Genomic DNA, 120,369 nt, shown 5'->3' with positions numbered 1-120,369 from the left:
ATCACGGAATGAGGAAGTGGGTACCAATTCACACCTTTAGATGAAGATCTGTTGGCCACTGGGAGAGGAGAATCAATTTTATTTAAGCATGTGGTTCCTCATAGGTCAACCACACTCCTATGGATGCACACATACCCAAAGTATATGGACAACAGAAAGTGAACTCAACTTCATGTTTGTTTTCTTTTTATAAATAAATGAGGACACCAAGTTGGGTGGTTAAAAGACAGTAATTGAATATGAACAAAATACATTGTATGAAATTCTTAAAGAAGTAATAGCAATAATAAGACAGTTTTTTATACTCAGACATCATGGAAGAGGGAACAGAAAGAATATACGAGCTACAGAATGAGGAGTGAGGATGTGAAATGTTGTCTTCTGGGCATGACATGGCTGTGGCATGCAGAAACTTACAGCAGTAAGCTGTGGTCACTTGTATAAGATCTGCAAAAGATCAAGATGATTAAAATTCCAGCATGGATAGGGAAGGCGTCAAGGATGCTTTGTCCCTAGCTGAGGAGCTAATGGCACTTGATAGCTGTTTGGAGACGTAGGTAACATTTTTTTTCAGGGAATATGTACCCCAGTGGATGGCCCCACATGCATAGGAATACAGGCAATATTAATTAGATTCAACAAAATCTGTTTAAAATAAAAGAATATGATGACATTTGGAGGGACCCATGTTGGGGGAGGATGGAAGTGGCGAAGGGAGGTGGATCTGATCAATATCCATTGTATGTACATACATAAGAACTTTTCAAAGGGTAAATAAATTAAAGACGCATTTTGTTTTGTACCAAGTTTTCTGTCTTGCCACCAGAAGGCAGCATTGACTTTGTGAGTGATGATTTCAACGGAAGAGGCAGAGCTACCCTACCAATTCTTAACGGGAGATTCTCTTACATATGGGTGGGGTTAAATCTCATCATTTCCTCTTCAGAGGGATGTGGAGAAGTGTGGACATTCCGACACCTGTGGCAGTGTGTCTCTTGGTACAGTTTAGAAAGAAGAGAGTCTCTGAGGCCAACACATCCTAAGCTCTAGAACTCTCCTTTCCCACTCTCCTCCTAGGCCCATCCATTTCTCTTAAAGAAATTATTCAAATTGTAAGCAATGAGTTAACAATGAGTCAGCACAATGTTACTATAACAATTAAGTAGACACACAGTTAAGTCTCAACAAGAGAATGTCTGTATCATATAATATAATAACCTAAGGATGTTGAAAATAAAGCTGTTGGGGAAAAAATCCCCAAATGTAGAGCAGCTATCACCAGATGTGACACAGGTGACAATTTTATGAGGTATACGGCAGGGCAGCATTTGTTTCCATCTTATTATATCTCTTCACTGCAACGCACTGTCCTGACTCAGAGTGCCCTCCCTCTTGGACAACTTGACCCAAATACTCAGGTGCTTCTCTCCACTGAGCTCTATGAGCTCCTGTCCTAGCTGCTCTCTATGGCCCAGCTTTATCTTTCCATCACAGCTCTGCCCTGTTCACACAACTCTTCCACCCTTTCCCCTGCCCCTAAGCTCCAGTCTGTCTTTCTGCTCTATCATTTTCTGCCATAAATTCTCAAATAATTTATGAATTATTTATGAATTATTTCTAATCCCCATGGTCTTCAAAGCATGGCCTTTTGCCTTTCTGTTTGTTCCCAGAGTCCCACAGTGTCCATGGATTGGCGTCTGTGTTTACTTCTTGAGACCTGAAAATATTCTGATTTTCTATACTGACCCTTTTATGTTCCTCTCTTATTTCTGATTTTCTTCTCTTGTGGCCCTTCTCAATCTTAACTGAAGTTTCTCTATCATTTGGTTAGTTTTACAAGCAAAGTTTTCTCAACCATCCTGTCTGACAGTTAAGAAACAACCTCAAATGTAACTTAGATATATTTCTACCTCATCAGTGGGACAAAAGTGCTTGTCTTTCCATAATAGTAGTCATATATAGATGGCAGGCCATCCTCTGTCTGAAAATACTTAGGATGTAAGGTGATATAATTTATGCATCCTGGTGAACTGGTCAAATGGAAATTAGAGAGTAGTTAATATTTCCTAGAATATTATTTAGAGTTGTGAAGAAATAGAAGGAAATAAGAAAAAATACAAGTAAACATTTTTAAAAATTAATTTAAATTAATTTCACTTGAAGGACACCATGATCTTTGTAGAGAAGAATTCTTTTAGATGTTTGAAATTGAACTGTAATAAATAATATATAATGTTGGCCCATTTGCTCTAGAGCTTTAGTCTCCTTCAAGGGATTACAGGAGTATAAAAGTAGCCATTAATATGTGGCCTGTATAGTGATGGAATACAAAAGCTTATGATGAAGTCCTTGAAGTAGCCAGGCGAAGGTAACACATTTACAAAGGCAGGAAGCATTCATATACACTTCAGACCCATTCCTGATTACAAAGCAGAACAGCTACTTTCATGATATTCTCCATGTCCTCTAAAAATGTCAAGGTAAATTGGATCAAATGTTAAACTGGAAGTGCAGTGAGTAGCCAAAAGCATACACATAAGCATCTGGCAAGGAAAGGGGAAACCTTAGTATTATTGATACAAATAAACTTTGGCAAGTGATTTTTATACATTTTATACAAGTGATTTTATACATTTTGTCCACACGTGTCAAGGATTAAGTGGTCCCACTTTATTTAACTTACTTGCTTTCTTCTTCTTTTTTTTTTTTCAGTACCTAGGATTGATGTCATGGCCACAATGCATATTTCAAGAAAATGTTCTACCACTGAGTTACAATCACACCTCTCTCCTTCATTGTATTTAATTAGTTCTCTGGTTCTTCAGATTCATATTCCCTCTCTCCCTCCCTCCCTCCCTCCCCCCCCCTCTCTCTCTCTCTCTCTCTCTCTCGTGTGTGTGTGTGTGTGTGTGTGTGTGTGTGATGCTAGGATGCTGGCAATGGGAACACAGAGCCTTTCCTTAGCTGGGTAAGTGCCCTAGTACTGAGATATCCCTCAAACCAGATCCTTATTTTTCTATAGACCAAATCCTTACTTTAGGCATTTTTTAGCTAGAATTTCTTTAAAATTCATTGCATGTTATACATTTCCTCTGTTCTTAAAATTTTAACTTGATTGAGCAGGTTAAGGCCTTCATTGTGAGTTCCTACCACAGTACAGTGGAGGCCAAGGAAGGACTGTTAGCCTCTATGCCAAATGCCCTGAGTAAGTAAATACATTAAATATTCTGCTTTGCTTTGTCAATGGTTTTTCATAGCAGTAAAAATATGGTACCTGTGTTAGCAACTAATAAGAAACAGTACTGCACAAGCCTCCCAAACTCTTAATTTCTTTACAAGTAATATCAAAAAGGCCCCAACAAAACATCCCCAGTGGTGCAATAGTGGCATTTTTATCTTAAGGGTAGCTAACAGCTGTCTAACTGTACTTAAGGTGCATTCAGAAGAGGGAAGTCATGCCTGGTACTGTAAATCTAGTGGTCTGCCCATAGCTGGAGATGCCATGGACCCTAGAGGAGAACCTGCTACTGCCAATTGCTAAATCAATATGGTTTCAAACTATATTCTAAATACGTATCTGTATACCCACAGATAAGTGTCTCTCTCATACGCCTCAGAGAAAAGTCTTTTGCAAAAGATAGAGACTACTACCGAGATCATAGCAAGTGACCATGGGGTACCTCAACCCCAGTCAATGCACCTACAATACAGTCTCTATTCCTAAGGTTCAGAAAATATCATGGAAGAGGGAGCACAGAGATTGTAAGATAAAGAAAAACAGGAGACTTGCCATGACATAGTCTCTTCTACACAAGGAGGTGCCATGTTTTATCTGTGGGTATATGTTGGATAACACCTTCCTTCAAATTGAAATATTTCCTCTAAGAGAGACAAGAGTGCTCATAGAATTGAGGGAGGACACCTCACATGTTTTGGAAGGCTGAAACTTGCATGGGTAGTTAGAGGACAGTAGTTGAATATTAACAAAATACAATTAAGATAAGTTTTTTTAGGAGTTAAAATGTTTTTAGGTCTAGATTGATGTTTTAAGTTGATAGAGATGAGATGTGATAGATATTGATTTACATTCAAGATTTTAGACTCCCTAACATAGGAAAGATGTTTTCTCCAAAGTCACCAAATATAAATAGCCAAAACTCTATGAGTATAACATTAATATAATTCCTAATTGTTTTGTGGTGCTGTATGTGTTCATTTTATATGTGTGTAATAATATAAATACACACACACACATATATATTTTTTTTAATATTTTTTAAAGTCCTGGAGAGGAGACTGGTGAGCTGAAATGCAAAGCAGAGATTCTGAGACCTACTAAACTTCTTGCATCTTGTGCAGAAAACTCTTGGAATGCCACTTTTTTAGGTTGTCACTCTTGTCAGATGGACTTTTTGGTGATGCAGTTGCTTTTGAGTCTTCCCTGACCCTGTAAATCACTCCTCATCATAGTCTTATTAGTAACCCCAACAAAAACACATTGGTTCACCAATTCGCACCTTCATACAAATGTTAGGTTGGTTTTCCTTGGGTTCCCTCTAAGAATAGACCTGTATGGTTTGCATCCCACCTCCCAGAAAAAGTCTGTCATGTAGCAGTATCTATTTTATAAGTGTGTGTTTTAAATAAGTTATCATTTAAAATAATTTGAGATGCTTAGCAAAGGAAACAATCACCAGAGTGAAGATGCTGCCTAGTGAAAGGGAGAAAATCTTTGTTAGATATGCATCTTACTAAGGATTAATATCTAGATAACATATAGAAGTTTAAAAAAAACTAAATATCTGGGAATTCAAAAAACCAGATCAATACGTAGACTAATAAAGTAAACAGAGTACTTAAAACTTTAGGCACAAGTGGCCAATAAACACAAGGGAAAATGTCCACCCTCCTTATCATCAAGGAATGTAAATTAAAACTGCATTGCAGTTCCATATCACCTTACATAGAATGACTATCATTAATAACACACATAACAACAGATGGTGGTAAAGATGAAGCGTATGAGAGAGAACCCTTACCCACACATCCCTGATCATGTAAATTAGTCCATCTACTATGGAAATCAATATGGAGGTTCCACAGGGGGAAAGGGGCAAAAAATAGAATTTCTATATGAAGTGCTACGCCACTCTGAATGGTACCCTCCAAAAACAAAACAATCTAAATCAATAAAGCTGCACATACATGCCCACTGCCCACACTAGCCAAGTCATGGTGTCAGCCTAGCTGTCCTTCAACAGGTGACTAGATAATGAAAACATAAGCACACGATGGAGCTTCATTCAACCACAAAGACTAGAAGTACGCTGTTTGTATGAACATAGATGCAACTGGAGGTCATCAGGTAAAGCAACATAAACCAAATGCAGAAAGGCAAGTGCTATATGGTTTCTCTCATCTATGGATCCTAGTTCATTTGTAGATACAAAAAAAGTCTTGTATATAAGCACACATGTATATATGATATGGAAGGAGAAGTGAGACTATGGGGAGGACGGGAAATAGCAGGAGGAGGATGGAGAAGAAAGGAGATGTAATGGGTAAGTACAGTTAAAGTATGTGGTGGTTTGAATAAAAATGGCCGCCATAGGCTCACAGGGAGTGGTACTCTTAGGATGTGTGGCCTTGTTGAATGAAGTGTGTCACTCAGTGAGGTTTCAGGTGCTCACGCAAGGCCCAGGGTCATGTCCTCTTCCTGCTCCCTGTGGATGCAGATGCAGAACTCTCAGCTACCTTTCTGCCTGCATGCCACCATGCTCCGCACCATGACGGTGACACACTAAACCTCTGTAATTAAACAGTTTCCTTTATAAGAGTTGCTGTGGCCATGGTATCTCTTCACAGCAATAGAACTCCTAACTAAGACAAAGTACAGAATGCATGCCGGGCATGGTGGCGCATGCCTTTAATCCCAGCACTCGGGAGGCAGAGGCAGGTGGATTGCTGTGAGTTTGAGGCCAGCCTAGTCTACAAAGTGAGTCCAGGACAGCCAAGGATACACAGAGAAACCCTGTCTCAAAAAAACAAACAAACAAAACAAAACAAAAAACCAGAATGCATTTGAATAAAAACATCTATATAAAACCTGTATCTATGCATAATCAGCATGTGCCAATAATAAATAAAATACTAAAATTAAAACAGGCATAGACAATTTTCTTTAAGGAATAAATGAGCCAGTCTCACAAACAAAAGTGTCACGTGTTTTCTCTAAATTGTAGAATCTAGGGGAGAGAGGACAAGGCACCTAAAAAGAAGACAGTCAAGGATTCAGAGGGACAAGGAAGAAAAGAGAGCAACAGAGATGCTGAGTGTGACCAAGAAACATTGTGCGAAATAGAACTATCATCTGTACAACACACACAAGTCAAAGTAAAGGCTTACCTGCTACACCATGTCACATAAGACATTCTAGAAACCAGAAACAATAAACACACCAGCCACTGCAGGAGGCTGAGTTGAGGAGGGTTTCATGACTTATAGCAACATGAGGGAACTTTGGGGATGAGGGAACTCTTCTTTATTTGTGGTAGCTGCACAACCCTCCATTTGTCAAAATGTCTACAATCGAATGCAGAAAAGGAATGGGCTTACTACATGTAATTAAAGATAATCTGTAAACTCTAATAAGATAGTTTGGAAGTTGATTAAAGGCAGCTATTACTAAAAATTTAACACAACAAAATATGCATTATATTCCTGGAAAAAAAATCCCACAAGTGGCAGTCTCTTCAGTTACAGAGAAGGCAAGACATGCTGGCTCTATTAGAAGACATTTTAATTTTTTGTTATTATTATGTGTATATGGGGGCATGGGTACCAGAGTGGGGCAGTAAGAAGAAAATTCTCTCCTTCTAGCCTTATGTGGATTCCAGGGATTGAACTAAGGTCATCAAGCTTATGTAGTGGCAAGTAGTTCTTCACCAAATCAGCCATCTCACTAGCCCACCCAGAAAACCTTAAGAGGCATTAATAGATTGAGAGTTGTGACTGTAGATTGTTGAGCCCAACTGTTTAGTGATCTCTAAAGGCCAAAATGGAGGCTGCTTCCCACTAGACAGTTGCAGCCTGTCTCTAAATGCCTCCTGTTACATGCCATGGCCTGATTAATCATTGCTTCAGGTGAGCAAATGCCCTATGACCCTCACCATGCAAATGAAATGTCTGCACATTACAAAGGTGATGTGAAAACCGAAAAGGAAATTAGCTGTGCTATGACTTTCCCCTCTCTTAACACTTATCACTCTGAAGCCTGTCTGTCTGTCTTGCAGGCCTGTCTGTAGTCTCAGCACGTAGTAGCCACAGAGTAAATGACCATGCACTGACAGAACGAACTCCAGGATGGTTGATTGTATAAGCAGAGGGACTGCAGCTCCTACTGGCATGGTGGACCTGCCACAAAGTAGGCCCAGGCAAGCCGTTAGAGGTCTGAATGAAAAAGAAAAAGTTAAAATGCAGCTACATTTCCCAGGTATCTGTCTGGAAGGAGCATTCCCCAACCTAACCTACCTCCTCTGAGAGTGTTTAGCCCTTTCCTCTAGTTGCTTTGGTTTGTGTCTCACTTCTATTTCGGGACAATGGGACCTTTGAAGCATCATGAGAGAATGGCATGCTCCCTCTTCATAACTCATTACAATGTGATATCACAAGTAGAAGGAAATCATATTCGTTACAAAAAAAGGAATCCATTTAAACACTTGAAAGCTCCATAGAGTTATATTGACTTTTCAATATGCAACTTAAATCCATTCAAAGTACATTCCACTTACCTGGCCTGAGATATCTGGCAGCAAATGAAGGGACTACAGCATGTGTATCCATGCCACCTGCAGGGCAAGGGTTCCTGCCTGCTCGACTATTTTTCGTTAAACTTCAATGAACAAAGACAGCTGCCAAACATTTCCTAGGTCATTTGTTCTGTTTATAAACAGAAAGTGTACACTATTTAACAAGATGTAATCGTTTGCAAACTAGATTTATGCAGAATGAAAGAAGTGAAAGAGAGAGGAGGGAAATTAATGCAAGTCTTAAGTGCTTAATGACCCCATTAATTGAGAGAGAAGTAATTGCAGAAATTAAACAGAAGATATAATGGCCTTGGAATCATTAACTTATTCTGGGAGTGCTGCTAATGTTTACCAGGTGATTTTATTCTGAACTGAGAACTGGCAATCAGTCCAATGCAATAGTTCTTTAATCTGGTTGAGCCTAAGAGACACTAGGGAAACTACACAGATCCCTAAAATCTGCTCATATTTCCTAGACCCTTCAAGGTGGGACCCAGAGACATAGATTTTTTTTTAAATAAGGCCAACTTTTTTTTTCAATATTTGTGTTTTAGATCTGTGAGAGTGGGAGAGGAGCTTGGAAATCCAGAGAGCACACTTGGAAGCCAGAGGACAACCTTGGGTGTCATCTTCGAGATTACCATCTACCTCCATTGTGACAGGTTCTCGTTAGCCTGATGGCAGGGAGCCACAGAACTCTACCTCCCCGTCACTGGGCTTACAAGCACACACCAACATATCGATCATTTTTACGTGGGTTCTGGTACTTGAACTCGGGTCCTTATGCTTGCAAAGTAAGCATTTTATCAGCTGTGTTATCTCCCTAGGCCCCTTTCCATCCTTTGATTAATCTGATCCTGTGTAGACAGTATCATTTACTCTGGGCACTACTAATTGTTACGGGTGGCCAATTGCTGTGACAGTATCCCGTCTGTTATATGATGTTTAGCACCATCCCTGGCCTCCACTCAGTAGCATTTACTTCTTTTGGGTTTCTAGCATAAAATGCCCTTTTCCTCTTGGGGATAAAAATCTCCAGCAGTTGGAAGTACAGTTTCCATTTTCAGCAGTGCCGTCAGAGGGTGCTCACCGCAGAAGAGAGATGGCTCTGTCTTCTTTGTCCTGTGCTGGTTTCACAAATATCACATGCTACTGAGCACCTGGAATGTGGCCAGCACTACTGGGAACCAAGTTTTGCTTCGTTTTATTTTTAAAGACTTTAATTTTAAAATCATGTATGACTAGTGGCCATTATACTAGATAGCACAAATTTACCCCCGATCTGCCTGTAAGCAGTGCAGCCTACACAACTCCTTCTAAATGCTTCTGAGATCCATTATGTCAAACTAACATGTAAGAATATGAAATTTTTCCTACCATCCCCTGCCTTGGAGAATAAGAATAAGATGTTGGGACCAAAGAGGGATTTGCTTGCAGTTTTGTTTTCTAAGGGTTGCCTTGGAAACAGTTTTATTGACCATTTTTGCCATCTAGGTTGTCAGAGCTGAAGCAAGCCGTCAGGAGATTCTTGTGTCAGTCCCAGGAATGACCTCCTTTGAATGTCAGTCCTTAACAACTTCTTGAGAAAAGTTTTCACTGTGGTCTTGTTCGTTGTTTGTTTGTTTGTTTGTTTTTTAAGATCAATCCTTAGCAGATTAAACACATAGCTTACATATTATCCAGAAGGTCACTTATTTTCCCCCAAAAGAGACAAAAGCATATCCGCATAAACACTCATATTCAAATGCTTATAGCAATGTTATTAATAGCCCAAAGGTAGAAATAACCTACATGTTCTTCCGATGGTGAATGTATAAACAAAATATGCTGTGGACATGTGAAATGAGCATAGTAGAAAACTACTTTGTAATTAAAAGGATAAAACTACTGATATGCACCACAGCCCAGAAGAACCTTAAACAGATGCTAAGAGAAAGACACTAGTCACAAAAGGCCATCTGATTCCATTTACCTGAATGTCCCAAGAATAGAAAACTCTATGGAGCAGAAACTACATTAATGGTTGCCCAAAGCTGAGGTGGATGGAGAAAGGAAACGTTTGTGATGATAGCTATTAGATACAGGGGTTCTTCTAGAGCTAATGGAAAGATTCTAAAGTTAAATAGTGGTGATAGTTGTATAATTCTGAGCCTGTGCTAAAGGAAAATTTAAACTATGTGCATTATTTGCATAAATTACGTGCTAAATGAATTAGAGCCAGATTAAGGTATTCATTACTAAATTCTATCACATTAGTAGACCCAATGAAAAAATGTGTTTAATTGGTGCACAATATATATTAGAACTAGAAGTAGCATGTAGACATTTGCTCTCTCTCTCTCTCTCTCTCTCTCTCTCTCTCTCTCTCTCTCGCTCGCTCGCTCTGTGTGTGTGTACGTGTGTGTGTGTGTGTGTAGGTGTGTGTGTGTCAGTGTGTGTATCTATGTGTGTCTGTATGTCTGTGTATGTGTCTGTGTGTGTCGGTGTGTGTATCTGTGTGTGTGTGTCTGTGTGTGTGTGGGGGTGTGGGTGTGTGTGTCTGTGTGTATATGTCTGTGTGTCTGTGTGTGTTTGTATATGTGTCTGTGTAGGCCAAATGTCAATGTCAAGCATCTTCTTCAACTATTTTCCACCTTTAAAAAAAAAAGTCCATCACTGAGCTCGCTGATTGGCTAGAGCTAGTCAACAAGCCTCCCAGTGCTGGGATTATAGGCACATATTGCCATGCCTGGCTTGGACATGAATGCTGGGGATCTGAACTCAGGTCTCATATTGTGTGGCAAATCTCTTACCTACTGACCTAACTCCCTAGGCCTGGAAGTGTAGTTTGAAAACATTATTCTAAAATAATCTTTCCACTATCCATTCCCTCCTTATTTACAGAATATCAGATGTGGCCCCGACCTCTGTCCAAACACATCCTAATTCAACAAACTTATTCCACTCTAACTCGTGGTAGCGTAAACATATGAAAGATGCCTTTAGAGTGACCCCGCCTTCTCTGACTGGACCCATTCTTACAACACCTGATTCTTCTCTGGTTCTTAAATCCTCCTCCAGAATAATAATCACATAATCAGTGCCTAAAAGAAAAGAATAATAGGAGAAAACATTTCGAACATCCAGCCTCATTCTGTCACAAGGCAAGCTGGTCAGAAGTTGCCCTGAGTTATAAGAGCCCCTTTGAGTCTAGAAGCACAAGCATCCTGGGCAGGGTTAGAAGATGCATGAGCTTTTAGGACTGTGCGCTCTCCCTGCATATTCAGAGCCCATTCTCCAGTTCTAAGGGCGCTCTCAGGTCAGGTCAGCTTTACAAGAAATGAACACCCTTCTGGGATTCTTAGGTATAAAATCAGCACTGATGTGGAAATTAATAGTCAGGTTCACAGTGCTTGCTCATGGGTGTTCAGGACACCATCAAGTGTACAGAAAGGAGAAAGCAGGGACAAATATTTAGTGAAGACAAACCTTGACTCATGCAGACCAAAGAACACATCAAAAGTCATTATGGGCCAGGTATAATGATGCACACCTTTAAGCCTAGCATGGGGTTATGGGGAGGTAGAGACAACAGATTTCTGAGTTTGAGACCAGCCTGGTCTACATAGGGAGTTTTAGTAAGGCAGACAACTACACAGTGAGTCCCTGAGTAATTTGGAGGCTTTTTTTTTGGGGGGGGGGGGTTGGTTAGGTTTTTTTTTTCCTAGCAATTATGTTTTTATGAAAAAGAAAAGATATCTCATGAAGTTAAGGAGTTTACATGGCCAGAAAGAAATGATGCTGAGTTGCTTGAGAAGAGCAAACATTCCACTTATAAGGCAAGAAAGATTTGACTAGTAAAAGAAAAACACCACAGTGGAATAATGTCAATTCAGGAAGCTGTTCAGAGTTACGTGTGTTTAAAACAGCGACACCCTAGAGTTGAAAATAACTTAAGGCTTCTCTAAAGCACTAGAAGAGAGGAATGGGAAGGTTCCCAGCGGTGTCAGAGCAGGTGGAAATGTAAGTTTCCTTGATGAGATCATTGCAGACTATACTAAGCACGCATTGACTGGTCATACCACACTTCCATGAGTTTGCATAATTAAAAATGATGAGACTGAAGTACCAAGCTGTGTCTATGGAGCCTTGTTTCCAGTCCTTCTTCCATTTACCCAGGATGTGATGGATACAGAGAGGCTAGGAAGAGAGCTGAGTCACTTGGAACATCTCCGGAAAGACTGATTTATTTGGAAAGCTTTTGCCATCTTCAGACAAGCTGTGTTGGCTGCGCTGGCTTTGTTTGGTGTCTAATAGCGGTCCTGACTCTCCCTGGATGCCTGCATTGGGGGAGCTGAGAGCAATGGGCATGTGTTCTTTCATAGCCCTTTAACTCTTATTTTTAATGTTCTGCTTTTCAAATGTTCTCACTAGACATGAACTTCCCAAGAAATGAAACTTGCTGTCTTTCATGTGACTTTTGCCTGTCAACAGTGTCTTATCGAACCTTATGGACTGTTTTCTGATCTTGGGTGGATGCTGTTTCATTTTCAAGTGCTCCCTAGGGCAATTGGCTCCTTCTCAGACAAAGCAACACAAAGGTTAACCCCATACCTGGACTCAGGCCTCAAGACCTTGTGGTAAAATTGAATGCCCTATATTACTGAGTCCCAGTACTTTGGAGACCAGCCCTACATAGAATTACTTACAAAAGTAGAAATGGTATCATTATATTGGCTTCCAGTAAGATATTTTTCAAATGATATTGTCATATGGACTTCAAACTGTCAAACCATATCCCCGCAAATGGGAGCAATGGTGCAGGTAAACTATTCCTCCAGTCATGTTTGTGCTAGATGTAAAAGAAACAAATGTCTCAGGTATATGGAGGGAGACTGGGGGCACGGAAGAGGTCATGTACCTTCCCTGTTCCTTATCTTTGTGGGAGGAGTTGGGCTGGAGGGAGAGGGAAATACAGTCATTGAAGATTATGATTAATATTATCAAATATGTACCTAGATAGCAATATTATATCCACAGATTCCCCAGGACCTGTCCTCATTTTGTGTTTGTTTTAACTCATTCCTTCTCTGAAAAGAGTTTACCAACTGTGGACAAGAGGCGCATTTTCATCAATTCCTTGTGTTATAATCTTTCCATTTACAATCAGTAAACATTATAATGAGTGCTATTCCTTTGTCCTGGTCTGTCTGTGTCAGTGTTGACATTACCACAATTTGAAAAGAGATCGATAGATGAAAGGCCTGGGTATCCCCAGAGTAACACCAGCTGTTATCATCAAAGCCGTAAGAAGGCCTTTGGCAGGTCTTGCAGGTTCTGAGGTGAGAGAGATTTGGACAAAACGCTGTTTTTGTTTCAGAGACCATATGCACAGGTGGACTTCAGACAGAAGAAATCTGTATTTGCTGAAACCTTTGGCCGAAGTTATAAATCTGTGTGTTGCGTGGCAGGGATGTCTCTGACTCTGATCATGGGACAAAGAGCATTTTGCTTAGTCACACTGAGCAAGAAGTGGAAGCAGCAGAAACTGGTGTCCAAGCTGCTTGCCTCTGTCCAAGGGGTGTCCCTGTCCTCTGTTTTGACCTGTCAAGTAGAGATTACTGGAGTGTTCAAACGCCAAACTTTTGATTTTTAAATAGTCCAATTAGAATCCCAAATCAGTCCAAAGCCCGTTATTTAAAAAGTAAATGGTTCATGGACTCACGTGACTTTAAAGGAGCCAAAAGATTCAGTGTCAGGGTGTGACTTCAGTCAGACTGGTGGCCAAGATACAATGCCCCAAAGCCTCACAATTCCCAGCAAACTTGGTGTGTTACCTTAAAACAACTTATTTTCTATTCACAAGTATACTTTATTGTTGTTTTGTAGTTGTCAAGGGTTATAGGCTTTGTGTTTCATAATCCTACTGTACCCTACTTTATTCACTGAGCTTTTTGTGATTAAAGATAAACTTATGCAATGACAGGTCATAGAATGAAAATGAAAACTCCAGGTTCTAATTTTGCTTGGGTTTTTTTTTTTACACCATATTTTGCAACTGATTGAATAGGACATTAAAACATACTTAAGCAGGGACTTTGTTCACAATAAGGTGTGAAAGTTGTGAAATCAGACCAGATCCTTGCTAACCTCATTTGGCAATGAGTGAGTTCTGCAGACATGTTAGATTACCTCTGGGTTCTTAGCACAGTTGCTAAAATGCAGGTAATTAAAATGGAGAGAAAGCAGTTGCATGGATGAAAATAAAGATGAAAGTTTATGAGCTACCATTGGGCCTGCAGTGACTTGTGGAGCCAACAGCTTGTAGAGCTGCCCTTAGAGGGAGAGACTGGTCTTCATAGGGTGGTCTCTAAAAACAAGGGAAATGCAATTAGGTAGATGGGAGTTTGGGTAAGAAAAAGTAGCAGGTAAGCTCGGGCCTAGGCACTGTTGGCCTGGTCTCTGTCTGTTGATTTTAATGATCTGTAGTTTGGGTTGGTCTTGAGTTGTCCTGTGCATTCTATAGAACCCGATGGGTCATTTGAAGTCACATCTACATAAAAATGTCAATTCCTTGCATCTGGGAGTAATGCAAACTCCTCGCTTTTTAACACCACTTTCCACTGCACTTGTCAATTTCCAAATCAACAACAACAATAGCAACAAAGCAGTCATCCCCACTGGCTGTGCTTGAGCAGAGTCATCAGCAAATTCAATATCTGGTGCCCTCCATGCTGTGTGGTACTTAGGAGGAAATGTCTCACATCAGTGTGACATCAGCTTTTTGTCTGCGAAAACACCAGCGAAAACCAAGCTCTAAAATGTTAATTTTAGCTCAAGGTTGTAGACTCTAGTCCATAGAAGCCCACTGAGTTAAACACAGGGTGAGCCTCCTCCACAGCAAGGGCTTATGACACAGGGGAACTACGTAACTTATGACTAACCAGTGAGTGGAAAGGGGATGGGGGAGGGGGAACTCTGACAGTCTCCTTTTGGTGGAGGTAAGCCCCTGTGACTTGAACTTGGACCTTACATCAGGATTTTTGAGGATGAACTCGGGAGGCTCTCTGGATAGCTTTGTCCCTCTTCCTAATGTAGCCACATTGAATAAAACCTTTTTCTGCTGCCATCACTGATCTATTTCTTAATTTGGCTTGTTGAAGATGGCCAGACCTGTCTTTGAAGACTGGTTGTGACCCCCTAATTCTGAAAATAGAATCACTGAGCATCCTAAGTACTGGAGGCAATGACAGTGCGGTCACTACTCCATGTCAAAAGTTGGAAGAGTCGGGGCATTTGCCATTACAACATTACAAGTTTCCTTGTTAAGTGGTTCTTCTCTCACTAATTACTGTTTAGGAAGTTGCAGCTTCCAATGAAAGATTTCAAAGACTAAACAGGGAGTGAAAGAAGACAAGGGTAAGCAGTGGTACCCTTGCTATTTTTTTCAATAATTTGCTTTATTATATTTCTTCTGATGTTTCAGGTGCATATGGCTTACTAGTGTCTATAGCATGTCATTTTCTCATCAAATGTATTATTACATGATTTCCAGAATAGTTTTCATTTGTTTTGGTACCTGCTTGAAATGGCCATTAATGTAGTTAGAATGCACACTAATGTTCAAAGGAGTTTATTTTTTTTCCAAAGGAGTTTATTGTTTAATCTCTTTACTATAAAGTGGACAATTCTGATTCCTTCTTTACCATAGCAAAGAAACGAGGTGTGGATTTTAAACACTGAAAGAATCAGAATTGGTTCTTCCTAGCATAAATCAAGTCACACACATTCCATAAAGGGCATGCTGAATAGACAACTGATACACAAATATGAATAAGTATGTAGATTTGTACTAACTACCACTAGATAGATCTCTTTCTTCTAGGCTGGATACCTTAAGCCTCCTACCTGGTTCCCACCCTTCATCATTCAAGATGCATAAATGTCAGATATCTTCTTTAATATCAAACCAAAATCACAACTCCATCACATCTTTTCAGGAAGAACATGGAAAACAATTCAACAAGGCTACAAAAAGTTGTCCATCCAAACTGGGCTGTGGTGGCATCACCTTTAACCCCAGCACTCAGGAGAGAGACAGAGGCAGAGCTGTGTGAGTTTGAGGCTACCTACTCTGGTCTAAACAGTTAGCACCAGACCAACCAGGACTACAGAGTGAGACCATGCTGGTTTTTTTTAAAAATCTGCCAAAGAAAGGCTCAAGAACCCTAGACAACTAGATCATTTTGAACATCTTTTCTGAGATGTTAGTAGACACTGAAAGTAAGAAATTTAATTGAGTGTGGGGTCTGTATTCTCTACAGATCAATGATGACGAGATTAAGGAAATAAAGTTTATCCAATGCCACAAAGAATAAATTTCCTCACTGATTCAAGCCCACTTGAAAGATTCTGTGTAGAATGAAAGAATTTGAAGATGATGTATGAAATCATTCTGTTTTTCCCCTGCTTTTAAGTGACCAACAAAGATTTTCTGAATGGCTTCCCATGCCTTCAAACTAGGCTAGAGTAAAATTCAATGCACAGCCTCTTTCAGATCCTGAACTATTTCAAAGCATCCTTTGATAACACTCCCCAATACCTTACTAATGCCAGCTACTCAGCGTCTAGCCTAAACCCTTCCTGGTATTTATGTAGCCATTTATTTCCTTTGGCGCCTTGAAAGAAGAGCATGCCTCCTTTTATAAAATATTTTCTCAATGTGTGAGCTGCCCTCTTCTGCACTCAGAATCAATAACACATATAGAAGAAACTCTCAAAGAATACGGGTTCTTTAATTTTCCCAATTAAAAAAAAACCTGAAACAACAACTCTGCTTACTGCTTACACCCATTCACTTTGTTACTTTGAGCAAGTGATATAACATATTTGAACTTTAATTTCTTTTGTAATATAGATAATATTCTTAATTATAATAAAGCATTGGAACAGTACAGAAAAACTTGAATGTTTATCTGTGGCTCATGGGAATGCAAAATGGTACAACAGTTGAAGAAAACAGTGCAGCAGCTCCTTAAGTCATTAAACACCAAATCATCATAGCACCCACCAATTACACGTCTATGTATGTATCCAAAAAATTGATAACAGAAACTCAGAAAGATGCTTGCATGCTGCTGGAGAATAGTTTCCACCAAGATTAAAACCTTCCATCTAAGAAGGTAGCTTAAGACACAGGATGCTCACAGAGAGGTTAATCATCAGGATGCTTTAAGGATAACTGAAACATTCTATCCTACATGGAAGCTCCATAAGCTCCTTAAACAAGTCAAAACAGCTTCAGGAAGTTCCTGAAACTAACCAAATTCACTAGGCTCCTCCCTCCTCAAGCGTATATGACCAGTAAGGACTGTTGTCTGGAAAAAGCAGATACTAGTGGAGGTGCCTAGGAGAGGTTCAGACTGAACTTTCTGGAAGGAATATTCTTCAGTCTGTTAAGCTGCCTAGGGATTGTGAGGTACACTCAAGATTTCCAACATTTGTGACTTGTCACCCATACTTGGTGGGCTTTTGGTGGTACAGTTATCTCTGAGTCACTTATCCTTCTATAAGTAACCCCTCACCCATATTGCTATAAATAATCCCAATAAAACTCATTAGTTCATCAATTGAACTTTGGTAGCATCCTTACTTTGGGCTTTTGGTTTCCTATCTGTCAAGTTAAAATTTATTCACATATCCCCAAGAATAATATCATACAACATACACCATAGCAGCATCATTCATAATAATCAATGGGTATAAACAACCCAGAAGTTCATTGACAGAAGAACTAATAAGCAAATGTGTGTGTGTGTGTGTGTGTGTGTGTGTGTGTGTGTGTGTTACAGCTTTAGTCAAAAAAATGAAAGTAATATATACTCCATTATAGATAAATCTTGAGAATACAATGCTAAGAAAAATGTCAGACATGAAAGATCAAAAGTCATATAACTCCATCTATATGAGGTACCTGGACTAGTTAGACTAAAACACATGGTGGCTGTACTAGTGGTGTTTATTAAGTACAGACTTTTATGTTTGGGGTGATGAAACAGTTCTGGAGAAAGATCATGGTGATGGTTAGTCAACAAGGCGAAAGTACTTAACAGCCACTGGACTCTACACATAGAGTGGACTAACATGGTCAATTTTATGTTATTATTTTATCATATATTTTACCTTATTATTCTTTTTTTTAATGATTTTTTTCCTCCTTTATTAATTTATTCTTGTTACATCTCAATGGTTATCCCATCCCTTGTATCCTCCCATTCTTCCCTCCCTCCCAATTTCCCCTTATTCCCCTCCCCTATGACTGTTTCTGAGGGGGATTACTTCCCCCTCTATATGATCATAGGGTATCAAGTCTCTTCTTGGTAACCTGCTGTCCTTCCTCTGAGTGCCACCAGGTCTCCCCCTCCAGGGGACATGGTCAAAGGTGAGGCACCAGAGTATGTGAGAAAGTCATATCCCACTCTCCACTCTACTGTGGGGAGTGTTCTGTCCATTGGCTAGATCTGGGTAGGGGCTTAAGGTTTACCACCTGTATTGTCCTTGTTACCTTATTATTCTGCCCACAGGTCATTTTCACTAAGAATTCAATGCACTTTGAGTACGCTCCCTCCCACACCCCATTGCTCCCCTTCTCTAACCTTCCTATTGTCCTCTTTGTCCTCCCAACTGCTTTCTCTTCTAGTTCATATCCTCTACATAATTATGATTTTATAAAACTATAAAGTCTAAGAACCACAGATGAGAGAAACATGATCTTTCCTTTCCTGACACCGACAGTTTACTGACCATGACCTGCTGCAGCCTCCACTTCCTTACAAAAAATATCGTTCCGTTCTTCTTTATGGCTGAAAAATATTTGACTGTATACAGAAACCACATTATCTTTATCCATTCCTCTCTGGGTAGACACATAGCTTAGTTCTATAATTTAGCCATGGTTCCATAACTTAGCTACTGTAGAGAGTACAATAACCCTATCCCTAAGCCTAACCCTAACCTAACACTAACCTAACCCTAACCCTAACCCTAACCCTAACCCTAACCCTAACCCTAACCCTAACCCAAACCATGAAGGAGATCTGGATGCACTTCCCACAGCTTAGGGGAGTCACCGATGCAGGAACCAGCTCCATTTCTGTCCTTGAGGCTTTTGGAGTGCAATAATGCTCTAATAAACACTGAAGCTCAAGGATCTGTAATACACTGACTTGCAGTCATCTGGGTAAATACTCAGAAATATAAAAATCAAGACAGGGAGCAGTAAGAAGAGCACATGGAGGGGACAGATACATAGGAGAGTAAGGACCATTTCCATTTGCTTAGTGAGGCTGGACAAATGCTAAAACAATCCAGAAGAAGAGACATCAGCATTGGAATTCTGTTCTAGAAAGTGAGAAAAGAGTAAATTAAAGTGAGCCTTCTACATGGAAGCTATCTAATAACAAGCCCCCAAAACTGTCTTTAGACAATGGATGCCATTTTAAAAGAGCTGAGAATTCTCTGAAGTCTTCTTACAGTGAATCTCCATTACAAACTCTCAATTCACTTCTTAGAAAAATCACATTCATTCAAAATAGTGAAAATTGAAAACAACTAAACTCCTCTTTTACCAATCTGTACCCAGAGGAAACATAGATCTTTTAATTGTGCCCGTGTCAGGTGGCTCACAACTGCAGTGATTCCACCTCCAGGGGGATCTTCCACAGGCACCTGCACTCATTTATGTATAGTCATACATATACACATACATACACATGATTAAAAAAATAAAAATAAAATTCTAAGAAGCAATATCTGCGCCAAGTTCAGAAGGTGCCATCCTTTTTAGCCACTATTTGAAGAAGAAATTAAATATGATATAGACAGTACAATGAGCCAGGCTTACAGTAACCTTGCAAAGGTCTGAGGGTCAGTAAACAAAGATGGGTGGTTGTGGGTTGCTGGTGAAAAAATAAACTCCTGAAGCTTCTCTGCAGAGGAAAGTGATGGGGTTGTATCTGCCAATTACTTACTAGCTGTGTGATGCTGAGTCTATTTCCTCATAAGAACTAATTGATACCTCCTACCACTGTGCCAATAACTAAGCTAGGAAGGGTACCTAATACATAGTACCCAGCAAATATTATGTTCTGTTTCAGCCCAGGATGCCTTTTCAGAACTCTGTAAACTAGACTGTTTCAAAAATAGAAAGCTAGTTTCTCAATTACAGAAACTAGAAGTCCAAAACCGAGGTGTGGGCAGGTGAGTGTTCACTCTGCTGTCTCTCTTCCAGGCTTATAGGCAACTGGTGTGTGCATGGGGAGAGAGTGACCCTCACCTTCAGAACCATATCTAATCCTAAACTACCTCCAAAAGGCCCATCCACAAGCAAGCACCACCTGCATAAGGGTCAGAGTTTCAATATACAAACGTGAGTGAAAGATCATGATGCTCAGCCTATAACCCCTCTGTTTTCAAAATCACAAATCTTACCTGCCCAGAGTTAACACCCACCAGCCAGCTGTTAAGGAATCAATTCCAGGGTCCCATGTATAAGCTGGAATTTCAGTTTTTAGTCAAAAAACACATTCCAGAGTTTGCTCTTCAAGCCCTGAGGCAGGAGCAGGATCAGCCTATCAAGTGCAGAGTCAGGTTGACTGTCCCCATCGGGGGTCTGGAGAAAAGTCATTTTCTCCCTGATCTATTTCAGAGATGATAAAGAGTTCAGGAGCCAAGTGGGGCTGCTGAGGCATAAAGTGGAATGGGCTTTGGATATAGAATAGTACACTCAAAGCTTAATTAAAATTTTCCTTAGGCTTTCTTGGCCAACTCACCAGAAGGTGGGAACACACCAAGGACCTTTCACACATCTGCCTTCATTCAGGTCTGATTGCGGTTGCCTCAGTAATAATGGAAATTTGCTGCAAGGAGACTCCAGAGAATTCTCTATTCTTTTTAAATAGAATCCTTTGTATAAAGATGACTTCAGAGAATTTTTATTACAGAGTTTCCATGTTAAAGACTTACTTTAATTCCCAGGTCCCAAATAGTTTTCCAAATAATTATTTCAAACTTCACCACGCTCTTCAAACCCTTTCCCTCAATCATCCACTCCCAACATCACAGAGAAATCAAAATTGTCAAGGATTCCCTCAAGCAGATGTTGGTTTTCCGTCAACGGCTTTAACGTGTATTCTACCTCCTGCGCTCTTTCATATCCACTCACCCCATGTACCCCTGCTCCCGGGTGAAGGGCAACTAGAAAGTTTTTCAAAACTAGTGTGTCAGCTTTACCCTACTTCATTCTGACTCCTTTGACAATTTCTTCATCAGCCATCTTCTTTTTTAAAATCTAAGATGAAAACCATTCTTTCCAGGGCCTTCTCTTCTGCCTAAAATCACCCACATATCATGCCCATGAGAAAAAAACACACTGGTTTTTTCCTGGTTATACGACTCCTCCCAGATATTTATAATCTTATTAACACTGGCAGAGTATGCTTTCTTTATTATCACGGACCTAACTGATGAATCGTGTGCACATCTTAATCCCAATGTCTCTGAAGCATAGAGAAGCTTTAACTGATCACCTTAAGTGAAGCATCATAAAATTACATACATACACACACATATATGTGTGTGTGTGTGTGTGTGTGTTTATCAATAAGTGAAACTAATAAAGGTGTTTATAAGATTGCTGTATACAATATCGGTGAAGATGAATATTCCTCCTATAAAGTGTAATGAACAGTGAAAAATGGATCTAATAAGACAATTTCATTCACTACAGCATTTAAACAATAAAATATTTAGAAGTGCATTTAACAAAAGAACTGAAACACGTGGGAAGGAATGAAGGAAGAAAAGAGTTCAAGTGCTTATACTGTTGAAATAGGCAGATTTTCTGTTTCAACAGCAGATTTGCTCGAAACAACTTTAAAATCATCTGGTTTCATTGCTGATATTGACCATATGCAAATGCAAAGAAATGAGAGGAGCCTATCTCCGAAAGCAATGATGGAATTGGAGGAGTCACGCCACTTCAAAACTGATGGCATTCCAGTGTAGTCAAGACAATGCTCCTGACATAGAGTAGGCACAGATCAATAGACTAGATTGAAAACCAACTTTTGTAATTTTACAAGGATACAAAAGCTGACCATTAGTGAAATCAATGATTATTTAAGGGCACTTCCAGGAACTGAAATTGGAGGCTAAGCAGCCAATTTCAGACCTTAACAAACTTGAATCCAAACAGTCACTGAGATTGAGTTGTCGGCAGCAGAAACCACTGGAGTCATAAATTAATAGGAATGTTTAATGAGAATGTTTGGCACATTATGAAGGTTGTGTGTGATCTAGCTGGAGAGTGGGGAACCCCTGGGGCCACAGGTACATGGGGGAACCTTACATATTCATGAGCTTTACTTCCAGAAGCATAATATGTTTTCATATTATGACACAAGAAAAATGTCACAACTGTAGGTGGCAAGGAAAAGCTTCCATTTCAAAATGCCTTGAGCAAGCTCTATAACCAAGTTCTACTTCTGTAGGTAGGTCTCGGCTCTAGCCCCACTATTTTTCCAGTCTTCCCAATTTATCTCCCGCAAAATTTCCTTAAACTAATAAATGATTTAGCAACATACAAATGTTAGTTTTCTATATACCTACAATGAACAATTGGAGTTTGCATTTTTTTAAAATTACCTTTGTTTGCTTCCCATTACTGTGATGAACACCTTGACCCACAGCACCTCAGGGAGGGAAGGGTTTGTTTGCCTTACAATTCCACATCACAGTCCATCACTGTGGGAAGTCAGGGAAGGAACTCAGGCAGCAACTTGGAGGCAGAAGCTGAAGCAGAGACCATGAATGCTGGTTACCGGCTCCTTTTCCCTGGCTGGCTGGACTTACCTTTCTAATCCAGCCTAGGACCACTTGCCCAGAGACTGCACTACCCACTGCTTGGTGGGCCCTTAAACATCAATGGTCACTTAAGAAAATGCCCTGCAGACTGACCCTTAGGTCAGTGCTATAGAGTAGCTTCTTTAGTTGACAGTCCCTCTTCCCAGAAATGTCTAGTTTTGTGTCAAGTTCATCAACTCTATGACACCTCACCTTTTGTCAACTTTGACACACAAACACATGTCTTATATGCTTTTCATTTACTGCCCCCCCCCAAGAGCTCATGTTAATATCACAATAAAAACCACAATCACTAAAAGTCTCAGAGTTTTTTTTTTAAACTCTAGCAATTTAGAAGTCCAAGTTCTCTTTAAAATTCAAATTCTGGGGCTGGAAAGACTGCTGATGATTTGGAGTATTGGCTGCTCTTCCAGACCTGGGTTTGATTCTTGGCATTCACGTGGTGACTTAAAACTCTCTGTAACTCCAGTCTCATGGGAGCCACTACCTTATTCTGGTTTCCATGGGTACCAGGCATGCAGATAACGCATGCAGGCAAGATACTCATACACATAAAATAAAATAATCTTTTGAACGCTAAAGTCTCTTAACTGTGGGGTCCTATAACTTTTTTAAACTTAACATAATTTCTTGTTTCAAAAGTGAATATCCAAGGCATAGTTACAATAAGACCATAGTGAAACCAAACTCCAACAGTGTAATAGTTCAGTTTCCAATATCTTGAACTCACTCATTATCTTCTGGGTTCTAAAAAGCTTAGGTATCCCCACCTCTCCAGCTCTGCCATTTACAGTATACATTGCTTGGAGCAGAGGCCAACTTCACCTCATACCTGATGCTGTCCTCGGTAGTCATACTAGAGTCCCAGCATCTCTAATATGTGGGAGTCTTAACTGCAACAGAGGCTGGACCTTCACTCATGCCCTCCTGGCCTCACTGTAGGAACTCCAAGCCTACCATGTAGTGCCTTACACAATGTGCTTTTGAATGCTAACTCTTAGGAATTATTTCTCAGAAGATTTTTTGCCTCAGTGATACTGATCTCTTATCAATCACAGATGATTCTTCAACCCCTACTGACCAGCATCTCTTGCTCAGTAAAGGTTTTACTTCCATAGATCCTTAAGCCAAAGTATCACATGACTATCCCTGATAGGGTCTTCATTCCCTCTGAAACATCACAAGCCAGGCCTCCATCATCTGCATTTGCCTCAGCATTATCTTCTGAGCTCCCAGAGAACAGCCCACTAAGCTCTTAGCACTCAATATTATTTCCATCTCAAAGTTCCAAGCATTTCCACAAGCCTCCAACAAAACATCCTCAGGTCCACATCTCTGTGACACCCACTCCAGTATCAATTTCTCCCCTAGCTTGTTTCCTTTGCTATGATAAATACCACAACCCAGCACAACCCAGAGGAGGGAAAGGTTATTTGGCTTACGCTTCCGAATTACTCTCCATCACTGAGTCAAGACAGTAACTCAAGCATGAACCGGGGGTCAAATGCTGATGCAGAGACAATAGAGGAATGCTGCTTACTGACTTGCTTGCCTCACCTTGCTCATATATCTTTCTTACAGAGCCCAGGCCCACCCTCGCAGGGAAGGCACTGCCCACAGAGGGCTGGGCTTTCCTATATCAATAATCAAGAAAATGCCCCCACAGTCATGTGCCCAGTCTAGCCTGATAGAAGTACTTCTTTGGTTGAGATTCTTCTTTTCCAGGTATGCCTAAGTTTATGTTGAGTTGACCAAACCTACGACAGCCATACTACTTAAAGTGAAATGTATCTAATAAAATGTTCACAAGATCTATATGAAGAAACCCACAAAACTGTCATAAAAATATAAGTGAAAAGACATGACATGGCTGCAGACGAGGGGGCAGTATCACTAAGAAATCACTTCTTCACAGCCACATGAATAAAATATAGCATGTCAACTACTAATTCTATGGAAAGACAAAGAGCTAGAATGTTCCACAAACACTGAGGAAGAAAGTGATGTCAAAGAATCAAAATTACTTTTTTTTTCAAGGTGTTTCACAATGTTACAAATAGCTAAGACTGCATGGTATTGCAAAATAGACATATTCATCTTTAGTATGGTCAACAGAGGCTAGAGATAAACCCACGCAAATAGACAACTGGTGGTCTGTGGGAACAATGAGGGCACTTCAGTAGAGAAAGGGTGGTTAGTTCAGCAAAAAGTACTGGGACAATTGGACATTTGTGCATAACAGTGTAAAAATAGACTAAAGCAATGCAAAATTAACCATGTACATAAATACAAAATGCAAACTTTTCAAAGGGAAGGTAAGTTGTTCCTTATTAGAATTAAAGTTTTTCTTCCTTTAAAAATACATCATTAAAGGCCAGACGTGTTGGTGCACGCCTTTAATCCCAGCACTCGGGAGGCAGAGGCAGGCGGATCGCTGTGAGTTCGAGGCCAGCCTGGTCTACAAAAGTGAGTCCAGGACAGCCTAGGATACATAGAGAAACCCTGTCTCTAAAAACCAAAAAAAAAAAAAGATAATGGGGGGCGGGGAACAAGACATAACGGGCTAAGAGAAAATATTTGTAAAATATCCTGCAAGTGAAACACAAGTCAAATAAAAAGAAGGTGTCCAAACTTATGAAGAACTCTTAAGATTTAACACCAAGGAAACAACACAGGTTTGAAATGAGCTAAAGATCTAAACATAAATTCCACCACCAAAGGAGAAAAAAAGAAGCAAAATTATCCCGTGAAGAGACACTTATCATCATGCATAATTAAAGCATTGCAAATAAAAACAACATTAATGTACTGTTGCACCGATCCTCACATCCAGCAGACTGGCAAAGCCAATTATTAATGATGATGCAAAGCAACAAGTCCTATTCAGTGCAGGGAGAGTCCACGATGAATGGTCATGAAGCTTGTGCATGAGCTCCTATATTTTTAAGATAACCAACTGCCCTGAAAATGGATTTCCAGTCAGAAGCCCACATGTAAATATTTATAGCAGGGATCTTCATAATTGCCAGTAACTAAAAACAACTAAGGTATCTGGCAAATTGTGATAGATCTAAGGTAAACTGTGACATAACTGTACAATGGAATATTACTCAGCAATAAAAAGGAAAAACCACCATAGATGAAATCCAAATACATATCAATAAATGAAAGAAACCAATTTGTGGGACTGGGGGCTGTCTCTGAATCTTTTGCCTATTTGTGAAACACTTTTCTTTCTACCGGGTTGAAGCATCCAGCCTTGGTGTGGTGATATATGCCTGGTCTTATTAGAGCTTGTCATGCCATGTCTGGTTGATGTCCCTGGGAGGCCTGCTTTTTCCTGAGAGGAGATGGAGGAGGATGGATCATGGGGAAGATGGGATCTGGGAAGTAGAGACTGGGGGTGCGGAGGGGGAGGAACTACAATTGGAAAGTAACATATGAAAGAAGAATAAAAACAAAAAATAAAAAAGATTCCATGAATGTGAAATTATATAATTTTCATTATATGGCATTCTAGAATGGGGATAGCTATATGGAAGCATTTAAAACATTATCAGCTGTTAGAAATTTGGAGAGAAAGGGGGATAGGTAAAGTAAGGGCAGGGGATATTTTTAGTAAAAAATCAAACTACTGTGTAAGATGCTATGTGTTAGTCAAAGCCTAGTGAGCTTTGCAGCATCAAGAGAAAAGTCTGTATCAATGCAGATATTTTAAAATGATCTAGGACATAAAAGAAACCCTCAAACTGAATGAATAAAAACTTTTAAAAATATATGGAACAATATCACTGAAGAGAGTCAACGGAATGCTGTTCATCTAAGTAACCTTGTAAGTGAGTGGAATCTGGAAATTAAAAGCAAAAGCAAACAAATAAACAAGAAAGCACTATTCATGAGCACCGCACTCGGGTTGATAGAGTTTTTCAGTGTGAATGCAGTTCTAGTCATGCTGTATCCTGAGACTGAGCAGCTACATTAGTGAAGGGAGGACAGACGGAGCCAGGCTTTCCATGGTTGGAGAGGGAATTTGCTAAAAGTAAGATGAAGAGAGCAGAATGATTTATGTTGTATGAGGTGGAAGATACAGTGCAGTTCATACTTAGCTTAATATAAATATGGATGTTGCATGTATGTATGTATGTATGTATGTATGTATGTATGTATGTATGTTAACATAGGCTCCTATACACACATACTGTCTTGCTATATCTGGTCAAAAGGATTTGGAGCAATGATACTCAGGTATCAGTGTGTGTGTGTGTCTTGCATCCAGATGTTGATTTTAAATACCATCCTCCAGTACTATGAACCCTGTGCTTCTGGACAAAAGGTTGATTCTGGGAATGAAGCAGGAGGTGAACACACACAGTGATGGAGGTAGTGCCAAAGAGCACACTGGACAGAATTGGGGGAAAAAACTCCCTAATGGCCAAAGGTAGAACAAATTGAGAAAAAAAAAAAGTACTGTGAGATTTCCCGTAATTTCATTTCCGTTGCTGTGACTAATACCCTAACAAACTCCATTTACAGGAGAAAGGACTTATTTTAGTTCACAATCCCAGGTTGCAGTCTATCACTGCAATGAATTCCCAGCAGCAGGAATCTGACAGATGCTCACATCTCATCCATAGTCAAGAGAAGAATGCATTTTCTTGTTTGTACTATATACATTACATATATATAACTGTATATGTTATATGCGGTTATATATTTTTATATGACACCTTTATTATTTATATGTTTATTTATATAAACCTACATGTATTTATATATTTTTGCATATATAAACATATAGTTCTCCATTCTCATAGTTTGGGATGCCCTGCTAGAGAATAGAGAGCAAGGTCTTCCTATGAGTTCACATGACTAGGAAAATTCTCCACTGACATACACAAAGGCAACCTGATGTAGATAATTCCTCATTTTCAATTTCTTCCCAAGTAATTCTAGGATGTGTCAAGTTGGCAATTAGAATTGAGCATCACAGGACTAAACTACAAAGAATTAGATAAGCACCTATGAATAGAATGGTGCAAATAAATGAGTGGTTGATCGAGTGAACAAATCAGTAAGAGAGAAGTGACAAATATCCCAAACAGAAATTTCCAAGTGTCTATAAAGATCCTTCATCCTCAAGGAGACCTACTACCATGTCCCCCTCCACACTCTGGGGAGGTGAACAAAGATTTCCCTCTAAAGTGCACGTGGAATGTGAGGAAATAAACAATGACTTTCCAGTAGAGAAATCAAGAAACGGCGATTTCAGCTGGGTGATCAAGGTCAGCATCCACGGTTGGATAGTGTGTGATTGTGGTGTGTAGCGTAGAGTGTAATGTGATGAAAACATCACTTCTCATCTGTTCACCCTTTTTAAAAAACCACACCTCAAGTCTAAAGACCTATCATAACTGAATCACTAGAAAATTATCAGTTAAATCCCATCAGACAGATACATTTTGATTCAGTGGTCATGACCATTATTCCTTGAATCTGTCAAGGTCATCAAAATGAAAAAAATAAAAAGTAGATAAATAAAAATTCTTTGTAAAGGCCTCCTTGACAGGATCTTGGAACAGAAAAAAAGGAAAGTGTGTCATATAAACTGTAGGGAAATGCAACTAAGTGATGGACCTTCTCGACATACCCCATTCATTCACCATAGCAAATATTTTTACAGTAACGGAAGAAACTGGGTGCAGAGGAGCACTGAATTCTGGACCACCTTCCTAATTTTTTGTAACTGTTTTCTAACTGTTTTAAAGAGTAAATGTTAAGAAATACAGTTGGGGCCCACTCCTCAACAACCCAATCATTGTATCAGATGCTACAATGGATCATAAACTGGTCAGACAAGGCCAAAGCACTTAGAAAAACATAGGATTATATCTTTTGACCTTGGGCTCTTTATTTGTTTACTTTTTAAAGTTTTTATCCAAAGTAATGTGGTTCATCATGACACCAGCACGCGTGTTTCCCTGTACTCAGTGCTAATGTGTCGCTGCTAGTGCTCCCCCATATGCTAATGTGTCCCTCCCAGTGCTCCCCCATACACACGGCCCCTCCTGGCCATTCCCTTCTCTACCTTACACAGTCGCTTCTTGGTTCTTTTCATATTGTGACTATTGATTTCTAGTTGTTTCTTAAAAATGATGACAGACTCGCAAATGAGAAAAGCAAGCATAGCTTGGACGGCATAGAAACTTGAGACCCTCTATGCTTCAAATGACACCAACAAGAAATTAAGACAATAAATCAAAGAGTGGGAAGAAATACATACTTTCAAATAAAAGATAAAGGACTGTGTCCACAATAATATGTTCTAAATGATAATTTAAAAATAAATACCCTAAGTATCTTCCACCATACAAGAAGGGCATTTGCTCAACTATGTTCATAGCAGCTTTATTTGTATTAGTCAGAATCTGGAAACAACATAGATGTCCCTCAACAAAAGAATGGATAACGAAATTGTGGTACACTTACACATTGGAATGCTGCTCAGCTATTAAAAACAGGGAAATCATGAAATTTGCAGGCAAATGGATGGAACTAGAAAAGATCATTCTGAGTGAGGTAACCTAGACCCAGAAAGACACACACGGTATGGACTTACTTATAAGAGGATATTAGCCATATAATACAGGACAACCATACTACAATCCACGGACCTAAAGAAACAAAGTAACAAGGCGGACCCTAGGAGGATGCTTAATTCTCATTCAGAAGGGCAGATAGAAAAGACACTGGAAGCAGTTTAAGAGACAGGAGCCTGCCATATAAGTCCTCTGAAAGACTCCATCTAGTGGGGAATTGAAGCAGAATCTCAGAGCCAAAATTTAGGCAGAGTTCGGGGAGTCCTGTGGAAGACTGGGGAGTAGAAGGACCAGGAGGGGACAGCAGCTCCACAGGAAGACCAACAGAGCCATCAAATCTGGGCCCAAGGGGGTCCTGCAGAGACTGATGCACCAAAGAAGGACCACACATGGAGAGGATTTAGGCCCCCTACCCAGATGTAGCTGATAGGCAGCTCAGTCTCCATGTGGGCCCCCTATTAAGCAAAGCTGGAGCTGTCCCTGCTGTGGACTCTGTTGCTTTTACTTTGATCACCTTCCCCTGGAGGGATGCCCTTCTGTGCCACAGAGAAAGAGAATGCAGCCAGTCCTGATGAGACTTGATAGACTGGGGCTGGTTGGTTAAGGAGAATAGTTCCCCCTCTCTGAGCACTAGGGGAGGGAGTAAGGGGGCAGGAGGAGGGAAGGTGGGACTTGGAGGAGACAAGGAAGCAGGCAACAATTAGGATGTAAAGTAAATATATTTTTTTAATTTAAATTTAAAAATAAATATTCTAGTCAGCCAGTGATGGTGCATGCCTTTAATCTCAGCATTCAGGAGACAGAGGCAGATGGATCTCTGTGAGTTCAAGGCCAGTCTGGTCTACAGAGCTAGTTCCGGGACAGCCAAGTCTTTGAAAAAGAAATTCTGTCTCAATAAATAAAGAAATGTCTAAACAATGACAAAACAACCACATTTAAAATGACTAGTGGTCTGAACAGACCCTGAGAATCAGGTATCAGGAGCTTAGTAACACAGCCAAGATGCTCAATGTCATTCCATCACTAGAGAATCTTAAACTGAGACCAGAATAATGTAGTATCCACACCTATTAGGATATCTCTAACCAAAAGGACATGTAATGTGGGTGTGGGAAAGCCCGATGTCCTCTTTCATTGCTGGTAGGAATGAAAAATGGTATAGCAGGGACAGGTAGAGAATCAGCCCCCTGGGCATTCCCAGTCCTGCTTTTCTAGCTATTCGAGCTCGGCAATGGCCTACTGCAGTGTGAGGCGTGTGCTTAGGAGCATCCCTGACATACAAGGTGTCGGGGGCAGCTGGCCCTACACTTCTCACCTCGCCTCTTCAAATCAACCGAGTACAGTTCTGCCCTGTGAGAACTGGCTTGTCCTGTGTCTGCCAGAAATGAGATAAGAACTCACATGACATGGTATTCTTGAACCAAATCCTTGTTCTAAGCTGCTACCTGCTGATTCAGACTCAAAGTACCTGTATGTCTTGCTTTAGGGGGGATTCGTTTACTTTTAATTAAATTCTCATCTGCATTCTAGAGGAATTTTATGGAAAACTGCATTTTATTTTATGGATATGTGTACATATATATGCAAGAGTTTATATTTAAAAGTCAATTATTCGTGGAGTAGAAAGGCAAGAGTTGTAAAGCTTCTTTTACTTATTCATGTTTCCAGGACCAATTTTAATGTCATTTTTTTTTTTTTTTTACTCCTTGAAGACTTAACTGATCCTTCCCGATTTTTTTTCTCTGTGTCCCACGTATCTTTTCCCTTACTTGGCTTCATTCATTTGGCCATTCACAAATGTTCTAGCTTTATTCTAGCTTTTTTCTAGGGATTAATGGGTTACATAGCAGATGCTTAAGCTCTCTAGCACTTTTCACTGTGTGTAGTGGTTGTACTGTTTTATAATTTTAATCTCTGCATATGTTTCCTCTAATCGCAACTGATAATCTTTTAGAAACATCACTTTCTGAATGTGGCTTACATCTGTCCTAAGTTACTGGAAGGACAAATAGATGAATGAATGAATGAATGAATGAATGAATCAGCATGAGACTGTCTTTGTAGTGACAAGGGGTCCTTTGTAAGGGACAATCAGTTCTAGCTGCCAGCCTTTTCTAATCATGTCTTCTGTGACTTTGATGTGATCCTTCTGAGAGAAGTGTGGTATAACCAATAATGATATAGGCCCAGGAATCTTGGCCTTTGACCTTGAATATTCCTCTATGTACCTTCACAGCCTTGGAAAATGTCACTCTCTGTGTCCCAGTCTGTATGTTCAAACTTCTTTTCAGAACAAACATTATAAGGAATAATTACACCAAAGGAACAAGACACTAGGATAAACTTGGCATCTAAAAACTGTAATAATATTTAGCACTGCACACCTGGTCTGTTTTGGGGACCTACCTGGGTTAGCTTATTCATTCCTATTAGACCACTTTATTTTATATCCACATAAGAAGCATAAAAATGCCATGTAACTTACATACGTGGTGGCAGAGACGACTCAGATGCACAAAGTCCGGCTCCAGAAGCTGTGTCCGTAATTCTGCTGTGTGCCCAAGACGCCTGAGTAGACACAGCCCCAAACCCCAGACTTCAAGTCTACCACTCAAAGATTACACTGTTTTTCCAGCAGGAAATGCTAATGATTCTTAGTACAGAACACAATCTTCCGGAAAGCAGGGAGATGTTTGTTGATAGCTTCATTTGAGCCAAGAGCTTCTGTTTATTTGACTTTACAAAGTAGGATTGGGAAACCGGAGTGCAGAGAGACTGCTGACCTAACTTTTTAAAAGAATGCTGCTATTTTCCCAAAACCTTATCAAGCCAGGGGGTAGAAAGGTGAATGTTCTGGTTGCGACACTCCTGTTTTCCTCCTGCACACAAGTTTTCCATTTGGCTCTGCATTCACGGAAGGCTTCCCCTATCTCTGCAGTCTTCCCCAGCAACTGGGTTTAGAAATCCACAGCACTGCTGAACCCTAGCCTTTACCTCAGCTCGGAAGTTTCGGTTACAAGAAACCTGCTGAGATAGTTAAACAAGCCTGGGGACAGCAGGTCTGGAAGAACAAATCAACAAGGGGACTGCCATCCCAGGCACCTGTACTTTGAGTTCAGCAAATCCAACAGAGTAACAGCTAAGATAAAGCCGAGTCTAGAGCTAACAAAGACGGGCACCAACCTGCAGACCTGACGCTGCTCTTCCCGCAGCTCCAGCTACACATTTCCCATGCTTGTTTTTATGCTGCCTTTACCTTCTCCTTTCTTCCCACAGCTCTTCTTCCCACCTTTCTTTTCTTTCCCAAGTTCCCACAAGTCTGTATCTTTCCCCTCTATAGATCATGTAGAAAAACAGACTCACAAAAATGCATATAAAAAAATCTTGAGAGCAACATAGAAGTTGTGTGTGTGTGTGTGTGCATGTGTGTGTGTGTGTGTAAATTTCACAATGAAACCCGTTGCTTTGTAGTGTGACTTTTAAATATTTGTAAATAGCGAATGCCTAGATATGTATAGAATCCATATGTGCTTTAGTTTCCATCCATATATCCCTTAATTACTCATAACCTTATTATTCTGTGACTTTTCAGTGCCACAACTCAGCTACGTAGCTCCTTGTACGTGACTGTGTAGACTTCGGGGCAGGTGGAATGTGCTGTTTCTCCAGGACTGTTGGGTTTATCTAGGAAAACTTCCCAAGAAACTGAGACTGTGTCTCATCCTTATTCTGTATCCACTGATGGTAGAGTTTTGTAGAGGCCTCATCTACAAATGTAAAGCCTTAATAAATTAAGTATTTGGAAAACATAGAAGAAACAGAAGTTTCCTGTTTAGTGCTTTTATTGATCTTTCTGAAATGATCTGGGCCCAAAGAGTATCTAACTATAAGTACCCCCAACATTCACTGAAGAATTTGATGAGTACTTGGAAAAATTTTCTGCTGGTTCATCTATTGACTGACAGACCCTAGAATGAGAGGGAAACAGGATTATAATATATTGTGCAAGGATTAAACAGAAACCTGTCTCTAAACACTATGTCAAAACTTGGACATAGCTTGGAACCAGAGACATTATTCTGTTCAGTTTCTTACCTATTTGTTGATTACTCTATGACATTGTGTAAATTCTTGGCCTTTCTGTTATTACCACTCAGTTGAAGAGGCTACATTAGATGCTAGATGCAGCATTGTAACGTGGAAATAGCTTCGGGGTTGGAATCTAGAGACTAATTATAGCTGTGTCATCACTTGTTCACCTTAAAACCTAGTAAAGCTCACTGCAGAACTGTGATAAAGATTCACTTTAGATATGTAAATTAATAAATAGGGAGATGTCTTAGGGGCTTTAGAGAAGAATGCAAACAGTGAGATATAGTACGACCACACTGGAGTCAGCCAATATTTACCAAGCAAGTAGCCACCTATTTAATATGTAAGGAAATAAATCTAATGGATAATGTTGAACATTGTTTTAATTTTTAAAAAAGACAGGAAACAGACCATATAACTGAGTAAATAAATTAATAAGCTTCTAGAAGATTGAAGAATCTCTCATACTCATGGGTTGGAATAATTACTACTATGAGAAATGGCTATACAATCAAAAGCAATTTGCAGATTCAATAAAATGCTCACCAATGTTACAATATGTCTTTCTTCATATAATTAAAAAAAATTATCTTAAAACCCATTTGGAAAGCAAAGACTCAGAATAGCCAAAGCTGTCATGAGTAGAAAGAAGAAGGCTGGAAGTATAAGGAAACTTGATTTCAAGTATACTACAGAACTACAGAAACAAAAACAACATGGTACCAGGACAAAATAGGCATGTGGATGAACAGAGTTGGACAGAGGATTCAGATATAAACCCACAGAAATACAATCATCTGATTTTTGTCAAAGAAATATAAAAGACACACTGGAAAAAAGATAGCCTCTGCAGTGAAAGGAGCTTGGGAAAATTGGATATCCACGTGTTGAAAAAAAGAAACTTCCTCCCTGCCTCCCACTCTGTATAAAATTCAACTGAAAATGAATCCAAGACCTCAGCAGAAGCCATGACTCTGAGACTATTAAGGACATGTAGGGAAAGCATGTCACAATCTAGATGTGTACTTCTTGACTGCAACTCCAGTAGGTTTGCAACAATTGCAATAATTAGCATTTTATGAATAAAAAAAACAACATAATGAAAAAGACAGCTAACAATGTGGCAGAACATCTTTTCTAGCAATACATCTTACAGAGGGTTAATATCTAATACTTACAAGAACTCAAAAAAAACCCTGAATACCAAGAAAACAAACAACTCAGGTTTTTTTTTAATGGACTAATGAAATGGATAGAAATTTCTCAAAAGATGAAGTACAGCTGGTCAATGAAGATATATAAACATGCTCAACTTCACTAGCCATCTGAGAGATGCGTTAAGTGATTAATTTTATCAAAATTTAAATAGATCAAAAAAATGTGCTTCATAGACTCAGTGGAATTTTTCTCTGAGATAAGAACAGTGGGCTTGTTTGCAGGACAATGCATGGATTTGGAGATCACCACCTTAAGCAAACTGTCAATCTCAGAAAAGCAACTATCACGTATTTCCTCTTATATATGGTTCCTAGATTTGATATGTAGGCATGAAATCATACAAAAATAACATATGCATGCCATGAAATTATAAACAAAAATGTCTGTGGGGACAGAGGACTAACAGCAGTGGTGGTTGAAAAAGAAGAGGCAAAAAAATATGATTGTGAAATATACTCAAAGTACATTATATGATTGTATTATTAATATTGACTTATACAACTGAGTACAATGAATATATGATATATATATATGTGCTTCAAACATACCAAAATACAGTGTATTGCGCATTATATGGGTAAGTTTGCTTCGGGTAAAATTTGTCTCTATTTTATGCTTTGATATGCATGTATTTTGTTGTGATGAAAAAGTGATTTTTTGATATTAGTTAATTTCAAAAGATGTTTAAACTACTGAGGTGGGTCTTAAGATTATTCAGATTCAGCTTCACTTCCTTTTTATGACTTAATAGGTGAATTATTAACTTAGTCCAGCATTTCTTGATTTACATACTTGCTCTATCCACAGCATCTTGCTCTCAAGAACTTACCTCTGGCAGACATATGACTAGAAATAACTAGATAATATTTAGAATATTTAACTGCCACACTTAGTGAAGACCATGCTTCAGGAAGAGCATGCTGTAAACAAGAGGAGATTAGATTGAATTTCCAAGATATCCAATTGGTGTAGCCCCTGGGGAAAGGCGCGAATTCATTCAGAGAGAAACAGAACCAGAAGGCCTAGAGTGGAGGACAGAGCCTGAGCTAATGGGGGGTAAGGAAGCATGGTCTGTCTATGCAGTCCCCCCCCCCCCCGAGACACAGAGGGAGTTTGCTAGGCAGGAACTTGGAAAGAAGCAGTGTACAAGGACAGACTCTTGCCGGTTCCCTGTGTTCTGTGGTGTTTTCCTTGCCTGGCTCACCCCAACTTTGAGCACCCATACAGAATCTGGACCATCCCTTCGTTATCTTCTCTCAGCTCTGCCCCTGGCTGGTTACTATACATTCTTGCAACCAGGAGAGGGCAAGAGGCAGGGAAGTTGCACAAAGTAAAAAGCCAGACGCTCTTATCTACCATACTGGTGATCTTAATGTACTGTACTTGAAAGAAACCTTTGCCCATGGCACATTTTCACAGCAGGTTGCTATCTGCACTGATGAGTCATCAGTAACACATGCTACCTGTGTGACTCGCTGTGGCTGCACTGTTAATGCACTTTTCAAGCTAGCCTCTGAGATGCTGCTAGAGCAAAGGTCACAGATCAATGTACAAAAGTGTACTTGAAGACTTCTCTCTGAACGTGGAAAGACCCACAACTTCGGGGGCTCCTTCCCTGAAACTTGTCTCCTAACACAAACACACCTATACCTACACATGCACACATGCACGCATCGAACGGAAGCTCGCATCTCCGTCTCTCCCTGAAGGTTCTACAGCTGGAACCTAGACACACACGAAGTTATTTCCTGCATTCATTCCTTATCCAGATAGATGATTTGAACCTGTGACCCTGCTACTTCTTGATCTCATTCCAGAGACTTACTGCCAACTCCAAAAAAAAGTCGTGTTTTCACATATACCTTCTCATGTACAGAAGTGGTCAAAGCAGAGTCACCCCAACAGCAGTGACCTCATTTAGGACTTTTATCATTGCAGTTTAGCTGGGGTTGTCCCTTGCACGGGATAAAATAGACGGCCTTGTCCAGCCCTATCAGTCACCCTGGAAGTCTCCTGTCCTGAACACAGACAACACACAGCTGTTGGAGGGCATCAAGCTTCTCAGATGGAAAATTCTAGAACAGTGAATGTCCGGATGATTTTCAACTTGTGCAACAGAGATCTGTGTGGGTAGGAACAGGACAGACTCAGGTGATGACTCATTCCCAAAGTAACTGAAAACCTACAATAGTCCAGTCACTGTGGTAGGAAGCTAGAGATGAGTGACGTAAGCTTGACCCTGGGGTCACCTCAGTCAGCATCTCCGCGGAGGATCTGTAAGGGTCTACAGGCAGAGGTTTCATGGATTTCACAATTTTTTAAAGTTCTATGCAAAGTTCCTGAGCATTTGTGTATTTTTATAAGAAAATTCTAGTCCACATCAGACTATCAAAGGGATAAGTAATTTAAATAAGATTGATTAGTTCCCCACCTGCTGTAATTTTTGAATATTTTCAGGGTAAGAAAAGTGATTTTATACCTTAGATAAAAGAGAAAGGTGGAAGTCTTTGTGCTGGCAGAAAAAAAAAATGTCATTTGTGTGGTTGTCTGTCATAAACATCTAACATTTTAAACAAGAATTCAGATAGCAGCTTCTACTAATCACATTATCTTGGCTTTGATGCAGACATGTGTTCTGTAGAAACAGCAAGCAGGCTGCTTTGTCCAAAACTAAGGGGCAGCCTGATTTTCCAAGAAGTGACACACCACGGCTCCTTGCAACATCCAGTAGCCTCTCCAAATCTACTTCTACCATAGCAACATGTTCAAAAGAAGAAAAAAAAACACAAATTATAATGCAAAGCATATAGTCCTGTCATTGGAGGAATGTAAGATTGCCCCTCAAGGTAGATTTTTATTACTGCTATTAAAAATGCAGAAAGCAAAGACCTTGTAGACCCCATCCTCAAGTCCACCATAGTGTGACTATTTGAGTTGACTCACTGCAGTCCAAAATTCCATCCTGACTAATTGTTCACATGATCATGCCGTATATGTATATGTAATCTGAATTTTCAAAATCTGGATCTAGGCAACTCTAAACTTCATCCTTATTCTTTTGTGGTGATGAAGGCAAGTTCTTTTCTAATTTTAGAATGTCCGTAATGTTAAGAAACTGAAGGAAGAAAGTGTACATGCGAGAATTGTCCCCTAAATTGCTAATGACATGTAAGTGAAGTCTAGCTGTTTTGTCAAAAGAGGAACTACAGTCTAACTCCACAGGTAATAGCTTTCCAAGCAAAACAAGACATATATGTAAAGGAGGATTTTGTCTTTTTCCTTGTGTGATAATGCTTTATCTGAGAAGCAACGAAATATGAATAATTGGGTTTGTTCTTGTCTTACTTACCGTGGTATGTATCTTATGGATAATAAATTATCATAACTAATTTTTTCACCTGTCTAGGTGAAAATGTTAGATAACCTGTCCTTGATTTATTCTCAATTATTTTAAGTTAATAAATATCTTTATCAGAATTAGGTCATTACTCACAGAGTAATAAAGAGCCAAGTTAACAGTTAACCATACCATGAGCCTTAAATTATGTAATGTTGATTTGGGACAATTGTGTAAGGTTTGCACAAAATCAATTCTGGCTGGCTGCTAAGGTTAAGATGACGTCATCTTTGTGACACTTGAGACTATAACATGACAATTTAAAAATAATCCGTTTAGTGCATGGAGGTGTATTTCAAATGATAATGGAAAAGATGATTAATGTTATCTCAATGGCATCATCCAGATAGGTGTCTCATTGTTATTAACTGGTGCATCCTTTTGCTAAGGAACTGAGCAGGTGGTCCCTGTAACAAAGAGTTTGTATTTCTAAGTCTAGCCTACTTCTTTTCCTATTTGAAATATCAAAGAATTTCATTAAAGAAAGCTTGTGCTTATTACTGAATCACATAGGGAATACAAAAGTACACTGTGTGTCTTTTCTTACAGTGCCTTTTTTAAAGAGCAGAGCTAGAGGGAATTTCTCATGATGCAAAGGAAGAACACTCTGTTGTGTCTAACGAGTCAGCAGAAACTGGACAAGACACTATACGTTATCCTAAAGTGTGTGCAAACTTCCCATTTAATACTCATTAAATGTTGAAGTGCACTGGGGTACAGTGGATTGTGCAGATTGTAATAATAATGTACAACATGAGATCGGCCCACACACTGAACTTCTAGGTGTGTGACACATTGTTGTAAACTGTACAAACAGCAGGTTTCTCACTCATTCACCATACTTGACTGAAACTTTATCCCATTGCTTAGTAACTCCCCATTCCCTTGAACCTTGGCAACCACCATCCATTCTGTCTCTGGACTCAACTATTCTGAACTAACTAACTCATTCTAAAAGTAATTATGCAGTATTTGTCTTTCTGTGACTGGCTTATTTCATTCAGAACAATTCCCTTAAGATTCATCCACATGAATGGTGCATAGTGAAAATTTTCCTTCTTCTTAATGCCCAACAGAATTCTTTTGTTCATAAATGTCACATTTTTTTCTCTTTTCATGGGTCTGAGCATGAGCTTTGTCTCCACGTTTTCACTGTTGTGCACAATACAGCAATGAACAAGGATGTGAGCATCTCCCTGAGACCCTGATATCAAATCTTTTGGATAAATGCTCAAAAGTAAGGTGTTTATATTATATCAGAGGTCACTGTTTTTAGATTTATCAAGCACATCTGGGCATAAATATTTTTAAAGTGAATTGGCACAGTCCCATTTTTATCTTTGCTAAACTTTTAGTATGCATGTCATATAGAAGGAAACTACATTTTAAGAAATTGCATGGTGTATCCAGGAAGTATTCCTATCAACCAGCCCTTGACAGTTTTTTCATGGAACAATGAAAACTGCCTCAGAGGGGGAAAATAGTGTAGTTGTCATATGAACAGACAACTAAGGCTTGGGAGGAGAATAACTTATAAATGACAGGTGCAAACTGATTATCAAGATATGATTAAGCATCAAATGTTTGTCACTAAAGATGGTGTAAGTGGTTTCTTCTCACAGTCACAAAACAAAAGAGAGAGAAGATTTCGCCAACTAATTAATTCATTCACACGTCCAGCATGTCACATCTGAAATATCTGCAGGACATTGTGCCAGTCACAAACATTCTGCTATGCCTGGCAGGCAGATGACAAGAACAAAAGGCATAGCCACCATTCCAAATGTTCAGAGTAACGAAGGAATGAGTGGCCAAATGCACAATTACAGTAAAGTCAAAAATTATGGTAAAATTGGGTATTTCTATCAAAATATATACAAACCCCATGGATAGCATTGGAAGGAACAGTTAACTTTGCTGGGGATTTCTGTGGAGACTATGGAGAAAAAGTTAAGGTTGTTTGTCAAGTGAATGGAAAGGGAGCATTCCAGGCAGATAGACTTGAAGTCACTAGACACCTTGAACTAGCAAGGAAACCAACGGCTGGTTTTGTGTCTGCTGTAACCAGAGAGCAGAGGATCTGTTGCAATAGTAGGAGAGACCTGGTCAGTTGGCCATCAAGGGGTTAGAGGACTGTGAGGAGGACATACTTAGAAAGTCAGCTTTCTAGGTTGCATGATGGACAGGGCTGGGAGTAGTAGTGAGAGAGGGGACTGTAGCAGCTGCTGGGCCTCTGGCTGGGGAAAATAAGTACTACTTAGTAAAATAGGGAAGATACAGGAGGAAGAGACTCATCTGGCATTGAAGATGCTCGAAATAATGTATTCCCTCAACATATCTGGTCAGTAATTGTATTCAGATCTCTGGAAAGCTGAGAGTGGGGTGGGGAACTAAGCTGAAAATATAAATATGGAGCTGCTGGTATAAAGATACGAGTTAAGGAGTTACAAAGATAGAGCCAAGAGAGAGGTGACATGGAAACAAGAGATGGGACAGAAGGTATAAGACACTGAGCGAACACCCTATGCACAAGCTAAGAGAACCAGTGGACATGACAGAGAGCAGGCAGAAGCACAGGACCCTAAGACATGGACAGTGCATACAGTGCCAAGAGCCATAGTGTTTGTTTGCTTGCCTCCGTGCTTCTGAGAAACGGCCATAGTGCTTTCTTAGTAGCTGCACTAACTTACAGCCTTATCTACCGCGCATAAAAGTTCTCTGCATTGATTTCCTCCCTAGCATTCGTCAACTTTTGTCTTTTTGATAATAGCCATTCTATTACCTACAGGGTGATGTAATGTCTTTGTGACTATGTGTGTGCATGTGTGCATGTGTGCATGTGTGCATGTGTGCATGTGTGCATGTGCAGGGAGGCTTGCTATGATGCATATGTGGAAATCAGAAGACAACCTTGAGGATTGGGCATCACCTTCCAGCATGTGGGGTGTGGTCTCTTTTTCTTGTTTCTGCTGCTGTGCACTGCACTCAAGAATCATCCATCCTGGCCTCCCATCTCACAGCAGGAGACTGAGACTGTAGACGCCCACCATCATGCCATCCTTTTACATCGGCCCCTGGAATAGAATTCAGATCACCAGGTTTGTGTAGCCTCTCTCGAGTCTTCAGTGTGGTTTTGATTTTCAGTCCTCTAGTGACTGGTGATGTTGAGATTTTTTTTTCTCATACATTAGGCACCTTTCGGTCTACAAAAATAGCTGGAGTGAGATTCATCAGGGGATTAATTGAGATACTGCCACTGGGTTCGTGAAATAAGCTTCAGCAATGTTAACAAGGCAGTGTTGTGATTTTTGAGCAGGAAGACAGGCTGCGGCAGACAACGCTGAATTGAGAGATAAAGATAAGTGAGGAGATGAGTGTGTGACGTACACTGTGAAGATATCTAGACGGAAACCAAGGAGAGCATGGGGCGATGGGTGGAGACCAGGGTCCAGGTTCATTTTTAAGATGGCAGACAAATTGGAGAGATTTTATGTTCAAAGAGTGCAAGACTTTTCCTATTTGCTATTTTACTACATCTACCCATACCTTCCCAGTTAACTTTGTAATCACTCTGAAAAATAATATTTAAATTTTTATTAGGTACTTCCCAGGGCCAGGCAGTGTTCTGACATCTATTTCTCCATTTGACCTCCACAATCTTATGAGGAAAAAAAAACATTATCACACCCATTTTGCAGGTAAGATAAGAGGCACAGAGAAGTGAAGTGTTTCTAAAGCTGGAAGCAGCACACACATCTGGCCTAACACTCCAGGTGGTACCAAGCTACTTCTTGTTGACCTTTTGAAGATGGAGAAGCTAGCTGTGAGAAGTTAAACAACGTACCTACTCTAAGGCCAGGGCTCCTGAATCAGACTGAACACCCAAACCTAATTCCGAGGCTTGGAGCAATCATGTCTCAAGGGAGTAGCCTTGAAATAGAAGAGACAGCCATGACAGGTGGAACAAGAAGCTAGGAAAGCAGTAGAGGGTAAGAACACAGGCCGAACAATTAGCCTGTTGTCTGCAACATGTCAACAGGTTTGGGAATGTACACAGGACAGGATTAGAGAGTAAAAAGCAATCCCAGAGACAACCCTGGTGCCTTCTTAGCAACTAGCAAATGTAGACAGGAAAAGTGTGTCTGCCTAGTTGGACAAGTTTAGAGGTCAGGAGATGCTGAGAAGAGTGGTGGAAATAAGGCATCTGACCATCATGAGAGAGGGAGAGAGAGACAGAGACAGCGACAGAGATAGACAGAGAGAGAAAGACAGAGAGAGACAGAGAGAGAGAGACAGAGACAGAGAGACACAGAGAGAGACAGAGAGAGACAGAGTGAGAGACAGAGCCAGAGAGCCAGAGAGAAAGACAGACAGACAGACAGACAGACAGACAGACAGACAGACAGAGACAGAGACAGAGACAGAGACAGAGAGACAGAGAGAAAGACAGACAGACAGACAGACAGACAGACAGACAGAGACAGAGACAGAGAGCAGTACTTGTCATTGACCAGGGTTCCCCATCCTGACAGAGCTTCCTGTCTCCTCTTGCACACACCCCTCTTCCTGATCTCAGAACACTAGACAAACACTTACCCCAGCATCCTCCCACCCCCAAAGAACGGGAAGTGGTGGTAATGAGGACTGATGGGACCAACGCAGCTACCTTTAGCACACACCATCTCAATTGTGCCTTTATTCCAAGGAAACTCAGAGAGTCATAGCAAAGCAACGCCGCCGCCGCCATCACCATTCTCTAGGACTATCAGACTCAACTTGTTAGTAGCTTGCCCAAGTAGTGGGGAATAAAACAAATTCTGAATTAGTGGGAGAAAAAAAAAAGCAGGAGCTCAGCATATTCTTCTGCTTACTCTAGACATTTCTACTTAACTTTCTGCTGCTTCTGTTTTTTATGAGAGTGACAATAGTGCTGGATATGTCTTTCCCGTGTGGATAGTGCATGCAGAGTACGGGGTAAGGCTCACGACAGAAGTGCTGACAAGATGAATGAAAGCTATAAGAAACAAATATAAAGTACATAAATGTAAGATGACCTTGCATTTTGTGAGGAGCTTCTCCAAGAAGCTTTGCCTTCAAAACAGAAATGGTGCCTGGGAAAACAAAGTGCAGAAGGATCCAGAGAAATGAGTAAATAGGAGTGTGCTCTTCCCTTCCCCCACCCTACTTCCTTCAGGGGTACCATTCTCAACCCCTAGGAGGACTGTCATGTGATGACTCAGTATCTATGATGGTTTTTTTCTTAAAATAAAGATTATTCAACTTCTTATATTTTGTTGTAAATTGCCTGTCTGTATGTTTTACCATGTCTCTGATATGGTCACAGAACAGCCCTTTGTACCCATCAATACTGCATGTCTCAGAAGTAGTCTCAGTCTATTTACATAATTCCATCATAAATTACAAGTTGAAAGCTTCTGTCACTTGCAAATCATTGTCAGTTTTTCAAAGTTAGGACCACTCATGAAACAGGTAAGTAACAGCAAAATTATGCTGTGACTATGTATGTTATATGTTTATACCTATGCCTTAATGTGAGGCTAAAGAATCGCTTAAATTAGTTTAAGTTGGGATACATTCTGCTTTCTCTTATATATATGTAAAGATTCCTTCATTGCTACTGTTCATTTTTCTTAATTCCACAGGACAATGAAGGAAGGAGGTGACAAATGAAGAAAGGCCAGTAGTAGGCCTGGAAGTGTGGTCAGGGTTAGCTGGCTGATTCCTCAAAAGATGCATCCAGCTTATGATCCAGAGCACTAAGTGGAAATTGTCTGGTGCACAGGTTTTATTTCAAGATCGGTTTTCTGTTTTTTGTTTTTTCACATTGAACCACAGGAGATGTTGAATATTCAATAATTTGTGCACTGTAAAATTGGTAATGTCAGGAGTAGCTCAGACTAATAGATAAATAGGTAATGGTATTTCCAGAGGAAACTCATCCTGTTTAGAGCAGAGAGCAGTAGAAGAGTAGCTACTAATGGTTAGGTTGGGAAAATTCTAATAAGCATATATAGAGGATAAAGCACGTCTCAGACACACATGGCAATAACATTTGTATTGTATCTTACCTACTATTACCATAATACTGTGAACCTATATTAACTCATTTAGTCTGAATAACAGGTAGGAGTGTATTTATCTCCAGTTTTACAGTGAGGACACTAGGGTATAAGGAGATCATGGAGTTCCAGCAAAAGGTTCAGTCTCATGCATACTAACTTTAAGTGCCAGGATCTTAACCACTGACCTATACTGCTGATTGGATGTAAAGATGATGTCATAGGGTGAGGCTCTAGGGTCTCTAGAGGACTTGGGTTCACGGGCTCAGAGACCTGCAAATCCATCTTTAGTGTTCATCCTTCTCTTTGGAGATGGGACAGACAGAATGGGCATCCCACCACCATCCTGGGCCGTTTCTTGTTATGCTGGGCTGCCTGTTCTCTGGACCCTTCCTCCATCTTTTAACCACATGCTTCAGTTTCTTCGGTGTTCATCTCTTTATATAGAATTTCTTACTAAGTTGTTTTTGTTCATAGGAAATCTAGACTCCTTGCCATGATGTATGCGAGTGTCTTAACACTCAATCCATATATATTGAAAATACATGCATGGATTGAATACGAACCTTATAACAGGCATTTTAGTGAGGTGTAGTGATCGCTGAATCATGAGGGTAGCTCTGAGAAGTCTTGGGCTATGGCAGCAAGTCATTCCCTGGGCCTTCCAATATTTAGAAGCTTCTAGTTGCTTTGTCTTGCCACCTAGAACCACACGTGGTTAATAAGGTAAATTAACCAAACACAAACAAAAATTTTAAAAATCCTTAAAAAAAGAAGTTACACATACCTGAGCCAATCAACATGAGCATACACACATCTATTTCATATATGATGGAAGAACCCAGGTTTTTGCATAAGGATTTTATTTATTTATAATAAAATATATACAGTAATAACAGTTCTGAAACAATCAGAAAAGCCACATATAAAAGTTACATTCCAAATGCTTAGCTCATTTGTACTTGGCAACCTTGAAGAAAATACTGTCTATGCTATCTAGGTGAGTCTAAAATTTTGTACTTAAATCATTCTTTATCATTTATCAACTTAAAAAATAATTTTCTAGACATTAAAACATTTTCTTAATCCTAAACAACTTAAGCCCAATTCTAAAACTCTAACAATCTCGTCTTCAACTCCATCAGAGTCTTGAGAAGGAATAAATTTTTGTCAGAAGGGCAGACAAGCAGCATTCAAAACTAAGAGATGACAGAGACAGCTGATCAGTCACCCATTTTCTCTATATAATGTTGGAGCACCATCTTCAGCCTTCTGGCCCACTATATCTGGCAGATATAATTGTAAAGCAGGACATATGAAGGACTTGCTTACCCTGTCATGGCAGAGCTTGGCAGTCAACTCAGCCTGTGTCCAAGTCATGTCCATTTTGGACAGCATATTGTCTGTAGAGAGAGCTGGGGCATTTTTGCCCCATGGCTAGTTTGCCATTAATGAAGCTATCTCCAAAAGGAGATTTTATTATGTTTATCATCTTATTTGAGGTAGGCGGTGGATGATGCCAGAAGCTGACATGTCTCAAGACAAAAAAAGGTTTTAAATTAGTAAAAATATCTTTACATGCCACATTCTATAGGTCTCCGAAGTATTTGAGGACCATCTATTTATCTATTTACATTTATATTTACATAGTGTATAATCATATCTATCTACACACACACACACACACACACACACACACACACGCACATGCACATGCACGCACACACATGCACCCCAGTCTAAATAGGCAAACATTGCTTGCTTCTAGATATTTATCATCTGTTCAACCTAGGATGTATATTTCTATGACAGCCTAGACTAGTATCAGACATGACCATGAGTCTGGTGGATTAACCATTAATTTGTATAAGTTAATTATCCTAAAGAGTTTGTAATAGCACTATTTAATAGAACTGTAAATAAACCTTACATTTGTAAATGGGTTGTAGAGGTCCAATATCTCATACCAGAGTAGAAACACATGTGTGTGTGTATGTATCAAAAATAATCTTAAATTTGAATCAATATATAAAATTCTATACCCATGTATCAAAAATAACCTTATTTCTGTATCAATATACAGAACTCTATACCAATGAATTAATAAATATTTGAGAATGAAAAAAGGTTTATAGTTGAAGAGCATATTCAATAATTTATCCTTTTCTCCTTTTATTTCTCTATTATATTCCTATATTCCCCCTTTTCTTTTTTTATCATATTGATGTTTTCATTTTTTCCCTTCACACCCCAATCTCAGCCCTCCTTGCCTCACTGTCCAGCTCTCCCACCCTCTTCCCTACTTCCCCCCTCCCCTTCTCCTAAAAAAAAGAGGCTGCTTTCCCCACCCCCTCCCCACAAAGTACCAACCTACCACAGCACATCAAGTCACACCAGAACCAAGCAAATCCTACTCTACTGATGCCAGACAAGGCAGCCCAGCTAGGGGAAAGTGATCCAAAAGCAATCAATAGAATCCATGTTTGAGACAGCCCCATTCCACTTGCTAGGGGCCTACATGAAGACCAAGCTGCCCATCAGCTATCTGAGCGTCAGGGGCCTAGAGCAATGCACGCTCTTTGATTGTGCTTCATTCTCTGTGAGCCCTCTTGGGCCTAGAACCCAGTTTTCTTAATCACACTCTATCTCCTCTCTGTGTCAGCACCCAGGAAAGGCTGAGGGATAATGATATTGATAAATACTTTTATCCCGCTCTCCTGATTGACTGATACTAAGAAGCATCATTGTATTTGTTTTTGAAACCCAGCTTCATTTGTATTTAGGAGCTTCAACACCCTTGTCCCGGGGGGGGGGGGGGGGGGGGAAGGGGGGAAGGAAAAAACAGCAAGGATATAAATAAAAACAGCAACAGCATCAACAAGTAGTATTAAACTGGTATTTATAAGAACTGGAAAAAAAATCTCAGCGTAATACATTTTTTTCAATTGCCCATGAAACATTCACCAACAGAAACCACATTCTCGGCTGTAAACAAACCTCAACAAACTTTAAAAGATTGGAATCATACAGAGTAAATGCTCTGACCCATAATGGAATCAATTCGTTATTGTGCTGAGGGAAGTGCTATAACATTTTCACTTCATTTTGATACCATATTCTATTAATATGCCTTTTGTTCATAGGCTGGCTGGTGTCTTCAGAGTCACTTTAAAGATATCACATATAAAGAGCCAAAAATGCTTCCTCTAGCACTTATTTGAAGAAGCCTGGCATTGCATATAAATGAACCCTTTCTAATTTCATAGTTTTGGGTCTGTTCTTTTCTTACACTGGTACTTTTATGTCTCTCTCTCTCTCTCTCTTTTTTTTTTTTTTTTTTTTTTTTTTTTTTTGGCAGCCAAACTGTTCGCTGTCCTGAATGGCCACCACCACCACTGCAAGTCCGCATCCCCCCCCCACCCCGAATCCTGATTAGAGCAAAGTTTATGGTCTTCTTATCTCTTCTATTATTTCTTTTAGTCAACATACAAAATAATGGGCCTTGTGACTGCATTTTCATATGCGCATCATTGTACTTGTGTTTCCTTTTGAGCTAAGGGACGGCTAAGTTGAAGATGCCGGAGAGTCCGTAGCTCTCTGGGAAGTAAGTGGCTTTTGATCCCTCCACAGGGCAAAGTCAACAAGCCTTATCATGTTTCTTCCTGGGTTATTTTGCAGTGGTGAACAAGCTATCTTTGTTCCGAGCAGTTGTTTTCTGGGTTCGTCGTCCCTGGAGAATGAGTGTCACATGGGGTGGAGGAGTCACGCTGACTAGCAAGATGCCATAGCAGCATTCTCCAACAGCGTCCCCCCCCCCCGCATAGCACTCGCCATGGCTGAAGCTCACCTGGGGAAGCACTTGTATATGGAGGAGGCTGTGTTTCAGAAGCAGCCACACAATCAATCAGAACATAGTCCTTGTCACCTAGTGAGCTGGCAAGGTTTGAGAGAAGCTTTCCAAAGACATTCTTGGGAGACATAGGAAGTGTAGGCCAATGTCACTGCCCGCTCTAAGGAGCTTGTAAGTCTGTTTTCAACTTCCTGTGGATCTAGCTGTGACCTCTTTACACAACAAAGTCTCCCTAACAAAGCAATGTAGAGATGTTCCTCTGGGAAGTAATTAGATTTAAATTAGGTCATGAGTACAGGACCCTCATGATGGAATAAGCCCCCTTTTATGACATGATACTGGAGCTCTCTCTCTGCCCCACCAGTCTCCTGCCATCTGAAAAGACACCAAGAAGGCCGTATCTACAAGCAAGGGAGACACTTTGCATCCTGCTCTCACTTTGCCAAATCCTCAGAATCTAGAAAATAAATTGTTTAAGCCAAACCCCAAGTGGACTAAAGCATGTATGGCAGCTCTGAACCCTAGTACCTCTAAAAAATTACAATAGGGCACTAGCACAGGCCCTAGCCCAAGAGGACTAGTAAAGCACCCTTGAAAGGAGACGATGGGGCCCAGGCACACACAATGGGAAGAAAAAACCAACTTCAAGTCAGGAAGAAAGGACTCAGAAGTGTGCCAACACCTTCATCTCAGACTTCCAGAATCCAGACTTGTGGCGGAGGGGGGGGGGAGGTGGGGGGGGGGAATGCTCTATTGCTTAAAACTCCCAGTCTGCAGCTCATTCACACAGCAGCTCAAGCTGGCTAATGCCCAGACTCTGTGAAGAGTCCTCTGGGGGGCGTTCCACATGTGCTAGCATCACAGGCCATAAAACCACTCAAAATAAATCACTCGGAGATGGCGGGGCATTGAATGCTAGAGAAGAGAAGACACTGTCGGGGAGAGCAGGATAGATCGCTTTCATAAAGAGTCTGGATATTGGAGTGGCACTGGGGGGCAGGAGGGTGATAGTGATGCCCGGAGAAGACAGGCATGCGAGCAAAGGATGGGAGCAGGAGGGACGTATACATGAGATGCTTTCACTCCCTCCATAGAAGATAGGCAGGAGGGTGAGTCAGGACCCAGAGAGCAGCTGCTACTGGTCTGTCCAAATGATGGGGACAGGTCACCACTGAGACGAGCTTGGAGTCTGCCAAAGCCCCCCTCTCCCCATCTCGCTCTTCCCAGCCTCTGTGATGACTAAAGCTGCAAACATCTCACCAGCCTTTCAGCAACAAGGAAGCACAGTGATGTTATTCATGAAGTGATACCAGAGTCCCTGTCTGGATTTCAGTGTTCATCACGACTCGCAACTAAGATGTCCAAAGCAGAAAGAATATAGAGTCCAGCAGATAGATGGACTTAAATTAATTGGCCTGATTTACTGTCTCATTTCATCAGACTTGTCCAAATGAAGTGACACAGTCGTCCTCAAGCTCTGCCTGAAGGGCCAGCAAGTGACGGTGATGCCAGCCACTCCCCATGGACTCCAGTTTAGAGCACTGACCTGGTCCAGATAAGATGACACGTCTCATTTTTATACTGACTCAGTCTTGGGGTTTTTTCTGGGTGTGATGCAGTGTCTCACATATCAGATTGTTAATCCAACAGGAGTAACTATGCTCCGAGCAATATTGGGCGGATGCTGGATAGCTATGGAGAAAGACCTAACCTGGCCGCGTGAGCTTTTGTGTTTAGCTGCTTGGGAAAACCTATGAAGGCATTCGGAAGAGAAACATGATCAACAGCATTTACATTATGAACACATCAAAGCAAATGCTCCCACTCACTCAAGCTTCTCCCTTGAGCAATCTCAACAGAAAGCTGGATGTTGTCAAATACATACCTTAGGAAATACCTTTAAGCCCTGTACCCTTTATCAGCCTTCAGAACACCATGGGGCTTTCTTATTGTCTCCCTGGGTTCCCTCCCTAGAAGTCAGCTAAGACTCAGAACTTCCCTATTTCCCCAAGGAATGTCATAAAGAATCATGGCTCTCCTCACCCTCTTACTGAGATTCAAGATGGCGGAGTATGAATTTCATGCCATAAAGGCAGAACACCTGAGTTTGAGTTATAGTGTGTCTATTTACATGTCAGGTGGTCCTGAAAACAATTTCAAAAACAGGCAGCTTCAGGTACCTCCCCTACAATATGTAGCTTAAAACCCACACTTACTAGGATTAAAAGGATTAATGAACACCAAAGCAATCAAGTACTGTACAATGTTTTGTCTTATTACAATACAAATTGTACAAATAAGGCAACAGTCCGTTTCCCTAGAAAGAAGGAAGCCACAGCACTGAGACACTACTGTTGCTCATTTTATATACATATATATTTATAATTACCTTTTCTAGGTGTCTATAGCTGCAAGTGAAGACAGTGGAATTTGATTTCATATAGGGCATTTCGCCCCGGCTTTCCCACTTGTAAAAATGATGGTTAACAATATTTATCTTATAGTTTTTAACCATTTGATTATTAAATGAGAGCATTTATGTCCATCAACAAATAAACAGAACAAGAAAGTGTGGTATATTCATACAATGGAATTTTATTCATCCATAAAGAAAAATGAAATGATTAATGAAATAATTAAAAATGCCATTTCCAGGAAAACTTGATAGAACCAGTGCTTAGTGTGCTGGGTGAAATAAGCCAGACTCAGATAAACAAATACCGCATTTTTCTCTCAAGTACAAAACCTAGACTTAAATGTACATTTGTTTACACATCTACATAGGATGTGAAAGTAAAATAGGGGGTTATGAGGGAAGAAGATGAGACTTGAAGAGAGGAGAACAAGAAACGATAATGAGGCAAAGAACAACAAAATAGTGGACATTTTCTCTCATATGCATAATCTAGATGCACATACACACAGAGCAGAGGGGGATTGTTGGGGGGAATAACAGGAGAGAAGGCGTGGCAGGAAGCAGTGGGGGTAGATATTGCATAAGAAAAACCCACCACCTTATACAATAACTAGAAATTCATAGCAGCATAAGTGAACAGAATGACTTACAAAAAGAAACCATGAGCAATGTTGGCCCTCAGCAAATGTTAGGGTTTCTAAAGTATTTATAATGCTGGAGTATTTTTCCTACTGCTCCCCAGGAGTGGAGAAACAAACACCTCACTGTTGAGCCCCCAGCACCCCTTCATGACAGACCACCTCATTTTCCTGGTTTGTCTTCCACCCTCAGTCCCCACCTCCAAGACTTAGCTTCCCTTTCACCAAAAGGTAATCATTTCGGGGTGCTTGCTACTGCTTTACCTCATTCATTTGTTAGTAATGCTTCCCATAGAGGTAGCTGGTCCCGTTTGTGTGCCTTGTATAACCACACATACTTTCTAAAGAAAAAAGGAAGAAGTCATTCTCTAGGCTTTGCGGACTCCAAAGGAGTTTGTGGTTTTGGTTTCAGACACCTAGAACGTCTCTTCACTTTCTCTCTGAAAAGATGAGTTCTCAGGTCTGTCTACACAATGACTACACTTCAGAGTCAGCGGGCTCCCACCGCTTTGGGAAGCACCAGGGTGGAGCAGAGCTTAATAATCAGCATTAAGCAACAGGGCTGATGTCATCCTCTTAGCGGCCGAGTCACACCCTATGAGCAAGGAGGCAAGAAAAGCAGTTCAGAGCCTCTTAACAGCTCACAGAAGCTAAAGATTTCAAAGGCAAGGCTGAGAAAGAACCCTCTCTGTAAAATTATCGCAACATGGATGACAGACCCTCATGACAAGCTTACCAGAAGGAAACACAGCAGCACACTTGCTTCTCCTGGTTTTAGACAATGGCTCTTCAGAGACAGCATCAAAAGGAAAAGTGGCAGGAGGAGAGTAAATTGGGCTTAATCAAAATTTAAAATGTCTGGGCTACAAATCAAGTTAAAAGATGATTCAGATTGAGAGAAAATATTTATAAATCCTGCATCTGATAATAGACTTTTATAGAGGACATAAAATCTCTTAGAATTTACAATTAAAATGCCTAAGTAACTCAATGGAAAATGTCGAACACAAGAGGCTGAGGCAGGAGGATTTCAAGCTGGGGGACCACAGTAAGACCATGCCTCAGAAAATGATAATGATAATGGTGGTGGTGGTGATGATGGTGGTGGTGGTGATGATGATGATGATGATGATGACTTGAATAGATATTTCTCCAGAGAAGATATAAAATTGCCAAGAGTGGCTTAAAATATTTACCCATTTAATACTTGAAAATGCTTATCTTGGGAGTGAAAGGATGGCTCCACAGTTAAGTCTACTTGTTGCTTTTCCAGAGGACCCTATTTTAGTTCCTAGTGCCCACATCTGGTATCTCAAAAGTGTCTGTAATTCCAGCTCCAGGAGATCTAATTCCTCCTTCTGGCTTCAGCCCACACACACATGTAGTATGTACACACACACACATACACACACACACTCACACACACACACACATTTATGTATATGTATGTGTATATGTGTATGTGTATGTATGGGTATGTGTATATGTGTATGTGTATATGTATGTGTATATGTGTATGTGTATGTATGGGTATGTGTATATGGGTATGTGTATATGTATGTGTATATGTGTATATGTGTATGTGTATATGGGTATGTGTATATGTGTATGTGTATGTATGGGTATGTGTATATGTGTATGTGTATATGGATGTGTATATGTGTATGTGTATGTATCGTATGTGTATATGTGTATATGTACATGTAGATGTATGTGTAAGGATGGGGATAGAGGTGGATCCACACAGCCATATGTAGAGAAGCTAGGGTGCTTTGTCTTTTAAGAGTTCTTAAATGCTAGCTGACTAGAGTGTAACATAACCTCCTCAAAGTTCATCAGTTAGACAGCCTATTAATGCTGCCCAGGTATTTAAAGACTGATGAGCATGCATATTGTAAGAATTATTCAAGGACCTCTGGCCCTTTAAGACCCTGAACATTTAGGTTTCTATGTGATGAATTACATTTTTTCACTTTCATTAAGCAATAAATTATAAGTAACTATACCAATACTAATTAAAGAGTCATCTTTTTAGAGAAATCTCCAAGCAATTTTATGAAGTCAATATAGTGCAATTACCATAGGATGAATATTCTAGGTTGTAAACTAGATGAACTCAGTCCAGTTATTGTCATGAAAAAATTTTAAAGCATGTAAAACAATGACAAGAAAAACTTAATTGTCTTGATCTCAGTTTCTCTATTCTAAAATAATACAATTAGTTCCCAGTTGGTGCCTAGCATCATCTCTGCCTCTGGGACTCTTAAACCTCTTCCTGCATCTCCTTTCAGAGCTCATGACAAGAAGCCTCCAGCCCAGTGCTTGTGGCCTTCTGTGTAATCTACAGTTTTAAAGGCATATGTACCATGTTCAATGTCAAGTAAATTGCATGCTATTATAGTTACCTGCAACACAAGTGGCTTTAATAAACCTGGTAGCCCTGGCCCAGGCCTGGTACACTGTGCTCCCTGCATATCCCAGATCTCACTTTCCCCAATTTTTCCAAGGACTCCAGTGGGCTCCCAGACTGTCAGTCCCTTCTAATGTAGTCCTAACTTGCTGCTCTCTTCAGTAGCAGCACTCATTCAATGACCCAAATCCTGCCCAGCATCCAGGACTCAGCTCAGTTTTATCCCTTTCTGGACCTGTGGACCACACTGGTCCTCTTCAGTTCAGCCTCGTTGATGACACACTGTACAGATTTGGCCTATACTCAGGATCTTGCCCTTCTCTTCACCAGTAAGCTCCCAGGGGATAGTGTTCAGGGGGATCCCTGAATCCTGAAAGATGCTCAGAGGTCTTGTGGATCAGGATTACTGTGTCTCCACCTGTCTCTCCCTAGCACAGGTCTCACTCATCCTTCTGAGCACCGTGTCTTTCTGGATTTAGTCTTATGAGAATATAAAGTCAACCTTTTTAATAAAAATGGAGCCAGTTAGATGATTCAGTGGATAAATATTTGCTGCACAGGTTTCCAGGATCCATGGAAGAATCCAGACCTGGTGGTGCATGTGTGTAGGCCTAGCACTCTTGTGACAGTATGGGAGACAGAGACTAGAGAATCCCGCAAAGGCTCATGGGCCAGCTAACCCAGAGTACACCACACAGCATAAAACAAGAAAGATTCTGTGTCAAACCAGGTAAAAGGCAAGGACCAACTCTCAAGATTGTTCTCGGTCCTCCACACACTCATTCACACACACACACACACACACACACACACACACACACACACACACACACACTTTTAAATGAATAATAAAAAGAAATTGATAACACCAAGGCAAATGATGTCAAACAAGGACAAGACCTAAACCCAAACTTGAATAAGAAATTGCAGAGACAAGTGTGGTGGTGCACTCCTATAATCCCAGCACGGGGGAAACAGAGGCAAGGGGATCTCTGTGAGGTGAAGGCTAGCTTGATCTACAAAGTGAGTCTAGGACAGCCAAGGATACACAGAGAAACCCTGTCTTCTAAAAACAAAACAAAACAAAACAGAAGAAGGAGAAGGAGGAGAAAGTGGAGGAGGAAGGAGGGAGGAATGGAGGGAAGGAAGGAAAGAAGAAAGGAAGATCAAGGAAGGAAGGAAAGAAAGAAGGAAGGAAGAAATTAATTGCAGAGGTTATGATTGGTGTACTCGGTTGCCTTGCTCCTGGAAGAGCCTGTCTTCTCCTCCCTCAGAAATCTGCTAACATCTAATTTGTCAGCAACATAAGTGTGATCTTTGCAGAATTAGAGAGACTCTCAGAAACCCACCTTATCCAGGAATCCTGACTCCTTACCCTGAGCTTCTGACCATCACAAAGTCTGGAAACAATGTGATCTCTATATGTATTTCTTATTCCCAAAGTGTCCATGGAATTGCAACAGTCAGAGATAGACTAGGCCTTGGAGCTCATCGGTTTGTCCTTCCATCACAGGAAGAGACTGACACCGTCTCAAAGGCTGCCCCACATTCCATGTTTGCAGTTCCTTCTGCTCTCACAGCTTTAAGCTCACCACACATCCTAAATCCTGATGTAAAACATATGGAGCCATGCTGTGGAGCGAGCATGTGGCATGCAGGACAGACACCTCTCCCCAGGACTGTGGCACATGCAGCCACAGGGCTTATTCCTTAGCCACGCTCTGCTCATCTTGGGAGGCAGAGAGAAGGACATACAATGTACTCGCCATGGTCCTTGCCTACCAGGCTTATGTCTCTGAATAGTAAGATAATGCATGAACAAGTGAAAAATTACAGGATGTCACGAGCTAAAATATAATTAATTTTTGTCAGCACAAGACCCTATTCATCACACGTGTGTGAAGACCCTTCATGCCTCATGTTCCACGCTGAAATTAAGGCTGGAAGCCATGAAATCCACCTGGAATAGTCTCAAGGAAAGATTCCGTTCCAGAGCCAGGAGACGGGAAGTGGACGGATGGCTTTGAAGTCAAGGGGGAGATAACACTACCCAGGGGAGCTCTCTAACAGTGAAGAATCGCGATGTCCTCTGACCCTTCTCCCTAGGAAAAACTGCCACTCGACATTCTGACCTTATCTCCTGGGTAGCAGAATAGCAGAAAAGACGTGTTTGCTTTTGCTTCCTCGCGGGAGCTTAGTAATCACTCACGTGCAGTGTCTCCACCTGACTGATGCTGATCCACTTGGGAGCCTTCCACCTGAGTCGCTCGTCAAATACACTGCTTTCATCTCGGGGTGTGTGTGTGTGTGTGTGTGTGTGTGTGTGTGTGTGTGTGTGTGTGTGTGTGTGCGTGTTTCTATGTATATATGTACACATGTGCTTCTGAGCGTGTTGTGCACGCTTTGTTATTTGCATTTTCTGAATTGCTGGGCATGGTTCCATCTACAACCTCTATAATTCTTGAAATTTACTTCCTAGCTGCTAGGCATCATTTGCAATTATAATGCTGTCATGGGCAGAAAAGAGATGGCCCAATTAATAATTGTCAATACCACTCCCTATTTACCACATGAGTTTTGCTGTTGTTTTTGTAACAGCCTGGCTGGGAATAATTTATATCAAAATGTATTTCTTTGTTTTATATCACTGAAAATGTTTGCTTAGCATCATGGTCACTGTACATAAATTCCCTGGAAGCAATGGGGTATAACTAAATGGCATAAATTCATTTATTATATTCAGCAAATTATGTCTGAGCAGCTACTCCAGCACTCCAGCCCCACTGCGCTCAGCATTATAGGCTTCTGGGAACCTTAAAAGCCTCTATGGTTCCTTGAACTTGGTCACAAAAAGGCAGAATGAAGAATCTGCTTCCAGGGATTATAACTGAGAAATTTAACATGGTCTGGTTCCTTGAAGTTCCACTGGTCACATGACTTTCTAATAGAAACTCCAGAGCCCTATGAGTACTCGATTTATTGTCCAAACAACAGGACTTAGCATTTGTAAGCCGATAAGTCATAGTGACTAAGTGAGATTAGTCCGTGTGTCATGACAATGACAGTTACTCGCCACCTCGCTTTAGCACGGCCTTCATTTTCTTTGGAAAGAGCACTATGAGATGCCAAATGGATGATTAGCCTGGGTTACCATCCCTCACAGATGCCCTCCCCACACACTCCTTTCCCTTGGCCTGGACTTGCCACCTGCGGCCTCTTAACGTCTGTTGCTATATTGTGGTTACCGAGTTCAGGCAGGTACCTAACAAACACACGCCCACTGTAATGTACACATAAGGAGGAGTAGTCGTTATCCCTTATCAAATGCCTTTTATCTCCCAGACATCTTGCTAGATAGATGGTTTGTGTCTCACATCATTTTCCTTAATTTTCAGGAAAATTCCTAGAACATAAACAGTATTAATCCTGGGACCTCACAGAGACCTAGGAGGTTGGTGTCACTTACAAACTTCACGTGAAACGCACTACAGTTTAGCCCAACCTACCTCCTCCTGAGCCACATACCCACACAGCGACTGGGCTCTCCAGAGACTAGGAATTTTCTCTGCTTCCACTCCCGGATCTCCTGACTCTTCATTCTATTTGACGTCTCTCCGCAAATCGGCCTTTGAAACCTCCAAGTCACTCAGTGCAATGAGCTGAGAGAAGTTCCGCTTAAGGGAGACGGATGAAGGTCACAGTGGTGGTCACAAATACTTCCAGATGGCTTTTAGCCAACCATCTAGGCAGATTTTGTAATTTAAGGAAAATGGACATGTGGCCCTTTCAGCGTTTCTGAGCATCCATCCTCTGTCAGCTCAGCACTGTGACGTTTGCTGTGTGGTGCCTGTGCACTGGACCCTGTCTGCAGATCCCAGCGGACACTTTCCAAAGGCCATCAAGAAAAGAGAAGAAAGCTGACCTCAGTATTTTGGAGGCCAGGGCTTTCTCCTACAGAGACGGTTCTGGGCATCCAAGCATTGCGGCATCTTCTCTGCATCTGTGTGACTGCATCCAGCCTCAAGTTCCTATTCTTAGAAATTATGTCTGCATCGATATTGACATTAGGGCGTGGGCTTCATGTGTTGCCGTCAGTCTGGACTCCGTTCCTTTACTGTTATCCATCTCCTTCTCGTTCCTCAATGTGTTCTTTCCTATTCTCCTTGGAGCAAACATGTATGGGATAAACAGAACCATCTCCTCAAACGCTGTCGGTGCTAGTCTCATGCTCAGAGAAATGAGGCTCAAGAGTAATGATTTTACCAGTGCCTCCGAGCTTTGGGTCTTGGCTAGCCTTGGGGTGAGACCTCTGAAATGACCACCGTTAGCCATAAGGACGTGCATGGCCCAAGACAGCAAATCACTAAAGTGAGTTTAGCTACCCATGGGGAGTTTGTGGCTAGGAGCAACACCTCAGCGAGGACAGGGGTGCAGGGCCAGGTGCAGAGAATGAGGAAATGCGGTGGTGAGTCTTTTCTGAGAAAATGGGAGGTTACGTGTGCTTCCTTATGCGTCCATAGCTAATGCTCCAGAACCATCTGTCAGACTTTCATCAGAATGTTTGGGCAGTTTTTTTTTATTTTTTATTTATTTTTGGTTTTTCAAGACAGGGTCTCTCTGTGTAGCCTTGGCTGTCCTGGACTCACTTTGTAGACCAGGCTAGCCTTGAACTCACAATGATCCACCTGCCTCTGCTTCCCAAGTGCTGGGATTAAAGGTCACACACACACACACTCACACCTGACGTACTATAGCGACAGATATTGGCATTGACGACTGTACTTCTAGGACTCCATTCCCTCTCCGTTGTTCCTAGGCTACCACCTACTTCCACTCCTTCCCAAATGCCCCTCCAGTTACACACACACACACACACACACACACACACACATACACACGGGTTAACATTCTCTGCATCTGACTTCCATGGCTCACCAGCAGCTTCCCCGCTATGAGCCTCCTTACCCCGCCAGCTAGATTGGAGGTGCTTTGACAACACAGCCCAGCACAGACAGACGGCCGCCCTTGCGGGCCACCACAGCTCCATCTCACCCGTTTCCTTCTGTGACTGACGCTGCCCACAGCGGACTCTGGAGAACTGGTGTGCTCTGGGATCCCCCTCTTCACTAGATTTCTGGGAGACCTGGACAACAAAGCCAGTCACTCACCAGACGTCCCAGGTTGCCTCCCTCTTTCTCTTTCCTCCACACAGGCACCTGTACTGGCTAAATTAGTCAGGACTGGACTGTTTATTCAAAAGCAAAGTCCTCCAAAACGGGAACATAGGAAGAAGCCGTTACCAGGACATTAAGAAAAGCTTTCTAGAGGGCTTCATTGTCAGAGCAGGAGCAGGGCACATTGTCCCTGTGGTTGCTTATCTGCTGAAGATAGAGCAGCCTTACAAGAGAGTAAGCCCACCATCCACTGCCTGAGACCCCCTGAGAAAAGGCAGGCTCTGAGAAAAGCCCCTGGTGGCGATGACTGAACCAGCAGTGCGACCCCAGTCGGATCCAGTCTTAGCCACCCAGATAAAAGCTTGTGTGGAAAAGCAAACAGCCCCGGGCCGTGCCCTTTGGACCTTTGGCAATTCTTCCTAAGCCAGAGCCTCCTATAAAAGGAGCTCTTTTCAGGTGGCCGGGCATTCCCATCAGTGGCTGCTGTGGATCAAATACTTGCCTGGTGCTGCCTCAGAAGACCGAGTAGAGCCAGGAGCGGAGCCAGGAGCAGGGCTAGGCCGTGGCCAGGCCACAGGCAGGAAGCCACCCCACAAAACCATCGGCCATGGCCCCACAGAGGCCTGCCTTGCGGCCGCTGCCACTGCTACTGCTGCTGCTGCTGCTGTTCTTGGATGCCAGCGTCTGGGCTCGTGAGTGATGGGGGAATGCCTGAGTGGGCCAGAGCGCTAGGTTGTGGCTTCAAACCACCAGTTACATAGGGGAGTGGAAGTGATGGCTGGCTGGCTGCTAGGTAGCTTGGGCCAGGTGAGAGGGAGGGCAGCTGCTGGCGGCCTAGGGAAGAAGGTGATGAGAAGCAGAGCTAGCAGGTGACTCCTAGAGGGTGGGCTGCGGGTGAGGGCAGAATTAGTGGGAGAATTAGGAAGAAAGCTCCAGATAGCACTAAAATAAATAAGGCCTGTGAGGGGGTCTGTCCTGTCAGGCCCTGGAACTCACTGGGAAACACGGGAAAGCCAAGGTTGCCTTTTTCTCTTACAGAAGATGAAGTCTTGGAAAACTTCAGCTTGAACTGTCCAAGTAAGGCATTTCTTCACTAGACTGGGCACCTCCCACCCTGGCTTTCCTCTCCTCGCACCTCGTCTGCACCTGTTCCTACGGGCTCTCCTTTCACATAGTACCTACACGCTCAGATCAGGGGGCACTGTTCTGACCCATGGAAGCTAAGGTTTTGAGTCTCTGTGCACCCAGTCTCCACTCGCAAAGGCTCCCCAGCCCTTTATACGGCACCCTTCTGTTCCATTCCAAGGTTTGGTCCGGAGGTGGGGTAGAGACGAGACAAGAGAGACATTACTGTGTTTATCACTGACTAATCATTGATCCCGAGAATGTGAGGATGAAGAAATGTCGACTTTAACCTTTGTGCGGAGCTCCAGACCCATCCACCCCTTCCTATTTACCGGACCTAAGGGGTCAGAGGATCAGGCCTTGTGGCAATACTTAGTGTCCTCCCTAGAGCCTGAGCTCCAGGGTTGGCCTCTCCTCTGATGGGGCAATACCGCCATCTGGTGGTCATATGTCGGTACTACATACGGATTCCTATCCAGTTATTTTTCTCAATTCAATCACAAAAGATCTGTCAAGCATAGTGGAATCTTCCTGAAGTTTCTTCTTGCTGGGTGGAGGGATGAGGGAAGGGTCTAAAAGTCAGCCAGGCACTCCTAACCGTTAACTTTGTCTCCGGTATTTCGTAGACTCAAAATAGTCACATGATGATAGCACCTTCAAACCGAGAAAAGATTTAGTGTCCCTTTGATAACTTAATTTTTCAAAGGGCCTTCCAATGGACTTTTGTAACTCCACTAATTGATGTTGGCCCTCTTTTGCATGTACTTTAGATGATCTAGTCAAGGAATCCCTAATAATTTAAACATCAGGCTTAGCCCAAATAGTGCCAATGAGAAATCTATAAAGACAAATTAAGTATAATGCAAGGTTAAGCACAGATAACCCAGTCACCACTTTTATCCGCTATACCGCTGCCCCTCTCTGCTCAGCAATATCTGTCCCACTTCATCTTCAGGCCTGACTTATTTTCTCCTCACTTTAGAAGATGCAACTCGTTTCAAGCACCTGCGAAAGTACGTGTACAACTATGAGGCCGAAAGTTCTAGCGGTGTCCGGGGCACTGCAGATTCCACAAGTGCCACCAAAATCAACTGCAAGGTATGGAGGACAAGGGCTGGAGGAACCCGCAGCTGGGATCCAGCCCTATTCCACCCGCAGTCCCTCATAGAAACCTTCTAGCAGTTTCCAGCATCTGCTGGAACCTCAAGTGACAATAAGGCACCCAAAGGGGGGATGAGGGGAGGGGGGAAGTCCAGCCAAATTATTCTCCCATTAGCTTCTAAAATGTAATTGGAGGGCATGGTCTATGAGGCCAGGCACATCTGACCATGAGAGACCATGAGCGTACAAAAGAAGCTGGCCATTGCTGGAGAGTGCTGGGCATGCACATGGATGCTGTCAAACATAACATTTAAACATCTAAAATGAAATGTTACTTACTGAGAGACCTGTTACACTCCTGTCTATGCTCATAAAGTCTACCCAAGCCATGCTGCTGGGGTCTGTGCTGGCAAGAGAAGCCCATTTTGTAAAGCTGCCCTCTTCCCTCTTCGGCCATAGCGATGATCTATATGGTCAACCACAATGGGCACTAGGCACAGGTGGCCAATTAAGTTGAATAAAATGCAAAATGCAATTATTATCCTCACCCCTTGAAATATAGCCAGCATCCACTTGTGACTCACACTGTCACATTAAGCAGCACAAACACAGAGCTTCTCCGTCAAGCTGGAAAGTTCTTTGAATAGTTCCAGAAAGCCTCAAAGGATCGGTTTTAATTCTGCCCACATATGAAGCTCTCATCCAGCACTTGTAGATACAGTTTGGGAAAATTTGTAGATACAGTTTGGGAAAATGATATCAGGAAAACATTCACTTTTCCTGCTTGCTATTTTTGTTGTTGTTGTTGTTGTTGTTGTTGTTTGTTTCATTTTGTTTTCTTAACTCTCATTCCACGATGCATTTCTTCTAGGCAATCACCCCAAACTCTTTATAAGTAAAGTGAGTAAATTTAAAATCAATGCAAGGACATTCTCCTTCCCATGTGTAGGGACAAACATAAGAAACTTCTTAACATAGGAAGAAGAGATATAAGCCTAGGCATGGAAGCGCATGAGGTGCATTTAGCACTTGCAGTTCTGGGGACTCCATGACATCGTTCTCAAAAACCTTTTCCCTCAGTGTCCTGACTGGAGGCTGGGCTGCAGTGACGTCTCCTAATTCTGGATGGAGAGGCTGAATGTGTCACTACTTTCCATTCTCAGGTGGAGCTGGACGTCCCCCAACTCTGCGGTTTCATCATGAGGACCAGCCAGTGTACCCTTAAAGAGGTGTATGGCTTCAACCCTGAGGGCAAGGCCTTGATGAAGAAAACCAAGAACTCGGAAGAGTTCGCAACTGCCATGTCCAGGTAAGGCCTGTCTTTAAGTATCTGAGCTTCATGAACGGTACATGAGTTGATCATGCTACATATGCATGCGTGTGTGGAGGATGTGAGTGTGTACACTCGTGTCAGGCACGCCTTTGTGTGCTAGCATTTGTATTCAGTGCCTACCACAGCTCAGGGTACCGTGGAGTTTTCACATCTATCTAAAGGGGGGGGGGAGGTGTTATTGACTCTTCTCTACTTAAGTTCCCTTGATTATCATTTAAATTGTTCTTCTAACAGATCTCATGGTTGAAGCACTTTTCAGACGATAAAGCTGAGATGGTTTGTTTAAACAAGCAAGATCTTGTTTAGAGAACTGAGCAAGGATGCTGCCTGGGGGTCTTCAGGGTGGATCAGGCAGCCATTGCTGCAGTGCGATCACAAGTGCTGCACGGACCCCTGTGTTTGTGAGGGTGTGGCATGTGTTCAGCCCAGGACAAAGGGCAAGCAGGACCTTAGCAGGCTATGCAGGACTGCTGTGCAGCCACTGGGCACTGGAGACCAGTACTGTCATTTATAACTGGCATCGCTCCTAAGACATCAGTGACAGTGCTGTACCAATCAAGTGGTTTCACACCACCCTTGCCTTGCACCAGTCTAGTTTAGGAAGCCTTAAGTTTGGGGAACACAGGCAAATACAGGGTTGTTAACTTGGTAGCAGGGGAAACTCTTCTCTTGCCTCTTTTTAGATTTTCTACATGTTATGACCTAGTCTTTTGTCTGATAAATAGGCAAAAATGTCCCTGTCTTCCATCAAGACTTCTCACTTACTAGAGACTTAGAGGGGAAAGCTGCAGTAAGAGGAGAAAGTGGCAGTTATTCTTTGATCCCTTCCCCTTCTCTTGACCACAAGGACTCTGCAGGCTTGCACTACAGTGTCTAGAATGTTCTGAGAGGTCAAGAGCTATGGGAGAGAGGTGATCCTGGTCCTCTTCTCCTGTGGACTTAACTGGAGCTGGTACAGCCAGGCCCTTGGTGGTTCAAACAGTCTCCAAGAGAAAGACAGCCCCTAAGATCCAAGTAACCTGGACTTCCATCTTGGCCTGAGACTGAATAAGAAAGTGGGTGTCTGACAGCTGTATGAAAAGAAGCTCAAATTCACTAGTAGTAAAGAAATGCAAATGATGTACTAAAAAAGGATTTCTCACCTCACACCTAGTGAGCTACAAAACTTGAGATGGCACCATTGCTCCAGGGAAGAATAGTACATTCTCATACACTGGTGGCAGAAATGAAAGCCATGGAGCAATTGATAATATTTAAATGTCCAGTTGATAATATTTTTATGTTGACATAGCAGTTATCTCTGGGACTCTGGCCCATCTAAATAAAAGCAGTCATGTGTGAAAATAGATGTATATGGATGTTTATTTCAGTATTATCTGTGTGACCACTGTGTGTGTGTGTGTGTGTGTGTGTGTGTGCGGGTGTGTGTGTGTGTGTGTGTGTGTGTGTGTGTGTGTGTGTGTGTGTGTGTGAATGCTCTCAAATGGTGCAATGTTTAAGGAATTGTATATAACCTAAAAAAAATGAAACATTGTGTAGCTTTTGGTAGAGACTCTAGTGGAGCTACACCAAATGATTCATGTGTCCCCAGAGTATAATTAAATGAGTTTGAATTAATTAAAAATGAAGAAAGCACACACTTAATGTAATGTCATTTGTATAAAACATGCCAAAAATCTCTGTGTTTACATCCACAAAAGTCTGTACAGAATCATATGAGCAGAACATGTGACATTGACGGGTACAAGGAGATGTCCATAGAAAGGATAAAAACGGGAGAAAAGGCAAAGGGAGAAAAGAAGGGAGGGCCGAATCAAGCCAAAAAAGAAAAAGAAGGCAAGAAAAAAAAGGAGAAGACCAACACATATTTGTAGACTTGGGGGGAAACGTATGGGGAAGGCGACCATATGTATAAAGAAGACATGTCCCAAAAGGAGCCCCTGGCAACCCTCCCCTGCCCCTGGCTCCCTCTGCAGGCTCGCACTGAAGAAAGGCTTTCCTGTGAGCATGTCCCTCCTTTCTCCTGGACAGGTACGAGCTCAAGCTGGCCATTCTTGAAGGGAAACAGCTCGTTCTTTACCCGGACAAGGATGAGCCTAACTACATCCTGAACATCAAGCGGGGCATCATTTCTGCCCTCCTGGTTCCCCCGGAGACAGAAGAAGACAAACAAGTGTTGTTCCTGGTGAGAATCTTAAAAGCTGATGACAGTGGCCTTTCAAAGTCCTCTTCACGTGTCAGAGGCCAGCCGCTGGTTACATAAAATACACTGTCTCTTGATAGGCTGTACAGTGGTTACATGGGGGACCCTGGACTTGTGCGATACCAGGGACCACAGTTCCCCATGTCCCCAGAACTCACTGATACACCACCTTGAACAGATTGGGTCTGCTTTAAAAGCCACTCTACTTGCTATGGTTAAGGCTTCTCCCCCTGTGCCTATATCGTAGCACAGGAAAGACTTGAGTATTTTAGACACCAGAAAGATTAGAATATACTGTATTTCAAATCAACCTCAGAGAGAATCACAAGAACGTTTCTGAGTTCTGATTTTATTCTAAGCTCTTGACTCCACTATGTTTGGACAACAGAGAGACTCATCCTGTCTGCCTTGCCCTGGGACCACTCCCATCATGGGCCTGCCTCGCGCCCCCCTTGCCCTCCCACATCCAAAAAAGAAAAAAAAACCTACCAGCTGGTCAGTCACAGCAATGCTACCCTCTGTCTGGGGGCTAAGAAAATTCCCCAATCCATATCCCTCCTGCCTCTGGGCCCAGGTATCTTTCCCAGCCCTCCCAAGCACCTGGTGTGTTTGGTCACACAGATAGTACTGAAATAAACAGCCATATACATCTATTTTCACACATGACTGCTTTTATTTATCTTGGGCTCCCACAGGATACTGTGTATGGAAACTGCTCGACTCAGGTTACCGTGAATTCAAGAAAAGGAACAGTGGCAGCAGAAATGTCCACAGAGAGGAACCTGCAGCAATGTGATGGCTTCCAGCCCATCAGCACAGGGGTCAGCCCTCTTGCCCTCATCAAAGGCCTGGTAAGTCTCACACCACATCATCATACACACTAAGCAACAGCCTTCTTGGGGAAATTCTGGCATGTTTCTAGCTAGTGGGAATCTCAGAGAAGAGCCTTCCCAGTTTATCCATTATAAAAAAAAAAAAACTGCAGTGGGACCCTGAGGACCAGAAATGGGAAGGACTGCCAAGGCTGAAGGGCTGTTATAAATTATGCCAGGGATAGATGTGGATTCTGGACTCCCACCCCAGAGCTTGGTCCTTCCTGCTGCCCTTCTGTCATAGCACCAACCATCTAGCTGTGTAACCCTGAGATGACATACCTGTCACTTCCTTTCCCTACCCAGTAGTTGTCTGTCCTAAGTGAGTGGCCTCCACAGAATTAATAAGGCCTATGTTCTCTCACCTCCCTCAGGCCGTAAAGTGACATGAGTGATTGTCTCAGCCTCCTGTTCTGTCATCCCAAGTAGAACCCGCCTAGAACTAAGTCTCTAGGTCCTGTCTAAGCTCCTCTGCCTCAGTGCTAACCACCTCAGGGCTACACGGGGTTCTATGGCACACATTACCTGAGTTTTCCCAGTCCCTGTAACACAGCCCAGGACATGAGTCACAGGTTGTCTCAGTCAACAAGAACTACTGAACAATTCCTGCCATCCCTGCCAAATTTCCTGGACATTTTCCTTGAAGCTAGAAAGAGATGGTCATTGACCATAAGAGCCAGAGTCAGACAAGACCAATGCACTGGCTTGGCATCTTTTCTTAGAATTTACTTTGTGTTCACCCTTGTGCTGAGGGAGAGAGGAAGACAGAGAAGGAAGAACGGAAGATGGAATTAGATGAACCGTGGATAGCATCCCCTCAAGGTGCTTCCAGCCTGTGTGGCAACAGAGTTTACACATCTGCCAGTAAGGGACACTACATACAATACTTGATAAAAATCATAAAGTGACTTGTGCAGAGAAGCATTCCTAGGCCTGACCAGGAAAGACCAAGAATCCGCCATTTGTGTATCACACTGGACAGAGTCATGGAGATGTGGAATAAATGTGAAAAACTAAAAAGCTTATATAAATGGAAGCTGTGAGGTATACATATGCATGGAAGGTAATGTAGGATGCAAGGTGCACGCGTTAAACATGATGAATGCTCCGCTGGGATAGAACATGCATCCTTGAATGTGCTGTCTTGTGTCTGCTTAGCTAATGTCAAGTGTTGGGTTCTCTCCCTTTCACTGAGTTCACCAGTGCTACAGACTTCCATCCTCTGCTTTCTTGAAGACTACTCCCTATGGCAAGAGCCAGCTTGAAATCCCAGGGACTGACCAAAATACTTTCCTCTGCTCCTGTTCACAGGTCCGCCCCTTGTCAACTCTCATCAGCAGCAGACAATCTTGCCAGTACACCCTGGACCCCAAGAGGAAGCATGTGTCCAGAGCCACCTGCAATGAGCAGCATCTTTTCCTTCCTTTCTCCTACAAGTAGGTCACCCGCGGTTTCCGGTGCTCATCAGTTAGTGGGTTGGTGGAGCTGAACACATCCTGAGGGCCCATTCTAGACTAGGATGGGCTTAGAGGAAGCTGTGAAAGGTACAAGGCAGAGATCACTGTTGTCCTGCTTTTAAGATAACAGAGAGTTTTCCAGAAAGATCTTGCGCATGTGTGCAACAATTTGAGGCCAACAAAGGGTATCTCAGACTAAGACCTTAGGGGCTTGTGGAATCAGAATAGTTGTGAATTGTTGGTTGCATAACACCCTAGTTAGAAAGAGCTTTGTGAAAGATTCAGTATTTTTCTGATGGAGACTTACATATCTAACTCTATGTTAAAAACTGACATTTGAATAATATCTGTTAGATAATTGTTGTATCCTCGAGACTGGGCTGTGAGAGCTACAAAAGAGTTTCAAGGCCTGGTTATAGTCCCGACCCTCTGGGAATTCTAGACTGGTGTAGAGTAGAAGAAAGGATAATTCACGTGAACAGGAGGAAGTGGGCACAACCCATCAGAGGATCAAGATAGGTGGATTTCAACATCCTTTGAAAAGTGGACAAAATTGGGGCAGAAGAATAGATCAAGACATTTCAGCTCGAAAAGAATAACATTTTCTTGAGAACTGGTCACCCATAATGCAATGTACTTCCTGTGTTACCAGGAATAAGTATGGGATCATGACACAGGTTACACAGACACTGAGTCTTGAAGACACACCTAAGATCAACAGTCGCTTCTTCAGTGAAGGTAAGACTTTATGTCTCCCCCGTGCCAAGAAATCTGCCCACAGGGTGCCATCCATGGCCAGCTCTTGGCATGGTCCCTCTTGAATGCCTGAAGACCAATAAGTGATGTGGACTATGGTGTTCTGGCCACTGGGCTGTAACTATCAAGAAAGCATTTCAAGAAACGGGAGAGATGGCTCAGGGGTTAAGAGCAGTGGCTGCTCTCCCAGAGGTCCTGAGTTCAATTCCCAGCAACTATATGGTGGCTCATTATGGTAGTTTTCTATAATGATATCTGGTGCCCTCTTCTGGCAAGCAAGCATACATGCAGGCAGAACACTGTACGTGTAATAAATAAAATAAATCAGAAAAAAGGAAAGAAAGAAAGAGAGAGAGAGAGAGAGAGAAAGAGAGAAAGAGAGAAAGAAGCAGGCACTTCAGGGTGTCAAGTGATTGTGTGACAAAGTAAAATGAGGCAATATATGCAACTGTCTGGTATTGTATGGGTAGAAACTGGAAATCTGATGTGAATGTGGTAACTCTGGCAACACTGACAATCTTATATATCTATAAGACTCAGATTCATCCCAGATGATACAGGGAAGCAGGAAAGGAACTTCAGAATCAGGCCAGGAAGTGATCTAAGGAAGTGATCTTTAGAGTTAAAAAAAGCTTTTGGAAATTCTAGTTTAACCCCAGGCCAGTGAGGCTTTGTATGTCAATCTGTCAACACTTGGATTTGTTCGTTATTTTATTGCTTTCTTTCTTGGTTGGTAGAGCCTGTGAGCTCAGAGGGTGGAGACACATACCTAGATGTCCAGCCCATAGACCAGTGGTTCTCAACCTGTGGGTCATGATCCCTTTGGGGCCAAATGTCCCTTTCATGGGAGTCACCTAAGACCATCAAGAAACACAGATATTTATATTATAATCCATAAAAGTAGCCAAATTACAGTTATGAAGTAGCAACAAAAATGACTTTATGGTTGGGAGTCACCACAATATGACTAACAGGACTAGGAAGGTTGAAAATGACTGCCAAAGAGGGGATTGACACACAATGAGGTTTAAAGGTAGTATCAGCCAGAGAATGAGTGCCTAAGACTGATCAAAGTCAATACTGTAGCTTCTAATGGGGCTGCAAGGAGTATCCCCTCTCCACATGCTGCTAAGAGGTCCAAGTAGAAGAATGGATGGGTGGGGACCACGGAGTTTAGCCTCAGTATTGCCGTGGCAGGAGTAGCACCTCCTAGACATTCTGTACGGCACAGGAGGATCTGATACCAGATTCACACACTCTTGGATTCAACTCTAGGTTTACCTCAAAGACCTAGAGAGTTCTTGGGTAAGAATTCTCAACGTAATGGGACTGGAGAGGTGGCTCAGCAGTTAAGAGCACATGCTGCTCTTTCAGAGGACCTGAGTTCAGTTCCTCACGAGTTCAGTTCCTCGCACTCCCACTGGGTGGCACAAAACTGTCTGAAACTCCAACTCCCAAGACTCTGACACCTTCTTTTTTTTCTTTGTGGGTAACTGCACTTATACACACAAATCCGCACAGAGATACACATAAATTAAAAAGAACTTTTTGAAGAATTATCAAATTAAGTTGCTCACCTTATTTGCCTTTTCCTCTCTTGGAGCTGTAGAATACCACCCTCCCCTCTAGAAGGCTATGATGGGTGAGTGAAAACATCCAGTTCAGAGTCTGATGTCTAATAAAAGTTGAGAAAGAAGTCATTGTCTTTTCTGCCCCCTCTTCTGATACCCATGCCATTTCCAGTTTATATTCAACAAAGTCGTTGAAAAGCAAAACTCTCTTGACACTTCTCTTCTTCCAGGTCCCAAGCAGGTGGGTCTGGCCTTTGAGAGAACCAAGTCCACGTCACCCCCAAAGCAGGCTGATGCTGCTTTGAAAACCCTTCAAGAACTGGAAAGACTGTCTATCACAGAGCAGAATGCTCAGAGAGCAAATCTTTTCAATAAACTGGTTACTGAGCTGAGGGGTCTCAGCCATGAAGCAATTGCATCCCTCTTGCCACAGCTGATTGGTGTGTCCAGGTAGGTCTTTAATGGTTACAAATCAAATTCTCAACTGACCTGCGGAAGCTGCAGAACCTTTAGCCCAGGAATCTTGGGAACTATTTGTCAACTCACTTAACCCGTTAATCAGCTCATACCTACTGTCTGAAGAACTGTCATCTAAGGTGTTTAGCGTTTGGTAGGCAACACACACAGACACACATACACACAAAACATTGAAGGCATTCATGTTTCTGTGTGCTAACCTAAAGAGTACTGAGTAGTGCTCACATTTTATGGGTATCTTTAATCCCTAATTCCACTGTGAGCACCATAAAAAGCTGGAGAAAAACATATTTTGGATCTCCCTTAAAGCTTTCTGGCTAATAGAAAGAGAACTCAGATAAACAAAACATACAGGTTCCCCACTAGCTATATAGGTAATAGTTGCTCGAGGGACCGAGGCCGGGGTGGCCCATGTTTGTGCTGACAAGGTATGTCTATATTGCAACCAAAAGAGAGTGATAACAGTCCTCATTCATTTCAGACCTGAGGGTCCTTCACCTGCCCTCCATGATGCTGCTGTGGTGGTAATATCCCTAGGGAAGACATCATGGAGGAGGTCCTCATGGTCCCTGGGCTTTGATCTATAGTCTGAAAGATAGATAGTTATCTCTGGGCAGTAAATAAAGGATGTGCGTACTCTCCTGGCAGAGGACACACCCAGGTGCTGAGGACATTGGGCTCCTCTGTGTAATGAAACCAAGCTCCTCTGTGTAACTCTCTCTGCATGTCTCTCCTCAGCCCTATCACGTTACAAGCCTTGGTGCAGTGTGGACAGCCCCAGTGCTACACTCACATCCTCCAGTGGCTGAAAACAGAGAAGGCTCACCCTCTGCTGCTTGACATTGTTACCTACCTGGTGGCTCTGATGCCAAATCCCTCAACTCAGAGGCTGCGAGAGATCTTTAACACAGCCAAGGAGCATCAGAGCCGAGCCACCCTGTATGCGCTGAGCCACGTGGTTAACAAGTGAGTCTCCATCTTGCCTTGCTCTGCCTTACAGCAATCCTCCTGGGAACAAAGGAAACCCCAAATCTCTGCTTTGTGTGGCACTTTCCCCACCTTTAAATCCCAACGCCTGTTCCTCTGCTTTTCTATTGCTCATTTTGAGAATGACAGATGGAAATAAGAGTCAGTAAACAGAAGTTTGGATTTTAAGAGAAGCTTAACCATGTTTAGTAACTTGTAATCTCTCTCTCTCTCTCTCTCTCTCTCTCTCTCTCTCTCTCTCTCTCTCTCTCTCTCTCTCTCTCTCAACTTGGTAGCTATTATGAAGTGGACCCTACAAGGAGCCCAGACCTGCAGGATATTGCTGGTCACTTGTTGAAACAAATTGGCAATGAGTGCTTGGGGGATGAAGACCACACCTACCTGATTCTGAGGGTATTCTTTCAGTATTTTGTATTATATACACCATTTCAAAAACGTTCATCCCAGAAACCCCTTATTTCTACACTGTGATTAAACTCTTGTTTCATTTCTTCAATTAAGATCATTGGAAATATGGGCAGAACCATGGAACAAGTAATGCCAGAACTCAAGTCCTCAGTCCTGAATTGTGTGAGAAGTACAAAACCATCTCTGCTGATTCAGAAAGCTGCTCTCCAGGCCCTGAGGAAAATGGAAATGGGAGATGAGGTAAAGTATATTGTGGGGTTCTAAGAGCTGAAAGTCGATGCTGATCAACAAGGTTCAGAAAGCATAAACGCAATCAATTATGTTTCACCACCCAGCCTTCCCGTACAATCATCTAAATTGTCAGTTTCAGTAAGCCCATTGGAATCCTGGTACTATGTGGACATGAAAAACACACTACTTTGTAGCTAAATCCACAAAGCGGAACACATTTTTTTCTACATGCTATCCTACTGCCAAATTAACCGTCATCTCATTTTGGGAAAACATAGGTACTACTCAATCTCATCAAAGTGAATAGTAAATTTAGTCCTACCTTATGTGGTGAAGAGACCGCCTTTCCTAAACTCACTATCATGTTCCATATTTATCTTTACATTGAAATAATCTACATTAGGAGGACACTTATCTTCCCTAAGTGGCAGATCTACACGCAAAGCATAAGTTGGTCATGATGCGTGTGCTTTAGTGCAATTGAGCTCAGCACAGAGTCTATACAATTCCTCTGGGGACCATTCCTTGGTCTGGTCACCCTGAACGACACTGGAAAGATTAGGTATCAGCATTTGCAGCCACTTTATAAAGAAATTGGACTTTCCCATAAAGATGAGCTGGCAGACACTCCAGCGTCCATGCCATCCTGCCAATATCCTCTTCCCCTGCAGGTCCGAAGGGTCGTTCTTGATACCTTTATGGATGGTGCCACTCCAGTGGAGAAGAGACTGGCTGCCTATCTCTTGCTGATGAGGGCCCCTTCCTCATCAGATATTAACAAAATTGTCCAGCTTCTCCAATGGGAACAGAGTGACCAGGTGAAGAACTTTGTGGCATCTCACATTGCCAACATCTTGAACTCAGAAGAACTGTATGTCCAAGAGTAAGTAAGAGTCATATTCTCCCATAGCCACTGAAAACCCTTGGATGGGACATCAATCCTCATTCTGGCCTTGCCTGTCCTCGGGGACACTTTAAGTGAATGTGCACAGACCTTGAGCCAAAGTCTTGGGATGTATAAGTCCATATATCTTCGTTGCAATTAGAAATCTGTATCTGCTTTGGATAGGAAGAGATAATGAACAAGTAACATGGTATTTTTACTTAACATATATTTTTTACTTTCATTTAGTCTGAAATTTCTGATCAAAAATGCTTTGGAGAATATTCAACTACCAACAATCATGGACTTCAGAAAATTTTCCCGGAACTATCAAATTTCCAAATCTGCTTCACTTCCATCGTTTGACCCAGTCTCAGCCAAAGTAGAGGGGAATCTTATATTTGACCCAAGCAGTTATCTTCCCAAAGAAACCATGCTGAAAACCACCCTCGCAGTCTTTGGACTTGCATCAATGGATCTCTTTGAGGTGCGTGTGAGATTGAAGGATCTCAATGCCATTTGTCCATTCTGTATAACCCCATCCTCTCCACTAGGGGTCATCTGAAGCATGACTCCTTAGACTATATAGAACCAAAGATGTCTCAGAGAAGTCCCTGGACCCCGAGCCCTAGAAAACGCATGAGCTCTCCATTGAGCTACATACATGATTCCTTCCCATCAAACCCTGAATCCACTCCTTGGTTTCATTACTCATCTTCTCTGTGTTCTAGGGAAAGCCAGAAGAGTGCTACCTTTCAGGAGACTAGTGAAATTTAAATAAACAACTTCCTTTAAGTGTTTCTGTCGTGTTCATCTGCTGGTTGTTTTATTACATGAGCATATGGAGGTGGGGGCAAGACCTGCTGTACAACCAAAGGCTTAATGGCGTCTTTTGTCTGGTCTTCTTTCTCAGATTGGATTGGAAGGAAAGGGCTTTGAGCCAACACTGGAAGCTCTTTTTGGTAATCGAGGATTCTTCCCAGACAGTGTCAACAAGGCTTTGTATTGGGTCAATGGCCAAGTTCCTGACCGTGTCTCCAAGGTCTTAGTGGACCACTTCGGCTACACCAATGATGACAAGCACGAACAGGTATGTGTTTGTTAGATGTCTCTTTTTGTAAGAGAAGCTTGGGTCTCACTGCCAGACATTCATTCACCTCTCTGCCTAGGAGACATAGAAGTTCTACCTACCTGATATACTCACTGTGGCTATACATTAGACACCTTTGTGGGAGGGACCAAGAGCCAACATCCTCTATAGATGAGGGCCTCTTGGAAGTAGTGGGAAAAGATCAATTAGAGGTACTCCAGTGAAATGACCGAATGTGCCGTCTCAGACATGAGCTTGGGTTCACATCCTGCTGTCTCCAAGCTGTGCACCTTTGGGTAAATTGCCCAGTGCTAGGTGTAACTGATCTGTTCCTACATCAGTGGGGTACTGACAACAACCCATATCTCACACCATCAGATTAACAGCTGAGTGAAACAAGGTGCACAGCTCCTGACATTACTCCGGATTGTTTAATAAGCCGACAAGATTATACATTTTAAGCTAAGCTAATATTTTCATTGTTATTAACAACTTTTCCTCAGCTGTCACTCACATCAATGCACTGGCCAATGAGAACAAACTCCACTTGGAAGCTGGCAGTAAGCACCTGCTTCATGGAGTAGAAATGAGGCTGTGTCTGCTGGACTTTCCTATTCCTCTACTTGTTTGTTCTCAGAGTACATACAGTCTTGTGATCGGCACCATGAAAGAACTTGTTAGCAAAGATGATTCTTGTGCTCATCCGCAATCTACTGAATCCCACTCCATTTTATCAAGACTCCAGGGGACATGGATGCACAGTCAAGGTTTAGAAGTAGGGCCATAGCTTGTTTTCCAGTATTAATGGGTGGTCTGTGCCCAACTTCTGATTTCTGACCTCTACCTAAAGCTGGTCCGTTTAAGGTCTTCTTCACAATGCCTCATGTCAGTCTTTGGCGCTTTTTCTGTTTCTAATCATGGATCTGTAGCCATGTGGCTTTCAAACTTTCATCTGCTTTGGATAGTGGCCACCTTTCCTCAAGAAATCTAGCACTAATTCCTAGTAAAGGGCCAGAAGGCTGAGCAAGTGATGGGAACAGAGAGCATGCTAATCTGGAGAAGCCTTGAGGATCCTGGCATCTGGAGAACAAGGTTTCCCTAATTCTCCTTCAAGCTAAGCATTGCTTTGAAAACACTCCTGTCCCTGACAAGAGCTTGTAATTCTTCAATCTCTGTTTAGAACCAGTCTCCTTCACTAAAAGGTAGGGCCCAATTCCAGTACCTGCCCCGCATTGCTTACAGTGACGGCATGAGTTTGAGCATATCGCAGCTGCATGGGGCAGACTGGCCGGAGGAGTCTCAGTGCTGGCCAGAGCTGGAATCTCATTTGATACTTTGTTACTAAACTCCTAGGACATGGTGAGTGGAATCATGCCCATTGTGGACAAGCTGATCAAAGATCTGAAATCTCAAGAAGCACCTGAAGCCAGAGCCTACCTCCGCATCTTGGGAGAAGAGCTTGGCTTTGTCAGGCTCCGAGACCTCCATGTCCTCGGAAAGCTGCTTCTGAATGGCGCTCAAACATTGCGGGGAATCCCACAGCTGGTAAGTCACCCCGGCCCTGTCTGAGCACTGGTTGTGCTCTTAGGTCCCCCAGCCTCACAAACCTGACAAAGCAGTTTTTATACATCCTTCAAAATACAAGTTAGTCCTGAATTTCAGTAAAGAGGATTCTTGAGGGCTAAGGAGGAGGCTAGATCAGTAAGGTTTGGTTTGATCTGAAGGCTGACTTGCGTTCAGACCACCTGATAATCCCAGCACTGAGGAGACAGAGACAGGCAAGTTCCTAGGACTGGATGGCAGACGAACTTAGCCAAATTAGCAAGTTCCAAATAAAACTGAGAGACCCTGTCTCCAAATCAAGGTGAATAGCATCCTGAAGAATGATATTTGAGGTTGATATGGTCTACACATGTACATATACATATACACATTCATGTACATATGGACATGAGCACTCCCATATATGTGCAAACATGTAAACATGCATATATGCACACATAAAGTCTTGAAAGATAAAGTCTCAGTGGGTAAAGCAGTTGCAATGCAAACATGAGACCTTGAAGTAGACTCTCCATCACTCGTGTAAAAGGCCAGCACAGCCATGCCTTTAACACTCAGGCCCAACTGCTGAAGTTAGACACTGGCTGATCCTGGGAGCTCATTGGCCATATAGCCTGGCCCAAACATGAAAGCTTCCGCGAGATACCCTTGTCAACGAAGAGAGAATGATAAAAGAAAATACCCAGAATTAATTTCTGGCCTCCATACACAGCTAAGTGCATCTTCATACATAAGTGTGCATGTTAACACACACACACACACACACACACACACACACACATGCACACACACACATATACCATATGCACGAAACTCTACTTTAAAAAATGATTCTTGTTATCTGAAAAACCGATACCATTTGGAATTGGAGCCATTCATAATAGTTGTGTTTCAAGCAGATTAATTTGATCTTCCAGAAAAAAATTCTAGGCATACCTCTTGAGACCTAGGCTGGCAGCTTTTTTGAACACCAAAATGATACAATAGCTATGAAACAAAAGGTTTTTAGCAACTGTATCTCATGACCCACATTTGTGCTATGTTTATATTGTGTAAGTTTAGCAATATGAAGGGGAAACATACAACTATGTTGCCTATGATTAGATAAAAAGTTATGTTGGCTTTAAGCACAGAAGTCTCAAGAGCTGAGGGTGTAACTCAGTGACACAGAGGTCACCTGGCACTATAAAGCCTGGGTTCTATCTCCTGCACTGCGTAAGGAAGGAAAAAAAAAAAGGACACTAGCCTCAAGTTCTTTTGCAAAAATGTTATATAAAATAAAGCAAGAGTCGATATATATTAACATGGACATGCCCTTCATTGCTACTTACTTTCAAAAAGTTGACTTTACCGTAATATGATGAACTTCTGGTAAAATCTCATTTGCAGTCCGATCTTTACAAGAGCAGTATAATGCCACCCATCATACTAAAAGTTCATATAGCTATGAGATTCAGCTCTAAGTCAGCAGTTTAAAATGACGTGACATTCAAGCCAGAGAAACTGCTTACACCCAATGCATTGACACCAATAATCATGAGCTTACATGCAACAGGCCACCCAGATAATCAAAACATCCTAGCTGCCCCCTTTCTGAATAAAGAAGCATTGCAGCGTGGCATCTAGGAGAGCACATGTAACAAATCACCCACATCCTGCTTACTTTAAATTCCTATCTCATGGTGGGATTGCAGGTTGTACAAGCCATCAGAGAAGGCTCGAAGAATAACTTGTTTCTTCACTACATCTTCATGGACAATGCCTTTGAGCTCCCCACTGGAGCTGGGTTACAGCTGCAAGTGTCCTCATCTGGAGTCATCACCCCTGGGACCAAGGCTGGAGTGAAACTGGATTTAGCCAATGTAAGACTCTGTGTTGATCGCAACCAAACCAAGGACTGTTTGTTTTCCTTTGGGGTGGGATCCTTGCACACATATATAAGACGTGCTCAAGTTCAAGGCAGAGCGTATCATGATTGCAATCTTCTTGCTAGTTTTTATGAGGAATTTTAGAATTTTGTCAGCATGTGTTATCTCTCACCATCTCTACTTCAGATGCAGTAATGGAAAGAGAAGCCAGCTGTTCTCCCAATGAATGAAGACTCTGGTTATCTTTATATTCGATAGTGTTTAAAGTTAGTCCAGGATCTTCCTAATCCTTGGAAATGCATACTGGCTCTGGGGAAATTGAATGCTTTAGCTTTTCTTCCTCAATGCAGTTATGGTCCCTATACCATGAATTAGCAGAGGCTTTTGCCAGGGTTCAAAAAAAGGGGGGGTTTAGCTGTCTTCCAGAGTGCCGAGGTACTGCATGCAACTGAACAGGTCATCTTCTGACTTCCAGATTCAGACAGAGCTGGTGGCAAAGCCCTCTGTGTCCATAGAGTTTGTGACAAACATGGGCGTCATCATCCCAGACTTCGCTAAGAGCGGTGTCCAAATGAACACCAACTTCTTCCATGAGTCAGGCCTGGAGGCTCGAGTGGCCCTGAAGGCTGGGCAGCTGAAGGTCATCATTCCCTCCCCAAAAAGGCCTGTCAAGCTGTTCAGTGGCAGGTAATTCTATTGCTCGGGTCTACCTGCCCTGCTTGAAAGAGAGAACTGAGTATAGATCTACAGGAGTTAGCCAGGCTAGATAAGTAATTGGGGTGACTCAAGCTCCAGTGAAACAGGAGAGGATTGCCTTTGCCTCTACTTTGCACATTTTTCTGAAGGTTCTTGCACCTCTCTGCACCACATTTAACATCTGCTGGCTGGTTGGTAATTATCTGGCTACGGGGTTCTGTTCAATTTCATTTTCATTCAAAATCGAGAAACCGTACTGCTAGAGACATCCTTGGGAAATAAGCATTCTTCCCCTGGAAATACACCAAAGGTCACACTGGTTTGTGGTGGCTGACTCTGACGAAACATGTAGTGTAGCACACTCGTAATCACAGGATTATGGGATCTGGACTTTTATATTAAGAGTTCCACTTTCAATTGTATCCTCAATACGATCATTTGCTTGCTCTGCAATAGCATTTGATGGCGGGTTTCTATAGAGTTTGTTGAAGGACATACCCAAGGACCCTAGTCTTCTTGATTTTAACTCTACAGGGAAGGCGTACCATTAAGGAAATGGCAGCAATAAGTCAAGGGTTGGGTGGAGGAGGTATAGTATACTGTGAAATCATAGATCATGAAGCCTTTGGGAGTCAGAATGCTTTCTAAAGAACCTGCTTTTGATCTCCTAGAAGGCCTATGTCATAGTTACCCAAGCAAAGGAGAAAGATGTGTGTGTCCATGCGTGCAGTAACGTATTTGTAATAGCCTCAAGAATAAAGATGATTGAAAGAGATGAAGGATCTGAGTTAGTAAAGTGCACAGGGAACATAAGAAAGCTATTGTGGGACAGAGTCATCCAGCTTGGACCATGACTAGCATCTTAAGCCCCTGTAAAAAGGGTAGACTCTTCTGAAGCCAAAGGAATTGAGAACAGGGGTATAGGTAAGGTAAGTTGGTGTTTTGGAGGAAGTACTACGAGTCTCGGGAGCAAAAATGGTAGAAGAGAAGTGACTGGAAATCAGTTAAAAGTTAGGAGTGGAAGGAGACAGTGGCTTGTGTTGGAAGAACAGTAAGAGTAGAGCAGAGATCAGAAGCTCTAGAAATTGTAAAGAAGCAGAAAACTGAATGCTTGAAAACTGACTGGTTGTGGGGTAAAAAGAAAGAAAAAAGAGAAATGATAGGGCCTTCATTGAGAGAGAGAAGGAGGGGACACTTTGGAGTAAGGTATTGGATTGTTGGTTTTGGTATCCTATGAAAAGACTAATCTAGGGGTCTGAGCCCAGTAAAGAGATAATCCTATAGGAGCAAGACCAAACAACAGTTTGTATAAGACAAGACTCAAGAAACTAAGGCCAGACACAGATAATATAACCATGTGAATGGAGGAAGGGAATAAATAGAAAACAGTACTAAGGAGTGAGTGATGTAGACATGCCCTAAGGAGATCATTGCTGGCACCAGTGATGCTAGCACATCAGCAAAACTTGGCTTAACACACCACCAAAAGTAGTGGTGGGGCTCTTAAAGAAAGCACATATCCCAATGAAGAAACTAGGACATGGGTAGAATTGGTTCTATTTTCTCATTTTTAAAGAGCATATCTAAAGGGTTACAAAGTTTAAAAAGGTTAGACTCTGCTATCTTAATCTGGATATGAGTGAGGATTGGGAAGCAAGGCAGGGATTGGTGATACCAAAGCATTTCAAGAGCATAAGGAGGGGAAACCAGTGGTGTTGTCTAACCAGCTATCATAATCAATAAAAGACATAGACAGCTGATAGATTTTAGAATATCCTTATTTTACCTGGGGCTGGGCAGATATGAATCCCCTAAACTACCTTTACCTCCCAGCCCCCAGCCCATGCCAATTGCTCTAATAATTTCCATCTGGGCTACTTCTCACCCATAATTCCATAAATACTTGCTTATCCTTTCCATCTAGGTAGGCAGCTTCTCTCCACTCCCTTCTCAGAGTTCACGCCTCCTTGCCCACACGGTTCTTTACCTCTCCTCTGGCGGCTCTGTCCTCTTTCTCCTCCAGGACCTGTCCCACCTGTGATCCTTCTGCCCTCTGCGCCTGTGAACTTTAACTCCGCCCCTCACGCCTGCCCTGCCCAGGTGTAAGCCTTTCCTTCAGTCAATCAGGGAGGCAAGGTCACACAGAAATACTTAGGGTAGTGAGCGGCTGCTCCTAACAGACATCAAGGAGCCCTCCGGGAGCAACATAATTAACAATCGAATACAAAGCACCAGACCATGCTGTTACGGGGGTGTTGGGTGGACAGATGCCAACCGTTGAGCATTTAGTGCTACTAGAATGAACTCAGAATGTAAGAACCCTTGCGAGCCAAGGAGGCAGAGTTGCTCCTCCTCCGCCTGGGTCCCACCCCTTCTCTCCAGGCTTCTCCTCCCACTGTAAACCTGGAATCCTAGGCCTGCAGGAGGAGGGATGGAAGGTAATGAAGAACCCAGTGTAACACCTGAAGTACAAGAGTCCTTACAATCATTTTATTGCTGCTCTTTGTACTCATCTTTGTTTCTTGGTAAAGCAAATTATGTGAGGTGGGTGTGAGCCAGAGTGGGGGACAGACGTGAGTGGTGAGACTCAGCAATAGGCATTTCAGTTCATGATGCAAAGTTAACTCCACCCCCCCCCTTTTTTTTTCCTTTCCATTCTTCCCCAGCAACACACTGCATTTGGTCTCTACCACCAAAACGGAAGTGATCCCGCCTCTGATTGAGAACAGGCAGTCCTGGTCAACTTGCAAGCCTTTCTTCACTGGGATGGACTACTGCACCACCGGGGCTTACTCCAATGCCAGCTCCACGGAGTCGGCTTCCTACTACCCACTGACAGGAGACACAAGGTGAGAGAGTCTCAATGCTCGCCCAGCACCTGCTTACCTTCCGCCTGGAGGGACAAAGAGAAAGATGCCAAGGATTGCGTGTCCACGTTTACCCATCTTAAGAGCTCACATCATCTCTGGGAACTTAAAAACAGTTCTCCTCTGGCCAACATTTTCGGTTTCTCCTTGACCTTCTCCATGCACTGGACGAGGTGACCATGGCAGATTCCAGTCTGTCGAGTGCCTTTCAGGGTCTCTAGACCCATTGAATAAGCTTCGTGATGCTGATCAGTGTGCTCAAAGACCTCACAAGGCTTTGGGGCTCATCTTCATCCCTGTACCCCATTCTCACTGCTTCTTCTCAGTATAATAGGCACAAGTCAACTTTCCAACTCATCCCAAAGCCCTGGGCATCCTGGGAGCTTCCCTTGACCAGGGCTTTCGGGGAGATTAATTAGAACCATTAGAGTCATCATCATTAGCTAAGAGAATGAGATGATGCGAAAACCACACATGTATTCTTGTGGTGTGTGAAGCTAGATTGTTTGGGGGGGGGATGATATTCTTACCATCCTTAAAGGAGCTAACAGTGTGCACTGGACATGATGTGACATCTTTAGGTATGAGATAGAGCTGAAGCCCACGGGAGAAGTGGAGCAGTATTCTGCCAGTGCAACCTATGAACTCCAGAAAGAGGACAAGTCTTTGGTCGACACACTGAAGTTCCTAGTTCAAGCAGAAGGTGAGTACACAAAAGAGGCTCTTGTATATCTCTGCCTCGGTCATGGGTTCAGGACTTACAAGGGGGACATCTTTATGATAACACCTTTAACAAATATTTCCTGTGTTCCCAGGAAGTGTCAGCCCTTAGAACTGAGGCTAGAAATGAAGTCTGTACCTTCATGGAAGTTAGAGTAAACAGCCAAACAAGTAGTCAGGATGTCAGACCAGTGGTAAGGGGAGAAAACAGAGTATAGGAGGCTATAAGACAGTCGTTCTCAACCTTCCTAATGCTGTGGCCCTTCAAATACAATTCTTCATCTTGTGGTGACCCCCAACCATAAAGTTAGGTTTGTTGATACTTCACAATTGTAATTTTTCTACTGCTAGGAATCCTAATGAAAATAAGTATCTAATATGTGACCACCCCCCTCCAAAAAGTCATGACCCACAGGTTGCAAACCTCTGCTCCAGGCAATATTATGAGTGGTAGGGACATAGGTGGATGGTGGAAACAGTAAAATGAGAATAATAAGGGAAATTTTCACTGGTAAAACTAAATTTTTGCTTGTTGTTTTGGTTTTGTTTTGGTTTTTTGAGACACAGTTTCTTTGTGTAGCCTCAGCTGTCCTGGATCTTACTATGTAGACCAGACTGGCGTCGAACTCAGAGATCCATCTGTCTCTGTCTCCCAAGTGCTGGGATAAAAGGCGTATGGAACCACTGCCCAAAATTGGCTTTGAAAAAGAGAAAGAGGGAAACATGGCAGAATAGATAGGATATATACCACAGGGAAAAGCATTGTTAAGCAACTGGAATGTGCAAATACTCTGAGGTTGGAACGTGATGAAGACAAATGGGAAGGAGACAGAACTGAGAATCTAGTGTGTATATGATTTCAATAATCCAGTCAAGAAATGGCATGATTCTTCACTGTGGTCTTGCCCACATTTCCCTTTAACAGGAAGACATTTTTACAACCATTATGTAGGAAATAGCCCCTCTATTGTCCCTCGCCATCTCTTGACCTAATTGCCATTTTTCCATGTCTTTATGAGATTTACTGCTATCTGACATAGGTAGCTGGTTTGCTTACTGTCTGCATGCCCCACTCACCTCTAGAAAATGCACTACACAAGACTGGGGACGCCAGGGTTGAGAACAGGGCTTAGCTCATGACAAGCCCCCAGCAAATACTTGAAAATTGTTTGAGTGAATGGATGATACGTGGTGCATGGGAAAATCTTAACCAGAGTCATTTAAAGCCTTGGTAGCCAAGGTCTTGCAGGTTTCTCCGCTGCCTCCTTTTCCTTCACACAGCCTCCCAGCATGCATCTCTTGACTCTCTCTTATACTCCTCAGGAGTGCAACAGTCTGAAGCTACCGCAATGTTCAAATATAATCGGCGAAGCAGGACTTTATCTAGTGAAGTCCTAATTCCAGGGTTTGATGTCAACTTTGGGACAATCCTCAGAGTTAATGATGAATCATCTAAGGACAAAAATGCTTACAAACTCATCCTGGACATTCAGAACAAAAAAATCACTGAGGTCTCCCTTGTGGGCCATGTGAGGTAAGGAAAGGGTTAGGTGACCTGAGGTGAGCTGGAGACCCTTAGTGGTTCTTTGCTTTCTTCTTGAAGATGGCATCTGGACAAGCCAGAGTCACCTCTGCTCTACAATCTTCCTGGAAATATAGTTCTCAACATTTTCTTCCTTTGCACATATTTGGCTGGAAATTCCTAATATTTAACAAGCACTTCTTATCTATCTATCAAGTACTGTGCTTGTACCATTGTCTCATTTCCCTGTCCCTATTTATTGGCAAAGACATGATATATTGGAGTGGCTTAATTCTTTGACCAAGGCTAGAGAGAAAGATGAAAATGTTTTTTTTTTTACAGTGCTTATCTACCTCCCTGCAAATGCCATACTCCATTCTGAATATTGGCTTTATATGTTACTGAGTTTGGTCTATGTATAGTTGGATCTCTGATTTATTTATGTGTCTGGTTTGTATCACTAAAAACAAAAATTCTAGTTACTGAATCCTGTGTACCTACATCTTTGGAATGAACAAAAATCATTGATGCCAACTTGTTTATTTTTCCATAGTTATGACAAAAAGGAAGATGGCAGGATCAAAGGTGTTATTTCCATACCTCGTTTGCAAGCAGAAGCCAGGAGTGAGGTCCACACCCACTGGTCATCCACCAAGCTGCTCTTCCAAATGGACTCATCTGCTACGGCTTATGGCTCAACAATTTCCAAGAGAGTGGCGTGGCGTTACGGTATGTGTCTCTTCCATCATGTGAGCCCTTTTTGGGGCACTTTGTGCTTAAGAGTAACTCCTGAGAGCAATAGCTACGGGCTGACCGCACACCACTGACAGCCATTTTACATGTGCATTTTCAGATAATGAGAAAATTGAATTTGATTGGAACACGGGAACCAACGTGGATACTAAAAAAGTGGCCTCCAACTTCCCTGTGGATCTTTCCAGTTACCCTAGAACGTTGCATGACTATGCCAATAGTCTCCTGGATCACAGAGTCCCTCACACAGACATGACTTTCCGGCACATGGGTTCCAAATTAACTGTTGTAAGTATGGTCATGCAGCAGAATTAAACATTTGGCTGTAGATGCTGACTTCAGCACCAAATGAGATGGGTGCGGATATATTCAAAGATGCATACACAAAGCTTGAATAGCTAGTTTCCTATGCGGCATTCAAAGCTGCATAGAAAAAAATATCCAACAGATGCCACTAAGGCAAAGAGTTTTCTGGCTTAAAAGAAGCTTCCGGACATTGGCTAGGAATCTAACTAAGCCGTGTGTGTGTGTGTGTGTGTGTGTGTGTGTGTGTGTGTGTGTGTGTGTGTGTAGAGGAAGGAGGATCACTCAGTCAGTAAAGTGCTTGCTATACAAGCATTGAAGATCTGAATTTTATCCCCATCACCCATATAGAAAGCCAGGCAAGTAGCATGCACGTGATCCTGCCATGAGATAGTCAGAGACACATGAATCCCTGACAAATTGATGAGCCCAGGTCACAGTGAGAGACCTTGGCTCAAAATAAGCTAGGCAAACATGTTAAAGAAGGTTGACCTTTGACTTCTTTGCAATCTTGTCAACACATGCACACATGAACACACTATTATATAACCACACACATACATACACAAATAAATAAATAAATAAGTAAAACTTAAATATAGAGAAATCACAGACTCCAAATTCATACTTTCCTGTAACTTATTTTTTGACTTTCAGTGTATCACCTTGCACTTGATAATTGGTCTGCAAACATGAACTGTCAGCTCATGGTATTGTACTTGGAGGTCCATCCAGACCCATGTCTTGCTCTAAAACTGTCCTGTCGCTTTGTAGGCAACGAACACATGGCTTCAGATGGCATCCAGGGGCCTTCCTTACTCCCAGACTCTACAAGATCACCTCAGTGGCCTCTCAGAGTTGAACCTGCAGAAAATGGGATTGCCCGACTTCCACATCCCAGACAACCTCTTCCTGAAGAGGTATGACGGGCAACCAGCGGGCATTATCTTTGTTCTGGACAAAGCAATGGGAAAGTTTTACCTAGCCAAATGCAGTCTTTATTGCTGAAAACTTTCAGAGAAATTATTTAAGCACATGGAGACAATTAACAGCTACCGAATAAACACTGGTGGCTTTGCATCATTCAAAGTGAGCTCCCGCTTTAATCCATGGTGGCCTGATGAGAAAGAAGTGGGAAGTCAGAGGGTGAGAACAGCCACTGAGCATTAAATGAAGATACTTATTCCAAGAGATGGTTAGCAATGCGCCGTAATCCTAACAGGAAATTCAGAACCACACTGCTCACTTCATTTCTGTGTTAACAAACATGTACAGAATACTTTATTTGTTTTGTGGGGGGAAAAAATGGTGGAGCATGAGCTTAAAAGACAATGCTTTTCTAAGTCTCCATTATAATCCTCACAGTTCCGAATCTAAATGTCCTGGGTTCTGTGGACCTCTTAGTAGGTTGTGGCTAAGTAGCACAATTGAACATGCCTGATTACTATGACAAGGCAGAAATCTTCCTGAGCCCCAAACAGACCAAAACTGCTGACGATCAAATGTGCTCTTTACTATGGGAATTTCAGCAGAACTCATTCATCAGACTACTGAATGTGGGGTCAGAACATGCAGGATACTGCCATTTCACACTAGTGCAGGGAATGCGCATTCAACTATAACACATACCACCTGCTTTACTTGTATGGGTCATCATCATAGTCCACTGCATGTAGGTTTGAAAAGATTGCAAAGCTCATCTGATGCCTTAAGACTATTTCTGGGGTTCAGCAGAAAGATAACATTGTTAAGACCCATAAAGGCTGATTCTAAGATAACATTCCCAATTACTGGTACATTCCCAATTAGTATCATGCATATTTCCTGACTCTTACATCTCTGTTATTTTACATACCAAGTTGCTTCTGTTAGGTTTAGCAAATACTTATCAAGTATCCACTATGTGCAAAACAGCAGAGTACAAACTGCGAGAAGACAGAAACTGGGTAAGGTTTTATCCTTTCTGCCAGGAACATGCCTTTCAGACACCAACAAATTAATCAATAAATAACTATATACACAGAATTAGGATATGCCCCTTAGAACTAGTATAAGGGGCCATAATGATATAGAGGTGGATCTTGGAAGGATTTAGCAGATAGAGGGAAAAGAGAAGGGTCTCAGGCATAAAAATATCCTAGTGAAAAGAGCACAGTGAGGGGGGATGTATTATTGCTGAAGGAGTCAAGACAGAGTTTTGAGCTCTTAATATCTGACTGTGGGGACACTGTCTTTGTCCATTTCAGTGATGGCCGGGTCAAATACACATTGAACAAGAACAGTATAAAAATTGACATTCCTTTGCCTCTGGGTGGCAAGTCTTCAAAAGACCTAAAGATGCCAGAGAGTGTGATGACGCCAGCCCTCAGCTTCAAGTCTGTGGGACTCCATCTGCCATCTCAAGAGTTCCTGGTCCCCACATTTACAATCCCTAAGACACATCAACTGCAAGTTCCTCTTCTGGGTATTCTGGACCTTTCCACAAACGTCTACAGCAACTTGTACAACTGGTCAGCCTCCTACACTGGTGGCAACACCAGCAGAGACCACTTCAGCCTGCAGGCTCAGTACCGCATGAAGGCTGACTCTGCAGTTGACCTGTTTTCCTACAGTGTGCAAGGTGAGGCCTGCTCAGGTAACGGGTCCACAGGGCGAATGGACCGCACAGTCAGATGGGAGGGCTCTGATACAGAGATGGTACAGGAGGAAAGGACTTAGGCCTTCCTATAGATGTTTTTCTTGCTAATCAGAAGCCTTTTCATTCATTCAACTCGTGAAAGCATGTATTAAGTCTATGGCAAGTATTCAACACTGTGTTAGGCAGTAACAACAAAGCATCTGTATATCTTAATAAGTACATTTAATTAATATCTTAATAGTTATATGTTATTTTAAGAAATATTATGATACAGTATATACTATATAGTATATAGTACGAGGTGCAATAGAAGCATCTGATAAGGGAACCCAACACAGTCTGGGCTTCCTGGAATACTATTACCTTTTACCATCAATTTTCATGTATATATTACACAATTGATCCAGCTGTGCACAAGGTTCCTACTGGGAGACTATCAACATAAAGATTGTTCTGGAAATGTATTGCTTAACTTAACCAGTATCTTTCCTTTTCCTGTTAGGCTCTGGAGAAACAACGTATGACAGCAAGAGAACGTTCACATTATCGTGTGATGGGTCTCTACACCACAAATTCCTAGACTCCAAATTCAAAGTCAGCCATGTAGAAAAATTTGGAAACAACCCAGTCTCAAAAGGCTTACTAACATTTGAAGCCTCCAGTGCTTTAGGACCACAGATGTCTGCTACTGTTCACCTGGACTCAAAAAAGAAACAACATCTGTATGTCAAAGACATCGAGGTTGACGGGCAGTTCAGGGCATCTTCATTTTATGCTCAAGGCAAATATGGCCTGTCCTGTGTGAGAGATGCTACCACCGGCCAACTGAGTGGGGAATCCAACATGAGATTTAACTCCACTTACTTCCAGGGCACCAACCAGATAGTGGGAATGTACCAGGATGGAACCCTCTCCCTCACCTCCATCTCTGACCTACAAGATGGCATATTCAAGAACACAGCTTCCCTGAAATACGAAAACTATGAGCTGACGCTGAAGTCTGACAGCAGTGGGCAGTACGAGAACTTTGCCGCTTCCAACAAGCTGGACATGACCTTCTCTAAGCAAAGTGCGCTGCTGCGTTCTGAACATCAGGCCGATTACAAGTCCCTGAGGCTCGTCACCCTTCTTTCTGGATCACTCACTTCCCAGGGTGTAGAATTAAACGCTGACATCTTAGGCACTGACAAAATCAATACCGGCGCTCACAAGGCAACACTAAAGCTTACACGAGGTGGGCTATCCACCAGCGCCACCACCAACTTGAAGTACAGCCCCCTGCTGCTGGAGAGTGAGTTGAACGCAGAGCTTGGCTTCTCTGGGGCATCCATGAAATTATCAACAAATGGCCGCTTCAAAGAACACCATGCGAAATTCAGTCTTGATGGAAGAGCTGCCCTCACAGAGGTATCGCTCGGAAGCATTTACCAGGCTATGATTCTGGGTGCGGACGGCAAAAACATCTTCAACTTCAAACTCAGCAGAGAAGGGCTGAAGCTGTCCAATGACATGATGGGCTCCTATGCTGACATGAAACTGGACCATGCACACAGTCTGAGCATTGCAGGTCTCTCACTGGACTTTTCCTCCAAAATGGACAATATTTACAGTGATGACAAGTTTTATAAGCAGACTTTTAACTTACAGCTACAGCCCTATTCTTTTGTAACTACTTTAAGCAATGACCTCAGATACGATGCTCTAGATTTGACCAACAGTGGGAAGTTAAGGCTGGAACCACTAAAGCTGAATGTGGGTGGCAACTTTAAAGGAACCTATCAAAATAATGAGCTAAAACACATCTATACCATCTCTTACACTGACCTAGTAGTAGCAAGTTACAGAGCAGACACTATTGCTAAGGTTCAGGGTGTGGAGTTCAGCCATAGGCTTAATGCAGACATTGAAGGGCTGGCTTCCTCCGTTGATGTCATCACCAACTACAATTCAGAACCGCTGCACTTTAACAATGTTTTCCACCTTGTTTCAGCACCATTTACCTTGGGCATCGACACACATACTAGTGGTGATGGGAAACTGGCTCTCTGGGGAGAACACACTGGGCAGCTGTATAGCAAGTTTCTGTTGAAAGCGGAACCTCTGGCACTTACTTTCTCTCATGAATACAAAGGATCCACAAGTCACAATCTCCTGTACAAGAACAGCATCAGTACAGCTCTTGAACACACAGTCAGTACTCTGCTTACGCCTGCTGAGCAGACAAGCACCTGGAAATTCAAGACCAGACTGAATGACATGGTATACAGCCAGGACTTTGAAGCCTACAACACTAAAGACAAAATTGGTGTCGAGCTCAGTGGACAGACTGACCTCTCTGGACTATACTCTCCAATTAAAGTGCCATTTTTCTACACTGAGCCTGTCAATGGACTTAGTGGCTTAGAGATAAATGATGCTGCTGACAAGCCCCAAGAATTCACAATTGTTGCTTTTGTGAGGTACGATAAGAACCAGGATGTTCACACCATCAGCCTCCCATTCTTTAAAAGCCTGCCAGACTATTTGGAGCGAAATCGAAGAGGACTTATAACTCTCCTGGAAGCCATGCAGGGAGAATTGCAGCGCATCAATGTTGATCAGTTTGTGGAGAAGTACAGCGCAGCCCTGAGCAGACTTCCACAGCAAATTCACAATTATTTGAATGCTTCTGACTGGGAGAGACAAGTAGCTGGTGCCAAGGAAAAATTAACATCCTTCATGGAAAATTACAGAATTACAGATAATGATATACTAATTGCTTTAGATAGGGCCAAAATCAACGTCAATGAGAAACTCTCTCAACTTGAGACATATGTGATACAATTTGATCAGTATATTAAAGATAATTATGATCCACATGATTTTAAAAAAACTGTTGCTCAGATTATTGAACAAATCATTGAAACGTTAAAAATGCTTGATGAACAGTATCATATCCATGCAAATCTAGCAAAATCAATCCATAATCTATATTTATTTGTTGAAAATGTTGATTTTAACAAAATCAGTAGTAGTACTGCCTCTTGGATCCAAAATGTGGATACCGAATATCAAATCAGAATCCAGATAAAAGAAAAACTACAGCAGCTCAGAACACAAATTCAGAATATAGACATTCAACAGCTTGCTGCAGAGTTGAAACAACAGATTGAAGCTATTGATGTCACCGTGCATTTAGATCAATTGAGAACTGCAATTCTATTCCAAAGAATAAATGACATTATTGAGCGTGTCAAATACTTTGTTATGAATCTTATTGAAGATTTTAAAGTAACTGAGAAAATCAATATTTTTAGAGCTATAGTCCATGAGTTAATTGAGAAATATGAAGTAGACCAACAAATCCAGGTTTTAATGGATAAATCAGTAGAGTTGGTCCACAGATGCAGGCTGACTGAGACTCTTCAGAAACTAAGTAATGCGCTACAACAAATTGAGATAAAAGATTACTATGAGAAATTGGTTGGGCTTATTGATGATACTGTCGAGTGGCTTAAAGCATTGTCTTTCAACAATTTCATTGAAGAACTAAATAGATTTATTGACATGTTGGTGAAGAAGTTAAAAGCATTTGATTATCACCAGTTCGTAGATGAAACTAACAGCAAAATCCGTGAGGTGACTCAGAGAATCAATGCTGAAATCCAAGCACTCGAACTTCCACCAAAAACTGAAGCATTAAAACTGCTGGTAGCAAACTTCAAAGCCAAAGTCTCTGACTATCTGGAAAGACTCGAGGACACAGAAGTAACTGCATTCATTAATTGGCTGCAGGATGGTTTAGTTTATATAAAATCCCATTTCCAGGGTACTCTAGAAGATGTACGAGACCGAATTTATGAAATGGACGTTCAGTGGGAAGTGGAGCACTTCTTGTCTCTGGTAAGCCAGGTTTACAGTACATTGGTCACCTATATTTCTGACTGGTGGATTCTGACTGCTAAGAATATAACAGACTTTGCAGAGCAATATTCAATCCAAGACTGGGCTGAGAGTGTGAAAGTACTGGTAGAACACGGATTCACTGTTCCTGAAATCCAAACATTTCTGGGGACCATGCCTGCCTTTGAGGTCAGCCTCCGTGCTCTCCAAGAAGCTACGTTTCAGACTCCTGACTTTATAGTCCCCCTGACAGATTTGAGGATCCCATCAGTTCAGATAAACTTCAAAATGTTGAAGAATGTAAAGGTCCCATCGAGATTTTCCACACCAGAATTCACTCTCCTCAACACCTTCCATGTCCGTTCCTTTACAATTGACTTGCTAGAAATAAAAGCAAAGATTATCAGAACTATTGACCAAATGCTGAGCAGTGAGCTACAGTGGCCTCTTCCAGAAGTGTACCTGAGAGATCTGGAGATACTGAACATTCCTCTTGCAAGACTTACTCTGCCAGACTTTCATGTACCAGAAATCACAGTTCCAGAATTCACAATCCCAAATGTCAATCTCAAAGAGCTTAAGGTTCCTGATCTTCACATCCCAGAATTCCAACTCCCTCGTCTCTCACACACAATTGAAATACCTGCTATTGGCAAACTGCATAGCATCCTGAAGATCCACTCACCCCTCTTCACAGTAGATGCTAATGCCAACATACAGAATGTAAGCACATCAGAGAACAAAGCAGAGGTTGTGGCTTCCATCACCGCTAGAGGAGAGTCCAAAATTGAAGCTCTCAACTTTGATTTTCAAGCGCACGCTCAACTCTTGGAGCTAAATCCTAATCCTCTGGTCCTGAAAGAATCCATGAACTTCTCCAGTAAGTATGTGAGAATGGAGCATGAGGGTGAGATATTATTTTCTGAAAATGCCATCGAGGGAAAATCCGACACTGTCGCAAGTTTACACACAGAGAAAAATATAGTAGAATTTAATAATGATATGATTGTCAAGATAAACAATCAGCTCACCCTTGACAGTCACACCAAGTACTTTCACAAGTTGAGTTTCCCCAGGCTGGACCTTTCCAGTAAGGCTTCTCTTAATAATGAAATCAACACTCGCTTAGAAGCTGGACGTTTGGCATGGACTTCTTTGGGGACAGGGTCCTGGAATTGGGCCTGTCCTAACTTCTCAGATGAAGGTATACATTCATCCAAAACAAGCTTCACTGTGGAAGGACCCTTTGTTTCTTTTGTATTATCCAACAACATAAATAGCAAACACCTAAGGGTCACCCAAAAACTGGCTTGTGAATCTGGCTTCCTCAGCTACTCTCAGTTTGAAGTTGACTCGAAAATTGAATCTCAGCACATGGGTTCCAGCATCCTAACTGCCAAGGGATGGACACTGTTCAGAGATGCAAAGGCAGAAATGGCTGGTGAGCACAATGCCAACTTAAATGGGAAAGTTATTGGAACTTTGAAAAATTCTCTTTTCTTTTCATCACAACCATTTGAGATTACAGCATCCACAAATAATGAAGGGAATTTGAAAGTTAGTTTTCCACTGAAGTTGACTGGGAAAATAGACTTCCTGAGTAACTCCGCATTGTTTCTGAGTCCTGATGCCCAACAAGCAAGCTGGCAGGCAAGTGCTAGATTCAATCAGTACAAATACAATCAAAATTTTTCTGCTATAAACAATGAGCACAACATAGAAGCCGGTATAGGAATGAATGGAGATGCCAACCTGGATTTCTTAAACATACCTTTAACGATCCCTGAAATTACTCTACCTTACATTGGGATCACCACTCCCTTACTGAACAATTTCTCCATATGGGAAGAAACAGGCTTGAAAGATTTTTTGAAGACAACCAAGCAATCATTTGATTTAAGTGTAAAGGCTCAGTATAAAAAGAACAAAGACAAGCATTCCATTGCAATTCCTCTGAGTGTGTTTTATGAGTTTATTCTCAACAATGTCAACTCCTGGGACAGGAAACTGATGCAAGTCAGAGACGGTGTGTTAGATTTCCTTACCACATCCTATAATGAAGCAAAGATTACGTTTGATAAGTACAAAACTGAGCACTCCCTCGATCAGCCCTCTAGGACCTTCCAAAGTCATGGGTTCACTATCTCCTTTGTCAACATTGAAGTGTCTCCATTCACTGTAGAGACACTGGACTCCAGCCGTGTGATACCCAAAGCCATCAGTACCCCAAGTGTCACCATTCCGGGTCCTAACATCATCGTGCCTTCGTACAGGTTTGTGCTGCCCTCCTTGGAGCTGCCAGTTCTTCATATCCCTAGAAATCTATTCAAGTTTTCCCTCCCAGATTTCAAGGAATTGAGCACTATTGACAATATTTATATTCCAGCCATGGGCAATTTTACCTATGACTTTTCTTTTAAGTCGAGTGTCATCACACTGAATACCAATGCTGGACTTTATAACCAATCAGACATCGTTGCTCATTTCCTTTCTTCCTCTTCCTTTGTTGCGGATGCCCTGCAGTACAAATTGGAAGGCACATCACGTCTGACACGGAAAAAGGGATGGAAGCTAGCCACAGCTGTCTCTCTAACTAACAAATTTGTAAAGGGCAATCATGACAGCACCATTAGCTTAACCAAGAAAAACATGGAAGCCTTAGTGAAAACAACTGCGACCCTCCATGTTCCCATTTTAACCATGAACTTCAAGCAGGAACTTAGTGGAAATGCTAAGTCAAAACCCACTGTCTCGTCATCCATTGAACTAAACTATGACTTCAATTCCTCAAAGCTGCACTCAACTGCTAAAGGAGGTGTTGACCACAAGTTCACCTTAGAAAGTCTCACTTCCTCCTTTTCCATTGAGTCATCCACCAAAGGAAACATCAAGGGCTCCTTCCTTTCACAGGAATATTCAGGAAGTGTTGCCAATGAGGCCAACACATACCTGAATTCCAAGGGCACTCGGTCAGCAGTAAGGTTACAAGGAGCTTCCAAAGTTGATGGTATCTGGAACCTTGAAGTCAGAGAAAATTTTGCTGGGGAAGCCACTCTCCACCGCATCTATGCCACATGGGAACACAATATGAAAAATAATTTACATGTATACAGTTTCTTTGACACAAAAGGAAAGCAAACATGCAGAGCCACCATGGAGCTCTCTCCATGGACAATGTCAACCCTTCTACAAGTTCATGTGAGCCAACCCAGTTCCCTCCTTGATCTCCATCACTTTGACCACGAAGTGACCCTGAAAGCTAACACTAAGAACCAGAAGGTTGCCTGGAGAAGTGAGGTCCAGATTCATTCCCAGATTCTTCAGCACAATGCACAGCTCTCCAATGAGCAAGAAGAGGTACGCTTTGATATTGCAGGATCTGTAGAAGGACAGTTTGGGGACCTTAAAAATATCTTTCTACCAGTGTATGACAAGAGCTTGCAGGAACTCCTAGAGATGGATGGAAAGAGACAGTATCTTCAAGCTTCAACATCTCTTCTATATACCAAAAACCCTGATGGCTATCCTCTTTCACTCCCAGTGCAAGAACTGGCTGATAGATTCATTATACCAGGGCTGAACCTAATTGACTTCAGTGGACTACAAATCTATAAGAAATTAAGTACATCACCATTTGCCCTCAACCTAACAATGCTCCCCAAGATAACATTCCCTGGGGTTGATGTGTTAACACAGTACTCTGAACTAGGGGACTCCTCTGCTCCTGTTTTTGAGGTAACTGTACCTGAAATTCAGTTAACTGTGTCCCAGTTCACACTTCCACAGAGCTTTCCCATTGGCAGCACTGGCTTCGATCTGAGTAAGTTAGCCAACATGATCGCAGATGTTGATCTGCCTACCATCACCCTGCCTGAGCAAACCATTGAGATCCCACATTTTAAGTTTTCTGTCCCTGCCGGAATTTTTATTCCTTTCTTTGGAGAACTGAGTGCACGTGTTGGTGTGGCCTCTACCCTGTATAATGTCACTTGGAGTGCTGGTTTGAAAAACAAAGCAGATCATGTTGATACGTTCCTGAGTTCCATGTGCAGTTCAACCTTGCAGTTTCTGGAGTATGACCTAAACGGTAAGGAAATGTTCTTCTACCTCTCTTGGATACTATGTGTTTTCAATGGAGTTCAGAGTAAACAATTGCATGTTTAATTGACAACAAAGGCACAAATGTTATCTGTAGCAAAATGTAGAACTAAAAGGAGACTATGTAGGTGCCACCATATATTTTTTTAAACAAAACTAAAAAACCTATTGATGTTGAAGAACAAATTGAATGAAAATGGATTTTTTTCTACAATAACTTAAAGACTAATATCTCCTATTTATTTAAAGCAAAAAATCATAGGGATTTGGAGTATAGCTCTGTGGTAGAGAACATTCTTAGCATGTATGTGGCCCTGGGTTCAAGCCCCAGTACTACCACAAAAAATAATAAATTTTAAAAACATACAGACTACATACAGTATGTGTAAAAGCCTTAAGTTAGGTGTTTGATTAAGATATCTGTCCAAGTTCTCACTACACACACACAAACACACACACACACAATGATGTACCAGTGACATATAAAATCTCTTCTATACAGTTGTGGGAACACACAGAATTGAAGACGGTCTGTTCATCTGTAAGAATAAAGGAACTCTTCAACACCGTGACTTCAATGTGGAGTATAATGAAGATGGTGTATTTAAAGGACTTTGGTATGAAAGTTCTACTGATACTTGGTGTCTTTTCAAAACTTGCTGTGATGCTTGCCATCTCTACACCTCTTCTGTTATGACTTGTCTGCTTTTCTGCTTTCAGGGTCTGGCAGGGTGAGGCTCACCTGGACATCACCAGCCCAGTGTTGACTGACCTCCATCTGCACTACCAAGAAGATGAGACAAGTCTGTCTGCATCAGCAGCCTCCCCAGCCATAGGCACTGTGGGTCTGGATTCAAGCACAGATGACCAGAGTGTAAAGCTGAATGTCTACTTCCACCCTCAGGTGGGTCCCAGCTGACACGTATCACATGCTCAAAAGCAAGAAAAGAACTAGAGATAATGCATTTCATTCTAGACAGTCTCTGAGAGCATTCTCAAGCACAACTGGTCTTTGAGCTAGCCGGAAGTCTTCATTGAGGTACTACTGTCCTAAAAACATTATAATCAATCCTTGCTGAGCTTAATTATTAGATGCCTATGATACCCAACTAGCATTATTATTTTAATGCTTTCTGGACAAAAGTGGTGGTCATGCTTCATCTCCTAAGACATACACTAACTCTGCCACTTCTACCTTTTTTTTTTTAATTGTGGTTTCTGGATTTTTTTTTCAGTCTTCATAACTCTTCCCCACTGTAAAATTGTTTGATTGAGACACATCAAATACATATCATGTCACTTATAAGCTCCTCATGGGTCAAATCAAAGATGATATTGCTAAAAGGAAAGCATAAACCAAATGCTGATCATAAGCTGGGCAAATGAATGCTGAAGTTGAAATGTTAGCTGGACTTTTCTTTTCTTCTTTATTCCAGAATGTGTCCTTTCCTACCTCTTTCCTTCTTCTTCCTCCTTCTCCTCCCAATTTTCCATTAGAAGACTGTCTTACTGTTAAATGCCACTAAGTAGATGACACACATATCTTTTTATCCTTCCTGGAGGATGTGATAAAGAGAAATTAACAATAGGCCTGTTTAACCATAAGACAAACACATGAACTAACACAAGAAAGATAATTCCCCCTTCAGAATATGAAAGACTCTCCTCTCATTTTTACTTTTAGTTGATAATGAAGTTTTAATGTAGTATATTATATAAGTGGAGTCATTGAAAACATGTTCTATTCATCTGTTTTATTTTTCTGGTTTTAGTCCCCTCCAGATAGAAAACTCAGCATATTTAAAACTGAGTGGAGGTACGAGAAGTCTGATGATGAAATGGACATCAAAATAAACTGGGAGCAAGAGGCAGCTTCAAGATTGTTAGGCTCTCTAAAAAGCAATGTGCCCAAGGCTACAGAGGCTATTTATAATTATATTGATAAGTACCACCTGGGAGATGCTTCTTTAAAGCTAAGAAGAAGTCTACAGAACAATGCTGAGAGTGCCATAAGGACAATTAATGAAATAAACATGGATTTGCAGAGGACAGCCCGTGATGCCTATCAGGAGTGGAAAGACAAGGCCTGGAGTCTGTATGAGGAAATGATGACTCAGAGGAACCAAAGCATCCCTGAGAAACTCAAGGGGAAGGTGTTAGACAGTCTAGCACATGCTACCCAGAAGTACCGCATGGCAGTCACACAGCTGATTGACTCACTCATTCATTTCATGAAGTTCTATAGATTCCAGCTCCCAGGGAATGCTGGGACATATACTACTGATGAACTCTGCACTATGGCCATGAGGGAGATGGCAAAGCCACTGTTTCAGCTACATTCAAATATCAGTAACAGTTTACAAAAACTATTTTCCGATGTTCAAGACCTAGTAGAGAAATCAGACTTAATCAATGACATAACATTTAGCTGTCCTTTTGCTTCAGAAAACTGTAAACTAAATGATGTGATACTGATATTCAGCGAGCACTTAGAAATATTATCATATTTCGCCCAACGGCAATGGGAAGACCTCCAGGATACCAATTTTACAGAAACACTAAGTGTTTTTCAGTTCATTATGGAGAGAATGTTAGAAAACATAGAAGTAGAAATTAAATGTCTAAATGAATCTACCTGTTTCCATTATCGGGTCAACTCATTCTTCAAAATAAATGTCCCATATGCTTTTAAATCCCTAAGACAAGATGTAGTCCATATCTTCAGTGAGTTCAATGACTTTTTTCAAACCATCCTTCAGGCGGGGTTCTACAAGCTACAGCAGGTTCATCAGTATATAAAGGCTCTTCGTGAAGAGTATTTTGATCCGAGTATGGTTGGCTGGATGGTAAAATATTATGAAGTAGAAGAAAAGATGGTTGACCTGATCACGAACCTTTTAGTTGTCCTTAGGGATTTCTACTCTGACTGCAGTGCCTGGGCTGCTGGTTTTGCTTCCAATATCTCAACTCAAGTTGAGCAGTTTGTGTCCACGGATATCAGAAAATATCTTAGCATCCTTGCTGATGGTAATGGAGAGGGGAGAGAGAAGATTACGGAGTTTTCTATCCTGGCAAAGGAAGCGATTGAAAGCTGGGCCACTGCGATGGAGGAAATAGTTTCCGATTACCACCGGCAGCTCAATTCCAAACTGCAGGATTTTTCAGACCAACTCCCTGGTTACTATGAAATTTTCATTGCTGAGTCCACAAGATTGATTGACCTGTTCACTCAAAGCTACCATGTGTTTCTTAGATACATCACCGAGTTACTGAAGAAGCTGCAGGTGACCACAGCCAATAATGTGAGCCCCTACATAAAGCTTGCTCCAGGAGAACTAATCATCACCTTCTGATTCTATTATTAATCTATTCCAATTAAACCTTCACATAGTAGGAGAGTTTGTAGACTACTATAAAAACCATCCAACAGAGCCAGCCCTGCAGCCAATGACAGCAAGTGCAAGGAGCTCGTGTGAACTACACCTGCACCCGAGCTGGCACAAGAACCTGGAACTTTGAAGCAGCCAGAACTCAAGATGACATATTTTTACAAGTTAGAGAAAAACCAAGATCTGAGTTGTGTTGTTTAACTTGGGAGGAAGGGGAGAACAAATAAATGACTTCTTTTTTGTCTATCATACCCCTCAACTGGGCTCATTTGTATTGAAACTTACAGCGTCGGTTCAAAAGTTCTGGCCTTCCTAGCCTCCACAAGAACACACACTGGTGACTGAGTGATGAAAATAAAGAAGTAAAGTAAGGGAGACATACTAGAGGTAAATATTTTTCCACCTATAAAAACAGGTAACTGATCTCAGTAATTGCATTAGCTAAGAGAGCAAAAATAGGTTTTATATCAATTTAAGCCAAAGAACGTCATATATCTCTCAGATGTCTTCAAGTGCCACACCATTTTCCTTAATAACCTGCCTGTGTCTGTTGGGTAAGATTCTCTGTTAGAATCTGGTATCAACCAACTGGATTTTTCTCTGACTTGGCCTGCTAGTTGTGGAGAGGGAATAGCTTGGGAGGACTAGGCTCAAGGGGTTCAGGGTACTAACATCTCCCTTCTGCTCAGACAGGACTCATTCAAAGCAAAGCAAGGAAGGTATGAGTAGAAAGGGGACAGGAATTCTGCGAGCACGCATTCACTTGCACTCTCACACCCCCTTGCTGTAATGCATTATCTGAATCCTATCCTGAGTGTAAGCAAAGCCTGAGGGCTAGTCCTGCCAGGAGCACTCATTTCAAAGGTTGATTTTGAATGTCAGAAATGTTTATCTGCCTCCAAGCGGAGCTCTTGGAAAGCCACAAAGAACCTGGGCAACAGAACCCCCACCGACACAATTGTGGAGAACGGTCCCTTCCTTCAGTGGCACACCTTGGAAAAATTAGAAATCAATAGTTGGTGACTTCCAAGTCCTACATGAGGGCTATTTGGAAAAGACCCATTTTCAATCTCCACCATTTTCCCATTTGTGTCATTTGATGAAGCACACTGCTAAAAGTCACAAGCATTCTTTAAAAATGGGAACATGGGCTATCATTACCGTAGCATGATTCTTCTGTGTAGAACTTGGGAGTCAAAAAGAAATTGTTGTAGGTATGAAAGAAAGTAGAAAACTAGGATTAAATACCAGAGTAACACACAACTTGCTCTGAGCTTAGTTCTATAGGAATTTCCATAAGCTAAGAGTAGCAGCAACCTGTTGAATCTTCAGACTGTAATAACGCCTGCATTATGACTTCACTTAGAGGGAAATAGGAGAGTCTAAGGATGGTCCTGAATAGTCATGCGACAACATCAACATCTGGAACTGAAAAGAGGAAAAGAGAGCTATGAGTTGCATGAATGCTCAGCCACACAGTACCCTTGCGCAACTCCCTGATGGTTATCACTTATATGACGTGCAAAGGTTAACTTAGAATGCCTTCATCATGTCGAGTAAGTCTGGAAAAAAGATGCATTCTCAGGAAGGTTTGGATTCTGCTCTCTTCTTCAGATTGCCTGTGTGTTCTAAGATGTTTCTTGGGGGCTCAAATAATAGCTAAATTCCTTTTTCTTGAACTTTAGACAGAACATCCTCCTCAACCTCACAAACCACAATTCTATAATAACAGGGATGAGAATGGTACATGGCTATTATTTCTGCCCTCGGTGGACTGAGGTAAGAGAATCACAAGTAGGGGCCATCCAGGGCTACATGGTGATACTATCTATACAGAACTATTTATGAAAGATATTTAATGGGTATGGGAAAGTTTTGTCACTTGCAATGTTACGTACAAGCAAAGAACTATTATTATGAGGTGGTTGTTTAAGTTTATGTTGAAGAAAGAAAGGAGGTATAGAGATTGGTCCTCCTCAATGACCGCTCACTACATCCTCTACAGCGGTGAGGCAGATTAGTAGATAATCTGTCTGTCTATCTGTCAGGCCAAAGTTGACGGTTTTGTCTTCTGATGGCAATGAAGATTATAAATAGAGTTAAGGAGCAGAAAGCTGTTGTGGGAAAGGTGGGGCAAGTCCTGGGTGATGTATAGACAATAAAAGGGAAAGGTCAATTCAGGAAGAGGAGAAGCAGGAGTAGGAAAAGATAAATGAGGGTCTTCCAGGGAGAGTAAAAGGAAGACTGAATGGGAAGAGCCATCCTGGCAGGATTTCAGAGTTGTGGTGAAAGGCGGTACCCTCACTAGGGAAGAAGGGCATTCAGTGAAACATTTCAACCAGTGCTTACAAAAGTAAATATGGCGACATTTGCATGATTTACAATCGAGTAGATCTGGGATATGGGTCTGCCTGAGTCCATATAAAAGATGGAGTTACATGAATGGCGCAAAGAATTCAAATAAAAGCAGACATAAATGCAGAACTGAAAGGAGCAGGTGACTCATTGTTCAAGACAAAAGCTATGAGAACTAAAGCTGACCCAGTGAGTTCAGGGTCAGAAATGGAAGGGATAGTGAGATAGACTAAAGAGCAGGGGAACAGTCTGGGTACATTAAAAAGGGGAAAGTGTTTTCACAGTTCTGAAAGACAGGAAACACAAGTGCATAGCACCTGTGTCTGGTGACGGCTTTTATGTTAGGTCATTGTTTTAATGAGGGTTTTTATTGCTGTGGTGAAATGCTATAACCAAAAGTAATCTGGGAATAAAAGGGTTTATTTCATTTGCACTTTTATGCCATAGTCCATCACTGAAAGTAGCGAGGGCAAGAATTCAAACAGGGCAGGAACCTAGAGACAGGACTTGATACAGAGGCCAAAGAGAAATGCTGTTTACTGGCTTCTTCCTCATGGCTTCCTCAGCCTACTTTTTAATTATTTTTTCCTTTTAAAATTTATTTATTTATTCACTTTACATCCCCATTGCAGCCCCCTCCCTCATGTCTTCCCACCTTCTTCTTCCCCTTCCCCCCCCTCCTCTTCTTCTCAGAAAAAGGGAGCCCCTTCATCAACCCACCCCATCACATCAGGACTAAATGCTTCCTCTTCCACTGAGTCCAACAAAGCAGCCCAACTAGGGGAACATGATTCAAAAGCAGGTAACAGAGTCCATGTCAGAAATAGCCCCCACTCTAATTGCTAGGGGACCCCCATGAAGACCAAGCTGCCCATCAACTGCACATGTAGAGGAGACCTAGGTCCAGCCAAACATACTTTGGTTGGTGGCTCAGTCTCTGTGAGCCTCCATGGCCCTATGTTAATTGACTCTGTTGGTCTTCTTGTAGAGTTCCTGTTACTTCCAAGTCCTTCTATCCTTCCCCCCTCTTTACCACAGGACTCCCCGAGCTCTGCCTAACGTCTGGCTGTGAGTCTCAGCATTTGTTTCAATCTGCTGCTGGGTGGAGCCTCTCAGGGGAGAGTTATGCTGGTCTCCTATCTGCAAGCATAACAGAGTAACATTAATAGTGTCAGGGGCTGGCTGTCTCCCATGGGGTGGGTCTCAGAACCATCCGTTCAGGGTGGCACCACCCACAATGGGCAGCGCCTTCTAACATCAATTACTAGTTAAGACAATGTACTACATTCTTGCCTTTGGCTAGATCTTATAGATGTATTTATTCAGTTGAGGTTCCCTCCTCTCAGGTGACTCTAGCTTGTGTCAAATCAGCATAAAAACCAGTGAGCACAGTCATGAAATAGCAGAATGAAAAGCAAACTCAAGGAAAGAGCAAGAGAGGCAGGAGAAAGAAGGAAGGAAGGATGAAAAGAAGGAAGGACGGAAGGAAGGAAGGAAGGAAGGAAGGAAATAAATTGGATAGAATTCCCTTTTCATAACTAACCAACTCCCTTGATAAAAAAAATTGCTTCACCCATTCATAAGGTTTGTGCCCTTATCACAATGCTGTTGCTTTGGAGATCCAGGACAAGAACTTTAGAGGTGATCTCAAGCCATAGCAATGAGCAAGGCAGACCTCAGAGTTATGGCATCTTGAACCTGTGAAACCTATGAAAGTAGAACCAGAAAGAATGTGATGAGAGGGTGACAACAGGTGCAGATGATGAACTTCAGAGACTGTCACAGCCATAAAGCACCCGTGGGATCACACAGTAGGTTCCAATGTATATTGCTGTGATTAAATGGAAATTTCCTACTAGGATAAGCTAGAGAACAACACCCAAAAGGATGGGGACAATGTTACACTGACAGTACATATCTGTAGAAAATTAATAAGAAAGCACAATGTTTTCTCACTGTATAATTAACTGGCCTATTATACAGCAATTGAATCATCTTGGACATCTCCTAAGAACATACTGTGAGGTGATGTGGGAAGTCTTCCTATAATCACAGATTTTCCTCTTATAAAACAAACGTCCAAGGTTCAAATCAAAGGAGGAATCAAATAATGGCACCCTGCCCAGGACCCTGGAACTTTGTTTGCTTGACCAAACCATGCTCTGACTTGACTCCCAGCCCCAGCCAAAGCTCACCACATTGTACCCTACAGAAACCCTGTACTGAATTGATTTGTGGACTGAGATCCCAGGTACCTTTGGCGTGATCTCCCTTTCCTTTACCTTGTCATTTGAAGACTGAACAGTTGACAGTCTCAAGTCTCCGTTTCTTGGTAAGATGAGTAAAAGCCCCCTTTGACAACCTATTCTCAGGGCCCCCTTCTGATCCTAATTTATGACTTAGTCCCCATTCAGTCAGAGAAAGGGCCAAAACAGCCTTCAAGTGGGGCCTACAATATGGGAGCCAGAGTGGACAAACAGATGTTCCCTCTAAAAGTGTCTAATAACCAGAGATAAATGTGCAGAAACAGACCCTTCCTCTTAGCTCATCTCTTTGTATGCTGTTTCACATTAAGAGGTCACTACGACTCCCTTTAGGGTGCTCCATTTGTTGGTGGGATGGCTGGGTGGTCACTAACAAATAACATTCCAGAGCCTCATAAAACACTGGTGGGGCAGGTACATGTGTCTCCTTAAGCTGAGAACCCTGTTCTTCTTATCCTCCAAACTGGTTCTTTCCTCCCTGGATCTGAGGGGAACTTCAGTGGTACTCAAAGCAATGGGTGCTGCGCTCTGGTCCTGTGTCTATTTCCACCCAGAATGACACTAGCTAATCCAGTCTTAGAGTAGAGGAATCAATCAAGCCTTGGGTCTGCAGCCCCACCTTTGTCTATAAGCTTCGACTTGGGGTATCAGCTGAACTACAGGGACAGCAAGGCTCATTGCACAGGAGCTGCCAGAGTGGAGACACTAAGCGAGACACTGGCCCCAAGAGACACCAGCTCTGTGAAGAACCCAGATCCACAAATATTCCACAGTCCACCGAAGGGCCTCTTGGCTTCATGCCCTTCTCCTCCAGTAGAGTGTCCCCACCTTGAAGGGTACCAAGGTTCTTACAGAGCAACAGATCCAATATGGCTTCAAGAGACTCAATGGCCTTGAATTATAATCAAACTGGCTTGAGCAGAGCTGCATCACTACAACACTGGTGTGATGTATTAGATGCTTACACAGGATCAAGGGAGGGAGAGTGGAGTGCTGTCTCATAGCTATGCTAAGCATACAGTAAACAGGAAAAAAAAAGACACAATAATCCAGCATACCCCTCTCACTCAGGAAAAAGATCCAGTGTCAAATTCAAGTTTCACCTCATCACAAATCACATAACTTTCCGAACCCTCAGATCATAACAGAATAGGTGTGCGGGGGTGGGGGGGTGGGGAATGAAGGTGGTTCCCTTATGTTAGAGTTGTTGGGATACCTGGACTAGATAACAAATGTCAACTCTCATATACAGACTGGAGATAAATGGACCATGTCCCAGTGGCAACAGTCAAAACTAATGACCTGTAGGTCCAGTTACAGTGACTGTACAGTGTACAGTCCAGGTACAGCTGTACCAATATGATACAGAATAAAATGGCAAGTCTCAGCAGACGGAATTGAGTTAAAACTCCATGAAAACCAATGACTTTTTTTTTTTGAAAGTATAGTTTTAAAACAGGGCAATGATAAGCTGAAGATTCAGGCTGGGTTACAGGAGGAAAAACAATGAAGGTCCACAGCTGGACAGGAGGTACGGTTACAGCTGTGGCCCCCATTCTGCTCCTAATGGGGTGCACTGAATGGTTCCTATTGCTACCGGTTAAATTATATTGACGTACATGCTAATTTATACAAAAGGAGGAATAGGAAAATCTTTAAGTGCCTGGCAAACATTAATCACTTAAACTATCTCACTTTGCCTGTTCCTCTTTGTGACACCTGAATTGTTAAATGAACAAACTTTCCACTTCAAGGGGAAGCTACTTCCTTTCTTTGGCTGCGCTTAGCTAGCCTATCCTCTGGGCTAGGCATAGTCCTAAACTTTCAGGCTTAAGATGAAAATGTTGAAGTCCTTCCACGAGGGACTGGAGGTCACCCTCAACCTGGGAGAGCTCCAGATGAGGACTCACCAACCCTGGGGGTCACTGAGGCAAATGGATCAAGAAGAAGGGAATCACCCCTGAGAGGGTGGCCTGGCTGTGAGTTTTGAGCTGGCCACCTGAATAGCTGACATGCCCTGGGAGACCCCTGTCACCCCTTTGATCCACAGGAACTTCACTTGCAAAGCGGTGACCCAAAGAATAATTGTGTGTTCCAGATGAGCTGGCCAGATCTGAGTTCTCCCATGCTACCTGAAGTCTTATACTTCCAAAGCTGGTGCCTTTCTGTGCCTCTAGGAAAAACCTGAAAGATCCACAGAACGCATCTTTTGGTCCTCACACCCAGCTCTGGTCATTGCTGAAGCTTACGCGTCCCATGCTGCATTAGTCTCTGTCACGCTGACCCATGCTGCTGCCTAGACCAAACGGTGTCTCTACCAGACCATCCCCATGGCTCCCTCTAGGATGTTACTGGATGGCTCCTGTGTTTTTACTTGACTGGTTAGTTGAAGGGCTTGTAGTTGCAGGTTCCCTAAGCTTACTAAACCACTCACTTCCTTCTGTGGATGCCTCTAGTGTGTGCTGTCTGGCCACTGAAAGATTAACCACTCTGTGATAGCGCTACACCTTAGTGTTTCCTCTCATGAGGGGAGGGGGTGGTCGTCCTAGGAGGCTGTCATAGTCTCTGTCCTGTGAGGAAGCTGAGCTGACAGCAGTTGCTGAAAAGGACATCTCTGTTCCTTGCTCCACTCCAATTGCAAGCCTAGAACTATGCCTGCTGCCACCAGCCCTTCTCTCCTTTTTTGTGACAATCTCTAGCTCCTCTGTCCTACCAGATGCAGTCCCCAGATACCCACAGAGCCTTAGTCACCTCTACTTCCTTTGTCCTAGAGAAACACCTGGTACAGATTTTGCTTTTTACAGAATTAGAGGTTAGCCCACTTTCATGGCTTTTCTCACTACTTCTCCTTCCTCTGCAGCCTTAGAGCAGTGGTTCTCAGCCTCCCTAACGCTGTGACCCTTTAATACAGTTCCTCATGCTGTGGTGACCCCCCCCCACCACAAAACTATTCTCGTTGCTACTTCATAACTGTAATTTTGCTGCTGTTATTAATCGTAATGTAAATGTCTGATATGCAGGATACGTGATATGCGATTGAAAGGGCTATTCAACCCCCCCAAATGGGTCATGACCCACAGGCTGAGAATAACTGTCCTAGATCAGTTTACTCAGAGAGCTTAAGTCTGTGGCGTGTGGTAATATGCTGCTAGCACCTTTGAGCCAATGTCTTCCACGGCAGCTGCCTCTTGCTGCCATGAGAGACCGCACATTGACTGTCCCATTCACATGACCCACCAGCTCTTTTTCTCTGACAGGAAAAGGTGTGACATGAAGGTGTAAGAGCTCCCTTCAGCCTGGAATACAGCAAAGGCACAACGCTATGACAGAATCCACACACAGCCCCAACTCCCCAGTAACTCCAGGCCTAGGGAAAATATGAACACCTGACTTTCTAGCCTTTAACTTCCCCTCTTCCAGGGATACGCAGTTCTCCCAGAATCCTCATGGGGGGCTCTAGGACCTGAGAGAGAAAGTCCTGAGGAAATCTGACCTTCCAAGAGATTTACATCCTGAGCTGGTGAAGTCCTTCCATAAACAGGTTTCTCCACCCCAAAGCAGGTCTGTATGCCACTACAGGAGGCTGTGTGACCTTCGACAGGTCACACAACTTCTAGGTCAGCATCCCTATGGCCTGATCAATATGGACATGCTGGGGATTGAGTTATACTAGAGTGTGGTCTGCTTTAAGCAAATCCAAGGAATGGGAATTACAAGCAAGAAGACGCTGTTCCCAAGTGCTGGCCGCCCGAGTTCTCAGAGTTGTCCAGCCATGTCCTCTTTAACATCTGGATGGTTCCATTAAGCCTCACCCCACATACCCTCCTGAAGTTCTCTGGTCATGCCTCCAACACGCCTGTCCCTGTGAGCCATCCGTTCCTGTCTCTCTATCCCTTTCCATTCTCTTTCGACTTGCCCCTAGGTCCCCAGACCCAGGCTTCCCTACCAAATGAAAGAAGCCCCCATCACTGTGGGATGATTGAAAATCAGTGGCCACAGCCCCCCTCATGCATGTTGCACATGCGGCATTGCTAGAGCATCCACAGCACAGCTGGAACTCTTCAGAAAAAATCAAAGCTGTCCTCAAACTGGTAAACATTTGCCTTCCTTTAAGCTAACTGATTCTAACTACAGACAGCATTAAAAACAATTCTCCCTCATTTTACAGATACAGTGGGGACAATGATTCATCCTACCATGAGTTTTTGGAGGCTCTATTTAACAAGAGTTTCAAATTATTTTACTGAGACAAGGTGAATGAGTGAAAAGAGGCCTGGACACCTGTCTTCTCCCGAAAGCAGAGATAGGAGTCTTGCACACAAAGGGAAAGATAAAGGCTGTAGCTTTCCAGGAGAAAGGCTGTATGGATCCCAAGTCCCTGACAGAACACTCTCTCCTGGGCCCCTCCCTCTCTGTGCCTAGCAGGTGTGTCTGACTTGTGGTCCACAGGCTGCATGTAGGACTAAGGAAAGCTATGAATACAGCCCAATGCAAAAACCACAAACTTTGGTAAAAACATTACACAGTTTTCCTTTTGTAACTCAATTGTGCTATTCTTAAACATAAACTTTGTAGATGATGACCTGTGATGTCAAAGCACTGGACACTCTGGAGCCCTAAAGGAAGAAATGAGGTGAGATTCTCAGGATACAGAACTTACAGGCAATCACCACATTGTAACTGGATTTGATTTCTGTTTCACCTTGGGTTCACTAGATCCTGGAAAACATGGACCAGTGTTCACTCTGAGAAATTAAAGAGTACTTGAAATTTACAAATATAAGACAACTTGGTGGGAAATATTCTTACAAGTGTCCTCTTGTTCTACGGACCATTCTGGAAAAAAATAAGTCCAGCATACAGATTGCAGAGGTTGAGGGAGTTTGTATAAAGCGGGTTGGTAACAGGTCTGCTAAGGCAGTTGAGAAAATGTGTGCATTGGGTACACTAGGTAGCAAAAGGGACCTGTTCTTGCTGTCACAGAGATACCTCTAGTCCAAGAAATAATCAAAAAAAGCAAAAAAAAAAAAAAAAAAAAAAAACTAGGCAAGTTACTCTACTTGTGTGCACAGTGTGCTTTCCCCACTGTACCCCAGACTGAGATGGGAACAGGAGATATCTTCCTCTTAGTCCTGGCCGTGCCTAGGGCAACACTTCCCCCGCAAGGAGTCGCTTAGTGACCTGGGTTCCACTTTTTCCTCCAGGGCAAACTTCTCTTGTCCCTCAGTCACAAACCATCTCTGCTTCCCAATCTCAGGTTTCACTCTCTCTTCTTCCCTTCCAGGCAAGCCTTCCCCAGGTTGTCCCAAGTCTCCCCCACAGCCCCTCCAACTCCCCCCAGCCCCCCATGCCTCCTTCCAAGAACACCTAACCCTCTCAAGAGCTCACTTAGCATTAACTGTTTGCCCAATGGTTAATCTCTCCTGCTTTTTCTCGCCTGTTCCTGGTGTGAGGCATCTTATCACATGGCCTCACATCCCAACAAGAATGGGTCCTTAGATCATCTGGTCCATAAGAGTCAGTATGGGAACAAGGGTCCTAGACAGCACTGAGTCTGACCTGTAAACAGGATTGATTGTTTTCTCTCAGGAAGGGCATACTCCATCTCTGGAGAGTGCAACTTCATACACTGCGGACTCAGTCGGATGCCTGAGAAGGGAGAGGCCAAGCTGGAAAGGCAAATCAAGTTGTAAGAGAGCCTGGACTTAGGGGGTAAGGGGTAATCCAACGTTCCTGAGTGTGGATCTCAGTTTTGCCTCCGTGGTACCCTGTCACACTACCTGCTTATGGCAGTGTACATCCGCAGCTTCACACACTCCCTGGTTCACAGAAGATGCCAAGAAAAGGTCTGAGTTGTGTGGATGGATTATGGTGGGTAGTCCAAACTCATCAAAGCCAGATGATTACAGCCCCACATAGACTTTGCCAAGCGGGCTTCTGCCCCCAGGAACCAGCTGCCGCTCAGCACTTGAGCAGCACAGCCCAGCTCCCCACACTTGTGTATTCCTTGCAGAAACTTGCCCCTGCTGGCTGACAGAACACACACTTCCTGTCAGTTTTTATTTTCGTGATGGCTTGCTTACAAGCAGGGCATTCTGTTCTTGGAATTTCTTGTTAAAATATTTCATTTAATTAAGTTTTTACAACCAGCTCTGCTTTCTGTCTGTTGGAAGGTAGGGGCCAGTGTAGCTCTCTAGCCTCTGCTCTCTGGGAGGCCAAGTCACCAAGACTCTGAGAGATCCAAGCCCAAGCCCTCAGGCTGCATTCCAAGGCTTCCAGCCTTCCACCTCAAAAGGGCTGGGTGTGTCAAAGGCTGGATCCCCATCGCAGGCCCCACTGGAGACCAGAAGGCCACCAGAGACGTTGTCTAAGTAGTCTCTGCCTGGGGGGAGAAGGGGAAGCACCTGTGTCTAAATCCTAAACTTTATCCAGAGAAAGTGTGCCATGAAAAAACGGCAGGTGTCCGGAAGCAGCTCACAACAGCTCCCTTGTCTCCCACTCCATGTGTTCCACTCTTTCCCACATTGCCTTCTCACCCTACTGCTCTAACTCTCCTCATACTGCGCCCACCTTCCTGCCCTAGGAATCCCTCTCAGCCCCATGGGCACAATGCCACATTCTCTGTCTACTTTCCATGTGTGACTATGACCTCTGCCATGCCTCATCCCGTCTCTTCCCTGTCATCCTCTGTACACACCTGGGCCCCAGTGGAGCTCCACTGTCTCCTTCATAGGCTAGAGGGGCCGCTGAGTGCTGAACAGGACAAGAGTGACTGTTCCCTAAGCGAGGGAAAAGTCCCAGGTGAGGTGGTTTTTAAAAGGGGGGTGGGCATCTCTGCAGGGATGGGGCCTCTCTAGTGGCTCAGCCCAGAACTCCAAGGGTCTCTTTGTACAACAAACCAGCCAGGCCTCCATCTCTGTGTCCCACAGCCTCCACTGCAAAGCCCAGAGCCAGGATGACCCTGGACAAACAAAGCCCAGGCAGCCCCCATGCTCCTACGAGTTTAACAACCTAGCTGTAGCCATCCCCTGGCCAGTCACAAGGTTGCAATGGAGGCTGATGTCTGCTCTTCTGGGTGCCTTCATCTAAGGCAGGTGGCTTCCTGACCCCACCCAATACCTGGCCTTAGGCAAGCACTGGATAATTCTGGGTGCCTTGTGACAGTTGCTAAGATGCCAGCTGCCACCTGTCAGGAATGTGCAGTCAGGGGTGTAGCAGAGCGTGCTCTTTTCCCACACTTGTATTTTAAAAGGTTACAGGCCGTGGGTGCCTAATAGGCAGAACATTAGATCGCTTGTCTCATTTAGAACAATAATCCGTTTTGCTAGGGGTCAGCCCGACACAAAGAGTCTGTCCAGACCAGGTCTCTTGATGGGACTTAGCCCTCCCCTCAAACTAATGAAATTTTCAACTCGTGGGTACTTGAGTTAATAAAGTGTGCCACACATCTGCTCGGGCCACTGGCAGAAAAAAAAAGCCCTGAGGTTCAATTTTGAGATCACTGACATAGTGTTTGAGTGGTCTCCCACTGGCACATGGCAGGATACCAAATTAAGGAAAGCCACACAATGAATGTGTGAGAAAAAAAAATACATGAGTGTATACACACAGAGGCCAGGGACACCCTAGGGGAGGGTGAGAGAACGGAGGCCTCAGAATTATAGGAGGGAGTGTCTATGGGGTGCTACTGCTGGGATGTCACGCCAGTGGCCTACAGGTAATGAATTATTTTAAAAGGAAATTGGCACCAACACGATCTTAGGTCAAAAAGTAAAAAGAGCGTGTTTTCTATGCGTGCTGAATTAACTGCCAAAGCCTAATTCACGTGAGTGCCTGTGAACCGAGCATAAAGCTGGAGGCGGCAGCCCCCAGAGAGGTGACTTCCAAGCCTCACAGAGCCCTGAGAACCCAGCTCTTCACCCTTCCCCATTGCCGCTGCTCACCTCCCCTGAGGACGTTGTGTTGGCCTCAGGCATGCTCAAGGACAGGAGGAGCCCATTGCCTGCTGGGATATGAACTAGTCACCAGTTAAGAAAGGAACTTAAAATTCATTTACATGTATAAAGCCTGATGGGCTTCCTCTCCTAGACTTTGGAAGACATTGATCTGAGGAAAGAGAGTGGATCTGACCCATGGCCTATCTCCCAGGAAATGCTGTGGTATTGGGTCAGTTTGCCTCAAGACTAGGCCAGGGACATCCCCTCTCTGGAAGCTAAAGCAGGCCTTAGCTAAAGCTGTGGCCTTCTTCCTGGCTCATCCAAGCATCTCCCTCCGGCATACATTATGGGAGAGTGTGTACTCACAGAGCTGCAGGTGGTGCTCCAGAGAGAGCAGATGCTCACACTGCAGTACCAGGAAATAGCCACCAGGGGGTCTTTCAACATGATTTTAAACTTCAAGTGTAGTGATCTGAGGGGCTAGGAAGCGGCCACACCACCTCCAGTGAGCTTGGCTGGCCTTTCTGCCTGAGGTGAGCTCAGCTAGAATACTCCAGCCCAGGAGGAGAGACGCAGCTACTTGTCTTTAGTCCTTCTGTTACGAGACAATCCATTTACCTCAAGTCACCCGACTCCCCAGTGCACACAGAGGGGCTGGGAGAGAACGTGTAGGGATAGATAAACCAGGAAAACTCTGCTCACGTGATATGAGGAGACTCTTTGACACGTAAGGACACGAGCTCACAGATGTGGCTGGCTAGGCTTTGCCAGGACCCCTCAGCCACTTACTTCCATTTCCCAGCAGCATGCCACCTCTTTACTCCTATAAAGCTCCCAGCATCATTGTCCTCTGGCAAGCCCTCTCTCACCCTACCTCCTCTCCTGCCAGGAGTCTCTCTCTTCCTGGGAGTGAGATCTCTCTCATTCTGCTTCCATGCCCAGGGAACTCCCATAGCCAGACCTTGGTTTCACAAGCCTTGACCCTTCTGTAGCTTTGATGGGAGCCCAGGGGTCTGGTGGGGCTAAGCAAAGCCTTATCGGTCAAGTTGGGCAAAGCTGGTCCCAGCCACAGATCATCCATGATTCCAGAAGCCCATCCTAGAGGACCCAGAAGGGCTCTCCTTTCTCAGGGAGAATTCTAGAAATTAAAGGGGAGAGGCAGGGCAAAGTGGAGTCAGTCCCCACATGGGTCCTCATGATTAATGATGCTCCCAACATCCCTCTGAGGCTCTCTAAGCAACTGTACGTGGCTGCCTTGGAATGTGGCATCAGCTGCCCTTTGGGAGCCCTGGCCCCTCCTCAAAGCTCCAGAGCCTCCCTCTGCCTACATTAATGCTGTTGCTCTCACTTTCCCAGTGTTCTGACTAAATCTCACCAAAGAGGAAGGAGAGGCATTGCACTCTGTCCCATCCTCCAACTGAGGCTCAGAAAGAACAGATCCCCAAACCCTGCCTCTGAGTTCTAGTTCCTCTCCTCCCTGTAAGGGACACAGCCTGGCATTTAATGGCTGTTTCACAGCCCCATTTCTTCATCGATAAAATTACAGCTCCAAGTGTTCTTGTGAAGACTGTGAAAGTTAACACATACCATTTGCTTAGGCAACTGACAGAATGGAAAGGCCCTGGAAGTGTTTGCTATTGTTATTATCTCTGGCTCTATCTCCAAAGATATACTCCAAAGAGTAGCAGCAATCAAATACTTCGCCAGCCTATAGCTCTCCCACCTAAGAGCAGCAACCAGTTTCTCCAGTATTTGGCACCTAGATTCTGGCAGACCTTGTCACAATGGGTTTTCTTCTTATGCCCCTAAAACACAGCACCAACACAGGCATTACAATGTGAAGAGAAGGATCTTGGGTAATACAGTCAACTCACCTGACACACCTAGACAAGTCCACCAAACCAGCCATCAAACAGGGAAGCCAGTGATAGAGTCTCTCACTTCTCTAAAGTCACTAGGAGCCTGGAGTCCAAGGAGGGTGTCTGTTACCACTGCCCATACATGAAAAATGAGGCCAAGTAATCCAAGTCCAAGGTGTGTATGTGTGCACGTGCATGTGTGTGTGTGTGTGTGTGTGTGTGACAGAGAGAGAGAGAGAGAGAGAGAGAGAGAGAGAGAGAGAGAGAGAGAGAGAGAGAAATGAAAAGTTTATCTAGTGCAAGCATTTCACAAGGGCCCACCTTCAGCTGTGAATCCCAGGACTCAGCAAAGTGAGCAAAGCCACACCTAGAGGAAGCCCCTTAGAGCACAGCCAACATCCTTGGGTCACAGGCCCAGGAGGGCCTAAGTCAGTTCCTGTCACACCGCTTCAGACCATAGCAATCCTTTTGCGAAATGACATATTTGTCCCAGTGGTCTATAAGGTTTTCAGGCTCCCACAGACTACAGAGGGCTCTGACGTACCAATGTCATCAGAAGAAATCATAACAGGACATGTCTATAGCTCACCTGGTATGGACAGTGCTCGTGATGCTACAATAAACCAATGGGGGCATACAGTGATCTGTGTTGTACAGACAGGGAAACATTCTTGAGGTACTAAACAGCTTTGTTTTGGTGACAGCAAACTGAGCTTAAATGCTAGACCTGCTTTATCCCCATAGTGCTCCATGGAAACACGCTATTACTTTTGTAACGAACATGATAGCATCAGAAACATCTAGTACTTCAAGCACATCAAGTACCTTGTGCCAGACACACTACGCAAGTGTCATCTTGCTTCATCTTTCACCAACTTACATAATATGTACATATAATCGCTCCAGTTCTGTCACTCTTGGAATCGAAAACCAGGTCCACCTTAGCCAGAACACACTCTTCTGCTCACTCGCCCAAGTTTATCTTTGGTAACTTCAGAATCACTGTGTAGTACAAAGAAGGTCACCTGCTATCAAAACACTGAAATATTTTAACTGCTGCCCCAGATTCTCAAAAGCACCCCAAGAGCTGTCATTCTGATCCCTCTGTACCTTACAGGCTGCCTATGACCCTGAGTGATGACTTCAATACAGTGTCTGCTTGTATTGGTCAGTGCCCCTGGGAGTCTAAGTGTTACATACCCTAAGCACTGTGTCTTGACATAGTAACCAAACCAGAAACACATGTCACATCGGTGCCTGCCCTATGTGTTCACATGTAGGACACAAAAATGTAGAAATGCTTATTTTATACACACACACACACACACACACACACACACACACACACACACACACACTTGTATTATGTATGCCTGCAAGTTTACTAAAAGAAACACCACACCACTAGTACACATCTCTAGCTCAGTTTCTCTCTCGTTACTTTGTTGTGACTAAATACAAGAAGCAACTTAAGGAAAGAGGGGGTTGTTTTAAGATCTCCTAGGCTGAGGAAATGCTGTCCACTGTATCACAGAAAGCTCAGCAGCAGGAGCACAAGGTACCAGCCATACTGTGCCCATAGTTAGGAGGCAGAAAGAGATGAATGCTGGCACTCCCCTGGTTTCCTTCTGTTATCTTTTCTATTTGGTCCCAAACCAGCCTGTGTGATGGGGTCACCTGCATTCTCTCTACTCGGTTAGACCTTTCAGGAATGTTCTTACAGATGCTCCCAAGGGTATACCTTATTAAACTCCTAGGTGCTTATGTTTAATTACTTAATTGATTTTTTTTGAGACTAGGTCTCACTAGGTAGCCTTGTTTACCTGTAGCTTGATATGAGGCTGGCCTCAGAATTGTGCCAATCTTCCTGCCTCTCCCTCCTGAGTACTGGGACTCCAGGTATGTGCCAGCATCCCCAGTTCCCTGGGTGTTTATTAATCCAATCAAGTTGAAAGTAAATATCAAGTGGAAGTCAAAAAAATTAACCATTACACAGCCACATGCAGACTGACTAGGTGCCTCTGCTCCTGAACGCCTTTCTGCTCCCCACCACCCTCTTACCTGGCCCATGGAAAGTGAGGGCCATGAGACCAGATCCCTGCAAGTGCACAGGACACAGCAGCCACTGGCCCTTGAGAACATGAGCCAATAGAAAGCCCTGGTATGTGGCCTAGAGTGCCCTGCACAGGACTCTCACAGTGGCGCCTATGTCAATAACTACACCTCAGGTCGAAGAGACAGAAAGTACTCAGATGACCCAGGACTGGTAGCCAAACCTCCACCAGGACAAGGACTGAATTGGGCAAACCAGGCTACCACAACCCAATTCCCACTGCTGGGGAGTATAGATATGGGATGGGAAGACAGAAGACCAGCACGCAGCTTGACAGGGTAACCTGGCAGCTTTGTTGTGTGCAGTGGCTTGGGAAGACTGCCATGCATCCTAGAGATGGGGAAAGGGTGCCTGAATGGGCTGTTCTTCCATATACCTCCTGACTCTTTCTTGTCAGTTTAAGGAATCTGTTTGTGTAGGTACCAGGTGCCAAGGAGATGGGCCTTGACATTGCTCTCTGGCCAGGGCAGCGACCCCACCATTTAGCATCTTCTGAAGCTCTGCTTGCTTTAGCCTGTTCCTCTAGGGAGACAGTTCTTCAGCCCTCTGGGGACCTTTCTGCTCTTTGGTCTGCTCTTCCTGAAATAGAACAGAGGCAGCCCTGTGCACCTTTCTCCATCACCAGACCCTGGGAAAACTCTTTGTTTTCCCATTTGAACCTGTCCTTTCATACTGGGTGCCATTGGCTAGTGTATAATAAGGACCTGAAGTTGTCTCCCATCTGTGCTCAGGGTTGATTTGCACCATTCCTTGAGTCCTTTGGATACAGAGGGTTTCATGTCAGGGGTAGCTCACAAGACTCAGACATTCTGAAAACACTCAGCCAGGGCCTGTGCACTAGAGAGCACCCTTCACCCAGATGACATCACAGTGCTTTCCAATCCTAAAACACTGGAAGACACTGCAAGTCTTCATGTGGAATCTCAACTATGGTTTTACCTGTGAGATTAGATGTCTCTGGAAACTTCTCTGATGAGTAGTTCAAGCAAGGAGGGATACATATGGTTCTAGTGCCCAAATGCCTTGTCATGGTTCTAGAAGTCACAGAGGCTAAGAGCTGTGATGTTACTGTGGGATACAGGAACAGAGGCCTGTGTCCAAAGCTGCTTCAGGAGCAATCAAGAGCTGTGGCTACAATCGTCTCTTCTAGCTGAGGTGTAGATGTTCTCCTGACTTTGGTATGGCTTTATCCAGCATGGGGCTCTTAAAAACAGGTGCCCATGCAGTGGTTCTCCAAATTCATGAAACATCTGTCATCTCTACTCAGTCCCCAGACTAACTGGCCTAATAGGAGTAACGGCTTGACACATGCAAGCTCAAATTCATATAACCTCTGGCTTCTGGCCTCTGGCTCTCTGTGGATTTGATGGTGCTCCCTCCCATCTACAGCACACCCTGCAAAGTTTAATCACTGGCCATAAAGACAAGTCCTTCCAACTTGCTTGCACATACAAGACCTACGGCTGGGGCCTGCCTCGTCTTAATACCTAACAAATTTGGCCATCACAGATGAAAACCTCCTTTTCCCCAGTCCGTCAGAAATGCCAATGCTAGCTGAGGATGAGATTCTGCCTGCTGGACCCAGGCATCCTTGGTAGGCAGGTTGAGAGCATGATGTGTCTATGTCAGGAGGTGCCAAGCAACCCCAGCCTCTCCCTGTAACCTTCTTAGAGGCAAATTGGAGCCCTGAGACTAGGGCAGAGTGAGTAGTCTACGCAACAGAAATGCATTAGGGGGTGAAGAGACGGCACAGTGGATAAGAACACTTGCTGCTCTTCAAGAGGATTCAAGTTCAGATCTCAGCACCAACCCTGGGTGGCTCACCCACCAACTGTAGGAAAGCCAGCACTCTTCCTGGCCTCCACAGGTATGCACATATACACATACATACAAGGAAATAAAAATTAAATATGTATGTAAATATATATACATACACAGATACATACGTGTGTGTGTGTGTGTGTGTGTGTGTGTGTGTGTGTGTGTGTGTGTAAAGAGAATTATTACCTTCTATTTCTGAAGGCCAAAGTCTGAGATCACGATATCAGCAGGCCTAGCACCTTCTGGAGCTGCAAAGTGGTCCACAGCATATCCCCGTGGATCCCTGTAGTTGCTGGCACTCCTTGGGATTCCTTGATGGGAGCATCACCCCCCAGGGGCCTGCCTTTGTCTCCACAGATCATTCTCCCATGTGCTTGCACACAAACTCCTGCTGTCTACAGGGGGCCAGTCTCACTGGGTTGCTCCTTACCTAGCTCATCCTACTTCTGACTGTGAAGATGACTTCCAAGGGAGCACATTCACGGGCAGTGGAGGAAAGGACTCCACTGTGGGGTTCTGACAGGATGCAATCCAGCCTTTCTCTATAAAAGAAGAGTCTGCACTCCTTTTCCCCCAAAGCCCTGCCTAGTGCATGACCTATGGAACCCCAAATGAGAAGCCAAAACCAACCAGCACCTACTGAATCCTCCACTGGTCTCTTTGCCCCAAGGAAATTCTTCACATGAAACTATAAACACAAGGATGTACCTCACAGGTGCCCAAGACCAGCTCCTAACCGAACAATTCCATATACTTGGGCAATATCATAATTTTCTAATCATCTAACAAGATATCAATTTATGGGGATAGATTACATCAGATGTGAGTTGATATATAAAAATAAATAGATAGATAGATAATAACTAAATAAATAAAACTGCAGTCATTAACAAATGATTTCTAGATAGAGGATGTGTGGCTTATGATCTCAGTTGAAATTTGCATGAGGTCTTATTTGCAAGGTAGAGAACACAGGTGTTTCCCTGCTCTGGTTGCACCCTTTCAGCAGAGGTGCCTAGCCAGGCCGGAGTTAACTCGGACTACATCAAATGGGAGCTGGAGAAAGAGCTTTGGCCTTTGCCAGAGTTCTGTCCCCCAGCCCTTCCTTTCCTTGTGATTTTTTTTTCCACAGTCCTATGCTTTGAGTTAATGTCAAGAATAAATCATATAAGAAAGAAAAATTCAAAGCTGCTAATCAAATGGCAGCTTCCAGTAGGCTACACAGAGGCAGGTAGAGCTCTGTGAGTCTGAGGCCACCCTGGTCTACATAGCAAGGTCCAGGCCATTCAGGGCTAAATAGAGAGACGTTGTTTAAAAGTTAAACACAAAGACAGCTCTCTAGTCTATGCTCTACAAGAAACTAGCTATGAAACCTTCAGTAAGACACCAGCCCCATCCTTTCTACTCATCACTCCCTTGACCTTTCACTCTACAGACACTTCTAAATCTCTCTGGATGTCAATTCCTATTTAGCCTATGTGTCTCTGTCCGTGACAGACATCACTGGTTGGTTGCTGTACTCTTTGTTCCAGATCCAGATCCTTGTTCCTTATCTCACTGGGCACCCACTGAAAGATTCTGTCTCTGGGAGTCAAATCTCAGAAAGGCTCGGCATGCACGGTGTCTGGGGAGGCGGCCGTGTGTCATGTGCTCATTTTGAAAGCACGAGGACCTGAGTTCAGGTTCCCAGCACCTGAGTAAAAGCCAAACGCAATGGCGTGCATCTATAACACAGAACTGGGAGGCAGACAGAGACAGAAGGTCCTGGGGGTTGCTTAGCTAGTCAGTCTAGCTGAAAGGGAAAGCTGCAGGTTCAGTAAAAGGCCCTGCCTTGAAAACATAAATGGGATAGTGGAAGAAAAACATACCCAATGTGTATATCTGGCCTGCACATGCACGTGCGTGTATGTGTGTGTGTGTGTGCCTGCAGATATAGAGAGGGAGACAGATAGACAGACAGGAAGAGCCAGAGATAACGGAGACAGACATAGATGACAGACACAGAGATGGAAGGCAATCTTCACCCTGAACAGACAGGAAGCAGCAGAGAAGAGAGATCGAGGCACCATTGCCATAGAAAACATCATGAGAGACACCAGTGCTTAGGGACTCAAGAGTCAAGAGTCTAACATGGGAAGAGCTTGGTTTGCTATCTGACCCAGATACAGAATCTCACCTGTGCAAAGGGGGCTCTACCATCTGCAAGTAAGAGAGAAAAGGAGCAGAATTCAAGTGACTGTCCGGAATCAGTTTAAAGCTTTAGTTTTGGCCAGACTTAGCACCAGAGGCAGACTTCTATCCACACAGGGACCTGTTTGGCCACTTTTCTTGGCTGCTGGGAGCCCCTGCAGCTCCCAGAGATGCTCCACATTCCAGTAGTTAATTGGTTTGTTCCTCCTACAAGAGCGTGCGCTGATCACATGACAGTCGCATTATTCTCCATCCTCTTTCAAATGGTATCCATTCCTGGGCTGACCGCAGGACTGCGATTCTCCTGTGTGTTTCTTGGGGCCATCGAGAGGGCGGTCGATGCGCCTATCAAAAAGGAAAATGTCTGCATCTTGGGTTGCAACCAAGCCACAACTCAATTTCCTCTTCTGGCTAAACTTCCTGAGACAAAAATACAAAAGATGGGGCTGTGGTAGCCTTGCCTCTGAAAACTAGACCACACTTGGTAGCTGAACAAACGAGGTGGTTGGCTAGAAATCCCATGTTCTTTGGCTGACATCTCCAATATATGACAGAGTCTTCCAAGATGCCATTTAAAGCAGGCAGCTGGCAGCGTCCCTGCCTCTATGTGCTGCTAACAGCCACCCTGACCATAAGGCTGAATACAAAGGTAGCACCTGGGGTATGACACATATACGTTGAGTACAGTCACAGAAGTGTTTTGCATGCATTCTTTTCCTTATCTAATCTTCACTCTGAAATTAATTCATAATTATCTCCATTTTATGGCTGGAGAAACTAAGGCTTTGTGAGGTTAAGCAAGTTACCCAAAGACACACAGCTAGTAAATCATCAAGTGGAAATGTCAGCCTACGACTGACTACAACATCTGTGGCCTTAATTGCTCAGGCTCTGCCTGTGGCTCTCTCCCCATTGTTCTGCCATTTACTCCACCCACAGAAGACTCTTGGCTTAAGCTCAATATTATGCCAGTAAACATTTATCTGGGCCATGGCAATTCCAGGATTGTCTACGAGCCAGAACCAATTTTTGCTCTTCTCCCATGAAGTTCTGGGGCTGTGTTCCACAAACAGGGCCCCTGTCTATACAAAAAAGAGGGGAGCTTGGGTGTCTGTTCTGCCTCAACAAATTTATCACAGCTCTGGAAGAAAGATAAGACTGTTCGGATCGACATGGAATAGCCCACCCCCAGGGGGAAGGGGGCTCTAATTTCTACACCCAATCCATGGCTTCAGTTTCCCCAGTTATGAAATGTTTTCAATTTAGCCATCCTAAATGCTTCCCTCCCAGCCTCTGAGAGACCCATGGGATGGTTTATATCAGGAAGATGATTATCACATACCCTGCAGGTGGTCAACAAGTACAATGCAAAAATTGATCATCCTTATAACACCTTTCCCTCCATCCATCTACCTCCTCTCCTACCAATCCATCCACTCAAGAGTCTGTTTATCCACCCTTCCAGTCTCTCCGTCCTCTCATCCCACCCCCAACTATTCATCACCTGTCAGGTCTTAGACTCACTGGGGCTTTGAATCCCCATGCTGTTTTTAAGGTGCTCATAAGCTGAAGCCCTGTCAGGAGCCAGTATGCTTACGATCTCCCAAGAGGTCAAGGTCTTTCACCAGGAGTCTTCATGCTCTTGTTGACCCTCCCTAGAGTGGAAGAGGGGTTTCAGGCAAGAGGAAGCTAGATTGCACTGTGTCTGTTAGCACCAAATAAGAGGATGACTGCCACCTTGTCAAGATGTAAGTCAAAGCTAAAGAAGGAGCATGTCCCTTTTGCAAGCCAGACTGTGCGTCCTTCCTTATGTCTGTGTGTTGGGAAAGGGGAAGAGTGTGTAACACAGGCAACATATAGACTCACCCACAGTTCACAAAGCCATGATTCCACGTGCAGAGCCAAACCAAACCCATCTCTCTCTCTCTCTCTCTCTCTCTCTCTCTCTCTCTCTCTCTCTCTCTCTCTCTCTCTCCTCTCCCCTCTCTTTCTCTCTCTCTCCCCCTCCCTCCCTGTTTCCCTCTTTCCTAACACCCCCTCCCCCTACTCCCCAAAACAGCCAACTTTTGTAGAGAAGGGCCAGAGTCCATCCTTACAGACACTTGACTCTTTGATGAGCAAAACTTTCCTTGATACTAACTTCTCCCAGTTTAGTCGTCAAAGTTCCCAGTCATATCAGGCAGAAGCATCAAGGGAAGCCAGTTATATGCATGTCTTCTATACATGTCACTAGAGTAACTGATGGAAAGAAAGGCACTTAACAAAATCAGTCAGGGTTCTCTGCAACGTGTTGGTCTGTCTTATTTCCGGGCAACTTCCCTCCAGATTTCAAAGCTGGGTTTCCAGTTCACTTGTTCTGGGCCCCCAGCTATGGTAGAGGCCCATTTAGCTCTCCTTTTCTCTTCTGTTCTTTTCATAGATTCCATCCCTCCATTGTGCAGTTTGCAGACTTTCCCT

General features: G+C 42.8%; 1 protein-coding gene and 1 long non-coding RNA gene across 7 annotated transcripts; one reads left to right on the top strand and one right to left on the bottom strand.

The window, feature by feature from the left end:
* Positions 1-59,066: 59,066 nt before the first annotated feature.
* APOB (apolipoprotein B) lies at positions 59,067-97,624 on the top strand. The gene is made up of 29 exons (XM_084793020.1): positions 59,067-59,272; positions 59,619-59,657; positions 60,688-60,803; positions 61,970-62,115; positions 64,171-64,324; positions 65,038-65,193; positions 66,526-66,650; positions 67,324-67,409; positions 69,229-69,448; positions 70,214-70,441; positions 70,738-70,855; positions 70,964-71,110; positions 71,773-71,984; positions 72,234-72,471; positions 72,898-73,074; positions 74,428-74,619; positions 76,332-76,499; positions 76,981-77,192; positions 79,868-80,050; positions 80,650-80,771; positions 82,112-82,322; positions 82,864-83,039; positions 83,164-83,351; positions 84,141-84,286; positions 85,613-85,986; positions 86,507-93,973; positions 94,487-94,601; positions 94,705-94,888; positions 95,757-97,624. The coding sequence occupies exons 1-29, from the start codon at positions 59,188-59,190 to the stop codon at positions 97,335-97,337; spliced, it is 13,566 nt and encodes a 4,521-aa protein (XP_084649146.1). The 5' UTR covers positions 59,067-59,187; the 3' UTR covers positions 97,338-97,624.
* LOC311603829 lies at positions 72,008-119,724 on the bottom strand. Of its 6 annotated transcripts, none has more exons than XR_014781279.1 (5): positions 119,510-119,724; positions 117,899-118,257; positions 92,721-92,951; positions 92,289-92,403; positions 90,136-90,267 (listed from the first exon to the last, which is right to left on the bottom strand). It is a non-coding gene; the product is annotated as an uncharacterized lncRNA (long non-coding RNA). The 6 variants fall into 6 exon arrangements; XR_014781280.1 differs by having other exon boundaries at positions 92,836-92,951; XR_014781281.1 differs by lacking the exon at positions 90,136-90,267 and adding an exon at positions 91,827-91,937 and having other exon boundaries at positions 92,836-92,951.
* Between the last annotated feature and the right edge of the window lie 645 nt (positions 119,725-120,369).

This window comes from Acomys minous (genome assembly GCF_964271855.1).
Source record: "Acomys minous genome assembly, chromosome: 8".
Lineage (NCBI taxonomy): Eukaryota > Metazoa > Chordata > Mammalia > Rodentia > Muridae > Acomys > Acomys minous.
This window is presented reverse-complemented; position numbering and strand designations above follow the sequence as displayed.

Coding starts and splice junctions, on each gene's coding strand:
- APOB (XM_084793020.1), top strand. CDS start 59,188: ATGGCCCCACAGAGGCCTGCCTTGCGGCCGCTGCCACTGCTACTGCTG. Junction 80,772..82,111: donor GTTCCTAGTTCAAGCAGAAG/GTGAGTACACAA, acceptor TATACTCCTCAG/GAGTGCAACAGTCTGAAGCT. Junction 83,352..84,140: donor TGGGTTCCAAATTAACTGTT/GTAAGTATGGTC, acceptor GTCGCTTTGTAG/GCAACGAACACATGGCTTCA.